Source organism: Buteo buteo, chromosome 1, assembly GCF_964188355.1.
Source record: "Buteo buteo chromosome 1, bButBut1.hap1.1, whole genome shotgun sequence".
Lineage (NCBI taxonomy): Eukaryota > Metazoa > Chordata > Aves > Accipitriformes > Accipitridae > Buteo > Buteo buteo.
This window is the reverse complement of record NC_134171.1, coordinates 31,091,674-31,235,194: the sequence shown is the minus strand read 5'-3', so window position 1 is coordinate 31,235,194 and position 143,521 is coordinate 31,091,674. Positions and strand designations below refer to the sequence as shown.

The 143,521-nt window shown below is 39.0% G+C and overlaps 5 protein-coding genes across 18 annotated transcripts; 3 read left to right on the top strand and 2 right to left on the bottom strand.

Annotated features, from left to right (window-relative positions):
- Nucleotides 1-12,806: 12,806 nt before the first annotated feature.
- On the top strand, nt 12,807-31,162 carry NMU (neuromedin U). 3 transcript variants are annotated; one of them, XM_075026160.1, is made up of 11 exons: nt 12,807-13,026; nt 16,383-16,441; nt 20,245-20,292; nt 20,389-20,448; nt 20,976-21,005; nt 21,112-21,162; nt 21,875-21,919; nt 23,202-23,276; nt 28,887-28,940; nt 30,225-30,261; nt 30,839-31,162. In XM_075026160.1, the coding sequence occupies exons 1-10, from the start codon at nt 12,885-12,887 to the stop codon at nt 30,258-30,260; spliced, it is 600 nt and encodes a 199-aa protein (XP_074882261.1). In that variant the 5' UTR covers nt 12,807-12,884; the 3' UTR covers nt 30,261; nt 30,839-31,162. The 3 variants fall into 3 exon arrangements, with proteins under 3 accessions (XP_074882261.1, XP_074882271.1, XP_074882279.1); XM_075026170.1 differs by lacking the exon at nt 21,875-21,919; XM_075026178.1 differs by lacking the exons at nt 21,112-21,162; nt 21,875-21,919.
- A 4,027-nt stretch (nt 31,163-35,189) lies between these two features.
- Nucleotides 35,190-42,036, top strand: PDCL2 (phosducin like 2). The gene is made up of 6 exons (XM_075040262.1): nt 35,190-35,201; nt 36,130-36,250; nt 36,700-36,790; nt 39,372-39,515; nt 41,065-41,273; nt 41,627-42,036. The coding sequence occupies exons 1-6, from the start codon at nt 35,190-35,192 to the stop codon at nt 41,788-41,790; spliced, it is 741 nt and encodes a 246-aa protein (XP_074896363.1). The 3' UTR covers nt 41,791-42,036.
- Nucleotides 42,037-46,531: 4,495 nt separating this feature from the next.
- CLOCK (clock circadian regulator) lies at nt 46,532-113,565 on the top strand. Of its 10 annotated transcripts, none has more exons than XR_012650130.1 (26): nt 46,532-46,685; nt 57,747-57,845; nt 61,317-61,404; nt 66,755-66,813; nt 76,603-76,717; nt 79,164-79,254; nt 80,995-81,054; nt 81,472-81,620; nt 85,704-85,795; nt 87,275-87,364; nt 88,855-88,975; nt 90,150-90,263; nt 92,845-92,963; nt 96,916-96,998; nt 97,222-97,328; nt 97,975-98,122; nt 98,340-98,415; nt 99,321-99,462; nt 99,874-99,974; nt 100,889-100,978; nt 101,869-102,027; nt 103,579-103,785; nt 105,021-105,241; nt 105,522-105,789; nt 108,012-108,436; nt 112,714-113,565. XR_012650130.1 is itself a non-coding variant. In XM_075026095.1 (26 exons), exons 7-26 carry the CDS (start codon nt 79,208-79,210, stop codon nt 108,192-108,194), a joined length of 2,577 nt encoding a protein of 858 aa, XP_074882196.1. In that variant the 5' UTR covers nt 46,532-46,685; nt 57,747-57,845; nt 61,317-61,404; nt 66,755-66,813; nt 76,603-76,717; nt 77,644-77,773; nt 79,164-79,207; the 3' UTR covers nt 108,195-110,012. The 10 variants fall into 10 exon arrangements, 9 of the variants coding, with proteins under 9 accessions (XP_074882196.1, XP_074882177.1, XP_074882168.1 ...); XM_075026095.1 differs by lacking the exon at nt 112,714-113,565 and adding an exon at nt 77,644-77,773 and having other exon boundaries at nt 108,012-110,012; XM_075026076.1 differs by lacking the exon at nt 112,714-113,565 and adding an exon at nt 62,346-62,446 and having other exon boundaries at nt 108,012-110,012.
- A 5,325-nt stretch (nt 113,566-118,890) lies between these two features.
- On the bottom strand, nt 118,891-129,627 carry TMEM165 (transmembrane protein 165). Its single transcript, XM_075026145.1, has 6 exons — nt 129,406-129,627; nt 127,704-127,929; nt 125,313-125,488; nt 124,234-124,416; nt 121,275-121,380; nt 118,891-119,816 (listed from the first exon to the last, which is right to left on the bottom strand). Exons 1-6 carry the CDS (start codon nt 129,577-129,579, stop codon nt 119,740-119,742), a joined length of 942 nt encoding a protein of 313 aa, XP_074882246.1. The 5' UTR covers nt 129,580-129,627; the 3' UTR covers nt 118,891-119,739.
- Nucleotides 129,628-130,485: 858 nt separating this feature from the next.
- SRD5A3 (steroid 5 alpha-reductase 3) lies at nt 130,486-137,958 on the bottom strand. 3 transcript variants are annotated; one of them, XM_075026026.1, is made up of 5 exons: nt 137,536-137,957; nt 134,484-134,639; nt 133,871-134,061; nt 132,433-132,555; nt 130,486-131,903 (listed from the first exon to the last, which is right to left on the bottom strand). In XM_075026026.1, exons 1-5 carry the CDS (start codon nt 137,724-137,726, stop codon nt 131,644-131,646), a joined length of 921 nt encoding a protein of 306 aa, XP_074882127.1. In that variant the 5' UTR covers nt 137,727-137,957; the 3' UTR covers nt 130,486-131,643. The 3 variants fall into 3 exon arrangements, with proteins under 3 accessions (XP_074882127.1, XP_074882136.1, XP_074882147.1); XM_075026035.1 differs by lacking the exon at nt 137,536-137,957 and adding an exon at nt 135,294-135,431; XM_075026046.1 differs by lacking the exon at nt 132,433-132,555 and having other exon boundaries at nt 137,536-137,958.
- Between the last annotated feature and the right edge of the window lie 5,563 nt (nt 137,959-143,521).

Below are 143,521 nucleotides of genomic sequence, written 5' to 3'. Positions count from 1 at the left end.
CATCTTCACCTGAAGCCTGCTCCCCACACTTGACCGCTCTTTGTCGGCTGATCCCAACTTTCTTCTGTTTCAGGTGGAGTTTATGGAGTTACATCTCTGTTGGAAAGAGAGAAGGAATTAACCTGCAACCTCGTGCGAAGGCCCACTTGTAGGGTGGAGGAAAAGCAGAGCCTTGCCACCATGTTATGGGTGAGTGGGTAGAAGCTTGCAAATGTTTGAGGGGTATGGCCCCATACTGCAGCAGTGCGTGGGATGAGCACACAGGAGGTGGGGGACCAGCTGACTTTCTGCTGTGCACCCTCCTTTGGGGCCTGAACACCAGCCTATGTGTGGACAGCCCTGTAAATATCTCTTGAGCTGCTTCAGCCAGTGCATTAGTATTATTTGAGTCTTAACTGTATTTGTAATCTTCTAATTAAAAGATTAGATTTACAAATGAACAAGAATTTAATGAAAACAGATAGTTGCCCGGGCAATTAGACTGATTTCCATGCAGCTTCTATGGCATTTCACTAATACTCTTGTCAGTGAAAAATAAAACTTTTAATTTCAGCTTCACAAGTTGGGTTGTTATCATGTTATATCATTCTGCACACGGTGATGACTGCGTAACTGAAGGCTGGTTTCATGATACAGTTTGCCCTCAGCTATCTGCCCAAAACCTTGGTCAGCTTTGAGTTGCCTCCTGCAAATTCCAGCCCGAGACGTCAGAGCTGGTGCTGGCCACCAAGAAAAGTCAGAGCTGGTGCTCCTTTGCCTTGCTGCATCAGCTCAAAAATTTCTGTGGCTATTTGGGAGGAAGATGGAGAAAACCTCTGTATGCAACATAGAATATTGTATATGCATATATTGTATACATACAAAATTCTACAAAACCCCTGTTGTACAAAAAAAAAGTACAAAAACTCTATATGCAGCATAAAATATTGTAAATGCATATAGAGAAAAACTCTACATAGATTATTGTTTACAGAGCTCAGCCCTGAGCCACCAGGCATTAAGATTGTCTGGAGCAAGACCAGTTAGTGTAAGTTCAGATAACTCCACTGATACTTCTCCTCAGCATAAATGTGTTGTTCATGCCAACAGAGCACCTGAAAAATTTTTCTCATTTAAATATTTTCAAAAGTCAGAAGCTGTCTCTAGATTCAGAGAGTTTATCACAAGGGACTAACGTCAGGAGCTGTCAGGTCATGTATGTCTAGTGAAATGTTAGCTCTCCAACCCTGACATACACTGAAGCGGTAGCTTTAAAACAAAAATTTCCAGAACAGCATATGTTAATGACTGATTTGGCCTCATCATCTGTTATATCAATTTAAAGTTAGTGTAGCTCCATTATTTCACTGCTTCACCTGTGTCAAACCAGAGTAACAGAACAATAGATGCTCTTTCACCAGGGACTGACCGACTGGGAAACCGGTACACATATTCTATGTCTGTCTTCTTAGAAATTCAACTGTTCAAGTGGAAATTGTATTTCCATTAAAAAGTCCATTACTATATTATAGTGCAATAAATATATTTTCATTAATTGTGATCCTCAGTCTCTTTCTTTCACTCTTATTGCCTTTTCTTTGGTGACATTTTTTCTTGTCACGGAAAGGTCATGGCATTTCAAGGTGTTCACTTCCTGAAGCATGACTCCTCAAAATAATGAGATTCAACTGATCTGTCAGTAAAAATCTGCCACGAGTGAAAACAAGCCCAGCAAAAGCAAAGCTCAGAAGTGTCGACTCGTGGTCACTCCCGATGGGGCTGATGGCTGCCCATGTTCCCTGTGTTACTACAAGATTGCCCAGAAAGGACAAAAGAAACATGATTATATGTGACCGAGTGCTGTTATTATTTGAACCTCTGTTTTCAAGCATTCTGTCAATTTTCATAGTGATTCAAACGCAGACGAACTTTGCTTTGTTTTAACCTTAAACAATGCTGCGTCAAAAATTACGGTAAAGAGATTTTTGGGTCCTTAGCGAGTATCAATAGATTTCAAACTGCATATGTTATTTTGAACTTTCCTGACTGAAATTTTTAGGCCTTTTTATGGGTGATTGTTACTCAGGAGAGCAACACTGAGAACTTTCATCTCAAAGGTAGGTCATTTTAATGCTGGTATCTCCAAATGTAAAACCATAGCACAGTAATTTAAAAGTAGATTTGGGCCTGATTCAAAAAGTTGGTGGTTTTCTGTCCCAATTTTCCTATTGCAGAAAAATTGCACAGGGTTTCCATTTAGATTTAGCAGTGCTTTGCATTCACTTTTCACCTGGGAAAGACTATATCACATTATTCTGCAAAGCCATGCTCAGCCCAGGGCAAGTCTGAAAAAAACCTTTACATCTTCCCCTTGTGCCAATGTATGCAGAAGCGGTAAACCACATTCTAGAGAGAGAAGTGCGCTCTAGCCCTTTTAACCCCTACACAGCTGCTATCTAGTAATATTTGTTAAATAATCCTTGCTGAGACTTCATTGTGTCTTCTCAAGAAGAGGCACAATTCGACCTAGTATATATTATAGCCTATTATAAAGTATTATGTATTGTAGCCTGCTTCCCTTTTAGCTGGTGTGCTTTAGGCTGATTATTTTTCTTTTGATAAGTTCCTGTCAGTTTGCAGCCCATTTGAAAAGAAACAAATCTGTATTTTTAAGCATGCACTGCTTGAATTAATTTGTTATTTTGTCTTGAAGCTTGCAATGTCATAGTTTGATGGGAGTTGTTCTGACATCCTGGCTTTCTGCAGTCTTTATTTCTGATATTCACCAAGAGAAACAAATAATAACTTTTAACAAATCTCATGTCACTGGTCAAACCATTTTTTTACATAGATGGTATGTGTATTTGAGGAGTTCTTTTGTCTGAGAAGACAGCAGTATGAAATCAGAAGTCAAAGAATTTAGGAAGGAAAATCTCAGTGGAGATTAGATTGATTTTTTCCTTGAAGGGTATGACACTGTCGTGCTCTTCCTGATAGCTAAAACATTTTTGTCCTAAATTTCTAAATGTATTTTAAAAAAACAGAGAAAAGCATGCCTTTCTCCTCGCTGTCATTTTTGTAATTTTTAACCTATTAAAATATGTTTACCTGCTTTATGCTGCTCTGTTCCTTAGCTTTGCCAGAGAGCAGGTCTTTATTTTTAGGTGATAGCATGGTGCTCTTTATAACCTCGAATCCAGTCCTCTACTTGGACCGAGCTTCAGCTGGAAGACCGCTGCCTGCAGCCTCGATTAACCTGCCATGAGTCTTTCCTACTGCTTCTGCCCAACCGGGGTTCAGCTTCCAATAAACTAAGCAGCAGCAGCTTCTCCCATTTATTTAAATAGAAAGGAGGGTGACTTAAGTACAGAATGTGTGCAACATCCATCGGTGGAGCACAGACAGATGTGATTTTCATGAGCCGGTCACACATCTGAGAAGTAAAGCCGGTGGCAGACAGCATCTCCCTAAATTGGACTCAGCCTGGCAAACTGAGAGAGCTGGCTGAAAAAGCTGGAACCTGATGCATTACATCACTCTTACTTGGCTGAACACATCCTTTCTGACGCTGACTGTTTCACTGCGACACACCTGCACAGCAACCAAAAGGCATAAATGCAAACTGGATTGTACATTACTGAGGATGCTCCTCTTCTATAGCGTAACTCTTGCGAGTATGTGGATGTTCTCTGCCAGAAATATATGCACAACTCACATTTTGTTTGATGTGATGAAAAGGAAATGATGAAATAATTATAAATTTTTCCACTGTCTTTATAAGATATATTTAAACCGGCTCGGCTTCTCCTAATCTAATTAAATTAAAAGAAAATAATGGAAGCTATGAGAGTATGAAAGGTCTATTAAAGGATTTCCTTCTCTGTATGTGTGTATAATATACACATACATAGAGCTGCATTGTGTTCACATAAAACAGACCACTAAGCTATTTTTTGGTACTTTTACTCTCAGCTGTTCATATAAAATATCTCTAAAAGTCTGAAAATAAAAATTCTCTCCAAACTTTTTTTTGTCTTTTTCCATCTGCCTATTATTGATTTTGTTTCGTTTTGGCAAGGTATGAAGTTAACAATATCCACTTTCCTTTGATTTTCTTAGCACTTGTGTCAAAATATATTTGTTTCTGTACCAGGATAATTGATTTTGCCATGGCTTTAAGAACAGGAAGTTTTAACTATTATTCCAAATCCAGCCAACAGTCTTCAGTGCAAGTATGTTCCACTAATACATTGCTTATTTAAAGTAATGATCTCAATAAAACAGTTTATTTAAAAGAAAACCACTCATCTGACTACACATTCCTGCAAAAACATAGTTCTGTGCTCCTAACTCAAACTGCTTCGTAAAATCTTCTAGGAAAGAACTAATTTTTTTAAACTGAGTATTTGTGTGAAAACTGATACCTTTAAGTTTCTGTCCTTTTTATAGCCCTTACGGGCTCACTTCCATAATAAGTATAACAAATAATAATCCAGGGCTGTCACTTGAGATGTAGAGTGCAACAGTGGTGCAGACAGTTTCCTTTTATTTGCTGTTATGGGGAGAACTGTCACCTGTGGTAGTAGCAATAGCCTGTATTATTCAGCATTCGTAAATGTTTCTTCCTGCTAAGTAGCATTTTTCATAAGGAAAGTCACCTTTTGTTTTTCCAGTAAGAACCCATGTGACCCACCACATACTATGAGCAGACGGATTTTTAATGAGAGGATTTTTAACATGCAGTTCCTGTAGCTTTCATTTGGACATTTGCTCTGTGGAGTCATTCTTACGACTCATGCACTGTAACTAGTTACGTATATATCTGCATGTATATTCAAGCAGATGCCAAAGTATAACCTAATTATACAGAGACAGTGTTACTTTTGTCTTCCAAAATGTAAGAACATCCGTAAGGAGTTAATCTAGCAGCTCTGCTAGTCCAGCCGGTCACTGTGGTCGGATACCATTGAGCAGAGCCAGAAATGCGGCTACAGCTTCTCAATGTCAACAAGTGAGGGTGTCTCGAGAGCTGGTTGGGGTTTCGTTCTCCAGAATGAAAGAAGAATGGATTGATTTAAAGTTTATTACTACATCTTCCCAATCTGTGCCATGGGTAACACATAACCTAAAGAAATTCTAAAAATAAATATTGTGGTACAGCAAAGAAAGCAATAACTAAGGATGGGGTTGCTACTATGCTGTACTTGACAGACATATATATATATAATGAAAGAATGATACCTGACTCAAGAATCTTGCCATAAATTAAAGCAGTTTTGAAGTCAAGTGCCTCAAATGCTGAGTCCAGGGCACACTGTTAGTGAACAAATCAGCTCAGAGGGCTGCCTCAGACTACTCCATGTAGCTTCTCTTTCTATTCAAAGACTACTCATAAATTTTTGACTCCTTGTAAATTCATGGCTTCCCAGTGCACCACAGTTCTGGATAAAGCTGGGGTCTGAGAGCTAAGCTCACAAGGCATTCAATGTGGGATTAGGTTCACAAGTCTTGAGTCTTTTAAGACAAGTGTATGTTCCTGGCAGGTGGATGCCAGAATCGTAGAGGACTGGAAGGAGTTGCAGGGATCGGCATGTTCAATTTACAAGCATTTTGCAGAATCTAAGCAGATCTGAATGTGAAGTTGGTGACAGCCTGAAGGTCAAAATCTGAAAAGAGTGGGCAAGGGATGCTGAGCTGATCATCAGTGATGTATTTGAGCAGTCTCTACAGAAAACTACTCTGGTTTTAAGATAATAAAAAGTATGGTGTGTATAAAGGTTTTAGTCATTTCTAAGTTGCAGGTTGTTATTGTAAAGACATTGAAAAGTTCATGTGGCTGATCATGCTGTCTGGGATTAGACAAGTAAGACATGTTACAAAACACTCCTTATTGATACTTAATTTTCAAGACATTGCCATGTAGGCTTATGACTGCAGTGCAGTTAATCTCAAGAGAAGTGAATAGAAGAACTGGCCTTCCGAAATCCAACTTTGCACAGAAAACTGTATTATCTAATAAAATTCAGGGTTAGAGCTAGCAATATCACAGACTCCAAAAATTTAAAACTAAGGAAAGAGAAATTTCTTGAGTTTTGAGATTTGGAGGGCAAAGACTCTACTGATGGTTTTTGGCATTCTTCTGCATTCAGTGGTTGGTATAATAAAAAACTGGTTGCAGGCTCTGTCCAGAAACAATACCCTGTCAGGTAAGCTGCCTCACGGATTAATCCACAGTGAGAGCAGCTTTGTGGTGCTGGGAGAAAAATGAAGGGATTACTAGAATTGATTTTTGTTTACCATTATTTTGACATAACAAAATCTATTAGTTATTCTTCTGTTGACTGCTCTATTAACAAATATGATTTCTAAGTAAAACTGACAGGTACTGGATGCTTTGGTCTTAGGAGGACAGTGAACAGATAAACAGGCTGTGCACCAGACCGCTGGGATCCCATTGCTTAACACTTTAGACAGAGAATCTCTGAACGATTCAGGCTGGAAAAGACTCAGGGGGATTTAGTCCATTTTTCCAAATTATTTCTGTATGGTCTTTTCCTTCAGACTTCTAAGCAAATGCTTACACGTTGCATGTATGCAAATAAATTCCCTGCAGTCAGTGTTAGTTGTACCTCACTAGCAAGCTGGGAGGAAACCTGTGGTGAAATATCAGCATTTAGACAATATATCAATTTCAGCCTTGGATTATATTTTTTTCTGAAGCCAACGGGAGTTCAAAACTTTCAGCAAAATATATTGGAGTTTTATAAGAAAAATTTTCAGGATACCTTCCTTCCTGCTGCATTTATGTACATATTGTGAATAAATTAGACTAAACCATTGCAAGGTCGCAACATTAGCTTGTCTCTCTTTAAATGAGAAATGAACCCATTGTAAACCCAACTCATCTCGCAGCCATGTAGAAGGCAGGATGACATCTTCTAAGTGTCAGTACTCATCCACCTTCACTTCTTTTCTTTCTTGCTTAAGGTCTTTTTAGTTATAAAACCTGTAGATTCTGAAAGCGATATTGAGGTTTTCTTATTTTATTAATTATGTGTGAATAATTGTCAGGGTGCTTAAAATCTTCTTTCTCCAGTTAAATCTAATCATCACAGACATTGATGTGTTTTGGTGTGTATTAGAGAAAAGCAAGATGGAAGTATCTTGAAGATTAGCCTTTTTTCAAACAATTTATGCAACCATACTTCCTACATAGTAATGATAGTAGATGATTATTGCTTTCCTTTGAACAGAAATTTACATTTTTTGTAAAATCGTCAGGACTTCATAAAACGAATATACCCTTCTGTTTCCAGTCCCATGTTTTGTATAGAATTAATGAGGAACGTTGGTGAAAAATTTGGAAAATGGTGTGAATGTGGTGGGAAAGATTTACCATCTGTGACCAGTTCCACTTCTAAAACAAATGCAAGTCCATAACAATTACACATTTCTGCTGCGTATATTTATTATGAAATCTGCTTATTCCAAAGATGAAGATTAAACACCATGGACTAGGCAAGGGTTGTCTAATGGAACACAGAGCTTTTTATTTCCATGGGACTGATTCGGGAACATCTCAGGATATAATAAATGAGTTACAGAGTCATGGCTTCCAGGTCTTATTGTAGGAATTAATTAAAAGTGACTCTTCAACTTTTTTCACATTATTCATATCTACACATATGTTTATAGACCTATATTGTATCCCTCTCTATGTTTCAGCTTTCCATGCTGACGAGTCCCAGTCTTGTCAATTTTCATCTGGAAGGAACGACAGGATCATAATTGCAGTAATCCACATATTGAAATACTAGGGGTTTGTGCAAAGGCTGAGTAGTGGTTTTTACCTTGAGGTTTTCCTCTTTTTTTTTTCCCCCATGTCTTTATGATTATATAGTAGTAATAGTATTTCTTTCCTAGTGATTCATAATATCCTATTTCACTTTTTTTAACTTCACTGAGAAGCTGATGTCCATGTAGAACCATCCATGGTGATTCTGGTATCTCCTTTCTATATGATATAGTATATTGCCTATTGCTGCATAGGTACAATAAGGGTTCTTTTTCTCCACATGCATTACTTTTCACATAGGAACATGGATCTTTTGGCTGAGAGTACAAACAATGCAGAGATGAAATTCAGAGATCTCCTATTCTAAGGGTTCCTTGCAAGCTGAAGAAATGAGGAATTACGCAGTTTGTGCCCATGCTGTGTGTCTGTGACCAGGAGACTTCAGTCTCACTATACAGAGTGAGCAAAATTCAGCCCTAATTTAAAAAGGTACCCATCATTTTGGAAAGATTATTAAGTTTTTGCTCAATTTGGCCATTGTCGTCTGTTGGGCAAATTTCCTTTGGTCATTAAAGGGCTCAACCATCTCTCTTTTATGGAAGGACTTTTTATACAAAACTTTCTGGGTCTTTTGAAGAGAGCCCTGAACATTTGCTGCAGCCAGTCCCATCGCTGTTCCCTAGGGGAGTGTCTCTTCGCCCAGGGGCGGGGGTTTCTGTGCTCATTTCCAGTAGTTCAGACAAGTTCCCCTCACTAGTTCATTAAAGAGTCCTAAGGTCATTTAAATTGTATTATTCATAAAGGAAGATCTGAGGCATTATCTTGGACAGAATAAAAAAAGAGTATTCTGAGAAAAAACAGGGCCTCTCATGCCTTATATGGCTTGGGCTTTGTTGTTTGCTTCCTACTTGTAGGGAGATATCCCTAAAGACTTCTACTGAGTGAGTATCTTTTTGTGTTAAGTCAACACTGTAATAAAAGCCCATTCAGAAATGCTGATTCTTGAATTGAGTCTCCAGTGACTTTCCTTTGTGGATCTTTGTCTGTTCTGGTACAAGCTTTCTATGCATTAATAGTCAGTAACATATGGAGAGAATACCTTGAAGAAGTGCAATAACTGAGCAGGCATTAATTTATTATTGAGACTTGCCTCCACAAAGTTTAATTGCCTAGAACATAAACAAGTAAGAAGAAAATCCATGTATGCAACTTGTTCATTGCACAGAAGAAGGAAAGATATTAATGGACCCATCTGAAGTCGTGAGAGACATCAGCATGCTTGCACACACTGACCCATTTCAAGCACTCTCCAGTAAGTTTGGACTATATTGGTGAGCAAAGTGCAGTACAGATGAAAGCTCTCTTCGTGCTTATGTTCAGATGTAGGTGGAATGATTTCTCATAATTTTTATTAAATTGAAGTCATAGAAAAAACAGTATGTATCGACCTCTTCACAGGCTGTGTGTGCATGTACGCAGCAAGTGAGTGGATTCAGTGACGTACCTCCTGGCCTTGCCTTCGCTGAAGACGGAGAAGATGATGTTTTCACATATTCAGCTGTTTGATTTCCTTTCCACTAGCCATAATTAACATTTATTCAAGCAACATTAGGAAGAACATAAATATTTCAAAGAAGCTAATTACAGCATCCAAAACATCCTCCAAGCTATTCGTTTAATGAGGATGTGCTTTGTTCCTGCAATAGTGTAACATTAATTTCATCAAGCAATTAAACAAAACAAAAACAGATACAATAGAGAAAGATGTATTTTTTTCTCCTGTTTACAGGAATGCTTACTTGCATTTCAGTGAATTTCTTGCGTAAAGGTGACCAGCGTAAGCTATGTAAACCTCCTACAAACTGAGATTCAAGCTCAGAGAACTTGCTCTGTCAAAATTTGCACAGATTTCAGTAGAAATATTGTCTTGGTATAAACTTGAGTTTGGTCTTAAGGCAAATATATGTTTTGGTTAAAAGTGATACTGTGTTTTCTAGCGTATGACTAGGAGGATCACAGTTATGCCCAAATCAGTTTGCCTTACTCATATATCAGGAAATGCAAAACTACACTGATGCTCTTAGTAAAAAGGCATAGTCTAAAATGAAATGCAGTTCATACTGGGCTGGAAGTATTGGAAGACTGTAGACTGCTAGGATTCAGATAATGTGACTCGTGGCACAAATAAGATTGCATGTGTAATGGCTACTGCTTTTGCCCATTAACAGGAATCTGCTGAAAACAAAATTCAGGTTTCAAATGAAAGATTATGGAGCAATACAAATCCAAGCATAGAGAGAAGTATTAAATGTTTGGGGGTTTTTTTTCTGCTAAATGGAAGACCAGAATTTTTCTACCTGGAAATTTTTCTCATCATCTTCAAAATCTTTTAATATGTTTTTGTGCAAGCAGACTCAGCAAAATTTTTCAGCCTGCAGTATTAAAACACATTGCACAAAAATGCAACTTCTGGGCTAATCGGAACTCTTTCAACTGAAAATAAAGTTTAATTCAGGATGCATCTTTTTCTTCACTATTCCTAAAACACTCTGCACCATTCAACGGGTACAGAATGTTTACAGGTATCTCACTCTCAGATTATAAAAGACTGTAATTTACTTTATTTCACAATCTATTAAATATTTAACAAGAAGGTAATAATTAAAATGCATAACAAATTAATTCCTTCCTTAGGCCAAGGCTCAGGACACTGATTCATGCATTTGAATCAAGATAGATTAGGGACATACCTTTCAGTGCTGATGACTTCCCATTTATGATAATGTCTTCTAAATAAATGTCTTCTGTTTTTATTAACAGAAACCAGAACCAAATGTAATTCCTCATTCGGATTGTTTTAAAACAACTCTTTTAATTAGGTAGATATAAATACAATAATACATACAAAATACAGGCTTCTTTAATTTATGTACTGGTCTGATAACTGGCTTTCCATTGACACAAGGATTAGCTCTGTCCCCAGTCATGTTAAGGAAAGCTTTGCTACTGAATCTGATAGAGAAGATACTTCTATTACTAGGAGAATTTTATAGCATCTTGGCATGCTGGTTGGCAAATCTTTCAAAATTTTGATGGCCTGTCAAAGTGTTCAGGGTGGCAGAGCACAATCTGTAACACATACAACTGATAAGGGTAAAGGCAAAGAGCAGCCAGCAATGCTATGGTTATAAATCAAAGCTATCTTCTGTTTCACAGCAACAGCCACCCCTCTTGTCAGGCAGCTTTACGGCACCACCCGCCACTCATCCCTGGTCAAAACCCACTGAAATGGTCAAAAGGAACTGCACATTGTTTTGGAAAATAACAATCTCTAATATTGTCTCATTGCTGGACCATGATGTAGTAATTCCTTTGAAAGTCAGAAAAAAGCAACCAAGCAAAAAAATAGGAGTGAATGGAAAAAGAAGGGGAAACAAATCATAAAGATAGACTGTAAATTGGGAGATGCTGCCCTGAAACGCTCTCCATGGCACCTCAGCGTTGGAGCAGCACCTCAGCTGGGCAGGATCTTCCTGGAGCAAACAGTGAGGGAGCAGAGAGTCAGACACGCGCCTTCGGAGGAAGCCAGACCCTGCTGCTGGGCTGGCTGTGAGGAGCGGGTCAGCACCAGCCTGAGCATCCTGCCGGGAGTGGGCATGATCTGTTGGCTCAGGCAGTGGGAGGCACTGGCAGACTGGGTAGCAGGTCTGGTAAACCAGGGCGTGCTGCGTTCAGGGGTGGCTGGGACCAAGCTGTCCAAGTGTCTTCACAGGTTTGGGGGCTGTGTGCTTTTGAATATCTTATAAAGTAGTTGCCTTGGCTACCTACAGGCATAAATAGCACCTGGGAACAAGGTCTGCAGCTGTATTTTAAGTAGAATGCCTTGCTAAGCACAGTATTAGGATTTTAATCACCAAATATCACCATATGACAGAGTTCTGTTTCATATTGTGGCATTTTGTGTGTGTGTATTTAAGAACTAAAGAATGCTTATGACTAGATAAACACCGAAAAATCAGCTGAAACTGACAACTTTTGTAACAATCTGAGACCAAATGGTTGATGGGCCAATTTGTGACCATGTGTGGAAAGGAGGAACCCAGAGTTCTCGGGAAGGACACGAAGAAGTGCCCTTTTCACAGCCACTGGGGACCACCAGAGACCAGTAAAGACCCCCAGGGATGCCCCTCGGAGACCCAGGCCGCCTGCATAATGACTATGAAACATGATAATTAGTTCCAGGTAATAGACTGAATACGTATAATCATTCTGGGAAGTTTAATGCATATGTATGTAACGGGGTAATATAAGCTTTGATTGATGCAACATACGGTATGCACGATAAGCGGAACAGTCCCCCGTACATCCGGCACCGCAATAAAGAATGCCTGCTTCTTAATACTACATTGGCGTCAAGGAGTTCATGTCCCCATTTCGGTGACACCTGCAGCGGGGGGTCCTTCAGAAAAGTCAGCGATCGGCGGCTCCCAGGGCAGAGGGGTGCACATCCTCAGAGCCCCACATCCCAGCCACCGATGCCTTCTCCCACACGCAAGCTCAGTATGTTTTAACTCGCAGGTTCAGCTAGTTGGGGGCCAAATCCGCGTGAGATTTCCCCGTTTCAAACCCTGCCTCTTCTCCCCTCCACAGCGGGCTGGGACCGTGTCCGAACGCTCCCCTTTGCCACCCCCATGTCATCACTCCGAACGGCCGAGCCCGGCGAGGGACCAGCAGCATCTTTCTCTCCAGCCATCCCGGCTGCTAGCGGGGCTCAGGGGAGCTTTGAAAACACGGGTTTTTCCTAAAGAAGGGGTTTACTAAGGGCCCTGGAGCCCGCCCAGCCCCTCGCCCCCACGCCAAGCAGGGGCGCCCCCCGCCCCAGCAAGGCTCCCGAGGGGATCTGCCCCCCGGGGCCCCGCCGGCAGCTGCCCGGCCTGGGCAGGGTCTGGCCCGGGGGGGCGGGCAGGGTGGGCAGGGCGGCCGACGCGCCCTCCCCCGGGCGAGCCGATGCTCGTCCACGTGTCAGGGAGATTTTAAAAGTTTGGGCAGGGAGCGGGGCCGTGCCCAGCAGAGCGGCTGGCAGGGAGGCAGCGCAGGGGCCGCCGCCGGCATGGGAAACCTCCGCCACCAGCAGCCCCCCGCCGCCCCCCGCCAGCGCGGCCGGAGGAAGGCAGGGCACGGCGCGGCTCTGCCGGGGTCCCCGCTCCTCCTTCTCCTCCTCCTCCTCGCCTCCTCCGTGTCTGCTTCTAAAGGTGAGGAGCATCCCCCTCGCAACCCCTTCCTGCACTGCCAGCTCTGCGGTTTTTCTTTTTTTTTTTTTTTTTTTGGGGGGGGGGTGACCCCAGCAGCCTGCCAGCCTGGCGGGGGGGCGGCAAAGCGGGGCCGGGGTGGGCGGCGCGGCTGGGGTCGGAGAGGCAGGGGGGCGCTGGAGGTTGCAGCTGCTGGGCACGGTTTCGGGGCTCCGTTCTGGGGGGGCTGCTTCGTGTATCCCGGCAGGATTGCCCTGTCCTGGCAAAACTACGCTCCAGCGGCTTGGGGAAGTGGCTTTTGTTAAAAGCGATTTCGTTTTAAACATAATTTACTCGGATTTAAAAGCTCAGAAAAGAGAAACGAGGTGTAGCGCAGAATTGAAGTAAAAATTAGGACCCTCTGGAAGCCACTTAGTCCAACCTGAAGCGATATTTATTGCGTGAGGAATGCCTGGGGGTCGTGTTAAGTGGGAAAGGGTAGAGCTGCTGGGCTGCTTTAGGCGTAGAGCTTGATTACCTTGGTTTAATTTGAAATGTTGTCTTACACCTGAAAGTTGCTATTTTTGTAGCACGGTGTGCTTGTGAAACAAGCACAGCTAATGGTCTTTTTAACAAAACATACTCTTTCTATTCTAGTTTCCCACTCCAGATAGATTAACTGCTTATACCTTGTGAAGTCACATTACAAAATAAGTTGCTGTGCAAGGAGGATTTCTGTTTTGTTTGTATTATATATGTGTGAATTGCTTTCATCAAGAGTTTTTTTCTGATTTGTTGTGTTTTTTTAATATCAAGAATCAAAGAAATGTAAGTACAGTATACATAGTATTCTGTTAAAAATAAATTCTGGAGATGTGGAAGAGGGGAGGGAAAGAAAAGGGAGGGAAGGAAAAGGGGGGCAAGGAAGGGCAATGGCACACAGTATTTCATCATTGTTCCTGTAAAAATGATTGCCAGGAGCTTGTGTAGGGAAGAGAAGATGTAAGAAGTGAATCCCAGGTTGGAAAGTGACTGAAACTGCATCTGGCATCCTACTGCCTTGGAAGAAGTTGAGTTTTTAGAAGTTGGCAGAATTGAAGGACAGGAGAACAAATGTGTCACAGACAGTGTCAATTCTGTAGGAGGATTTTCTCCTCCATGTTCCTTTTCACCAGGACTGTTTTCCTCAACAGCACTCTTCCTTTTTTTTTTTCTTTTTTTTCCCCTTCCCCTCCCCCTATGGTTATTTTGTATATATTACAATCAAACTCATTGTTTCCCTGTGTATGCTGTTGTGTAAGTGTGTAAATGAATGAAGTCCTGTAGGGACTGCAGCACTGTTCTGGATGGGGTATGGAGGGACACCCCTAGGTGCTGGGAGGAACATAGTCCTGGGTGTGAGCACAAAACGGATGGGACTGCACATGAAATAAGGTTTTTGTGAGTAAGTGGAGAAGGGTTAAGGAAACTTAGGAGGTGGTGAAATACTTGCATCTCCTCTGTCCAAAAGTTTATGCTCCAGGCAAAAAAAAAAAAAAAAAGGCAGTAAGCTGTAATATTCAGGCTTTCTTGCCTGCTGCCCTAACCTTTAGCGGCTATTGGATTTCTTCTGCTCCCCCTGGAAAGCCTTGGCAACGGCAGAAGCAGCATTCAGAGACAGGCAGGCAAAGGTTTAATGGGGAAGGTGTGTTAATTTGAAATGTTGCCCAGTTTCACTCTTTGCAACCAAGACACCAGTCCCAGGCAATACTCCAATTTGAATATACTAATTTAAGAATAGAAAACAAAGTAAGAGAAGGGTAGCACCTTTAATTTATTTGGTGTTTTTTCCTTGAACTAAAACAAACATCCAAAAAAAGCAACTTTTTCTTTGGAAAGCAGTTTTTTTGTTATGTGAACATCTCAGAAATTTAAAAAATATCCCACTTGTACACAGTGTGAAATTGAGACCCCCTCTAATTCTTTTTTTTTTTGGGAAAACAAGTATCCTGAATGATTAGGCACCTTAAGTCTGTGCCAGTAATATGATTTTGAAATTCACCCCTTAATGTCTGGAACTAACTACTGTTGTAATTATTGTTATTAATGGTTCATGTAAAACAAATGGAGATGATGGGCATTCGTACCCTGCTCACCTGGCCATTCTAGCTAAGTCTACCTTCACCTCTCTTTTGTTTAATTTGGTTCAATTCTTTGGAAAAATGTGACCACAGGTAACTATAGACTGCCTGGGAGGGTATAAAAATCTCTGTTAATCTGAGGTCTTTAAGCACAGTATATAAACTGATTAGGCATGCCTCATGGGCAGCAACTTTGAGCAGGGGGATAAATTAGATGACTTTGTAGGGTTTCCTGCAGTGCTAGGACTGTAAAGATAAACCACCACCCTCTCCAGCACCAGTCTCCCTCCCAGGTGAGTTACAACACATCCCCTCACTGATACACTTGTGTGATGTCTAGTGTACTCACAATTCAGCGATGCTCACATTTCTACTATTTACAGAGACTCCAATAGTACATTGCTATTAGAAGTATACTGCCAGATAAAATAACAATGTGGAAAGGTGGATATTCAGGGCACTGAGTTCGGAGTGACCCAGAGACAGTGACTTCCACATCTGCAGCCTGGGTGGGCAGAGATGGAGAAAGGAGCTGCCCCCAAGCCAAGCATGGCATCACTGTAGCATTATGCAATTAGTAACACATTTAATCTTCTAAGGGATTCAGATTTTCCACATCACATATACCAAACAGAGGAAACAAAGCCAGTTGCACATGTACTGTCTATCACCTTCTCAAAAACACCGTGTTCATATCACGGGCATTATTCATATGCAAGCTTACATTATGTAGCACGTTTAATTCTTGAATTGTAACATACAGGAAAGCAAGAGGTAGGATCCAAATTCTCAGCTTGGAATGAGTGCGCTGGAGGTGACCCGAGTTCTCAGAAACCTCGAGGTTGTAGGCGCTGGAATGTGTTTTCCTGAACAGGTCTTGGTATTAAAGAGCTGCCGTGCAAATTTTCTTGCCTGCTACTTATCACTGAGAACAGACTAATGCTAGCCTGACCCTCAGTGAAACCTGAGTAACTTCCACACTGTTTATTGCGAAGAGATGTGAGTGTCTGTATCTGCTGTGAACATGGGAAGAAGCCTCCTGCTGTGTTGCTAACATAGAGCAGGCAGAAACTACTGGACAAACCCCACAACGCGCAGGGCAGCAGACTTCCTTGGACCATCCAGCTCTCAGACTTTGCAGTTAGTAAGTGTGCTAGGTATCATATCATGTTCAGAGTTTTTATTTAAATCACTGACACAAGATACTTATACAAATGACCTTTGCTGTACAGCATTGCTAAGCGTGGTTTGTGCTTCCAGGTGCACTGATGCCATCCCAAGCGCTCAAGGCAGATGAGGATTTGCAGCTGTGGAAAGAGGTAAGCACCACCTGCCATATGGTATACTCCCATTTCTTCTGTGCCCATCCTTGCCACAGTCACACCTGACTCTCCAGTATTTCTCTTGCATGGAGTTCAGGTTCTTCTTCTTCCAGTCCTGCTTCTCCTGTACATCTCCTATCCTGACATCAGCAAAGAGGTGAAACATCTTATTTTTCAGAGTTTCTGAACAGTATTTCCAGGAGGATGTTGAGGCTGGGTGTTAAGATGTCTTTCTGGGAAGACTGTCTTGGCTCAGTGGTGAGCTACGTTTGATAACGGTTGTCATTCAACTGCCAATGACCAGGCAGTCACTGTCCCTGGAAGCAACACAGTGTCCTGTCTGGTAGTTTTATAGTCTGTACATGATACACAGGAATTGTTTCAACTCAGCCAGTCTTACCTCTTGCTTCTTCTGTTCTGACACAGAGCTGGGACACTGTATTTAATCCTATCCTAGCCTCTCAGTTTACTAGGTAAAGGATAATTTACTGTGTCAGTTGGTCCCTCTAACGTTTTGCTACTGATTGCTATCATAACTTCCACTCTCATCTTTGAAATGAACATTTGTTTTGACTGTAGAATGTGACATGTGTTAACATAGGCTCTTCCTTGCCCTTTTGGAACAGATGGAGTGGCAGGGCATAACACGCAGAGAGGGTTTAGCCTGTAACTTGCCTGCCCTGGTGTTGCTGTAACCTTCAAGTATTCTTCCGACATTTAATTTTGTAGCTTCTGATAACATCAGAAAACAAGTGACTCACCAGGGGTACAGATGCAGAGAGTAACTTTCTTCCTGCTGTAGCCATTACAGGAGACACTTCCCTTGCTGTCAGCTCCCCTCAGTTCATATCAGAAGTGTTGACTCAAACACCAATGTATTTCTAGGCTGGCACTTAAACAAGCACTGGTGATACTTATCTCCTGGGGGAAAAGTGGTCTTTGGGGAAGTAAGGTCCTGACAGCTTTAAGGAGTTATTTACATTCTGGACTGAAAAGTGCTATTGTATACATTTCTGCATTTATTGTTAAGATTTGCTAGTTGTAACACGGGATTTGTCTCTACACCAACTATAGGCAAAGGCAAAGTTTCCATTGATTTCAGTGAACAAAAAAGTATGCATAAGATAATAAATTCCATGTAAAATTATGTAACATAAGCAATATAAAACTTACTGTTATAACAAGAATAATGCAGGACTGCAGATGGCCTAAGGAAAGCAAATTAGATGCATAGGTATATAACCTAAATCAACCTGATTACAGAATCATACTAGTCCACCAGAGTTTCTAAGAGCGAAAAGAATCGGTTCTACTTTGTTTGTTACTTTATTAGCAGATCATTCAGGAGAAGCCCTGCCTCTAAATTAACCTAGTATTTTCTAGGAATGATTCTGAGTTTATAAATATGGGAAACTGTAACTAAGTATTGTGTTTCTTTACTTGTTTCACATCCTTTTGTTTCTTTATGTTATTTAACCAAGCACAAACAACTCACAAGCTCCCACCCTCAGGCCACATTTCTGAGATTGGAGAGAAAATTACTGAGAAGATGCGTGAAGGATGACAGAAACTATTAAATTTTTATTTTTTTAGAAACAAATTAACAGAAACTGTGGCTTTTCCTCGGCCCTTGCTTTGTCCATGCAGGTTTTAGCTGAGAGAGACCTTGCCTTGCATTGCGTCCAACACAAAGCAGTCTCTGGCTTGTCCTGCTACCGAATTACGGTAGTTTTCTAAGAGTGACCTCCAACTACAAAACAAGCAAATAAACAAACAAACAAAAACCAACAAAAAACCCTTAACGAGAAGAAACAGCAAAGTTTTAATTTAGGCTACCGAGATGACTTCAGCTTATTTTATGTTATTCACTGCTGATTTCTCCCCTACATTTTCTTGCTCTGAAAGTAGTGAAGCTGAACTAATATACCCAGAGACAAACTGCAAGGTGAAGGGAAAAGAGAATGGGGAAGATGTGTTACCAACAAAAACTATTTGAAAGGGGAATTCTATGAGCTATTAGCTTTCCCACTATCTCTGCTAATGCTTTCTCATAGATTGTCTCTAGAGAAATGAATCATCTCTTGTTTTTAAGTGCTCAGATATGCATTATTTGTTTATTGCTTTTTTCATTTAATGTTTTCATTGCTAAGGAGTGTTGTTTAGGGCTTTTTACCTATAATAAAATCATAAGACTCATTGCATTGCCTACTCTTTATTTAAAAATCACATTTTTTTATGCAGTCTGTGAACTAAAGGGTTGGCAAAGCTTTTTGGCATCTAGACAAACAGTATCAAAGATTCAGTGGAAGAAATGTTGCGTACCAATGCAGGTTGCTATTGATACGATTTTAAAGTTATATATGAAAAGTTAAGCCTCTTTTTTTCATTATTATTAAACTGTGCATCTTCAGTTGGAGTACTGGCAGTCTTTTCTTATCCTTACAGTATCCTTTGAGCTTTCAGCACTGGTAATATTACCTCCATGAATTCAAATACCCCTTATTCCATTTCTTCTCCCTCCATGATTAATAACTCCACTAAAAAAGATTCAGTATTACGGGATTCTTTCATCCTGGAAAAGAGACAACAGAAGGAGGATGTGATTAATTGCCTACACAAGGTCAGGAACAGTAGGGAGGCAATGGGTGATAATCACTCGTTCATTACTTCTTCCAAGACAAGATTGTGATAGCACTGAATGAAGCTAGCTTTGAAAAGGCTGAACAAGACAAACAGAAGTGGTATTTCACACAGTGTTTAGGAAACCCTTACCACAGGACATTGTGGATGCTAAAAGTTTACAATGGTTCAGAGAGCGATTGGTCAAATTCACAGTACAGAAATCCACTCTGGTTGGAGAGCATGGGTTTTATTAGACCACTGGTCTCTTCTTAGGCTCTTCCCTGGGTGCTAGTGTATGGCCATTTTTGGAGATAAGATGCAGAGCTAAACAGACATTTATTTTGATCCAGAAGAAATGGCTGATGGGTGTTCGGGCTTCTTTGTTTGGTTTGCAGATTTATTTTTGTTTGTTTGTTTTGTGTCTACATGTGTAACATTCCATTCTGTGCTGACTTGTTTAAGTTCAACAGCAATGACTTCTTCCACAGTCCTCTTTGAGTTTAGAACCCTTGAAATATATAGAATATATGTCTTACTAGCACTGTGATTTGGGAACTACCTCCTTTAAACAAGATGCTGTAAGGTTCTTCTTTTGCCAAAGAAATCAGTGCAAACCTCGGATATTGGCTGCTTCGTGACTCACGGAAAGTAACTGGCATACATAAGATGTGCTGGCACATATCAGAATCACTCATGAGATGCATGTGACGTACACCTGCAGGGGTGCTGGAATCCAGTTGCAAGGGTTGTGTTTGAGGACTGCTCACTGAATCACTTGCTTTGGTTTTGTCATTTTCTTTGCAGTTTTGTATAATCCAAAGATATCACAGGAGAGATTTAAGTTCATAGTCCATACCCTAGATGCTTAAAATCATAATTTAAAATATGACTTAGTCTGCAAAGGTTACAAATAGGAGGGGCATGAGGCAGCTAAGAGAATAAAGGACACAGATATGTATGTGTTTGTTCAGATCAAGCAAGTATAATTTTTTTAATATGGTTAAGGGCTTTTTTCCCCCTTGAATGCAAAATATTTCATGAATGTACCTATAAGGATTCCTTACGGTGGGCAAGCTTGCCATGGCTTTAGCTGCACTGAACTGTTTCTGAAAATATACATATTTCATTTGTTTTTATTAATCTGACTTCTTAAAAAAGGACTGTGTGAACTTTTACAGATAGACGATGCATGTTCTGCCTACCTGTCCAGAGATTCTCAGCCTCAGGTGAGTCAGACAGGTTACTTTATTATTTTGATACTATTTGTTATATGTAGTAGGATTGGAAGTGTGATACCTGAGTTCATGTTTTCTTTGCATTAGGCATCCAGTGCACTGGAAGAACTTTGTTTTTTCGTCATGGGATTTCTCCAGAAACCACAGGTAACACGCACAAAAGACTACTTAGCTTGATCTCTCAGTGTGCCAGTGTCTACAAAGAATTCTGAGGACCCAGTATGTGAAGTGTCACTTGGTGCTGGAACTAATACTACCAGTTCTTACGCTGAAATGCTATGTGTCCTAATCCAACACCTATTAAAGATAACGGGGAGACTCCAATGTTTGGACAATAATCTCCAGGCTGGATACAAGGTTTCAGGTGTTTTTATTGCTCTAGATTAAAAAAATTATAAGCTCTCAATGGAGAAAGAAATTTACTAAGGAGACCCTAAGGATATGCAAAGGAATATCCACTAAACCCATTGAGTCTTCTACTGGAGAGTAATCAATACTCTCTACAGAATTTGAAAAGAGTGGTTACATTGGTAAGCAAAGACATGTAATAGAACTGTCAAGGAGGGATGATATTCTAATCCAGTACTGAAAAGTTTATAATGTAATCAAAATTGCCTATTGCTCTTTTTTTTTTTAACAAATAAAAGCTTCTCTACCAATTATTATTCCTACAGGGTTTAGATGAAAAAGACAACACCAAAAGGGTAAGATTTCTATGTACGTTTTATGATCACACTAAAATTGTCAAGAAAATCATAACACCCTTGTCCTGTTTTGTAGTAAACCCCCACTTTTAATTTTTTTGAACAGTTCTTATTTCATTATTCTAAGACTCATGACTCAGGCAACTCAGACATCGTGGTAAGTGGCATAGCACCTCCTTGTGAGTACCTGTGTGCCTATACATAAAACCAAGGTAATGTTCCTGTTTGCAGTAGTCTCTCCAGCTATATAGCAAGCTCAGAACTGGGATTTTCATGTTTAAGGTATAGAATGTGTTTTAATAACATGGGAGACCATCAATACTATATGGGTGTGAAAAAACCCAAACATTCATGAAATCCCAACTGCATCTTAATCTTGTTGTTTCAACATTTAAGAATAAATTCAAATGCTTTTTTTCTGGTACTGGAACATAACATATGCAGTGAAACAATGCGGATTTATAGAAGCTGAGAATATGACCATAAATATTAAGAACTCTTAAAGAATTTTTATTAATTATTAATTAAATTGTATGTATTTATTTGCGTGTGTCATAAATATGCATCAGGCAAAATAGTACTTAAGTCTCACTCAGTCTTTGGATTATATTTTAAATGAAAAGTATTATTTAAAAAATAGCCTAGTATTGTTGCTATAAAAATATTTTCATAAACCAACAAATAAACTACATGTGATCCATTCTTGCTTTTAAAGTGCAAACATAATCTGTTATTTCTGTGCATCTATGTGGTTTTTCTGTGCACCATAGGATTTTGAGAAAGTTAAAAATATTCAAGTTTTCTCATTTCTTAACAACCATTCTTATAGGTTAATGTCCATTTTTTCCTTGTTCTTTATATTTCTTCAGAACTATGTGGTGTGTTTCTTAGAAAGTGATACTGCTGATATTGGGGTCAGTATTTTTATGATAGAGCTGCTCTGGAGCTTTAATGGTAACAAGGGCACAGTGAAATGAGCTATTTCTGCTGCTGCTCCTGCTTAAGAGGGTACTGCATCCCCCTTCAGCCCCATCCTGTACACCTCTGCCCCTGCCTGCCCACAGGGATTACTGCTTTCTCACTTCTGGTTTAGCTGTTCAGGTGACTGTTTTATAACCCAGTTCTCAGAGGTACTAACCTAGGTGAGATCCATCATTCTTTGGCTTTATTAACCTCTCTCCATCGACTGCAAGGCAGAGCGCAAGTGGCCAGCTGGGATGCCCTTTAACTTCTCTGCTACACATCAGACCTCTACATTTTTAGCTATTGTGATGCCTACCTTAGGCAGACAGTGAAAAGTTGGCTCCAAGTAGGCAAGTTCATTTTACCTTTTAAATACATTATCACTTTGGTAACTCTAGTTATTTCATAAATTATATTTCTCTTTGTTGTATCACTTCTCTAAGAAGTATTGTATAAAAAATGCATTCTTTTTAAAATTATGTTTACATGAGTTGAAGGTTGAAATTGGTTGACGGAACATGGGTTTTCTACTTTTTCTCACTATGGACCTCTTTCCACAAGCCCACGCGGTTGTGGTTTGCCATGGGGCCACTTATGCTGCGTAGTATGCCACTGTGCTTAACCAGGCTGTCTGCAAGCATAAAGTCTTGTTGAACACAAGAAATTTCAGGATTTGAACTTCTCTTTTAGTTAGAGTGACCAGTGCCATGGTAACAAATTTTGCTTGAGAATGGATCCCTCCTGCAAACTGTTTTCTAGTAAAAAAAATAAAATCATTCTTCTTGCTGCAATTTAAGTTATTTTGAAGTAAAATTAACTTCTTAGTACAACAGAGATTGAAGCTGCTAACTTCCATAGTAGATAATCATAGAAATGTTAGTAGGAGTAGTGTATTTCTCTGTACCACTCACAGAGGCAGACCAAAGTCGGAATAACTGCCATTGTCCAGGCAAGAGGTCTGTAAACAGTTCTGAACTTTCAATGAGTAAAGGTGAGGACACATAACTTTTCCCTCCATCACTCTGTGAGTCACATTCATAGTGTAAATATAAATGTTGGTACCTGTTTGTTGTCAAGTCAGAATGTTCAAAAAATGAGTTTCTCAATTAACAACTTCAGTTCTTTTTTGGTGTATGTTTGGTCCATAAGCCAATACTGTGGGAAGAGACTTTTTTTGCATCATAAGACCCGAATTTCATTGTTGCTCATGTGTCTGTGTTCGTGTCCTCTCAGTCGTCTGTCCTGCATCCTTTGCTGCAACTCGTTCCCCAGCTTAATGAGAGAAGACTGAAGAGATACAAAGTGGACGTATGTAATCTTAAACTCTGCATGCTTGCATTCTCACACTTTGTGATTCATTAGCTCTTCTAAAAATGTCCTTGTAGACCTTTGTGCTCATAACATTTTTATTTTCATGATTTAATATCACACTAGTGTATTTGCATTAGAAACGTGAGGTTTTTCCATTCTTTAATTAGTGAAAAATAATCCTGCTTATATTTGACATTTAAAACAAAAACCACTGAAGTAATATATGCTTAACACAGAACAGATGTAGCACACAGAGCCTATGTATCAAAATGGATCTGTTAGTTCTTTTATAAAAAAAAACCAAAACAAAACCAAAACAAGCCAACTTTCAAATTTATCTGTACCATTATATTGCAGTTGAGTTATATTTTCTATGGGGGTTCTTTTTTTGCCCTGTTTGGAATTCAAACCATGTCTACTCCTTAAATATGTATTATTTATGACTTACAGCACTAGGAATTTCCACATAATTTGTAGGCAATTTTACTGTTTAATTTAAGGTGCAGATAAGAAAGTTCCCTATGGAACTAATTTTCCATAGAATAGTAGTGTGTTTTCGAACAAAAGTTTCACATAGAGAGAAATAACCCCATTGTTTCCAAGATGTCATAAAATTTGGGTATATTTGCTGCAAATGCAATTTCAAATTTCAAAAATTGAAAAGCAGATGGCTATTAATGTCCATCTTTTTAATGCAGCTACGGAGAGAAGAGAAAAATGCAGTCAGATATATAAGAATTTTTCTCTATAAGAATATTGAAGATTCCTATATAATAAAATATACCAAAATCCAACACCTAGATTCTTCCTGTTTTACATTGAATTCAGCTTGTTATTCCTTGTGTTCATTGATATGATTCCTTATATTCACTGATACACAAATTAAATTAGGTGTATGAATGTGGTATTTAGAACTCAGATAGTGACATCCTCATAAGTAGGACTTTTCCTTTATTAATCCAGGTAAAGGCTGTGTTGCTAACACCCAAATTTTCAGTGAACTCTTAATCCTGTGATTATGTATGTCAGCTTTCATCTAGTCATGGTTGTGGTTGGTAGTACTATCTACCCCTCTCTTTGGATCACTGCATAATCCCAACTATATGCCCTAAATCACATTTTTCTTATCTGGCAACAGAACCTAGCCACATATAAGAATTTAAAGAGTTGGTACGTCTTCTCATGGACTAAAATTATTATGAAAATTTTAACTCACTACACATCTGAAAGGAAAATACAGGGTAAAATATACCTTCTGTGATGACATTGATGTGAACTGTATTTATGCTATTGGACTTATATACTGGCAAAGAATATGCTTGGAATTGTTCTTTGTGCTTTTAAATGAATGTACATGTCAACTAAGACAAAGAATGGGAAGGAAAGCATAAACACAAGAACACAAAACTGCTGTAAGTGAAAAAACCCCTGCCTTTTAAAGCCAATAAATTCCTTTTGTTAGAATACTTTATTATCCTGAGCTTACTTCCATTGAGGTTGATGGCATCATTAACGGAAATAGAATACGTTAATTAACAAATAATAACCTAAAATTTGTAGTATATGTGGCATATTCCAACATATTTCAACTGCTTCATGGCAGTTTTATTTTTAATGGGCTCAAAAAAGAAACTACTACAAGGATATTTTTCCAAGTAATAATAATAATAATCTCTACAGAGTATATCAGTCAAATGAAATGTAATAAATTGTTTTTCTTTAAGAGCTGTCAAGCCATCATGTGACAAAGACTTACTTTTTACATCAAAGAAACATCAAAGTCCATACTCTACAATTCCTTAGAAAAAAATTAACAATTATACTAGCTATCTGATGTAAAAAGTCCATTTTTTAGGATAGTGTTTGGAAATATTTCTTCCAAAAGGAATTAAAAAAACAGACAAAAAAATGCTATAGTGTTTTGGAATAAGCCCAGAGCAGGCAGATATAACTTTGTGGCAAAAGGCAAAGATTTTATCAAGCTTCTTTTTGTAAGGCAACCGATTGTACTCATAACTAGTAGTACATGGAAATAGCAACAGTTAGAATTCCAACCATTCTGCACTGATAACTAACAGTCTTTAATTTGCAATCATGATGTTACTCTTATGCTTATATGTTAACCCAGCTAAATACATAAGCACATGCATAACTAAGGTCATTATTTCAGTGGGACTGTTCACATGCTCAGTGCTAGGCTCTTTGCTACGTAAGAATTGTAGTTCCAGCTAAAAGTTTGAATGCAGAATTTGTGGCACTTTCAACTCCTGTGTTGAGTAACAGTAACCCATATTTTGTGAACTACCGGTACAGGAATCTTCTAGATTAGTCAGTGCTATCATGGATAATTGGATTAGCTTAAAGTAGGTGGTGCAATAACTTCATCAATCCTTAAACAGAACAAGGATGGTAGTCTAACTAGGGTTTGTTCAAAGAGGAATGGAATATAGAACGGTCACAGTCATATCATAGTAACAATTTTTAAGAAAGAAGGCGTATTAACAAAAGCCACACTAGTTCAGACTATATTTTCATTAGTCCTGTACCCTGTGTCTAACAGTGTCCTGCTGTGCATAGACGCAAAATGGTGGAAGGACCAGGGGAAGTGTGGAGCGATCACTCCTCTGGTATATACTCTCCAGCTTCTGGCAAGCACATCCTTGAGACCTTCAGAGCTGAAGGCTTCATCCAGACTATTACTTAAAATAGTCATTAATGGATTTAAGCAGCTTTGATTTTTCTCTATATGTTTTAAATAAATTATTATTTATTTTGGAATATTTTATCATTTGGCATTTAGGCCTACAAAGTGAAGAGCTCATTAAATCCCAAGTAAAATGTGTAATATTAAATATGCACTTGAATACATTTTCTTCTGTAAGGCTGAAGCCAAGAGAAGTAGTGACATGGCCAACACTTACAGAATATAGCCATTTTAAAATATTCATAAACCCAGTACAAAATCTAAGGAAACAATGAAAACAGCTTTAAATTGAATTGCATTTTATACAAAGCGACTTTCTTGATTTCCTCTTGTCAGTTCCTGCTGTGAATACCAATCACCTTTTTAAAGGTGTTGTTTACCAGTATGCAGTACATAAACGCCAGACATTTACAAAATGCTAGCATCTTCTGGAATCAATTTTGTCTGCATACTCTTTTGGTTTTGGTATTTTTGTATGCACCTTATCTATTTTAATGTCATAATAAATCTTTGAAATTCATCCATATTATGCTTATCATACTTATTTACATGGCAGGTTTTGGTGTCTTTTAGTCTAAGAGTTTAAAATCCTCTCTAAATATTATTGCTGAGGGTCATAACAGTTTATAAGAAAATTAAGAAAATACTGAAATAATCTGCCATCAATAATAAAAGGATTGCAATTATTCCCTGACTGTGAGAAAGCTATAAACCTATCTTTCCCAGAGACCCTACCAGATGGGCCGATGGGGAAATGGTATAAGTAAACTTTAAAGCCAGTAGAGGATGGGAGCAACCCTGCCTGAGATGAGCAGAGGAACTCTGATCCCCCATGGAGCAGGAAGCCCCAGTGTTCCTGTGCACTGCCCACCTTCAGTTGGACTGCCTGACTCTGCTGTCACCAGCTGTGCTGCAGGCAGGGTTAGCTTGCTGCTGATTTTTTTCCTCCTCATACTGGGAAGAAAACCAGAACCTGCTATACATAAACACACCCACGTCTCTCCCTGACCAGAGAAGGAATTGAAAAGGTGGATGGGTGAAGGAGGAAACAGGCTATATTAAATTTATTCTTTCTTCCCAATTTGGACTGACACCAGATTTTGTCATGAATTTGATTCCTCTTGAGCTCCATCTTGACTGATATAATATGATCTAAGACAGAAGACACAGTCAGTCAGAGATTGAACAAGATAACTTTTAGAGGGCAGGCATTAAACTGTAAATAAACAGAGAGAAAATACTTCTTCAGGAATACATGTGTTTCTGTATGCATATATACATGTAGGTTTGTGAATATACATGCATGTACACTACAGAACGTATCAGGTTTTTTTTTACATCTCCAAAGCCTTGGAAGTTACAAGGCAAGTGTTAAAATGAAGACAGAGTTTAGCTTCAGTTGTTTTCTAATATCAGCTTCCTGACATGAAATCAAACCAGGAAACTATGTAATCTTCTTTAAAAGGTGTCTGGTTCTAAGTAGAGAATGATGTATTAATATGTTAAAAGTCCATAAATTGTAATTCCATATTAGTAATTGTACTCTTGACTCCTTTAGTGTTCTAGATCAATTTCCTTAACTTGCAACAGCTGCCTAGTTTTTTTCTGTTATGTTTGTTCACACATTGAATAGAAAAAACAGAATAAATAGTGTTAGACAGTCCAATGGCAATGTACAAAATTCTACTAACAGGCAAATTTTTAGCCTTTTCAAATTAAAAAACCCTATAGTATTGAATGGATGGAAGATCTAACATGGGTATTTCAAACTCAGGTAATGCTAGAATCAGGTGGACAATAGGAATAAAAATCATACACATGTTTTACCTACAGCAAAGAAACTGGGTATCATGGTATACCTGATGAACTGAAGTCAGAATTAAAAGCAAGACTTGAAAGCTTCCTTGGACTGAAGCTACTCCTGTGTTTGGAAATTATGGGAGCCATCCTGTTTTATACAATTCTTACAGCATTAGAATAGAGCATGGAATGATTGTTTTCTCTGACAACTCTGGTTATGATCATAGCCCAAGAGATCACATGACCTCAGTTTTTAATTGAGAAATACCATCACTGCTAAATAAATTCCATCTAAATTTTATGTTCTGCTAAACACAAGATTTAAACTATTTTGTTTCTGAATTGGCCTGTCTCTACACCTGTAGGACAGACACTTCATATATCTGCTATCAAAAAAAGCAATGAAAATACTGTCACATTCTCCAATCATGAAGGTCTCATTGAAGCAGCTGGATACTTCAAGCATTGTACTTGTTACATTTAAATGGAATTTCTATTTTCTTCATCGTTAGTTTCCCCTCCCTTGCTGTACAGATTAGTAGAAAGTTGTTTCTCAGTATGTGCAGCATGGACAGGATAGAATATCATAGGCACTGTTCTTTTCTTTGGGAGTTAATCTGAGAGGGGTGATTATGATAAACCTCTGGGAACAGTCTGGGATCTCATTCCTGGGCTGGAGCCCAAGTGTTTGTGTTTTTTAGGCTTGGCATTGTTGTCCTTCTGCAGGGTGCAAAGAGACCAACTCTACTTTGTCCATAGAGACTCTGCTACCGTGAAGACACTCTGGTTGTGTCTGGGTAATGAAACCTGGAAGCTCGAAGGCAAAGGCTGCTCATCATTACTAGTATGATCGTAAAAAAAAAAAAAGCAATCTGAACTGAGTCAAAACTTGAAGTGGAATTTGGCCCTCATTCATGTGTTTTCTGCTAGTTCTACATGACAACATGAACTTCTCACTGACATGGAGAAATATACATAAAGCATGCCTTAAGGGGCAAGACTGTATAGCAGTACTGAAGAAATACTTTTAATATGTACATAAACAACCTCTCTATACGGATTCACTTAAAAGAGTAGATATAATTTACAATACTTTTTTTCAGGAAGAACTTCAAGGACCTGGAGGGATTCAAAGCAGAGGCTACTTTTTCTACAGGGTATGGTTTGTTTGACTTTTTTCTTTTCATTTTGTGATGAATGTTGCAAAACAAAAAGTAGAAAAAAACAGTACATTGCAGTAAGAAGTACGGTGACTGAGGAAACTTGTTTCAATGAGAGCATCCTACCATATAGGACTACTCAAGATCTGCTCCAGACATTTTCTTGGATTAAAATAAAAGCATAGTAGGAAGTTTTGTACACATCTTAATGTTTGTGTATACATGATACCATGCTGTGTCTTAATAAGTAATTGGTTATTATGTATATAATTCTCAGAGAAAGTTCTAGAAAATACGCCATCTTGGAAAATCCTTCCAAAGCATTGCTCAATATGGTACATTTGCATGTGATATAAATACAATGCCATGCTTACACACCATATCAAAACAGCTGCTGGGCCTGACCTTGCTATTTTCCTTGTGTTTTGAGCAGTAAGAATAGAAACTAGATACAGAAATTCTCATGTGAATGAAACTCCTCTGTTAATCTTTGATGCCATAGAGTTTTTTACTCCATTTTTGCAAAATTGAGCAAGTTAAAGATGGCACATCAAACTTAATAATAATTCTCTTGATTTTGGTTAATCTGTTTTTCTATTTAAATAAGGAAGTGGCTAATGAAAAGAAGTCAAGTTTGTACAGTTGTATTTCTTGTGTATCAGGATTGCATCTTTACAATTCTTATGACAGGCCAGTTATGGGTAATACTAACATCTATGCATTCATGATGCCAGAGTGAAAAGCAAGTTCTTATTAAGCTCAGCAAAAGATTTTTCATCAGCTTTACTAGACATTGTATCAAGTTCCTTTGTAGTACAAAATATTTCTGAAATGACCATGGTGAAAAGGGAGAAACTCTTTGCCTGTGTTAAAGAACACAGTCTAAAAATAAAATCGAGTGACGTATATTTCTTTGTTACTTACAACAAACACTTATAATGCAATAATAACAACAATCTGGAAGAACATCTTAAGGAAATGCAAAAAGAATGAAGGATAATGGTCTCTTAGAGTGACTTCTTGTGGCTTTCTCCCCCTTATAAAATAACACAAGATGCGCATAATTCATTCTTCAATCTCTATACAGCAATTTTTACTGTATAATTCTCCTCCAGAGGTGGATATTCATTAAAAAATAACTGGTCTCAGGTTTATCTTTAATGATGATCACATTGACAGAACTGAGAAATTTCCCACTTTCTATACATACCAAGTTGGGTGGGGCTTTGTTAATGAAACCAGTGAGTTTTATGGAGCACTTACTGGATATTTGTCTTTCAGCCACGCAATGGAAGGAGATCAGTGGATTTTCGCTGAGGTATTTATTTAATGCTTTTAATCACAATCTATACTTAAATTAGTTCATTTTTATACAAACTGGGCATAATATTGATGTTGAGGAGTAGTCTCAGAAAGCCTTTAACTGTTTTTGCAACTTCAGATTTCTGCAGACAAGCTTCTCCCAGATGCGCTAAATTCAGGTATCTTCAGTTGAAGTGAATAAAAGCTGCAGGTACTCATTTCCTAGAACAGAGAACACAGAGCTGTTTCAGGCAGCAAGAAATGGAAAATATCCCAGCTCTGTAAACCTTTTGGAAAGTAAACAATGATGATAAGTGTATGTCAGGAAGAACTGATTCAAATACCTATCAAATACATATTGACATCCTGGGGGTAATCCCCCTGTTCTTACACAGAAAAAAACCTCACACTGAAACTGATTACAGACTTCAGGATTTAATTTTAAATCATTTAACTCTTTGGAGAGACATAAAAATGTTTCCTTATGCCAAGGTTATAATGCTCTGTTTTCCAATATATCTTACATCTCTATCATATTTTAAGTATTTAGTGTTATATCATAGCAACAGCTGAATCTTTTTCTTATTTTTCAGGATTTCAGATTCCTGACCTAGAACTAATGCTGGAGGAATGCTGTGTACATGGACATACTCTTTTCTTTACAAAAATTATTCTTTACTAATGTACAATTAAAAATCACTACAATGTAAAAGTTCTTAAATTCAATTCCATTAAGAATTCAAATGTTTCTTTACTTTGTTGATTATATTAAAAGCATATTAAAGTTATGTTTCCTGGTGTTATGATGTTTACAACTGTGTGTAAAAAAGTCACAGTGTACGCATGCAACAGACATTGCCTCTAACAAGATTGCTATGTGCATTTATTTTCCCTCATAAATAAAGGCACTCTGTTGTTTTAATGAGAATGTTTGCAATGTAGAGTATTGCATTTCTTCAGAATATATTGCAAGTGATTTGTGCAGTCTTTAAAATCGCAGCTTATCTAGGCAGGCCAAACAAAAGGTGTGGTTTGCTTTTCAAGATATTGTTCTCTACCCCTGTACTTCATTCACTGTAGCCTGTGGACTTCTGACAATCTGCAGGATCAAGATAAGTGGTCTGCAGGTGGTCTACAGAACCATATTGATGATAAAGAAGTTGGCAGTCCTCAATAAGCCTTAAGGTTAATAGTGTTTCATTGGCTGCAAAACCCGAGAATCTTTATTCCCCTAACTAAAGGAAATTGAATAAGCTGCATGTTTTGAATAAATATCTTTACTTAATTCAACTAAAATACAATGACATCATTTTTTTAGCTATTAAGAACACAGATGCAGTATGGTTCTCATTCAGAAGACTTAATTGCGCTATTTACATTCTTCCAGAATTAGGATCTATTTGAAAACTCAAGTGATTTTGATGTAGAATTGAAGAAATTCCACTCAAAAGAACAAGTTAGCCTCACAATCTTCCTAGCTTCTCTCCCTGAGTTTTCTTCCACACCAGAGTTGTGTTAAAATATGGTCAAGGTTGTAATTATGTTGAAAGTAACTTAATCATTCAGTGTAGAAGTGGATTATTGTTTTTAACATTGTATTGGCTGGTCATGGTTTGAACTGACCTTGGCATTACTACTCCTGCTCCTGCAAGTTTGGATGAGCAGCTGAACTTCAGGAGGTAGCTGGGAAAACAGGTGGCCTCAGAGGTGGAAACCAGCTTAAGAAGGAAGTCCTTTTCCTCTTCTTACCCACCTGTTTTGACTCTGCAGTTTTCTGTGTTTTCAGTCGAAATGGTGCAATTATTTGTGAACTGAGGGTCCAGTTTTATAGGACCCCTGGTCGGAACTAACGTGGTCTTCTGCCACAAAACACTTACTGTGTTGTATTGTATTAAATTAGGTTATTTGTTTAAGTTTTTCCCCCCACTGCCTTACTAGCGACCGACAGCTTCCACTCAAGCAGGCAGCGGGATGAGCAGGCCACGGCTGCAGGGCAAGGCAGGGAAGCAGGGCTGTCTCCTCAGTCACACCCAGCACCAAACCACAGCCTAAAGTGGCCCAGACTGAAAGTGGTGTTTTGTTTGTTTGGGTATTGTTTATTTGTTTTGTTTCCTGTTTGTTTTTTTTTCTTCTGAAATGTGTTTAAGCAGATCAGTTTCGTCAGCAGTGACCAACGGCCGACAGGGCAATCGGCCGGGGCCAGCTGCCGCCTCACTGCCCTCCTGCCTCCCGCCGCCACCGTTAGAACCGGTGAGGGTGGGTGGCCCTGCCCCAACAGCCGCCACTGTCCTGCCACCATCGGGTCAGAGCAGCGGCCTCCCTGAGGAGAGGCAGTGCCCCGGGGGGAAGCCATGCAGGTGGGCGCAGAGAGTCACCCTGGCCCCGAGCTGCCCTGGTGGGGCAGCAGCTGAGCCTGAGGGCCATGAGGGAGCTGGGGTGGGGATGTCAAGGAAATGGCGGAGGCAGCAGTTGGACTCGGGAGAGGTGCTGGCTGCTTCGAGAGCCGTGTCCTGCTGCCTGAGGCAACCGCCAAGCCTGCTGGGCAGGGAGAGAAGAAAGGCAAGGTGGAGAGGAGGGCAGGAGCAAAGCCAGTCCCCAGAAGGGCTCCCTTGGCACGGCCAAGCCCGCCGCAGGGCGCCGCAGGGCCCCGCAGGGCAGAGAGAGCTGGCATTGCTGCCCCGGTCCTGCGTGGCCTTCCCAGTCCCTGCGGGGGTCCCGAGAAATGGCAGATGGGAGGGCAGGTTATGTGGGGTTTCTTGTGAGAATACATCAGGAAACTCTGAGTTTCTAACGGTTAAGAATTAACCACAATTACTGTCCTGTATGAGTAATAAAATACTACACTTTGATAGCTGGACAATCATAGGTGTACCATGTTTTAAAAACATAACTGAGAATTTGCTTCATGTCATTCACCAAAAAAAAGAACTGCAAATTAAATCTATCAGAAGTGTCATTTACACTTAAGGATTGAAGTTATCCAGCCTGCCAGTTCCCAAACTTGATACGTGCATCAACTCTGGCAAAGCTGGTGGTAACTAACATTATCACTGGTAGCAGTGAGAAGTGTCATGAGGAGTTTTTTTGCTTGGGATTGTGGCCTGCTAGTAGAGTAATACTGCTTCAGTAGTCTAGCTTCATACTCTGAAACCAATTTTCGTTGGATCACTTTTGTCACTTCTTGTCTCCTTTGCACTCTTACCATCAGATATATTCTGAAGTTTTTGATGCACAGTTTCATTTATTTCATCTGTTCCCATTACTGCAACCTTGAACTAGTCACTTAGCAACAACTTTTTAAACATTGATTTAACCTAATTTGTTAAAAAATTGTTAAAGGTTTGCTAGCTTCTGATCTTCTCTTCCTTGAGACTGGAGTTCAGATTGATCAGACACACCTGTTTCTGTTATGTTTACTGTGATCTAGGATTCTTGATCCAATTTTTTTTTGCTTTCACATTTTGTAGATGTAACAGCATCTAGAAAATGTCCAGTGTACAACTGGTTACACAAACCTATTGAATGTTACAAACATTAAATAGAAATAGTATAAAATACACCATTTAAGTAAAATACTATGGAAACATTTTATGTAGGACCTAAATTTACAGAAAACCACAAAATGTCAAAATCTTTCCTGGCAAAAACTGGCCAGAGCTTATCTTCTAAGTTACCTGCATTCCAGTTCTGTTTCAGTAGTCCTTTTTGTTGTGTGGTTTTGAAATTATTTGTCCAGTTATGATGATGATTTTTATTATTTTTTTTTAATGCTTCATGATTCTTCATAATCCTTCTGCCACAGAGAAGGATTTTCATTCTGTGAAGTGGAGAAATCTGATCCTGACTTAATTAAAAGCACAGTAAAGTACTTCTGTGCAGGCCAAACCAAAGTGCATGCGTATCACTCATATTTCTTCAGGGGTTCCCTTGGAGGAGTAGTCCTCTTAGTTGTGTGGATTTTTTGATACCCTGGCTGTATCTAAGTCAAAATTCTGCTTTGGTGAAGGGCTGGAAACTTGCAGTAAGACTAAGTGTAAGACTTTTTAACGTAAGTAAATCCCGAGGAATTGCACTGTAGCAAAATCTTCATTTGGGTTTTTCCTATTCCAGACCCATTAGTGACCATCTAATTCATTAGATTATATATGGAGCTTCTCTTTTATTTTTTCCAATGGATTATATCAATTACTTTTCAATCCAAGAAGGAGAAAACATCACTTATTTTTAATTCTTTATCTATGCTTTCATATGTGGATAAAGTAAGTTTGCTGGTATATTTGACTTGATGATGAAATAACCATGTTCTTAGAGGCATAATATTACAGAAAATAATTTTCCAAATATTGTAACTATTTACAATGGAGTTGCCATCTCTAGTCCAAAACCTGAATATTGGAGCTTTGCAGAAGGAATCAATTAAAGTACTGAGGTATGAAATCTCTTCTTTATCTTAGCAATAAGGCACTGGATGTTTGCAAAGCCAGAGTGCTCTGCTAGTAGTGAATACTAGTAGCACTACCCTTGCCTGCAGTCTGCTGAGCCCATGCAATAGGAGCGTTGGAGGAACTGTCATGAACTACTGCCACTTCCCTTTCATTCCAAACCCTGCCAAGCCTTGCTTTGTTCCTCATGCCAGAGAAACTGGCAGAGTTAAGAGTCTTCTTGCAAACCCACTGTACTTAACTTCCTTGTGAGCGATAGTGTGATTCTATTTAGTCTCTTTGTGGATTTCGCAAGTACATTTTCATCTAAACTGCAAAGCAATTCTTTTACTTTGTGAAATTCCTTGAGGCATGTGTAGCATTTGATCCTCATTAGAATTTGTTTCATTATACTCATGCTAAATTCTCTACAAGAGCCTTGTTAAATAAAATGAGGCAGCTGGCAGCTGGAAAGGCCAGTGTAGTACTCATGGGCATGGTAGTAATCCAATGGAAATCCCGGATGTTTCTTCAGGTAAAATTTTTGTAATGTACTTTTTGTTCATTTGATGCTGCATTATTATGGAATTATGAATATCACTAAATATTTCTGATATACATGTATTTATACAGATATTTCTTTATGGAGGTTTTCAAAAAAGTTGTTATTTCAGGGCCAAAAATACCACACTTTTTGATTAACAACCTGTTTTAAAATCTGCTTTACTACTTCTAATCTGTATTTGAGGCCTCCTAATGTGTTGCTATTCTACCATTCCAATAACAGTCCAGTTATAATAAACTAAGGTGATAATTTCAGTAGAAATGCAGTCTTGTAAATAGGATGCAGTTCCTTTATCTAAACCATTTAATTAAAATTACCACAAATGTAGATTTAACACCTACAGAAGTCCTGCGTTATAAAACATAGTGTATGAAGCAGCTTATGTTGACACATTAATATTAATAATTCATTTAAAATAAAAAGGTCTTTTTCTTCTGATTCTAGGCATGCTTTTACATGATAATTCACTGTGTCAATACCTTATTCTTAGGAGTAACATAAAAATACTGATACAAAAATCTTGTCTGTATAAAGCTGTATTTCATTAAGTGTGATTAAGTAAGCAGCATAGAGTTTGGCCTTTCTGAAGTAGGTTTCCATATATCTTTTAGACAATTTTTTTAGCTGATATTTTGGAGACTTGATTATTTTATCTATGCTTACATTTTGAGTTTTCTTTCTCTCTTATTTTCTTGCTTTTTTATGTTCAGAAGTGAAAAATGACAAATGAAAATTCATGATAGAGAATGGTCCATGAAGGTATTGCAGCCTCTAAGTAATGTTCTCCTTTTGTTACATCCTTAATATATACCAAAGTGAAAAAGGGCTGGGTTTGGTTTAAAAAAGGGCACACAAGACTGATTTGTTGATTTACTTTTGTTTCATAATATTAAAACAGGATCCAAATGAAGATACTGAATGGAATGACATACTGAGACATTTTGGAATTCTACCTCCAAAAGAAAAACCAAAAGATGAAATTGAAGAAATGGTTTTACAATTGCAGAAAGAAGCAGAAGGCAAGTAAAACTAAAAATACATGCCATCAGTATAACAAAATTTGAAAAGTGGAGGTATTTTCAATAATGTTTTTTGTAACTTAAACATCATACAATAATTATATTTTTATTTTAATTATTTTCACTTGGTTATTTTAAAAAGGATTCTGAATTAAACATACAACGCAGTTAGTGACAAACATTATGGCATGTGACACGTATGGATAACTGATTTTCATAGTTCCATAAAGGAACCAGTCAGTATAAGGAAGATTCACATCCTGAACAATTGGTAGTAATCCACTCCGGTATTTCTGTATTTTCCTATATAGTAGTTGACTCATTTCTGAAATTAGTACATCTTTTTCTTTCATTAGTTCCATGTGTATGTAATACTTTTTGTACATTTAAAATGTTTGCAAACACTTTGGAGAACAAAAGGTGACTAATTTTTCATTTGTTGTTTCTAGTGAAACCGTATGAAAGAATGACTCTTGAAGAATTGAAGGAAGCTGAAGATGACTTTGATGAGACTGATAGGAAAGCTATTGAAAAGTACAGGTATAGTAAGATACTTCTACCCAGATTAACAGTGCACGTGTCACTATTGTACATGTACGTGCTCCTGAAAGATAAACTCAGAATCTTTTGCACAGTAATGTCTGCTGACTGGCACAATTGCCTTTTTTCACCTTCTGCTCCTTTGCCAGCAGATAGACAGCACTCACATTACTGTCCTACTTCTTCCTGATTGCCAGTGGCAAAGAGAAGCACTTTACACCATATTTTACTTTGACATTTTGTTAGAACAAAATTATTCCCCTTTTAAAGTACTTAATTTAGTCTCAAAGCTGGATATTTAAAAGAAAAAGAATAGAAGGGGCCATGGTGGAAACCACTGTTATATATCCTCAGTTCAGCTGAAGATATATTGTGCTACTGTATTTTTAGAGGCATTGTATGTTTGAAGTGCTGTATATTCCACATTTATCTAAGTTACACAAGTAGGGTTCATTCACTGTTTGCCTGATTAAACTGTACCCCTCAGTCTGCCACTCTGAAGATACTGTCTGCCAGTCTTTAGGAGTTGGAGAAATGATGATAAATATTCAAAGAAAGGAGAAGTTCTGTATCCCATTTTCTCTCTTGTGGATAGCATTTTCAAGCCAGGACAGTTGGTCGCAGGTATCCCTTTTCTATCATGTTGCACAAGAACATTAGGAGAAACAGGGTCCCAACATACGTGACCCCAGCTTTGTGAAAGATACTGGGTTTGTGCATATAGAATGCGTGCCACCTATGTCAGGATGGCATGCCATTAAAGAAGAAAACTGTATTTCAGTGCTGGAATCAAACTGTTTAGTATTTTTAATTGATAATTAAATAATTAATCTGAGTATTATGAGCAAAATACATCTCTGCCTTTTGGATAGCACTCATTTGTGGTATAATATGCTTTCTAAAGATATAATTGAAATAAAAATGCAATGTAAAATTTATTATGAATTACAGTTTCACTGTATCATACACTGCAGTTTCTATGCTGGAATAGTGGTAGTTGATAAACTTGCGTGTTTTTGAAAGATGTTTATCAAGTCAGCTGTGGACCCCTAATACACAACTATTGTGTTTATTTTGCTTCTTATCCAAGATTAATTTTAGTGGCTTCTCTGTTTCTTACTTCATGAAAATACTCATTCAAAGTTTATATGGAAGGAAGGCTCAGGGGAGGTCTAATCAATGCCTATAAATACCTGAATGGAGGGTATAAAGCAGACAGAGCCAGGGTGTTTTCAGTGGTGCCTGATGACAGGACAAGAGTCAGTGGGCACAAACTGAAACACAGGAGGTTCCCTCTGAATATCAGGAAAGACTTTTTTACTGTGAGGGTGACCGAGCACTGGCACAGGTTGCCCAGAGACATTGTGGGGTCTCCATCCTTGGAGATGTTCAGAACCCGTCTGGACATGGTCCTGGGCAGCCTGCTCAAGGCTGACATTGCTTGAGCCGGGGGGGGTTGAATCAGATGACCTCCAGATGTCCCTTTCAACCTCAGCCATGCTGTGATTGTGTAATTCTGTGATATACCATATACTGATACCATATACTGTTCTTAGGCATAACTGTGGCACAACCTTATTCAACTATTTAATAGGAGGAGTACACCAATCATTTCACTTACAATACCATGCAGAGTCAATATGTTTTATGAACTCAGGTTCAGAAAACTTTGGCACCTTGTATGGAGACTTAGTAATTTTAGCTGTACTGGACATTTACATGTATATTTTTGTAGGTATTTTACAAAGTACTCTGCTGAGTTCTGCAGAGTTTTGTACTGTAACTAAGAAAAATGAAACATGCAGTTTACACAGAATAAAAAAGCTAATGTGATCAAAACATTTCCTCTGTCTAGATTCTACCTGTACTTACTGCTTTTGCATTCTTAAAATGACTAATAATTCTAATGCTAACACTGTGTATCTAGTGCTGTATTCTCATAGGAAGATAATACTTCACATAATTATGTGGGAGTTGTGAACCTAAATTATCATGCAATGTTGCTAGAGTATAATAACATTGCACATATATTATTTAATCTTTTTTGGAAAAGCCACTTCTATAGTGGCTTCCAGTTAGTAAAATTAACAGCTACTTTTAGTTCAACAAATCTCAGTAAGGCATTTTCCTTTTCTACCTTGTAAGTATTTTTATAGATGAAGACTGCCATCTACTGTTTTTACATTCCAATTTTCATGAATGATTTTAAAATTGTCTGGTAAATATAAGTACTGGTAGTTCTTCCTCAGATTAATCTCATTTTCAGAATCTTAAAACAATTAGTAGCTGCTTTAATTTTTTCTTGCTTTGTCTCAAATGATAAACCCTTCTGCAACATGTTTGTTACTCAAGTTTCCCAAATCTGATACTGATGAACTAAGAAAATGTATTTTATTGTATCTTATTCAATAAAGATTAGAACAGAAGCCTTTCTAGCTCTGAAATTACATTAGAAGACCTTGAGCTAAAGGGTTACTCAAAGCATTTTTAAAATTAATTGAGATAAGTGCACTAGATATTATTTTAAAATGCATTTAAAATGTTCTGAAGATGCTTATTGTTATTATTACTTTTTCATTAGGCAGCAACGCTTGCAAGAATGGAAATTTCTTCAGAGGCGGCAAAAGTATGGGGAGCTAAGAGAAATCTGTGGAGAGCAGTATGTAAAGGAAGTTACAAATGCTCCAGAGGATGTTTGGGTTATAATTCATCTTTATCGGTCAAGGTAATTACATTCTTGTTTAAGATGTTGAATACTTCAATACAGAGAATTGAACTGGTAATTAAAAAGCAATTCCAAGAAAAATGAAATACAACAGACTAATGAAATAGCAATTGTTTGGAGGCAATGGAATCATAGAGCATGGGACCTCCTTGACTTGTTAATTCACTTTGTGAGAGTTAAATCACTTCATTTTTGATCAATTATATGAAAGATTTCTTTTGCTGTGTATGCTTATCACCATGTACTTAGCCTCACTGACATTTCTGAATTTCACTGAGAAAGTGGTGTCCACTGTCTGTGTTAAGGGAAGTTCATTTGCAGATTCTTTTCTCAGCAGGAATGCTCTTAACAGGATTATTCTACCTTTATTTCCCCTTTGACATGAACAAATCAAAAGCCCAATAGGAAAAGTCTCAGTTATGAAAATTGAGGAAAGCTAGGGAATTTGTTAGTTTATTGGTTCCCCAATAAATTCTCTAATGGTAGCAGAAGTTGTGACAGGATCGAGCAGAAATGTCAAAGGTCTCCCATGATTAGTTCAGCATACGTTAGCAACTCTATTAGATGTTTTTCAAAAGCACTGAGTATGGAATGTTTAATGCATTTTTTAGATTCAGACCAGCATTCTCTTTTCCTTCTTTTTAAGTGTGTTGGGAGGAAGCTTCTTTGATTCTTCTCAATTGTCAGGAATTCAGTATTATTTGCAGGAGCAATAGGAATAGGTCAATCAAATGAATTGTTCAGATTACAGTAATTTAAATTTACAGATCTGAAGAAAGAAAATATCAGCTTTTCTTGATTTTTTTTGAATGGATACGAGACCGCCGAAGTCTCTTGTGGCTAGTAATAAGCGTGCCTCACCTGCCTTTGGCCACCAGAGGGTGCTGCTGGAACCCGTCGAGGGTCCATAGGCTAAATCGGCTTCTTGAACTTCAGTCACAACAAAGATCCTAACTTCTACAAGGTTAACGGGCTGGAGGAGAACAAAAACAACCCCAACTGTTTTTTTGTGTGTTTTTTTTTACTGAGGTTTATATAGTGATTGTATTGCAAATAGTAGCTATGAAAGTAATGAACAGGCCTCTGGTGGTAATAGGACTATGCAAAAGTTTCCCTGACGTTACTTAGATTTTTACTAAAAGACTGAAGAAGCAATTAAATGTTCAACTGAAAGCCAGTTCAAATAAATTAGAGTAAAATGTATATTACAGATTAAAAAATCTCATTTAAACTCTACAATAAATGGATAAAATGAGCTTTAAAAATCTTAGTGGAGAACAAAATACAGGCACAATGCTTGCAGCATCTTGTAGCATTCCTGACATATTTTATAGACTGTACCTATTACATATTTTTACTTGGACAGCTCTTTAAATCACAGTGAGCTTAGAGGAAGCTAAATAAAATTTGTGGTGCAATTCTTATAACAAATTAAAGTAGAGGCATACTAAATGAAAAGGTACATTTATTCTTCAAAGTATTTTGAACAACTTCAGTTATTTTACAAATCATTTACATGGGAAGTGTCATCATACTTTTTCTTTTCTAGCATGCCAATGTGTTTACTGGTTAATGAACATCTGAGCCTGCTAGCCAGAAAGTTTCCAGAAGTCAAGTTTCTCAAAGCCATTGTAAACAGCTGCATTCAGAATTACCATGACAGATGTTTACCCACAATACTTGTATATAAAACTGGTGAAATAAAAGGCAGGTTCATTGGAGTAGCTGAATGTGGGGGAATATATCTTAAAGTGGAAGGTATGAAATATTTTAAAATAATTCACATTATAGAAAATTTTATGTTGTTTGTAATCATTCCATCTAAAGATCACTGCTTAAAGGTGGAAAAAGTTTTCGATTATTTTTGTAGAAAAAAGTGTACAAAAAGCAAAGAATTAATTTATGTAATTCTGTGGTACGAATATTGGATAAGCATGGATATTTTGCAATTTCACAGTTAGATATTTTACTGAGATAAAGCTGGGTTGTCACAAGGATTGCTCTATTTTTTGTTGTTGTTGAGATTGAGCTCGGTCTTTATTAAAAGTTCTTTTCCTCTTAAGGGAGAATTTATTGCAATTATCAGAATTAATTGTAATGTGTTTTTACAGAGCTCGAATGGAAACTAGCAGAAGTGGGAGCAATAGAAACTGACTTAGAAGAAAACCCCAAAAAGGACATTATTAATATGATGACACTGTCAGTGCAAAATGTTTCTGCTCATGAAGACACCAACACAAAAAGCAGTGATGTGATGAAACCCCATATTACTTGAGAAAATTTTAATGCAGATGGTCTGTTCAGACAAAAATTAGCTCAAATACAGTTTTTTACTCCTTTGGTAAGCCTGAAACAATTGAAAAAAAAAAAAAAGAGCAAGAGCTTTTGTTTCACTTTTACATTTTTTGGTTTTGATTTGTAGAAGAAAATTGATGCAGTAAATGAAAGCCACACTTAACCTTTAGATACATATAGATAGCTGTCATTGACACCGAGAGTCTGGATTCTCCATTTCATACAAAGTCTGTTTAAATGGAATGGGGAGGGTATTAGCTGGCAGGCTTTAATACATACTTTCTTCCTCCTTTTATCCAGCATGGGTGCAAAATACTCCTTTAATTCTCAGTGAAATGACAGTAGTGGAACTCTCCTCTGCTAAGTAGCTTCTCACTTCCCTCCACTGAAAAGGTGACCCAAATACAACTATGTGTATAGTGATATAAAATCAGGATTTGGCCTGAATCCATTGACTAACAGTTCCATGTTTGACAGGTGTTCAAGAATTTTCTCAAGTGTCAAGGATAATCTTCCCGCTATTTCAAACACTGACAGATCAGTTGTTCCTTCCTAACAAAAATAAGTATATCCTTAACAAAATAGTTTGCAGTACAACTGCAGATAAGCAAAACTACATGAGTGAATGAAAAGACCACACTCCTGATTCAGCATCTTTATTATGAGTAGTGAATCGAATTGTAGAGTATTAATGTTGTTTTTCCAGTGACTCACCATAAAAAAAAGAAAATCTCAATGTGCTAATGAAGATTTAGTTACATACAGTTGACATGGTTTATAGCATCAGGATGCAGAAAGAAAAATTAAACAGAAACAGTCCACTTACACTTGGCACACAGATACCCAAGAAGAACAAGAAAATTAACATTAGCCATTTTTTTTTCACCCAGTAGGATACAGCTGTGCTACTGGTAGCTACCACTTCTAGAAACTTTTATTTTGCAGATTCGAAGAGATAACTAGTGGATGCATTTCAGAGATAATGGCTTATCTGCCACTTCAAACTAGAAAGCTAACTAGTAGTTTTAAATGTAAATAGGTCATCAGTGACTTTAGATATGATTCCACAGTCTCGTCAGATGAATATCAGTGTTGGCTGCTATAAAAGGAGTACTACCACCCGCTTCCTCTTAGCAGTGAGCCTCCCTCCTGCTGCTGTGGCTGCCCTGAGGTACACAAGCACAATACACAACTGTACAAGTGCTAGTGTTGTCACATTGGAAGTAATAGGAATATGTTGCTAGATATGACTGGGAAGGGCCAAACCTCCTCCTCTTTGGTGACCCTTACTTCATCCAAGTGAAGTGACCATACAATCATGATTACAGCCATCAGATGTGACAAAGCAGCAGCAAAATCCAAGGGAATCTGCAGGTTAAGAGCACACGTTCCTGGTTCTTGGTCAGTTACACCATTTGTAGGAAAAGGGTCTAGGAATGAATGTTAGTCAACCTTGCTTTACAACGATTATGTAGATTGTGACAGGCTTTCAAGTTAAATCCACTGATTTTAGTATTCCGGAGTGATGGGAAATTTAATTTCAAAATTGGCTTCCCCAAACCAATCCTCTTTTGAACATGGCAGCGAGGATCAAAAAGGAACATTCTGAGTAGATGATTGTTCTATGGCTCTGAAGTATATCAGGCACAAGATGGCAATGACAGTTCTGTAGGAAACATGGCTATAGTTAATGGAAGTGCACTAGAAATTTCTGCATTTCTGGCCCAATCTAGTCCCATCGTTCAATAATTCACAAAAGATTTGCTGCTCATAATTTGGCAATGTCTGAAAATTATGTTGGCTCTCATGTAACCTTTGTGAATGAAACAAAACTATCATTAGACACCAGAGCAAACTCACATTGACGATAAGAGCCAAAAAAATAGTATTTCTAGTTGGAGAACAGTTTCATAAAATCACTACATCATTTCTAAGCTTTCTGCCCTGTTCCTTTGGGAGGCTTTAAAATACTTTCAAAAGAGAAGAAAGCAAAACTGACCTTGGTTAGGCCATAACTTCAGCAGAAAATGCAAATGCGTGTCATCTCCACAGCTGTGTTGCCTGTTTTGATCTTGTCAAATCCCAAAAGGTAAGATGTGCAAGCCACAAAGAGGAATTTGCTACTGCAACACTGCAGTAGGTAGGTGTTATGCTCCCATATATTCAAGGTGTGAAGAGAGACAGTACAGTATCTCTAGTTTGTTTCTCTGAAGAATTACTACCGGTTACTAAAGATCTTGTGGCAAATTTGATACATACAGTCTGATGCTATTTTTAGCCTCTTGGTTTCTTGGCCATATTCTAGTTCTGGTAATTACGCATTTTTGTTGAAAATATTCCTGCATTTTCTCCTGGATTTTCCATTCCTGCTGTATCCTATCATCTTTACTACATTTCATCACAGGAGCATGAGTATTCATCCATCATCAAAGAATTTCATCCTTTCCTGGAGTAATGAAAAGATTAGTTTTGTTTGTATCACATTTTCCTCAACTGAAAGCTAGAAACAGAGTATTCTGAATCAGTAACAAAAATAAGTGGTTTTACTAATGCTTTTTAGATTTCTTCAGTGGAAAAACTGAGCTCATGGTTAGCTCTTTAGCAGCATTACTGCTAAGGAGGTTCCTGTCCTTACCATACCTTTGCATAAGACTTTGGTCACAAGGTGAATCCAATGGGGAAACTGATCTACCTGAAAAGTAATCCAGAAAGAAAAATCCATGAGATTTTACAGCCAAATCAAGTTCCTTACTTCATTCCAGACACAAACACTAATTAAGCTTCTATAGATATACATTTGTAGTTACGCTTTTAGATATATTGCTGTTTAGGAGACCACCTGAAAAATAAACATCCTTGTAACCGAGAAAGAAAACTGGGAATATTTACACACTATCACCAAAGAACAATGTTTTATTTTACAGAAAACAGTTCTCTGCTATGTTCTGCTGCATGCAGAACAGGTTTATGCTAACATAATCACTGCACGTTTAAGCATATTCCAGTGCTGCAGTAGGCAGTATGGCTGGAATCCGTTACAGTTGTACATGAAGACTGTGCAGTATCAGTTGGCCATCTCTCTGATCAACTCTGATACCTGATGCTGATCATATTTATTAGCTGGGCTGTTCCACAACTTTCTCTGCAAAGTCAATAATACAGGCACATCTTACAGTTTTTATAGGCTTTACCAACACACAAACACAAGAATGCTAACTTTTATTATCAGAGATAGTCCTGCAAACTCCTATGACAGCTGTGCCTTCCTGTGCTGAAAAGATGCGTTTTCTGAATGAATCTATACCTCATCACTGCAGTCTGCCTAACAAAAATACTTCGACCCCATACAGGGGACTCCAGTTTATCAAGTTCACAATTACTCTTTTAACTTGCAGCACCCCCGGCCCCAAACTGTAAGGATTAGCAAATGAGAAGAATGGACTTAAATTGCTGCTTTTCAGTCAGAAAGCGGGAAATTTACTTGCTGTGAGCCTTCCACCAGTTCGGCGGTCCAGAAATCTCCCAGACCTCAATAACCAATATCAGCACTGTACAATACAAATTGCACAAACTGTGCAATTTCAGTACAGTATTTTAAAACTTATAGGATTTTATTAGGTGCTGAGATTTCAAACTCAGCTAGGGTCATTTCTTATTTTTAACGTTAGGTAAGACTACTTTATAAAACTGATATTAAAAGCATTGTACACAGACGGAAGGACTGAGACGGTCAAGCCTGTTGTCTGCCGCTCCGTTGAGCTTTAGCAGTTTACTGACTCCAAAAGAAAAAGAAACCACCCACGACCGCCAGGTCGGGTTGCTTGTACCCCTAAATAACTTGTGGCTCTGTTCCCAGAGCGCATCCGAGATGCTGCCTGTTCCCCTCTAGGAACGAACGAACGTATGCCCGGGTACCGTGTCACACGTTCAGGCGCTGCCCAGAACGGCGGTTTGTGCCAGGTTTACTGTTTCAGCTGGGAAGCGCCTCCGTTCAGCGGAACCCTCCCCGAGGGCTCGGCTCCGGGCTCCGCGCCCGCCTGCAAAACAAGCCCCGGAGCATCGCGCCTAGCAGCGGCGGCAGCCGCTCCGGCCGCCGGGCCGCGCCGGCTGTGCCGCAAGGCGGCATCGCTCGCAGCCTGCCACGGCGCCGCTGCCCGGAGGCGGAGCGCGGCCGGGCACCATCCCCGCTCCCCGGCTCCCCACCGCGCAGCCCGACTACCGTCAGCCCGCCGAGCCCCGACGCTCCGGCCCGGAGACGCGGCACGCCGCTGGGTCTCGCCGAGTCGGGCTTCCGCGGTCCCGGGGCGCCCGCAGACGGCCCCGCGGGAGCGCCGCGGCCGAAGGCCCGCGCCCCGCTCGGTAGCGCGGCCGCCGCCATTTCCTCCTCGAGCGGAGCGGAGCGTGACCGCGATCATGATCGGAGCGGGGTGAGGTGAGGCGAGTTGAGCCGAGGTCAGGGAGGCGCGGCGGCCGCTGCGCCTGCGCAGGCTCCCCCGCGCCCAGCCCCTCCGAGCCCAGCCGGCCCCCAGGCGGGCGGCCGCGCACGCGCAGAGAGGCGGTGGGAGAGCGGGGGATCGCCTCCCCGGCCGCCGGCGCCGCTCTGCGCATGCGCGGCGGCGGCCCCGGCCCCGGCCCCCGCGCGAGGGGCCGGAGTGCTGCGGCTTGCAGTGCGCCCCGGCGCACGCGCGGTGGCGCGAGGCGCCGCGGCCGCCGGCGGTGGGCTCGGCGGCGCAGGCGCGGTGGCGGGGGACTCCCGGGCCCGGCTGCTGGTGCTGCCGCTGGAGGAGGCTCTGTGCCGGCGGCGGGCTCGGGGCTGCGCGCAGGGAGCGGCTTTCGCCGGGAGAGGTCGGGCGGGCAGCGGCCGTGCGGGGCCGGGTAAGGAGCGCGCTGCGCGGCGGGGCGGGGCGGGCGGCTGCGCCGGGCCCGGCTGCGGCGGCGGGGGGGGGGGGGGGGTGTAGGGGTAAGGCGGCGGACGCCGCGGAGGGGAAGCCGTTAAAGTTTGACAGCGGCGGCGGGTCCCCCGCCGCCAGGGCGGCGGCGGCGGCGGCGCGCGGGGAGGGCAGCGGCTGCCCTTGGGCAGGGCGCGGGCGGGGGCGGCCGCCGCCGGGGGCGGGGGGCGCTCGCGGGGCACCCGCTAGGCCCGGTGACCCACTTTGCTCCTGTCACAACTCCCGGGCACGTTTGGAGCCCTGCCCGCCTGGCCCGGCGCCCGCCCGGGCCGCTCCCGCCGCCCCCCCCCCACCCCCCCGGCTCCCCGCCGCCCGGGCTGCGCGCAGGCAAGGGCGGGCGCGGGACTCCCCGGCATCCCTCGGCCGCCGGACCGGGCCGGGCTGTTGCCGAACCGCGCCGAGCGCCGCCGCCGGCCCCTCGGCGGTGGGGCGGGCAGAGCCGCGGGCGGCGCCTGCCCCCGGGGCGCGTCCGCCGCCGCTCCCCTCGGTGGGGCGGCTCGTCTCGCCGGTGCCGGAGAGGCCGGCCGGCCCGCCCGCGCCGCCCCACGCGTGGGGGAGCTTTTCCGTGGCGGCGGTGAGCGTGTTTACGCGGCGGGCAGGCGGCTGCGCTGGGGCCGCGGCGGTCAGTGTCCGCTCGGCGGCTGGGCCGTGGCGGGCCCCCGGGCCCTCCCGGCGGCGGCGGCGGGACGGCTTGGCGGGGTCTCGGGCACCGGGCGGTTGGAGGGTGCCCGGCGCTGCTGCGGCGCGAAGCCTCCCTGCGGCAGGTGAGCTGGAGCTGCGGGGTACAGGGCTGAGTGCGCACTTTGTGGGCTGCTTTTTTTTTTTTTTTCCTCCCTCTCCTGTGGTAACTTTTATCGTGGTGCCTACAACGTGTTCGTGCTCTTAAATGCGAGGAGTTCTTAGTAGCTTCCCCCATCCACTCCCGACTTACGTGCGTCCTTAAAATCAGCGTGTCAAATGCTCTGTGCGTGCGTGTGTGAAATATGACCAGCAAGGGACTGGAAATCCGTGGTATTTCATTTCTGTGTTTCTGTTAAAGTAGATGTGGATTTTTGGTTGGCTTCACTTTCAAATTCTGGGTACTTTAGGCCTGGATATAAATTCAAAATGTTTGGGGTTTTTTGTTTGTTTGTTTTTTCGTGAGGAGGAGTGCTTGTAAACTAATCAAACGTATTGGTGGTGAGATTTTTATAAGGCCGTTGTTTTCGTGTACATGTTAAAAGTTGACCCACTAAGAAGCATAAGGAAAGTCAGCTGTAGTTCTAGCTGGGATATGAAGTGGCATGTAGAGGTGGAGTGGCTGATCATAGATCCTGATCCGCTAAAGGATTCTTCAAGCAAGTATTTTTTTTGATGACATTGTTTGACAAGCAGTGCTTTTAGTGGCACTGTTGACTTAAACAGGCCTGTCCATTCCTTGCTCCCTGCTCGCACCTCTTTGCTGCCCCCCTCAGCTGTACAGCACAGCGGTTCATGGAACCCTGTCCGGTAACTGGACTGGGGAAATGATCCAGGTTAAAATTAACTACCTTTGTTTTTGTGTTTGTTTTTTTTTTCTTTTTTTTAATGTGGTTATATTTAACCTACATAATTTCTCTGGGTGACAGGTGTGCCAGAAGGCAGGAGGATTGTTTAAGCAGATACTGTAGTGAAAGAAATACTTGAGAAATACACCTCAACTGTGGTAGTCCTAGTAAAAATCAATTTGAGCAGTTGCAGTTGTTTCACACTGTTCAATCTTACAGGAATAAAATTGATTTTATTCTGTGAATAGAAGTCTATGAATATCTGTGGGTTTGGGCCTGTTATTTGAAATTAGAAAGCATTTGATTGTTATAATAAAGGAATTCTACTTGACAGGACGAGTAACTGTAATATTTTTTTAAAATAAACTATTGATTTTCATATATCCATTTAAGATACTTTCTCAAAAGTGTTACAGGCACTGCTTTTGGGTTACCAAACATTACGTGTTTGGGTTAGGGTTTTTTGGTTGAATGTGGGTGCTAGCGTTTTTAAGGTCATTGGTAAGGCAAGAGTTACCTCTTCATAAGAAGCAGTCCAAATAGTAAAAAAAAATAACTCCTGGGTTGATATTTAATAGTTTAAGATGTCATTCAGCCATGTCTTGTTTTTTATTTCTTCCGCTTCATGTTCTTACATAGATAAGTTTAACACACGTAGATAAAATAAAAGGATGTGAGGAAAGCGGAGAGTGTTTTCTTTATTAATGCTCTAAGGACCACGTAAACGCTCTGTTGTAGCTAATTTTACTCTTTCTGTACTCAGCAATTTAAAAACTGAGTGGTAATTACTTTAAATTTAATTTGTAGTGTTGGTTAATTATCTTGTTAGTATAGAATTTTACTGAAGTCATGAATCTTCATGGATGGATTGGTCTTGCCAAGGAACTTGCTGCTTTCAAGAGCTTTTTTTTTGGGGGGGGAGCTATTCTAAATTTGTGCAAAAAGTTGAAGATATAAATTAGTAGTAGAGACATTGACCTCCACCCTCCCCACGTGTTCTTTATAGGAAGTGTTTTTATCAACCTGAAAAGTTGTGAATTTTTTACTGAAAATAATAGACTTGTGTTGAAAATAGTTGTGAATCAAAAATGCAATTTTCTTCTCTAGGTAATTTCATCATTTGAAAACAGCTCCTTTTTTAGCTATGCACCCCTTCAGGACATATGTGTGTGTATACTTTGCTGTCTAAAGCCTCACAGCTTCAGCCTAATTTTGTAGATTGAAGAATATGGATAGTTCTCCGAATAGAAAATTAGTACCATAATACAGTTTCTAACACAAAATACACAATATAATTAGGAAGAAGAGGAATTGCAGCTAAGGTGCCTTCCTTTTCACCACATTGTAATGAGTTAGTTTTTCTTGAGGAAAATACTTTGGTAGGTGTTTGAAGTAAAGAAAAGTGCATTTTAGTGTTTCAGCTTTTTTAAAGTACTAGTTTCCATATGAACGCTGGAAATTGTAAAGGCCAGATGATAAAGCAGACCTAGAAATGTTTCTGAGGATAGATGGTATTAGTAGATAGTTGTGTAGCAAAGACAGTAAGTAGTAGTTGTTCCTGCCGTTCTTACCTTCTATTTATTTTGCAAAGTATTAACCTTTCTATGTTAATGGAGCTGGTTCAGCCTGTAGAAAGCTGTACTGGCACCACTGAAGGGGTGGCACAAGAACAGGAGAGAGTCGCCGGGCTGCTGGAAGAGCAGTAGCTGTTTTAAGGTAGCTTTATCTCTGGAGGGGAAAAAAAATATTGGTGAGACTACAGACAGACAGAGGCCAAACCATTCAAGTGTCTCTCACATCTTCTACTAATAGTGAATTACTATTAGTAATATTGGTATTATTATTTTGAATTTAGTTGTCTTTCAGAATAAAAAGAGGTGTAGGAAGCGCACCTTCAGTCACGTAGTAGAGTCTGAAGTGAAAGATTTCAGTGTTTCAGTGTGACTCTGGCACAAGCAAAGTGGGCTATATCCATTGGTAAGGTATCTCATTCACCTCTGTGGGTGGTCCACCTGGGGAAAACAACTTACTATTGCGGTTTGTTATTTTGTTAACTCAGTTAATGGGTGTCTGTAATAATTTGAAACCATTCGTGGGACATTCCCCTGTTGATTTGTTGCAGGAGTTGAAGATGTGAAATGCAAAATCACGGAAGAGGAAGGAGACTCATGGTTAATGCAGCTGTGTGCTGCCCTGAAGGACTGAATTCTCAACCCCTACTGCTGCCACAAAATTCCTTTGTAATGCAAAAGCCACTTTAATTTTGGCATACCTCATGCCTGAGTGTTTAATTTTATAGTCCTAATATTCTCTTACCATACTTTTTGTGTATAATATGAATTCTTAATTATAGCCGCTTTCAGAATATATAATCATATATGTAAAAAGTTTCGGTGCTCTGCGGTTGTCATATATTTAGTATTATGTGGAAGCAACAAGGCTTCTCGGATTCTTTCAGCAGTTTAGCGTTGCATACTTTGGACTCTTTCCAACTGTTACATTTTGTCATTAAAATCACTGAATTAGTTTTCTTATTCTGCACTGATGTTCTGAGGAGCATTGCTGAGTATTATAAAATCATCATTAGTAGTATTAATATTTTATTAAATATAGATCCTTAGAAATTAGATATACCCATGAGATTCAAGACTGATAAAGACTTAGAGAGTGAAGCTTATGAAGCTTAGTAGATACTATGGGCATTCCTCATCTTCATGATAAAAATGTAGCCAAATTAGGCATAAATGTGGGTACTTAAATGCTTTGTCCTTAAAACTATGTGTTTGATAATCTCGGAGTATGTGAGAAAGCTTCAGTTTTGAAGCTAATATTGTTTTACCCATAATGACAGCCTGGTACCACAAGATAAATGGTGCTAGACTATTATGCTTATGTTAAAACAGAAGAAAACAGTTCCTGGAGTACGACAGATCCATTTAAAGTGGATTTTTAAAATAAAAATAGGTGGCCTTGTTCTTCTATAGAGGTCCTTTTAGAGTTCCATTAAAAAGGATATTTGCGGGTATCTCCAAGAAGATTTTTGATGTATGTTATTTTGGTATATGATGAGATCCATAAAATAATACAGAGGAGTCAAAACTGTGATTTAAATGGATTTTGGCTGTCTAGCCCCAAGTAAAATTGTAGCCATGTGTTGGCTGAATTTTACAGGTCTCTAGGTTTTCACTAGTAAAGTTTTCCAAACACCTTGAAGTTTTGTTCTCACTCAGATCTTCCATAATCTTGTCACAACTGAGCATCTTGGCATCTAAATCTGTTTACTATTCATAAATTAGGCAATCTGTAAATTAGGTATTCACTTATCCAAAGGCATGTTCAAACCACACCTCAGGCACACCTATGGGATTGGACTCAGACCAAAACCCTGTGGTGACTCTACCTTTTGTTCAGAAACACAAAGGAGTGAGGAGGAAGAGGTTTTGCTGATGTCTCCTTTAAGAAACCCCAAACAACAAACCAACAAAACCCCAAACCCTAAAAATCCATGTTTCCTTGTGTACAAGATGAATAAAGTCTAATTGCGCCAAAGAGAGATACTAGGCCAGTTATTTTTTTTGGAGAAAGAGGAGGTGAGTACTTGTGTTCTGGCCTGTGTTCCAAAAACTATTTTGTATTTTCCTCCATTTAAAATTTTAAATGCTATTAGGAACTGGAAACCAGGACTCCTCTCTCTCATTTGGGTGCCCTTCTCCTTAGAGAAGCATGCACACTGCTGGTTCTGCTCTGTGCAGCAAAGCTTTACTTTTTATTTTTTCTTCCATGTTCTGAAGATTGCCACTGAAATGAGAAGTTATGAGTTGATCCACCTTCCCAGTGCAATGTGGAGCCTGCTGAGAGATTACAGTTTGAACCACTCCTGGCAGGGTAGAGACTGGCTTTCCGATTTCTCTGTTCCGGGTTACTGTGCTGTAACCCTGTGCTGCTGGACAAAATGAGAGCACATCTTTTTTTTTCTCCTACTGGCATGTTAAAAGAATATATTACTCCTGTTTGGATGGGAAAAGCTAAGCTATGTATATCAAGGACAGGGACCAGGATCATGAGTGCTAACCTTACCTGTGTCCTAGGCCTTCAGAAATAGGTGAAGCCGAAGGCATAATATTGTGTTCACTGGTTACCTTTATGGTTCGCATCTCTGCTAACTTTTTCAAAAGTCTTGCTGAGTGATGCAACTCTCCCTGGCTTTGGTACTTTAGAATTGTGGATCCTGTTGTATGAAATCCCCTTTTTGTGTCCTGCTGATGATATCTTTTAGTGAAGACTGTACTTTAGGGTAGTATTGCCTATTACAGCCAGAGCAGACAGCAGAACTCAATTACTAACTCATCGCGTGGTAGTGGTGTTGCTGTGGGACACTTAGAAGAGAAGGAATGGGCTGATCATCCAGCATGATGTCTGAATTTTAAGTGCTTTGTAGTAGGGTATAGTATTGCTAACAACATCATCTACAAGAGTTTTTAGCTTGCAGCTCCACAAGTTTGTGAGAATATCTCAATTGCTTGCAGAGGATGATCTCAGATCCCATAAGCATCTCATCTGCTGAACTGGTAGATACCTAGAAAGTTGCAGCATTTGCTTTTAAATACCATCAGGTCAAGTGTTTGTGAACATAGAGAAGGCAGGCACTGTAACAAGTGGCTCTTGTAGGAGGGAGGAAAGTTAATGTGTGAATTTCCTAACGTGTACATTAGGAATCTTGAGGAAATATATACTTTTACATATTAAATTATGATCTTAGAGAATGAGATACCAAGCTGCCTAATAAAAAAAGGATACTTCAAAATAAATTGTATTAATATAGCTAATTTCATATTTCCAATTCTGAGAAAGCTGCTGCTGTTGTAAATAAAACAAAAGGTAAGTTGCCATTTTTACATTTGACTAAAGTTTTTAATGACATACTAAATATTAGTTTCTGGCATTTAAGAGCATTTGATGTGTTTGGTGGCTATTTCATTGCATGTTTAATGTAATGTCAAAGACTGGCTTTTGCCTTTTTGTTTGTGGCTATTACTGACATGCAGCCTGACAGAATAATATTCTATCAGTTTGGTGGCTGCTGGTGAGAAGGTGGTTGTGAATTTGGAGAGGGTAGGCTCCTGCTGGTGTAGTAAGGTAGAAGTTTTGTAGTATTTCTGATTAATCTTGTTAGAGAAAAGCAAAAGGTTTGGATTTTCATCAATCGTCCAAAAGCTTCAAGACATATTAGGGGAAAAACTGTCTTGTTACATAGAGTAACTTTCCCAGTCCTTAGTCCCCTAAAGGTATATTTGAAACCTAAATATGAAGTTGTAAAAAATGAGAGAAAGTGAAAAATGTTTCACCAAAATCTGCTTATTTCCCATGGCCCAGTGAACAACCAAGAAATTTTCTCCATTAAAAACTGTAGGGAGTTCCTTTTTTAAAGCCTAATTTCCTAGGAAAACGTGATTTATGCTTTTTCCTTGTTTTCTCTCATTCTTTCCTTACACATTTGCCAATAGTTTTTGAAATCATTGACCGATTACAGCCATGTTTGTAGGAGGGATAATAATCTCAAAGACCGTAATGTTCCTAAAGGTTTTGGGATAATAGGCAAACTGGGTAGAGGGAAACATGTGTCACTACCCTCTCTTGAGAGAGAGATAATGCAATGCGAGTTTGGCACTGACCTGTTTTTTTCAGCATGTGCTGGGCCTGTGTTGGATAGGAGAACAGGAGATGGTTGTATGTGCCAACGGGGCTTGATGGGGCGGTCAGAACGTTGGGCTGTTTTGGAAAGGGATGGGGACTGAGAATATAGGGACTGGTGTGTCAGAGGGACAACGGGAGGGGAAGCTGGCTTCTCATGGTGGGGGAGAGGAGAATAGAGCTATCAGAACTGTGCTTTACTGCCTGCTGAAGAAATCAATGATAAGCTGGTAAAATATATTTTGACCATTAACCAGGGAATTATTGTCCTGATGAAAATTAGATGATGCTATGTTTCACTGACTGCAAGGTTGCCTGACCCTTAGTTTGGTTTAGTATGTAAAGTAAATCCTTCTGAAAGTAAAAAGAGGAGCTTTAAGCCGTTATTAAATTCATATTTTCCCATTGTTTCAGGCAAAAAAAATGTTTTTTTGGTGTATTTCTTTGAGAAGACTAGAACTTAGACCTTGCTTTCAGTAATAAAGAGGAGAAGAAAGTGTAACTTGAGCTTAAGAAATAGGACATTTCCATTTAAAGGCCATAGAAAGTGCTTTTAATAGTGTAGAAATAAAACTGAAAGGGTGCCATCCAAAGATTTTTGTTTATACCAGTTACTGAATGAAATATGTCCATTAATAGCCAAAGAATAAGATTTTTCTCTCAGCATAAGAACAAAAGATAGTACCTCCCAAATGGGATTTGTTGTAAGCCCACTCCCCTATCTTGTAACATTGACTTATTAGTTGAAAAGCAGAAGGAGCTGGACTTCTGTCTAGAATGATACTTCTCTGGTTCTTTCCTGTCTTGCCTATATTTGCATTACCTATTAACTATTACAAGGAGCAGATTGAAATTTACCTCATTATGTTCAACTTGTAAAATTTTTATCAAGTCTCAGTGGAGAATTGTAGTGTGTCCTGCTGATAGGTTTAGAGAAACTTCTCATAGACTTAGTAATGGTGAAAGTGAAGAAAACATTATTAGCTTGCTACTTTAATTTCTACAGAATTCCCTGCTCAATAATGTCAAATATACTTTTCAAGCCTTCAGTAACAGAGATAATCTTCACAAATTTTATAGTATTCACAAATCTTAATTCATTAATTTCAAGTATTAAAATACTTCAGTTTTAGAATATCATAATGGACTGCAAATAGTTAGGTGACTTTGACTTGTGCTTATTTTAAGGTAGTTTTCATAGCAACAACAAATATTCTAAAGGAAACCGGATTTTCCTCTGACTGTGAGTAGAAAAGCAAGTAGCAGCATGAATCACAGCTTCCAAGAACTGTATGGATAGGAATGCAGATTCTTTCTCTCACACACACACGCACACACACACACACACTTTGCTTGCTGTCAATTTTAATGTAGTAATGTGATTTAATAAAGTTTTTCTTGCCATCCACAGCAGCAACATTCATTATATGTTAATCAAGCTACTGCTGGCAGTTGCGTGGTTGAGGATGAAACTAGAGTTTGGAACTAGTATGGTAGTTCCAATGATAACTCTCTAACATCTCAGCACTTCTTGCTTAAAATATGTTTTCTGAAAATGTTTTTGTTGTTAAAATACTGTACGTCAGTTTTTTCCAGCTCAGAAGCATTAGTTAAACATTTTGTCCTGCACTAAAGCTTTGCATGATGTTTTATAGATAATAAGATATAGTTTCAGCCTTGAAGAGTTTGTGATCTGAATTTCACTGACACAGAAAGTGAGGAGAATGACCTCAGAAAGGGGGACAAGGATTCAAATGAATAAGTGAGTCATTAAACAAGTTGGCGTTTCTAAGAACAGAATAAGGTAGATCAGCAAGGAGGAAGATCAGAATACAGAAGCAAAAGACAGCATAAAGCAAGTCCAAATAGTATAGGGATTTGAAGGAAAAGAGGGAAAATGTGTTATTTTGCAGGATCTGGAAAGCATAATAAATTCAGAAGGGTAGTCTGAATCAGGATGAAGAGTAACAAGAAGGTGTTAGGAAATGGAACAGGAAAAAGATGTGTAGAAACTTATAAATTATGTTGATGGGTTTGGCTTTTATGAAGAAAAAAAAGATGAGATGGGAAAAAGACTTGAGAACATGCTGGTTTGATCAGTTTGGCAGGAAAGTCAGGACACAAATTCTAGTACTGAGGGGTTTTTTAACCCCTTAAGAAATTGAGCTGTCAATTTAATTTGCTTTTAAAGTGAGTGGCAAAACAACAGGCCACTGTGCCTGAAAATTCAATCTCGGGCATTCATGTTGCTCTGTCAGTACTTCCTATTACACCTGTTTTTTGTATAAGCTGGAGGACTTCTTATGAGTTTCAGCGCAACTGATGTGGGGCTGTAGAAGCTTCTAACATCAAAGGTAATTGACGCACTACCACTTCATCTAAGTCAAATGGATCACAAACTTTTTTTCATTAAAATAACTTAAATTGCTTTTCAAAATTATTTTAGTTAAACTGGTACTACCTTTATATGGACAATTAAATTTATAGTTTGTTTATATTGAGTTGTATTAATCTTTGTATTGTTGGCATAAGAAATGAAAAATAATCTCCCATAAACTTGTATAGATTTTTTAGAAAAAATGGCACCTAGACACTTTTGCTGCCCCATAGAGTATAGTTTGTCATTTCTTATCTATATACTGGTATTTGATTAAAAATGTTGATTTCTAACATTAGAATATTTCATTTTACTGTATGGAAAAATAGATAAGTAGGTGATAATGGTCTACCTTTCTTATCCCATTAGGCTTGTTCAGTAGACCTTCTTCAAACATTGGCATTCTTCTTCCCCAGCTTGACAGCTGCTTCTTTCTATGTTGTATGTACTGGGGGACAAAGTGTTAAAGAACAGGGATTTTGAAGTTCCTGTTTTTTTGTTATCTTATGTCAAAGGAAATCTGCCTGTCCTTGCATAGGATGGAAGGAAATAGTTTTATGTATACCTTAAAGGATCTACTTTGTCACGTGGGATTACTGAATAGAAAGTATCAATAGTGATAACTAGCGGTGGTTTTGCCAGCAGGATTGTCAGCAGTGAGATTATATTACCAAATTGGTGCATGAGTATTTAAAACACAGCACTGTATGTAGCAATATAGAATATGTGATCTGTAGTAGACGGGGAGCTATTTGTGGAGTAAGTAGGATGTTTGTGTATAGAAATCTCTATTGTATAGTTAGCTTCTGCTCCGTACAGTTTACTGAAATTAGTTTTTCATTAGTGAGGGGAAGATGTTTGAGTCTTTCTTATGTTGTTGTGTGCCATGTTCTCTGAGAGTTTTAAACTGTGTTCTGAGGTAGATCGCATGTCCTGTTTGAACCATAGTACACACACAGTTAAGATTGTATTGATGTATTTTCTTTCCAGAAATTTGCTTCGTGTATTATTGATGTTCTGCAAGGTCATAATATAGCCCAAAGCAGTTGTAATATAGTAATTGTAATATTAATGTTTCGTTAGGCAGTGTTAGAACTGTAACTTTAATGTTACCATTAGGCTGTTGCATTTGTCTCACAGATTTGGATTTCAGGCAGTGCCAGAGCTACGTAAAAGGTGGTATGCGTTTTTGAAGTACTCCTTTGTGTGTATTTACTTCATTATGTTGATAGAGGAATTGGAAAGTAAAATTGTGGACAGTTTAGGGATGGAAATGAAGTGACTGAAATGGCAGGGGAGAAAACAGAGCAGCAATCAAGGGCTCACCTCTAAAAGTTGTTTTGAATGGATTCACCTTTATAGAACTGTGGGATTTTTTGTTGTTGTTTTTCAGAAGACTGTGCCAAAGACTTTTGCTCAGATGACATCACATTTGGACTACTAATGCCATCTACCCACTCGACACGGCACAATGCATTTCTAGGCAATTTAAGTAAGTACGTAGATATTACTGCTACTAAAACAGTAATGCTTTAACCAGAAGCATCTCTTTTTCAACCTCAGGCAAGGCAGACATTCTACTTCAATCTGAGATTGAAATTAATGTTGTGAGGGGGCAAGAATAAACTTCAAATAAACTTTTAATAAGCTTTCATCCTGTACACTGGAGCATGGAATGAAACAATTGAACTAACTGTACCTGAGCTGTCTTGGAAACTAGAAGAAAAAAAACCCTAACATCGTGATGGCACTGTCCCCAGCAATGAAGTCTGCTAATGTGGCCCTGTGGTTTCTGGAGACTGAATTAATATCACTCCCAGTGATGTGTTACAGTGAATGAGCATATGTGTTGCCGTGCTCACAGCTTTATTGAGTGGTTTGGGTTTTTTTTTTTGTTTTTTTTGCAGGTGCTCTTCTTAAAGTTGAGATGGGCTTAATACCGTATTAATGTAAGAATGTATAGAAAGCAAAAGAATGCAGCTTAATAGGGTCAAGTAGCAATATCTCTGTCATCTCATTTGCGAAAGGGTTGCATTTCTGCACTTCCTTGATTGAACACTACGTACTATCCAGCTGAAGATGGGCTAGAAAGTACAGATTTTCATCTTTGCAAGATTTGTCTTATCTTGCAGCAAGGTTACCGATTGCTTTGTACGTCTGTGGTCATGCAAAGAGAAACACATGACAGGGTAGTTTGTTTAAGGTTCATCTTAGGAGTGACAAAGGGGTTTTGATTTGATGTATCATGAGGATCACGGCCATGGCCCCCTGTAGCCTCCATGTATGTGTTTATATGCTTTTTCATTGTAAGTAGATACTACTGTTAAACTTTCAGATGTTCCATTGTTTTTTTGACTGAGTCAAAAAAACCCCCAAGAAACGGATCTATTTAGGTAGATCAGACACTGTGCCAATCTTGCTGAAACTGGATTATTTTGTCTTGCTGGCAGAAAGCCTTCCTATAGTCCTAATGGCTTATCATGCATTGGAGATGTTTGGTTGTGCATGAAGCTTGATCATGAATGGAGTTACAGGTAGCAGTGCTTGTAGTTAGTGATGCTTGACGCTTTCTATTCAAAGACCCTGGTTTTAGTTGCTTATACTTTGGCAAGACTTGAACCATTGAGCAGTAATTCTTTGCATTATATATCTGCTTCAGCTAAAACTTTACCAAAAGTCAGCTTGTGCCTGAGAATGAGATGAGGGTGAGGAATGTACCTTTTTCTTGATTCAAAATGCGCTGAAGATCTTACCACTGGAAAGATAAAGCATCTGCATATGTTAGAGCAAGCACTCAACGTTTTAGGAGAAAACTTAAACTGTTAAACTGCAGTATCAGGCTTTTTTTTTTTTTTTTTTTTTTTGTGCCATCCCAAACTCTTACGTTAGGCGGCATGATAGATATCTGAAAATACGGTTTGTACCAGTTCAATGATTTGCCTAAATCCATTTCATCTGTCCAAATCAGATGAGGTAGATATATTCCAAATCCTTTTAGTCATAACCAGACAGAGCTACTGAGCATGTTCTAGCTGGACTGTGAGAGGTAAACAGGCCTAATCTCCTCCACTCCATTGTAATGCTGGGTACAAACACTGAGTAAGGAGACTTTCTTCTGCACTCCTTGTGCTTTTCCTTAACTGCATTCCGCATCTACTTTTGATGCTGTCCTTCAAGTGCTGCTTCAATAGTATATTCCCATAACTGTTGTGCATTTTTGTTTCAACTTTTCTATATTCTCTGATTTTCTTTATTGCTGCTCTTGTGTTCAGAACAGATCATAATAAAATACATTGTTTTGAACAACGCATACTGTGTGTGGTTAAAAGTTACAAAAAACTTCTTTTTGAGCATCCTGGAAACTTATGTGTGCTGTGCATCTTTGCTGTTGCTTTTAAAGTAACCTTTTTAGACCATGAGGACCTGCTTTGTTTTATTAAGAATTTGTGTTTTCCAGGGCATACTTCAACTTCATTTACTGCTTGTCTCTCCATGGGCTGTTTTCCTTCACCTTTACATTTTCATTAGTCCTTTTACTTGTGTTTCTTCCTCAGCTTTTTTTAAAGTTGTGCTGAAAATCCTCAGTTTAAAACTGTTCTTAAGTTACAGAACTTTTGTATTTACTTATATAAAAATATCATCTTAATGTTTTTCATAGAAGTATGAAAAGCAAATAACTAAATAGAGAGAAAATACTTCTGACACTAATTTGTGGAAATAGAAGAGAGATTTGAATATTTGTTGTACTCTTTCTCACTGATTTGCGTGCATGTGTGAGTGCTTGCAGTAGTGCCTCTGTGCCTCTCTGGAAACGTGCCCATGTCACTACTTGTGCAAAAACATGTTTACTCAGGAGAACAGTGAAATCAAACCACTCTCTCATTCAGATTTGTTCTTATACACCTGCTGTAGCAGTGCAATGAATAAGGAAGGGGTAGCAGCAGGACAATCAGAGCCCATCCACAAGGAATGGGAAATACGGTATCATACAGCAGTTAGTTATCTTGGTTGTAATTATTGGGGCTGCTCTGCCTATCATAGTAAAGAAAAATTGCAACTCATTAAATCAAGATTTGTTTAAGAGGTTATAGAAAGCTAATGATCTGTAAATGGTCTCTTGGTTCCTAACTGAGATTTAAGGAAAAAAAGAGATTGTTTCTGAGCAAGCTAAGAGATTATCCTAGGTTTTATATTTGGATCAGAGGAGTTGACTTAATGAAATAAAGTAGTGGAGTTGCTGACCAAAGTAAAGGTATGCCCTGGGCCAGGCAGAGAGGAGGGAGAGGTGCTATGTGGGTGAAGTCACCACCCTGTTTATCTAAAGATTCAAATTATGAAACAGATGAAGATAGACTTACAAGACAGGCTGGAGACTTCTAGTTCCACTTTGTTTTGCTGAAACTAGAATTTATAGAGTGGAGGATGATCTTAACATTTCCACCCCTCCCTTTTGCTTATTATAGGATGGCACTGAACTTCGTTTTCAAATATTTTGGGTTTTTTGTGTTGAAGTGACCTAAGAACATCTAGTGTTCATGAGTTACAGGAAGATGGAATCTGTGTTCAGTATAGGAGTAAATGGAACGATTTATTGCTTCTTAGATTTTTATGGATTAAAAATGTAGCATTGAATTCATATTAAAATTCTGTGATTGCTTAATAGGGTTTAAAAAAATCAATGGAATAAGTTGTATTTAATGTTTATGAAAATTTCTGCTGATTTTTTTGTTATTAAAACCAGAATTACTTACAGACTCTGGGTTTTGCTTTGAAGCCCAGGTCCACACAGGAGGAAGCTTCTGAAATGAAAAGGATTGTCATTATACTTAAAATTTTCAACTTATGTACATGTGAAAGTTTGTATAATGTTGTCTTGTGGTTTGTGTTTTGTTTTTCTTAAAAGACAATTTTTCTTTAGGAATTGCTTTAAAGAGATCTGATTTTCTTTTCATCTAAATTTTAGCAAATGCAGAGTGAAGCCCATTCTTTCATTTGCAAAAATCTTCTGGAAAATTACTTGGATGTTGTATATTGAATGTCAGTGAAACTAGGTGAGTCTGAATATTTTGATTATTCTAAGCAGCTAATGAGTTACTCGTGTGTGACAAAATCCTGTTTATAACTTACAATGCTAAGAGAAACTCTGGCATTTAACCTAAAATCTAGAAGATTAAATTATTATATAAACAGATGACATCGCTCAGAAGGGAAAAAAAAAGGCAAAGATTAAGCAATATATTCCTGGCTTTACTCCTAAGGTAAAAAGCTGTGTGTACGCCCAGATATGTTTTTATCTACTGTTTCTGCAATGAAGTTCTTCCACAACATAAGTTGCTTGATTAGTTTCCCTTAGCATTTCTGTATTTGGTGTTCCTGTGGCTGTTCTCTGAGGTGATATTTAGAACCAGGCTAATTTCAGTGTTACAGTAGACTAATATTCCTGTGTCACTAATCTGATTTTTCTCAATTCACGTAGTTGCTTAGCACTGGATTTGGAGATCAATTTGAATGATTAAAGCAAACACGTTTTAGCCCTTTAGTCCTTTTCAATTTTGTTTGAGTTAGGGCAAGTTAAATCACAGTGGTAGTGCTTACATGCCTGTCTGTCTACACCATCTGAATTTCCATATAAAAACCAACCTTGACAGTTCTGTCTGAAAGTTCACAGATGCCAGAATCTTTAGTTTTCTCTTGCTGTATATAATAGCACAAGTAATAGGAGGAAATAAATAAATGAGAGAAAAATCGGAAAGAAAAAGGGGGAAACAAGAAAAGAAGTAAACTATTTAAAGGGGAAAAAAAAGACATAAAAGATGGAGTGAAGAAATGAAGAAAAGAGAAATGAAGCCAGGGCGACAGGGGTATCCAGTTTTATGTCTTCTGCTGAATTCTGGAATAGGGGAAATAAATTCTTTTTGTGGTAGCCAGTAGATTGCTGTGTACCATGATCTCTTTTTTTTTTTTTTTTCTTTCTTTTTTTTGTGGCGAGGAGTTACGAAGAAAAGCTTACAGAATTGTTCTAGAGTCTTTCAGTGCCCTCAAGTATACTGTTTTGTGAGATGACACCTGCTTTGGTTAGTCTGGTCTGGAAAGGTAGGATACAATTCGAGTGCATGCGTTACCATTTTGATTTGGATCATTAATGCTGTTTTGGAGAAAATCTTTCAATTATCTCCCCTTACCACGTACTTGCTCAGGGTGTTTGAACTACATTCCTTTTCCAGAAAACTAGTTTGTAAGTTCCACTGCAGGTGCAAATTGCTCTTCTGTCACTACTGGGGACATACAGGTCTGAATCAATTATTAAATCCCTGGAAAACTTTGAATGGCCTGTGTGATGGTGATGTTTGCTTCTGGAGAGCAGATGAAATCTAATCCAAAATAAACCCTCTTGAACAGCTAGCATAAGAGTGTCAGCACCAGCTGCTTTGATCTACTGATCCATTTCTACTGTTCCAGATTACTTGCTCATGGAGACATAGCCAAAATTGTTCACTTTGGTTATAGGTCAGTAGATGAGGGCAATGAACATCTGTGATATGTATCTATTTTACAAATCAAGTTATATGTTTCAATGCTAATATTTACAACTTTCAAAGTGCCATGAATGTTCTTTGCAACTTTTGTTGATACCAACTGTCAAGGAAACAAATAAATACTACAAGTGACAGTGAATCAAATGACTAAATCGTAACTACCTTTTGAAATTTATATCATTTAGTTTGCTTTTCTTCCCTGCTTATATTCTTAAATTGTTAAAAATAGGAGTCTTCTGATTTCTTTCATTTCATGATTTTCATGTAGAATTCTAAAATTTGTATACTTTCCACCCCAAGTGTTTTGCTTGGGCTGCTCATCTGCATTGAGAAAAAACCCAAGTCCAGTGTTTTATTGCAGTCATTAAGTAGGAGCAAGACAAAAAATGAAAAAGAGATGGTCTTCACAGGTGTTTGCAGTTATTACCATCTTTCTGTGCATTGAGCTGTCATGAATCCAGACTTATTTTTTCCCTGGACTAAATTCCTCAATTTGAGATTGTAGATGGCACTTGTTAACGTTTTGAAAATTTAAGTAATATTTAGTTGCTAATGTTAAATCATTTCATCTTGAAGTAACAGTTATAAGAGTTCTCCCCATCTGCCCCATGGAATTTTAAGTTCAGAGATTCCCAATAATTTTTCACACTTACTGCTGGTGTAATATCCCACATGTCTAAGCCAATGATTAGGACTAAACTCAGTTACATTTCTTATTTATTACATCTTTGCAGAATCTAGGCCTTAGCTTTCAGCACTTCAGAAGATTTCCAAGATTCAAGTAAGATTTCTCTTGATAGGGATGTTTAAAACAATAGCCTTTTAATATAATCATTTAAAAATATATATATAAGGCTGTAGCAGCACAAGTATCAGCAGCATTTTGGATAACTTTTTTTTTAATTGAAGCCAGTGATTTTTTTTCAAACCAAATTATTTGCGGTGTTATTTAAGTTGTTTTTATTCAGTTTATTCCCTCATGTTGTAACTAGCATAAACATATTACAAAAGTTAGCATACTTTATTCTCCTAGGCTTAAGCATCTCTCCATTCAATTTGTATAATCCTTTCTAAAAGAGCAATTATTACTGACACGTGAGTATGTAGCACTATAGCCCAGGGAAGTTGTTGAGTCACTATCCCTGGAGGTATTTAAAAGACATGTAGATGTGGTGCTTAGGGACATGGTTTAGTGGTGGACTTGGCAGTGTTAGGTTAACGGTTGGACTTGATGATATTGCAGGTCTTTTCCAACCTAAATGATTCTATTCTATTCTAAAAAAACAATGCATTAAGTAAAAATCAAAATTTAGTACTTAACTGCTTCATATAGCAGCTTCTGGAGACAGCCTCATTGCGGCAGGTACAAGCCTCAATTTAAAATGAAGAAAAATGTTGAGAGTCAAAATGTGAGAATTGTAAGCCAGCAAGTTATGACGAGTCCTCATTATTTTAAGTAATCTTGTCTTAGGAATGTTGCACTGTTACGTTGAAGTGTATATTTCATCTTCACTGTATTTGCATGTTTGTTAATGTTTTAGGCATAACTAAACTGTTCCAAGCCTTAATGTATGCTTAAATACAATAGAGCTGTTTTCATTAGCCTGTTAGCATGTGGCCTCAACATATAAATTATATTAGTTTCAGGATTTCCTGAGAATATTGATAGCTTTTGGAATCCCATTCCTTGATACCAGTGTTAAATAGGCTACTAGCAAGATCCTAGGTCACTGAAACCATATTCACAATGTTCTGAGCAGAAGAGAATTGCCACTGAAAATAAAACCTGATTATAGTTTTACTTTTTGATAACTGATATATTAATTGAAAAATTGAATACCTATAATGCCTTTATAAATACTTTCTTAATGTTACTTTTCAGGACTTAAGTGCTGGATAACCTAAGTCAGGTTCTGTTAATAAAGTGTGGTAAGAGCATATAAGAGGGTGGATTACCACATTTGCTTTGATTTAAAATACTAATTGTAAAATACATCTAGTGCAACTTGATTTTTAACTAGGTCCTACTTGCTAGTTAAGATGGCAGTCTTTTAAGCAGTGCTAATTTTAGCATCTTCAGTAATGACCTGGAAGGGAAGGTTGTAAATATTTGCAAATAAAATATGGTGATACTAATCTGGGAGGTGTTGAGAACTTGAGAGTGCAGAGAAGGCTTTGAGGGGCAAGCAGTAAGCATACCGAGACGTGTTTTGGTAGATAGAAATAGTGTAGTCTGATCATTTTGTGAAAGAAAAGCTTGAGAAGTGGTAAAAGAGAAAAAGAAAAAAAGCAGAGGAATAGAGTTTAAAGTCATGCAAATGTAGTGAGTATGGTCCCAAGTAGTTGATATGATTTTGCGTTGAGTATTGTAGATGATAAAAAGGAGTAATAGTTCTCACATAAATAACTCTGAGGACTCATTTGATACTTTTTAAAGTTTATGTGGAAGTATCAGGACAGAATCCGAATTTCCAAAAATACAAAAAGGAGCTGAATTTGTGACCTTTTCCCCAGAAACCTAATCTTGAAAATTCTTACCTCAAATATGGTAGCAGCAAAGCTTAAAAAAAGCTTGGCTTAGAAGTTCCTCAATTATATTATGTTTTATGTCTTTCAGTCAACAACATGATCTTAAAATATTTTTTAAAGAGCTGGAGGGGATGGGAAATAATTGACAGAATTTTTGCTATGAGTGTTTAATTGTTGAATTAGTCTGCAAGGTCCTGAAAGACTTCATTAAAAAAATTCCCAATGCTTGAAGAGTAATATTGTCATCATAATTAATCAACTTAATTTACAATTAAATTGACTGGGCCCAACATCTTGAAGATCATACTGATCTATGGGAACAAGGAATTTTTTGGTGGTCTTTCGCTGCTTCTCTGGTGACCCTCAGAAGGTGAATTAAGTAGGTTTTCTGGACTTGCTTAGTCAGCACAAACTTTGAAAGTTTCTGCTCATGTCAGTAGCAAGCCACAAAGGAGGATTGCATGCTGCTGCTGCTGCTCAGGAGAATGAAGAAAGAATTTGAGCAAATTTGGTATCTATATAAATTGATCATGTTTTAGAAACAGAGAATGCTAAAAAACCAGCTGGTTAAATGTTACAGTGCTACTTCAAACTATAATTTTCCTTTGAACAGTATTTACTGAACATTCAGAAATTCTGTTCTGTTCAGTGCTCTAATATTTGAATACTTAAGTAAAGATGTTCTTCCTTTTTTATTTCCATATATATGAGAATATATATGCAGTATGATTACAGTAAAATTACATTAAATTTAGAGTTGACTTTGTATGCTTTTTTCTATTGCTGCATTGCTGTTTCTGCTTAGTTCATGCAGTACTATTCCTTTTGTTAAAATAATGCACCATCTTTCTTGCCTGAGCAAGTCCAATTATTGACTAAATGTTGGCTGATGTTCCATTTCCTTTTGATTCTTGCTTATAGCAGGGTGGTGAAAGGATACCCAACACCTATCCCCAAGGTGGTTACAAAGTCTTTTGCAAAGTTTCCAGGGACAAGAAAAGTAAAGTTTTTCTGCCTTGGTTTTGTCCATTTTTTAGCTAAGACATTTTCTCTCTGTACCAATTGCAAAACTTCTTTATTTTGTTTTGGTTTGGGTTTTTTTCCTGTTAAGGCACTTCTTGCCTATGTAATATGAAGGACTTATCCTTTATCTCGGGTTTTGCAATCACTGTAATTCGAGTTGAGGCTGGATTGTTATATTGAAAGTTCTGACAAAAGGGTAAGTCTAGTGTTTTGTTTAATGAAATTAAGGAGTAGTGCAATGCAGGGATTTGGAATTCTGTAACTATAGTATTGATTTTTTATTTAACGTATAAACTTGCTCTTTCTATAACAGGTAGTTCTATTGGGGGAAAAACTGAAGGATCCACTGGTAGGCACCAGAATTTTAGAAAAGTAAGTCTTTACTTTTGTTAAATCTTGTTAATCTTATGAATGTAACAGTAAGCATGCTAATACAGAAGTGTATTTTGCCACATCTTTTTTGAATACACTGAAGTTAGCATCCCCTAGAATTTCCCTTGTTTAGTTTTGTTCTAGTTTTCTACTACCTCATTTTTTTTTTCTTTTGTTACCACTTTTGGGTCTCCAGGATCATGTGCAGGACTTCTAGGGGAAAGGGATGGGGGAGGCAGGGAGGAGGAGCTGCTTTTTGGTAATTTTTGACATGGACTGTGCTTCAGTGTTGGAGCTTAAAATGTTCCTACCCTCTCATTTTATGGAAATGTGAATGTGAAGTCTCACTTCTTTCTTTTTGAATATGCTTTCCAGTGAAGTTCACTGCCTACTCCATTCTTCGGGCAGTCAAAACAGTCCACTCCTCACAAAAGCTTTACAGAATAATTTAGCTGTGCATGAGTCACCGGCAGTGGGAAATCTAAGTATCAGAAGCACTTCCACAGCTGCACAAATCAAGGATTGTGCAATCAACTTGGAAAAAAAAATAATGCCTATCACTAAATATTTTTAAAGTGTTTTATTTACATGTTTGTATTTCTACATGAGATGGATAATTAAGTATCAGATTAAATATTAGCTTTCTGAAACATCTGTCACTTGTTCTTGGGTGTTGCTGTTAGCAACTGTCCTAATCTTTTTTTATATATGTCCATTTGGTACACTTTTACAATTCTAAGAGTTACAAATAGGTGCTGTTGGTATAAGTCATTCTTTCATTAAATTTTCTTAGTTTCATATTATTCATTTAGGTCAATACCCTTGTATAAGTATCTATACTGAGGATCTTCTTAAAACAGTCACAGTTCATGCTAATTAACATGTTATTTGATAGATAGGTCGGTAACTACTTAGCAACATGTCAGGTATATATATTCCTGTGCTTTACATTTTGCTTGAGTTTCCCATTGACTCTAAGGCTGAGTTCTGGATTTATTTTCATATCCAGAAGCTGATCCATGAGTCCAGACCAGTGTATATGAACAAAACTCATTCTGTCCAGAAATTTCACTTGTCATGGGTTGCCACATGAGATGCAGCAATGCATGGGAGAGTACAGATGTTTCATTTAAATATGGAGTAGACTTATCAAGTAGTAGCTACAATGCTTGTTCCTTTGAGCACAAATTTGAATCTCATTTTTCCTAATTTTGTTCTCTGGTTGTAATTTAACACATGGTGTAGGTCAGCATGAAATGGCATTGTTGCCAGAAGATGTCTAACCTGGTGATTCACTGCTTCCCCTTCCCCTGTGCCAACACAGTTTTTGAGCAGCCATATGGTGAAACAAATGTAGTTGATTTAGCTGAATGAAACAGTATTTAGGTTAGTTTTAGGCTGGGCCACTTTTAGGCTGTGTTGACTGTGTGATCACAGATACTAACGCTAGCAGAAGAGAGGGAATTTAATATAGGTGTGGAAATGAGTGGTCAAAGTAATGATCAAAGACTAACACTATGAAAACATTTGTCTTGACCAAGGAGTTTGGTAAAAGTGCCTACAAATATAAATTAACTGTTAGGGTGTGAAGCGCTTAGTTATCTGTAGCCATGTAGTTACCTGCATGGTCTATGTATACATTGGTCTTGCTATCTTACATGTGGTAATTATTCATCTGCGGACTGATTGAGAGGAAATACTTCAGTCTGTTTCTCCCATGTTCTAGGCGAGTACCCTGTCCATGAGTTAGGAATGTCTTTGTCTCCTGTTTAAAAAAAAAAAACCAAACCCCAACAAAAATTGAGTTCATTTCATCGAGTTGCCTGGCATGGCATGCTGCTTTCCCTCTGCCCCTCCACCTGGTTTTAGTGTGCGCATAACTAAGAAGCGTTAAGATGTTTCTGGGTGTGCTAGATAATGGTGTCTTAAAGGAATAACTTGTTGATATGAAATAGTTGGTTGTCCCTTAAAAGGTAAGGTGAATTATAAATCAAGCAAGACTGGTTTTAAGACTCATAGCTATATGCTTAAAATTTCTCCTAAATAAACTATAAAGGCATTGGGTGCAGAAATAACTTGCATAACTTCTTACTGACCCTCTTGCCCATCTGTTGTCTTGGATTTCTGAAGATTTTTGTAATGCAATAGTGAGAACAGAACAAGAAATTTTGACTGAAGGTGTTTAAAGATTAGTTAGTACTCTTTATGTAAGAAGTATAAGTGTTTGTTTAGATATAAAAGCTAATAAATCTTCATTGGGTAGATTTTTCTGGTCTAGGATAGGATTCTGGAAAGATTCGTTTGTGTGAATTTAAAAAACTGCTTTTTAGCTACCTTTCCCACCTTACAACACACACATGCATACTGAAAGTCTGACAGACAAGGTGCTCACCTAACATGCATGTTCATGTTTTTCTGCAAGATTAATTGTAGTGGATAGCTGAGTGTTGCTGCAGTAATGATAAAGTCTCATCTTCTAAATTTAAACATGAGTTTCTATCAACACCAAACAGAAATTTTGTATGCAATGGAAGAAGAATTTTCTTGGCATTATCTTGCTTTGAATGTGTACTAATTATGTCTGTTGAATTTGACAATTTTTTCCAGGACAGTTTTAAAAAATTAGTGTACTTTCTATATCTATACATTATTCCCTCTTACTACTGGGGTAGAGGAAAAACAATGTTTAACTCTTTGATCTGTCTCATTTCTTGGTAAATTTTCTTGTGTAGGAATAAAGTGTTTGATAAATTTTTCCCCTTTGGTTAGATTTATTAGTATTCTTGGTATTATTTATCCTCTCAGGAAAATAATGACAAACCATTTTAGACAAATTGTTGTTTAAACTAACATCTGTACATGATACAAAACTTTTAAAATTGCTAATCCTCTGTTTGATAAATGTGCCCATTTGTAATTGGATGAATCATTTCAAAGTGTTTTTAACTCCAGGATAGGTATCTTGGTACCCTATTTTAAAGTTTTTCCTTAAATTTCTGTTAATACTGAGAAATCGTCAAGTGGGCAAATCTTTTTTTTCTGGTAACTTTATTCTGTAGAAAATCATTGTTTTGTATGTAGCAGATAATTTTCTGGGATAATTAGTAATATTCAGTGGGAATTTAAATTTTGAGCATGTGTATGTGGTATTTTTCCCCTTTGAACTTATGAAAAAAACCCTGTCAATTGCCTACCCTCTCAGTTCCATTTAAGAGGCTGAAAGGAGTAAGCTGGGATTTTATTTGTTCATTGTAAAATATAGCAAGTTTAGATGCCTCCTGAGAGAGAATAGCAGACTCTCCAGATTTTACACCATCTACAACACTTATTCTGCAGCATGGTGAGTGTTAATTTAGAATCTATTCTTGAGCTGGCTGGCAGCAGGTTGTTTCTGCCCAGAATCCCATTAAAGGAAATAGAGATTTAGAGATGTGAAGATTTTCAGTTTTGAATTGTAACACTAACTGGTTAGCTTCTCTTGATTAAAACTCATGTTGTGAAGTACTGGGTTTTTGTTAAGCACCATTTCAGGAGGCAGTAGCTGTGTTTTTCAGCCAGGCTTGATTATGAGCTAAATTGTATTTTAGATGTGCAAACACAATGCATGCTCTTAAGTCTAACCCATGGTTCACTGTTACAGATCCAGCAGTGGCAGATGTACTTAACAGGTTCCTGCTCCTTTTTGTAGAGGGGTACTGTTTCTCAGCTGTGCCAATTTTCAAAGGTGCTTGAAGCCACACAAGATAATAAAGATTGTATTTAAAACTGTGTGATATGTGGGTTATTTTAGACACATTTCACAAATCTGCTTCAGTGTGTGGCCAGAGCTAAAGGGGTGCGGACCTCCAGTGAGAGCCAATGAAGGGTGGCAAGAAGCAGGGTGGAGGCTTATAAAAATGGGTGCAAATGGAATCGTAATGTGTAGCCACAGTCTTTCTCTTGTACAGACTAGTTGCACAGGATTTACAAGCATTATTTCTGCCACACTTACGGCTTTGTTATTGAAGGAAGGGGATCTCCAGTAAGGAACTGTAAATACAAAGGACTGAGAAAATATTTTACATGAGAGTACAGAAGAATAGCAATTGTTTCTGATGGCCAGGTCATTAAACACTGCCTTTCAAATTTAAGTTATAAACTTAGTTAGGTTTGTACTATTTTTTGATTATCCTTTGTGATTTTCTGGGACAGGGACCGTGTTCACTGACAAACTCTGAAAATCAGTATTATAATCACTTTCTTTTAATATATTTGTTAATAATTTGAAGGGGGCACATAAACAACACTTCAGGTATCTCTAAATGTAGTTAATTTGGATCCTATAAGGCAAAAAAAATACAGGCAGCGTGGAAAGGAATGGATGGGGAAAAAAGCCTGGTTAGTGCTTCAGCACCCCACAGCCAAGGACCAGTTATTACAAGCCTGACAACCTGCTGAGTGCTTTTCTGGTCACTCCCAGGGAGCTGGAGGGGCAGCCTGCTCCCAGGGGACGGCAGCTAGGCTCAGGCAAGAGCTCAGATCACCAGCAAGTTCCTGGTGAGGAGGCAGGTCTGAGGATGAGTTAAGAAGCCAAATCAGCCAGATTAGTGGGGTACGTGGCCAGGCATGGGCCAGGCTTGAATGTAGCCCAGGTGAAGAGACCGAGCTTCTTGCACATACCTTCACTGCAGTCTAAACCAAGATTAGAGAGCTGCACTATATTGGGGAGGGAGCTGTGGGCCCATCTCTATGGTGAGTAAGGGGAAGGAGATGCAGACTCCAGAGAAGAGTGGAAGAGTGGCAGCAGAACAGCTGGTCAAGCAGAGGTGAGCCCAAATGATCTGGAACAGAGGAGTGGTGGGCAGGGCTGTTTTCCTTAACCATGAGCTAGAGAGATGGAAATTGCAAACTGGGTTCAGTCCCAAGTTAGGGAGCAAAGTTCTCTCCCAATGGCAGGACAGTCTAGTGAAGAAGAATGATGAAGAACTGATGAAGAATGCAGGAGAGAATTGCTTTTTCCTCTAATCCTCATCATCCATGTTTCTATGAGGATATTATTTACAGTGACTTTTAGCCAGACTTGTCAGAGCAGCTTGCTTAGGTCCATTACCTTTGTAGGGAGTAGACAAGGACACATCTGTGTGACAAACCATTTCTAAAAACTTAACTTCTTTTTACCTCCGTGGTTGCTATATTGTCTCCTACTCATGGTGACCTGTAGGGTCTTCTAGCTGCTGCTGTTTGTTTGGACTTGTACAAATAGGTCTGTGGGCAAATAGTATGCACTCTTTCAAGTGCCACTAAATCTGTGATATCTCCGACCACTACCACAACAGGCCTCCTACTAGGCAGTTCATCTCTCCTATAGACTGCCTGGACTTATCTTCTTTCCTAAAAGTCCCTCAGGAACAGACTTGAGACTGGGTGAGTTACTTTGATAGTGGCAACCCACACTACCTGTCATCTGTCCTACTGCCCTTTCTTCATCATATTGCACACAGATGTGTCCTTGTCTGCTCCCTGCAAAGGTAATGGATCTAAGCAAGCCACTCTGTCAGAGCAGGCTACTTGTGTCTACTCACAAATTTTCCTATTAAAAGCCCATCTGGGATCAAGTTGTGTGGATGTCTGTGCTAGAAGCAGCCTTCTCCTACTCTGTTTTCCTGTGAAGCAGGTGAAGATACACACCTGCTGTTATAGCATGTTGATCTACAGAAAATGACATTTCTGGGATGTGTCAGCTCTTCTGCACAAGTACAGACCAAGATTACAGTTGATTTGTTGACATGGTGGAGAGAAGTTTGCAATATATGACTATTCCTAGCTGCTAGAATAACCTTTTCAGCTGCAAAGTTTGGACAGCATTTCTTGAAATTCCCTTCAGCCCTATCTTGTGATGGTTTTGTTTTGATTTTTTTTTTTATTTTGAGGTAGAAAATGAGAGACATATGTCAGTTTTAAAAGCATAGTATTTTAACAGATAGCCCTTGATTAGTGAGGAGGGACCAATCAGTCAATAACCTAATTTGCTTTCTCTTGGTGTGTATACCATTGCAAGCAAAGGAGCAAGTATCTCGAATCCTGGTAGCTTGTTCTATTAGGCCAAACTATATCTGATTAGAGAGCAGGTTATGGTCTAAAGATCTCTTGCTCTCCACAGAAGTCTATGGTTACTAGGGAGGAGGTGAACCAAGCAAATTCTTCCCCTTCTCTTCCCCTCTACCCCACCTCCGAAAAAGAAAAAGCTAAAGAGGAAAATGGTTAGGCTGGAGGTAAACTGATGAAGCAAAGAGTGAAATGGAAAACATGAGTGATAGTGATGCACTGTTCTGGGCATGAGATAATGGATGGATCTCTGCTTGCCCATTATGGTGTAATGTCCCAGTAGAATAAAACCCCAGAAGTTCATAATCCAAGTTACCATAAGCAAATGTTTCTTTGCTCCTGCAAAAGAATATCAGGAAGGTTTATAATTATCCTCAGAATCTGTATAATGAATAGGGCTTTTGGTGCTGTGCTTACATTGGGAGTCAGGTTCTGGCTCAGCTGTTTGCTCACAGTGTGATTTTTCTGCTCCTTGGCTTGCTTACCCTGGTATGTAACTAGTGTTAGAGCTTTGCTGGGGCATCAGGTGCCGTGGAAGCGCAGATTGGTGTGCTGTGATTTTGATTCTTTAAGGAAGATCTTCCCAAAAGCTTATCATCAGTGATTATAATAACTAGTTTGTTCCCCTGGCAAAACAGGATTATGGCACAGAGATCAGGTTGTATTAAAGAAGTTAATCTGTTTGAAGAAACTGTAGTGTTGGAAAACTGTATTGTTTCCTATATTTTTCTTGTGGTATTTCCTGGGTGAAATTATGTGTCTTAATAATACATGTCACCTCAATTCTGTCTGAGGACTGTAATCTGTAAAGTCATGAAAATATTACTTATAAAATCAAGACATTTATATAAAAATCTTTTTTACAATATAAGGGCAATAGTGGTTCTTCCTCAAAAATATTTAGCAATGTTACTGTTAAGGTGCGGTGGTAAAGACAGAGAGGTTTCAGTCACTGACTATATACAAAATTAAATACAGGCAATGCATTAACTATTGTCCCATCCATTTTTCAGTCCAGTCCTGACAGAATGTCTGTCATGAGCAAGACTGTAGTATAATTTCACAGTTTGTTCAATCTTTGAATGTGTCACTAAGATTTAGTATCGCCAACGTGCATACCAGTATTAGCGATAAAATTGGACTGAAGTTACTGAAATTCTTTCAGTCTAAAACATGGAATGTTTTATCAGACAATGTGAACTTTTCACTATTACCTTAGGTTGGAATGTGGCTTTTTACCCTATGACTTACTCAGAACCTTGTTTCTTTGTCTAAGTGATAACTTGGCACCCAATAATTTAGTGCCTCTCCATGACTGATAAGTCAGCATAGTGCAGAAGTTGCAGTGTTGCTAGTTTTTGTGATTTTTCCTGCAGATTGAGCAATGTTGTGTATTAATAGTTTGTATATCCGTGGCAGCAGCTAAGGTTTTTGATTGAGGACCTCAGCTTTCTTAAAGATAGTGAGTTTCTAGCCTTCTTGGTTGCAGAAGAGTTTGGGAACATGCACTGCATGTGTACAAAGGATGTAGTATTCGGAGACAGATACGCATAATTCATTGTATTTAAAAAATCCTCATGAATTGTAGAGACAGACCCATGACTTTGAACGCTTGTGGCTGACAATGCTGGCGTGTAGGCGTCTTAACCTTTCTGCTGGCTTTCACATGCATGCCATTTCTACTGAGTTAAGAGATCTATGTGGTTTTGGTTACAAAAGCTTTTCCACTGTGATTAGCTTTCCTTTTGGTCTGGTTTAAGCTTGCTTATGTTCATTTATGGCATAAACATATTCCTTTCCTCCTCATCTTAAAATTCCTTTTTGAAATATCCTCAAAAACTTCTTTCTTTTTAAATTCTGTTCTAGACATTATCAAATATGGTTCTGTGCTTAAGGCCTGTGGTGTTTGTCTTAAGTGTCCTCAAAAACTTCTTTCTTTTTAAATTCTCTTCTAGACATTATCAAATATGGTTCTGTGCTTAAGGCCTGTGGTGTTTGTCTTAAGTGTTTAATTGTGATTTTAAAAAAAATACACCTCTACTGCAGAGCTCATCAGAACTCTGTTAGGAGCTGGGTGAGAGTTGGCAGAGTTGTTTGACTCCCAAGTGGTTTAAAAACACAGGTTTCATGTTGCAGTCTCTGTAACCTAGACTTCCATGGGACTCTTTGTCACTATTAATGTTTGCACTTGTCAAATGGAACAAAACAGAATAGGAGAGGAGGCTGTAAGCACCTAAAAAAGTAGGTCAATGGGCCAGCAGGTTATTTGGCCAGAAAAGAACAAGTGGCTTCATTGAATCATGCTGTAATTATTTTTCTCCTGTTGGCAGATTGCTCTGCTGTGCTTAATTTCCTATGTTAATATTTGCATCTGTATTTTAACCACTTAAGAGCCTCTGTTAGGTGCAGGGGAAGGAGAAACTTAAGTTTTCTAATCAAATAAGAAATAATTCTGGTGTCTTCCATAAAATCCATTAATGAATTTAAGAGTAGCATAAGCTTAGTTTTTAGATCTCAGCTTCCTTTTTAGAATTTAATATGCCTTAAAATAAAATTTTTCGGAAGTGGTACAAGTACGTTGTAGAGTGAATACATTTTATGTTAAGAACGTGTCGTGGTTTAACCCCAGCCAGCAACTAAGCACCACACAGCTGCTCACTCACTCCCCCCCCACCCAGAGGGATGGGGGAGAAAATCAGGAAAAGAAGTAAAACTTGTGGGTTGAGATAAGAACAGTTTAATAGAACAGAAAAGAAGAAACTAATGATGATAATGATAACACTAATAAAATGACAACAGCAATAATAAAAGGATTGGAATGTACAAATGATGAGCAGTGCAATTGCTCACCACCCACAAAAACAACTCAAAACATAGCACTGGTACCATCTACTAGGAAGACAGTTAACTCTATCCCAGCTGAAACTAGGACGGAACAGTAAGCAAGGCAGATAGAAACAGGATAAAGATGAGAGAAAAAACTGATTTCATGTAACTTAAAAATGTGGAAAGTAGCATGGTTCAAGGGAAGAAACTGTATAAATGAAATGTAATGGTGTAAAGAGGCTGGAAGTTGGTGATCACTTCTACTGGTGCTGAGGTTTTTTATGTAAGAAAAGCATTTGTCAGGTAAGTTTGGAATACATTCTTGAAAGTGTTTTTGAAGTGGGTTTTGAAAGAAGGGGTCTGTCTGAGGCAGTAGCAATAATGCAGCTGGGCAACTTTGCTAGTTGTCAGCAGCAGCTTTCTACACATTCTGGAGTCCTGAGAGTGGCAATGTCGGAGACTTGAAGAGGAGAAGACATAACTGAGAAAGCCAGGAGAGGCCCAAGTAAGAGTTTCAGCAGAGAAGGTGTTTAGCGGTATAAAGATGCACTTTGTAGGTAGCAAGTGGAAGTGAAGATGTAGATGATGTGGTTAATACGGAATTCAAAAATAAAAATGACAGCAAGATTAAAGATAGGCATGAAGTGATAGCTTAAAGCAGGGATGAAATTGTGTCAGAATATCCTGCTTATCAAGGAGAAGAGCTTTGAACCAAGGTGAATTTGGATAGTGAAATACTTGGGATATTTTTAATAAGCAGAATACGGCATTTATAAATTATTCTTGTTGGAATGATTACTTCTCTTTTATTTAAAAAAAAAAAAGTGATCATTTCAAAACTCATTGATTTTAAAACTCTCCTTTTTCATTTTTTTACAGTTCAAAATTTAATGCTTTTCTGCAGAGGAGGATACATCTAACTCGACATTGTTCTTCAAAGGAACCAGGTTTCATCCCTAAACCTCACAGTTTAACAAGTCCCAAAGTGTAAAAGGTAAAATTATATTCTTATAATTAATAAGGTTCCTATGGCTTTTAATCATCAACACTGAAGGGCTGAGTAGCAGTGTTAAGTAGTGTCTTTTGTTCTCTAGAACACAACTGAATTTGAATCTTAGAAACAGACATAGTCCTTGATTTCTGTAGTTTGCTTTAAACTTGACTGGTTTCATTGGAATTATTTCTGCAGTCTTATCCATTGGCAGTAGGAACGCTGAGAATGTTCAGCCTTTTGCGAATTTGGATGCAAAGACAGAAGGGTCAGACCTTGAAAAGTGAGAAGCAAATGTACTACAGGTGCATTTCCTGTAGCCTTTATGTTCTTTTAAGTATTTGTCTTGGATACCAAAACTAAGTTGCCAGTTCTGGTGTAGGATCTCTCTACTATAACAAGTGAATGATTTTGTTGAATTCTAGAAATTGAGTGCTTTGTTAAAGTGAAATAATGACTTTTAAATTCTGAGTCTGCATAACGAAGATGTCATTTATGTCACAAGTGAGAGTTTTCTGTATTTAGCTGTACATATGTTTTTCTTCTGCAGATTAGGGGAATAATATATCATTTGTCCTACAGAACTTTGTATTACTCTTGATCCCTATAATCTTAGGTTCCAAATTTGTTTAAAAACTAACATAGGGCTAAAAGTGTAATTAGGGCATACCTGTGTTAGTGCATACTATGCAAGCTAAATGAAATCAAATTTCAAATTGGTGTCTTTATTTTAAACTTAATTCCATGCCAGCGATGGTAGTTTGCTTTTACTGCTGAGCAGCTTGTCTGTTGTTGCATGCTTTTGACCAAAAGTCAAACATTTCTTCATAATTTACTTCCCTTGTGCCGTTTCTGGCTGGTTTTCGAATAGTGCAACTCCATTACTTTATAAAACTTGGCCAACTAATTTGAGGAATTTAATTTGTCAGTATGGCCAGTGCAATTTTTATTTTGAAGAATTGGAGTGAAGGAATGGTTTGCTTCCAGTGTGTCTTCAGAGCACTAGATTTTGGAGAATAAAGGCAAGACGAAGTTGGGCTGTATTAACTGAAGAAGTAGGTAAGAGGACTCATGGGGCATTTGGGCAAAACCACATGCACACCTTGTGATGTACCTTGAAAGAGATTGTGCTGCAGCACAGCTCTCCCACTTACTTTCCTCCTGCACTCAAGTTATGAATCTTTGTGGGGAAAAATACTAGTCTTGTGAAGCAAACCTGCATAGTATGTGGCTGTTGTAGACTCTGAGGCAGTTTGGTTGAAACATAAGCTTTCTTCCTCAGTTTCCCCATATATTAAAAAACTGGGATAAGATTTTCCTGGAACATTTTGCAGACTGTCTGGATCATGATGTTGCTGCCATATTTCTTGTGTTATTAACACTGCAAGTTCCACTGGATTTGGCACTCTCAGAAACAAACAAATCCTTCCTTCCTTCCCAGAAACTATGAGTCACTGAAGTGACTAAAACCAGCTCCTTTGAAATAAATGCAATGCGTTTTTACTATGAAGTTTGTAACATAGTAAAAATTCCCAAAGATATGCAAGTTTAACTAATATAAAACTTCTTGCTGTGTGCAGTTGTTCCTTAATCACTGACAATGTTACAATTTTGCTGCTCCATTTGAGCAGCCTCTGACAACTGACTTTTCTGTATCAAAAAGGTTTAATTGCATCAGTTTATGTTTGACTTTCACTAACCCCTGTAATTTTGGGGTACCTAAAAGTAGGTACTTGTTGAATTATATACTTATTTTAATTTTATATTCCTTCTCTCACTATTAATATTTCATTCACATTCTTTATTCAAAATCATGTGTGCAGCTGGAAAACCAAGAACTTCCTGCTGAAACTTTGTAATGAGTAAGTGATTGCTTTAGGAAATGGCCACGTTAACTAACTTTCTCACAGTATGGAGATCATATTCTAATGGGTATCTTATTGTTATCATTTCACGTGTCTATTATAACAATGTGCTCAAGAAAAAAATAGAGTAAGAAATAACCTATAGCTGTAAAATACTATATCCCAAATGCTTTCTCTTTGCACAGTTTCTAAATAGAATGTATTACTACCGAGGAGTGTATTTTACATCTGTTCAACCTTCAAAATTATGAGAGTCTTTTAGGTAAATGTTAAAATAAAAATGAAAAGCTATATCTGAATTCCAAGTCAGAAAAAGGTTTGTATTGGTTTAGTCCGGACTTACTGTGGCATTTAATAAAACAATGTTCTTTTGAACTCACTGTCATGTAAAATGAGATATTAAAGTCCAGGTTGTGATGGCAGTGGAGACTGCATTAGAGAAGGTAGGAGGGTAGAGCAGAAGGTTGGAAGAGAGAGGAAGTTAAAGAGCAGCTTATAGAGCAAATTAAAACTTCAGTATGCTCTAATGAAGATCATGTTTTTTCCTCCAGAATCACGTTTTGATATTTTTTCTTCTCTTATAGGCAAACGTACAAATGTCTACCACAAGACTAAAGTGTGATATGTTATGTTTTTTACCATAAGCACCCATAAAATGAGCTCCATTGCAGACAGGTATGTTAATAGATACTGAGAGTTTTGGGACAATTACTATTCAATGCTTTCTGTAATAATCTTTTTCTTATGGTTAATATATAGAGAATATTAATTTATGCAAAAAATAAAAGGAGTGAGTTTGGGGCTAATTTTGACAGCTGTTTTGGTAGTTGTTAGCTGTGTTGTTTTATAGTCATTGGAAATAGCGATTTTTATTCTCCTGAGATTAATCTTAAAATGTATTACTTGTTTTCAGCCATGGAACAGCACGTGTGCAAGTTGAGCTGATTTTTAATGTTTACTTGAATATTTTTTTTTTAGTACTTCAATATTTGATTAAGGAAACCAAATACATTTAAATGATTAGTGATGCTCCAGATGATAGTAAAGTGACCTGCTAACCTATTTCAAGGGAAAAGTAATAGCTGAGACATGTTTTCTTCCTGAGTCCTTGAGCTGGACTTTCTTAGCAGCTTAGGTGAACATCTGTCCTTAATATTCTGTGTATTACCATTTTTGAGCCTTCAGGAAATGCAACTTGCATCAAAGTTACTGAAAGTTAAACCTGATTGAAATAAATAACAATAAAAGCAAAGGGTAGAACTTCTAAAATGCTTGTCTGACTTGTCAGTTCTTTTAGTAAAGTTTTGTGGCATTTCACTGACACTTAAGCCTTTTGAATATATGAATTCCATTTAAAAGCTTTATGTTCATGTAGTAGCATACAAAATAATTACTTCCTAACATCACTGCTTATCGTAATGTACAATTGCTTGATCATTTATCAGTTATAAATCAGAGAGATGAGGTAAGCTTTTTAGAAAGACAGTTACTTGCCCTAAGGGAAGGAAACATGAGGATAAAAAAAATTAAGGGCTGACACACAGAGGTCAGCATGGACAGCACTAAATAGACTGAAAGCAGACAGAAGAAGTTAGTGAAATAAAATGTGAAAGTCCATTATACAGCAGTTTTGGCAAACAGAAGAACAGTTTTGACTTGACTTTTTAAAAAAAGGAAATGAAACAGAGGTGTTGTATAAAGTATACTGAGGCATCTTCAAAGGAAAACATGTCCTTATTTTGATATTTTAATACCTCTTTAGCAGTACATGGACAGTTGTCAAGCTGAGGAGAAGTTATGTGATATTTGGTGAGAAAGCAAATATAATAATTACTGTTACTGTTTGATGTTGATATTAATGCGTATCTATAAAATTACGTATGTGGATAAAGTATAGCATATTCCTCAGCTCTCTTCCATTAATAGTGCTTCAGTATTTAAGAAAAATGTGCTTTCTTACTATGTACTATGTACTTTCTTACTAAATGTTTCAAATAATTGGAATAGAAGTTGCCAATAAGTAAAAATAAATTATATATGCCCTCTCCCATGTTTTCAAAAGGATAAGGTAATGCAAATAATCAAGACAGAAACCCAAAATTAAGTAGTGTTCAATTAAGTATTTGTATAGGGTTGTAAGTTCTTACTAGAAATAGTCTGAAAATCCTTTGAGTTGTGTCAGAAATTTAAGGTTTTTTGCTTTCTCTTTAGTAACCATCCTACAAGGAGAACTTATAGCAGACTTAGTTTCAGGTTATTGATGATGGTCCTTGTGAGACATCACAGTAAAACAGTGCTTTGGTTTCTTGATGTAACAGAGATGATAAATAATGAGCTCCCACCCCACCCCATCGTGATTGGACTCCACGAGAGAAATTTTGCACTCCAACATTTATTTCTGTTTGTTTCTTTCAGAAATGATGGAAGCATTTTTGATGGGCTGGTGGAAGAAGATGACAAAGATAAAGCAAAAAGGTAAGTTTTTAAGTTATTTAAAGCTAAGAAATGTCCTATGCTTGTACACTTAAACTTACTAGGGTCATTTCTAAACAATAAAAATGTGATTCTTTTATAAATAACCATATTACTCAGCAGCATTTCTTTTACTGTTATTCTTCAGATATGTTGTGTATTTATAACTGTGGTTCAATTATTTGTATTTTTGTAAAAGGGTGCTTTATTCCAAAGGCTTAGCTTCACACCTCTGTGAGAAGGAGGAAGCCACTCTTCAAAAACGCTGTCTGAGATATACAGTAGGTGTTTTTGTGACAGTTCTCACAGCAGAAATTCTTAAGGGGCTGTTTGCGTCGGGAACCTGCCAGTAGTATGCAGCTTATTATAAGAAAGTTTATATAAAAGTTGTTATAAAACATTTTCTACTTTGTTTTTCAGAGTGTCTAGAAACAAGTCTGAAAAGAAACGTCGAGATCAGTTTAATGTACTTATCAAAGAGCTGGGTTCCATGCTTCCAGGTAATGCTCGGAAGATGGATAAATCCACTGTACTGCAGAAGAGCATTGACTTTTTACGGAAGCACAAAGGTAATTATTTGTAACAATAAAAAAATATTTGTGAATTCTTAATTTTTTAAACAATATTCACTTAGTACATAAAACATTAAAAATTTTGCAGCTCCTTTAAGGAAATTGTCGAAAAAATGTAAAGAGCTCCTGAGGAAAGACATTCTTACAATAAATAATTTAGGTAGCAGAGATATAACTATGTTTTTGCTATTTTGCAAAAGCCAGTACTAATTTTTTTTTGTCCCATAGTTGTCAAAGAAGTCTGTTTCATAAACAGAAGCATTTATTTTTTAAATAACCTTGAAGTTTTTAGTTCTGGACCAACGGAGACCTTTAGAATATAGTTGCTTCATAAGGCACAAGTTGTCAAAGTTTTGCTTCAGAGGAAAACTGCCAATTTGTTTCTGTGGAAGTACTTGCTGGAAGTACTTATTTTGATATTTAGATAAGACTAGTTTGAACTGGTTTGTCCCTCGAACATCCACATAAAGCAAGATAAATTGCTGAAAAAGCTAGTCCAAGGGAAGTTAATGCTCCTGCTCTTCATGTCGTGTATCTACACAACTGGCTGCTTTAACGAGGATGATAAGACAATGGGGCATTGTGGTCTCTAGCCAGTGTTAATGGGTGACATGCAGTGGGCATACAGACCAGGAGCATGGGCATTTTCTTTTTTCCTTTTAGCTGGAAAAAAACCCCAGAAAATCTACAAATACTTTTAGCTGAACTTTCTAATTTTCAAGACCTACCCACTGATGTATAAGCCAATGAGTGTGTGTTTGTCATTTTGTAAACTGTCATGTGAAATGTCAAAACAATGAATGTCTTTGAACATCCTTGCTATGTTTTGTTTCTCTGGTTGTTTGCATCAGCTGATGGTGGGATATACCCAGATATGTTGTACTGAAGTTCACTACAGTTATTTCTGTCACAAAAAAATTCTTCCACCAAGCGTACACTTATTTATGGCTGTTTGATATTTATGTACATAAAAAAAAATGCCTGTTCCTGCTCCTACACTTGTTCTTAATATGGCACCTTGTGGTTCATGCTGCCAAAAACAAGATTAAAATTCAGGAAAATGAACTCTTTTGCTAGTTAACCCAGTTCCCCGAGTAATTTCTGGGCATGCATACTAACTAGAAAGCAGTAGGGACAAAAGAAGCAGCTATAAGGTTATAAAATAAAATAAGTAAAGTTGTGGAGTGGATGAATAGGTATGTATTTATAAACAGTATGTGTGTCAATTTAAGGTATTTTAAGGTCTGATAAATATTTTTCCATGCTCTAGCGTGTCTCTTCCGTTAGTGTTATGGTTCAAGTGCACTAGATGTGTACTGAATAGTGCCATTAAAAGGGTAAACATAACAATTAAAATGGAAAGGGAGAGGGGAATAATTTGTGTCAGAATTCATAGATTTGGGGGTTTTTTGCCAATTAAATATTTATTATGCTGTTTTAATTCTCTGAGACACATTTGTCTCAAAAAGAAAAGCGGTATGAAGGCTCCTTTTCTGTAAAAGTTCTGCAGATTCTGAGGCCTTTGTGAAAATTGGTTCTGTTCCAAAATCATTTTATCTTGTATTGATGATTCTTATCATAAAATATAGAGTGTAGAATGAACACGTGTCAGCCAGTCAGCAGCACCAGTCATACTTTTTTCTTCAAAGTGCTTTCTGAGATTATTTTTTTTAATTTTTTTTTTTTTTTTTTTTTTAGGATAAAGGGGGGGAAAAGCAGCTCTGGAGATGGATGGTTATTAGGGCATGGTGCTTTTTTCCTTCAACTGGTGGGGCAGAGTGCAGCTTTGTGTGACTGCACATATCATATTAAGGTCTCTAAAACTCTGGCTGCCAGCGCTTAACTAGCACTGCTCTGCACTGGTTTACATTAAAATATTTTGGACAAAACGTTGGCAAAGGTCAGAAGCATATTTTGTCTCCTGAGGTGCTTGGATCTGTTACAATAAAGCAGAGTGACCCTAGCAATAAATGAATTGTTCAGCACTGATTAGCTGCTTTACTGTTGAAAATCCTACTGTGTTCAGCCACCAGGTTTGGATTAACTGCATTGCTTCTGGTTCTTCCTGGACCATTTCCACATTGGCCAGGCTTGGTACTCTGGCAGCAGCTCCAGATGAACTATCTGAGCTGGTTATTGGCCAGTGTGGATTCTGTTTCTCATTGGGAAAAAACAGCAGGCTAAACACACTGAAATTATATTAGTGAGAGCTTCTCCTTGGCTACCTAATACTGCCTACCATCTTCCTTTGAATTTGTAAACAAGAAATTTTTGAAAATGATGAAATACTGAAGAATTTTGCTGCTTATAATTACAACCAGCAGACTGATAGTCATACAACCCACAGATAAATGCTACAGATCTTGGCCCAGCTGGCAGTTTTTTTGAGGATGCTTAGTGCTGATGCAGAGTTGCTTCAGATCCAGGATTTGAAGACTGGAGTTTAATGTGCAAGTTTGGTTATGCTTCTCTGTCTGGAATTTAGCTCAGGAACGTGACCTCAGTGCCATTTATCTTTGAATACAACCTTCTGCCAAAATTTTTAGGCATTTCTCTGAAGTTACCAAGTGAAACAAGTTCTTTCCATGTTACTTTGGCTCTGTTTTCCAATATCATACTTGTTGTTCTAATTACGGGAAATGTAAAAGAACACCTGTGTTTGTGATAAGACAATTCAGAATGGTTTGTTAAGGGCATGAACTTCAGCTTTTATTTAGTATAAATCCTTTCTACTGCAGAAGCCAGAGTGACTTATTTCTGTGTCCTTTGACTTACCCCTCAGTGTTCAATACATTTGTTCTGACTGAAAAGTTGGATTTGGGGTTATACTTAGGTTATCCTTATTCTCCAGCCCACTCTTGCTGCTTTGTGATGCCATTTCAAAACAGATAGCAAAAGCCTGATCAATTTATGTCTTTTGTGAGATCTGATCATTGGAAATTCTGGTCCATCTTATTTGTTGATTTTTTTTTTTTTCCCCATCTCCGTGCAGCTCTCCACTTCTTGCCAGTTTCTTGCATGACATTGCTGTTGTTTACTCTTCTTTTAGTTAAGTCTAAATCTCTTTTGTAAAGTTTTCCCCCTTCAGTCTGGGAACCAAAATTCTGAACTGTTCCAGCCCTTTGCATATTTAACTCAATTCTGGATTTGCTGTGCTCTTTGAGCCATCTGAACTAACAAACTAGCTTACGGCCTTTGTACAGACTTGTCCTTTAGAAAGCAAAAGCCTTAAAGACACGATTTGTCTAAAATACTTGATTCACAATTACTTGTTCAAGGTTGTTCTTACAACCAGTAGTTCTGTAATGCCTTTGTTACTCATGAAAACTGAAGTACTACACTGTCTTGCTTCTTGTTGTTTCAGTTGTCAGTTGATAAGGAAGCATCAGCTTTCAGAACCTGGGTTCTGGTTTTGCTTAGCTGTTGTTTCTCTCACCTCTGTATTGGAAGTTAATCTGTGTATTTCTCAAGTCCTACAGGAATCTCTGTTCGGAATTTGTCTCTGTGTACAAATCAGACAGTAATTTTGCAGTGGAGTCTGTCATATAGCTCTTAACAGTCTTTGTTGAAAAACTACTCTTTTTTTAATATAACCTTATTTCTCTACAGAAAAGAGTGGGAAGAAGAGACAGTGACAATTTTTAGTGCAAAGGTTAGAATGACCAGGATTGGCCAAGATACTTGAGGATCAGGCGTTTCAATGACCTAAACTGATCAGGAATTTTGGCTTTCTAAATCTTTGAAAACAACACTCTCAATAAAACATTTTATTATAATTTCAGAGGAAAGAGTATTTTTCCATTGTCAAAATCTGTTACTTACTGTCATTAACGTCAGCATTACCTTGAAGTCTGGCAGGACTGTAGCACAAACTGGTAGAAGGAAAGAGAAGACAAATCTAATTATGAAATAGGGGAGAAGACATTTTCTTTTTAAGGAACAACATCTATATGTAATGAGTGAAAAACAGAGGAGACTAGAGAACCTTCTGCTATTTCCTACTGTGTATACGTAGCTTAGTGGGAAAATAACGGCTTTTGAAAGTATAAATCCTTATATTGTATATATGTTTGATTGTAGAAATTACTGCACAATCAGATGCCAGTGAGATTCGACAGGACTGGAAACCGACATTCCTTAGTAATGAAGAGTTCACACAGTTAATGTTGGAGGTATATTATTTCTGTTTTTTCTGGGAGTTGAATATTTCCTCAGTGGGAGTCATTCCATGATGAAGTTTTTCAGTTTGATGACATAACTTTTTATTTTCATATTTTAATTGTAACTATACGTTTTCATTAAGATAAACAGCCAAAATTCCTATGTATGCAGTGTAATGCAAACCAGTTTTTTCTTCTAACTGCATTTTCAATTACATAAAACATTACAATAGAGCAAGTCCACAAATGAACATATTTACTGTCAAAGTGGGTATTTTAAATTATCAATGTAAGGAAGGTACTAGTTAAATAAAGTTATGCATAAATTAAAATCTTAATTATAAAAAAGGCTCAACACATCCATGTAATGTGAGCAATAAAGTGTTTCATTTCTCTGCTTAATACACTTTATGAAAATGGTGTGTAAGCGTTACTTTGCTAAAGAAGATTATGTGAGTAGTTGGATTACTACTAGAAATAAGCTTTCAGTATAAGCTATCATTTCATTGGAAATCAGGAAAAGTAATTTCTATCTTGTTAGTGAAACAATTTCTAATATTAGTTAAATGAAAAATATTAAAGTAAATGAACAAGCGCTTTTTATTTTCATTCCATAGTTAAACCTTTTCTTTGAGGCACGGATTTAAAAAGTAAAAAGTTCTGATTTTCTGTATTTAAAAAAATAATAAAAAAAAATCCTCCGGGGTGAATTTGCATATTTTTTCCAACAAGTTAGTGAAGTAGTTGCTTCTGTTTTTCAAGCTTTTTTGTAGCTGTTTTTGGTGTTTCTCAAGTCCTCTTACGAAATATGTGTCTGCAACTAGTGACTGTAAACCTAGAACAATATGCTATAACAATTTTTTTCAAAGATGTGAGCCTTAAAATTTCCTATTTAGAAATACAGTTCTGTCATGCTTTTATGTTTGGTAGCATTCAACTAAAAGATAGTTGTGTTATGTTCAGTGGAAATAAGTTTGAGTTAAGTAGAAGATAAGGCAATCAGAACTATCTCACCGTTTTAAAGTCTCAATAAAATCTTGCTACAAGTTTCTTTTATTGAGATTGGGAATATTGAGATTTTAAATACCAAAATTTATTGATTTCACCACCTCTTTTATTTGTTCTTCTCTTAGTTTTTCCATGTCTTCTTGCTTTTGTGTCTAGCTCATTTTTCTGAGTTTTCTGATGTTTAAAATTATGATGGAATTAAAAATAACAGGCAGGCAGAGTGGGAGATGGGGGGAAACAGTGGCTAGCTGTATATGGACTTGCTTCTGAAATCACAGATTATTTAAGAACAGAACAGTATGGGAATTGTAATGCTTGTAGTGTAAAAGCAACACTAAGAAGTTTTAGTAGTGAAAGGCATTCTCATTTTTATAATAAACTAAACTAAAATTGGTCTAAATTATTTTCCATGTTGAATATAGCTTAACATTTTTAATATTCTCTGTTTCTTTTTATTTAACTGCCCATTATGTTTAATTTCAGGCTCTTGATGGTTTTTTTTTAGCAATTATGACAGATGGAAATATAATATATGTGTCTGAAAGTATAACTCCCTTACTTGAACATTTGCCAGTAAGTACAAATTGCTTTCAGTAACAGATCAGTTTGTCTATGGATGGTGTTCTGCTATGAGTACTAATTAATCATTAGCCTTTTCAGTGTTATAGAATAGATATATTCTTTGTTTTAATACTTCTGCTTTTTCTTTAGCACAACTCCTTCCTACTGGTCTGTCTCCTATATTAAACATTTCCTTTGGAAATACAGAATGCAGTCGGCACTCTGATAAGCAGGATTATGAAGTGTCAAACTAGCATCAGTTTCTCTTCAACGCAACTGAAATAACACAGTTGACTGCAGGAGACCCTTTCGAGTTCACACCTTACACAGCCTCTGCATGAGTCACAAGAGTATTGCTAAGGAGCTATATCCTTGTAATATTTTTAAACTACTTTTTTACTCCTTTCTTGCCAAAGAACTCTTATAAGAAATACATACTGCTGGTTCTGCTTTTTAAGCTAGGTATATACTTTGAGTTTTACCACATTCATTCATCCTTAATCTTGGTGGTATTGCTCACTGGTAAATTGACATTCTAGTTTTTAAAGTTACTTGTGAATAATGTTATTCTGAAATGAGGCAAATTAGTACTCAAAAATGCAAACAATTGATGAGTGAAACAGTTTTTTTCTAGAAGAGAAGGACAAGTTATTGTTGAAAGCTAGTCATCCTACTGTGATAAAGAGTATTTTGTAAAAGTTGGAGTGGCATATTTAAAAAATGATTCTGCAAAACACAAATTCCCCTAAGGTATGCATGGTGTCAGCCTGAGAATTTTGAAAAATGTACAGGTAATTGTGATTTTTTTTTTTTTTTAAGAGTATAATTTCCCAAGTTCTCAGAGGCACATTTGTTTTTTGCTTTTAGGTGTGTTTATATATTCTAAACATACATTCTATGATCCCTCTTTTCTGAATACTTAATCAAATGCATTTATGCATATAATCAGTTGTTTAGTTGTTCAATTTTATTGCCTTCATCTCTGTTGTTCCCAGTTTTGTTTACATAGTTGCAGAACTAATAATATGTATTCATAAAATCAATTGCAACTGGATATATTTATTGGTAACATAATAAACTATATGCTGTAGGGAGGGGCTGTCTTTTGTTCCAAGGTATCATTTCAATGTATTGGATGCCACCGACAGGTTACAGTGCCATAGAACAACACCGTATAATTTCTAATTAAAATGCTCTAATATAATTTCTAATTAAATTGTTGCATCCCAGGGAGGTTAATACAAGCTCCATTGTACCTCAACGTGTATGTATATCTGCTGCATTCATGGTGTTTTTCATTAAATGGTTTGCAGTGTCAAAATTAAGACAGATCAAAGTGAGATTTTTTTCCTTGCAAAATATTCATGTGTATTCCAGCAGGTGGCTTTGTTGAGTCGGTAATGTTCTTCTAAAGTGTGAAATTGTTTTACATTAGGGTAGCAGGCTTTGTGACATTGTATGTCTTGCATTAGTTTAATGCTTATTAAATCTTTTTCTTTCAGTCTGATCTTGTGGATCAGAGTGTATTTAATTTTATCCCAGAGGGGGAACATTCAGAAATTTATAAAATATTGTCTTCTCATCTGCTGGAAAGTGATTCATTGACACCAGAATACTTAAAATGTAAGTAGTTATTGCGGGTTAACCCTGGTAGGCAACTAAGCACCACACAGCTGCTTGCTCACTCCCCTCAGTGGGATGGGGAAGAATCAGAAGGGTAAAAGTGAGAGAACTGGTGGGCTGAGATAAAGACGGTTTAATAGATAAAGCAAAACCCGTGTGCACAAGCAAAGTGAAATAAGGAATTAATTTGCTATTTCCTATCGGCAGGCAGGTGTTTAGCCATTTAAAGGAAAGCAGGGCTTCATCATGAGTAATGGTTACTTGGGAAGACAAATGCCATAAGCACAAATGTCTCCCCCTTCCTCCTCCTTTCCCCGGCTTTTATTGCTGAGCACAATGTTGTATGGAATGGGATATGCCTTAGGTCATCTGTCCCAGCTGTGTCCCCTCCCAGCTTCTTGTGCACCACCAGCCTACTCACTAGTGGGGCAGCGTGAGAAGCAGAAAAGGCTTTGCACTATGTAAGCACTGCTCACCAATAGCTAAAACATAGACTCATAGAATCATTTAGGTTGGACTGTGTTATCAATGCTGTTCCAAATCCAAAACACAGCACCATATGCGCTGCTATGAAGAAAATTAAGACTATCCCAGGTGAAACCAGTACAGTAGTTGTATTAAAAATAATCTGCTTTGTATCACATGTAATCAGTTCCTTTCTTCCAGTGTTATTTAAGCAGAAACATATGGGTGATCTCTGAAGAACAGAAGCACTTTTTTGTGTTCCCCCCCTGCCTGAAGAGTAAAATTTTCAGTGTTGCATTGCATTTCGCTCTATGACTTACCCATGTATTAGAAATGTTCATCTTGTTTATACAGCTTCCATTTAGACAGTTGTAGCAGTTGGCAAGAATAAAACCATAGCAGCCTAATGGGTTTTGGAAGTGCATACTTTAGTAAGTTTAGAGCAGCTGCTTCTTTAAAATAGCTCTAGTTTTCAGGGGTTTTCTATGTCATTAGCATTCAGGCCTTTCATGCATGAATTCTAAAGGAGTTCTTTTCTTTAGGTTAGTTAATATTGCGCTGGTTAAAAGCAGAGGCTGTAGCCATTTGCAATCACAACACTTACAGTATCTCAATAAGTATGCAGCTTAATTATTCCTGCTTTCTATTTCATGTTGCCTGTGCGCTTCATCAAGCATGTAGGCTATTAATTTGTTTATTCTTTTCTCAGCAAAGAATCAACTAGAATTCTGTTGCCATATGCTGCGAGGAACAATAGATCCAAAAGAGCAACCTACATATGAATATGTAAAGTTTATAGGAAATTTCAAGTGTTTGAATAATGGTAAGTAATTTCAGCGATATTAGAGTGGAATACTTAGGCAGCTTCACAGCTAAACAGGCTTGGGACCATTGTGCAGCACTTGATGGTAGACTAAAATCACTCTTTCAAAAGAAGAGCTTGAAGCAGAGTTATATTACTTCTATATTGTTTTAATGAAAAAGAATTAAAACTGCCTATCAGGTATTACAGCTCCGTGCATTTGAATTCAAAATGTAGTAATTCTGCTTAATGTTTTCAATTAAAGAAACTAGTATGTTGTAAAATATTTTTAAAAGAATCTAAGAGAAATTTAAGCAAACACTTTAAAATAAAGAGCCTGAATTTAGTTAAGCGTAATCCATACTTTAGCAGGTGACTAAGTAACTTGAAGATTAGTGGTACTGAGTACCTGCAGTTCTCATTATGCGGTGAACTGGGAAGTGAAATGTTGGTTTCTCCGTCATTTCAATTCTGTGCTTTCACTGACAGGAGTTACCACTCAGATAAGTGATCGCCCAGTACAGTTTTCTGCACTGAGTTCCTTCTCCCTTCCATTAAAGTTATTTTTATTAGTTATGAACTAATATTATTCCTCTGTACTACATCTCTAATCTGTTTGGCCAGCCTGTGCTGACTAATTACTTGAGAGGCATGTTTATTTGGTCAGCCAAATAAATGGATTGTGCAGTGTGGTCAGTAGTAGATCTTCATAAAGATCACCCCCCAAAATATTATCAAAAACATATTTTGTAAATAAACCTATGGGGTTTTGTGTGATACCAGTATTTTTCTCACAAAATGGGGAGAGGTTGAGTCTTAGTGCCAAATGCAGGTATGTACTATTATAGGAAAGACAAGAAACGAGCCTGAAAAGGCCAAATATGGTGCCAGTCTTGGAAAGAGGAGGAGTTGGGAAACTGCAGACCGATTGGTTGCAATTCAATATTGAGAAATATTCCAGAACAAATAACTAAACTACATTTGAGCTTCAGGAAGCTAGCAGGGAATTGAATAGCAACCATTGTGGATTTTTCAGGTAGAAATAGCATCAAATCAATTCAGTTTCCTCTACCAAAGAGTAATACACTGTGTGGATAAGAGGACGAAGCGCAAATAAATGAAGGACTTTATTAATATGCTTTTGACAGTTATCATGTTCTGTTCTCACAAACATGTAAGGCTAGCACATGTTAATTGAAATTGCTGGAGAGTAGCTGCAGAAACTAGTTGGAACGGTTACTAATGTTCACCATCAAAATGAAGTTTTAATGGACTTCTGGATTTGATCAGTATTTTCATTAATGTTATCAATAATGGAACGTAGTTTGCAGTCATGAAATGATGCGAGAACACTAAAAACAAGATAAGAATTCAGCCCCAATTTTAGAAAATAAATTATTTGGGGGGAAAAAAGCATACAAATTGACTAAGAACAAACCAAACTATATTAACAGAGGAAAAGGTTACAGTCAGCTAGATAGCAGTCCTTTAGAAAAAGGAGTTACTGTAGAATGTAAACTGAACATGACCAAATCACCATGATCAATCACCAAATTGTGAAAATACGAAAGCGTTTCTAAAATATAGTCTAAGCCACATGAAATAATCCCATTGCAATTCTTAGCACCCATATGTCCTCATCCAGTTTTTGACACTATTTGTCGGGAGTAAGTAAAGCAGCTGGAGAGAGTTCAGACTTGAGCAATGAAAGCAATCAGAAATTCAAAAATATAACTTACAAGGCAAGATAAACTCTGAAGATCAAAGGAGAAGGGATAAGATAAAGAGGAAGGAAATTACCCATTTTCTTTCCGATGGGAAGAGCAAGGAGCTGTAAGCTTAAATTGCATGAAGAAACTTCAGTAGAAGTTCTAATCTAGAGCTGAACTAAAACCAGTTAGGCTTGGAAGAGCCTGACAGCATTTTGGAGTCACCATCATTAGAGCTTAGTAAAGATAAACTAAATTGCTGTCTGCTGGAAATGAAAGATAAGGTTAATCTGTTTTGAGATATAGTCCATCCTTTGCCCCCTTATGATTCCATCCATCTCTGTGATTCAGTAAGTGGAATTTGTTTGTTTTCAGCTCGGTGTCCTGATTCTTTCACATACATAATTGTTGTGCCTTTGATTGTTCTGTTACTCAGTGTGTCTTCAGCTTGTGTCGTTTGAATGTGATGGAAGCCTAGAAAAGAAATACTTACCTCAGAGTTCAAAAGAAAAAGTTAGCGAAACCTGATACAAAAGAGAAATTTTAAAGATTTTTTTGAAGAAGGTGTATTCCAGTCATTTTTAGTAGTTACCAAGAAGGATTAGATTTGTTATCAGTTTCTTAAAACTGCTTTGTTAAATAATATCATATTAAGTGTAATTTTAGTTCTTTGAGAAAGTTACTTCATGGTTGTGTTCCCATTACTACTGTACAACTACTATTCCTGTGCATAATGTGTATATAATATATGTAGCATTTTTGTAATACATGTTAAAGTATAAGCAAACCACATTAGATAAATATTGGGCCATTTGTCTTGTGCTTTTACTGCCATTTTTCTCCATGCTTATATTGTAATCTGTGTTGACCTCTTCTCCTCGATCTTCCCTCAGTTCCCAACTCAGCGCACAATGGGTTTGAAGGAACTATTCAGCGATCGCACCGGCCTTCATATGAAGACAAAGTTTGCTTTGTAGCCACAGTTAGATTAGCTACACCTCAGTTTATCAAGGTATGTACAAATGAAATCACTTTTGTATCATTTTAAAATGTACTCTGAACAGGAAAACTTCAGAGAGAATGCACACAGCATTTCAAATATTATTAATGAAAACTGTAAGGAATTTTATTATATGAAACTGAAAGTGTCTGTTTTTCTTACTTCACACACAAATAAATTAAATGTTATGCAGAGCATCAAATGAAGTTGTTACAGTGAATGCCATTTCTAAATAGTCATATGAAATAGTAATATGCAAGAAATTAATTTAGAAGAAGTCCACAGGAATATAATTTAGCAAGTTTAACTTAAACAAAATGAAAGATAACATCAAGATTCCACTTTCACTGGAGAAATTAATAGTTTTAGTTGAAACTTGGATGTGAATTTCATGTTGCTGATGGTTTTGCTGTAGTTTGATCCAGAAGCAAATCTGGTGGGGCTTAATGAAAACTAACATTACTTGTCAGTAACTGAGTGTTGGGTTTGCTGTAATAGAACTCTTGTTTTGTTTCAGTACTGTTACTCAGTAACTCGGTTGTTTAAAGAGAACATTTTGCTTAACTACTAATGTACAATGAAGCTATCTTTCCAAGTTTAGAACTGGATGTGTATGAAGTTTGTGGTTTACCAAGTATAATCCTGTTCCTCACCAAAATCAGTCAAAATAAATACTCAGGATACAGTACAAGAAAGTCTGTGATTGTGATTCAGATTATATGTTTTATACAAATATATTAATCAAAGTACAGGATAGTCTACTAGCTAACATTTGCTCTTGCAATTCAGTTGTAAAGAAATGCCGTGAAACATATACGGCACATGGTTAAGCTGCTGTCTGTCATGCAGAACTCTTTGAATATTTAAATATTCTGCCTGTAAGTTGAATGCACTGGTGTCTTAAGCTGAATATTGTTGGTGGTAGCCTCTGAGGACATGGTCTATATACTTGGTACTTTGAAAGTGTAGTAGGGAGCTTGTGGACAAATGGTATGAACTACTTCAGTTCTGTCAGGTTGAATAGGAATTGGATCTCTCCAGACTGCATGCCAGAGAGAGTTTGTTGTTTATTTCTCCTGAAACATGGAAATCATTCATCTGACACTTTTCTTCCCATGCGGGTCTAAATAATGTTCTTGCTGTTATGCTGGTGGTTGGTAGAGATGTTAAATGTGTGATTTTTGCATCATGAAATACTTGGGGAAAAAAGACCAACCCAGCAGGATTTGCAAAAATTTTTGCCTTTTAAAGTCTGACAGGTTAGAATGTACTATAGTGAAACTTCTGTGTTTCCTACTTCTGGAACAGGACATTTGGAAATTGAGGAACATCCATTTATGATCATTCAGGTCTCAGTCTCCTGAGGGCGAAAGCCTTACAGGTTATACTCTGGCCAAAGTTTCATTCCTCTACCTGAACTTGAGCCCCTAGTCCCTAAGTAAACTTTCATGTTACAGAGGTTTTAACATCCTCTCAAGGGTTTTGACTAGTGCTGTTCGTCTGGGAGCTCTTCTTGTGAAGACTTTTAACCTGACAATACTTGTTTATAGTCTTTTGATAACTTCTGTTGTTATTGAGTCTAGCAAATAAGTGTTATATCAGGAACTTTACCAGCCCAGTAACTTTACTAACAGATGTGTGATGCAGCCAGTAATAAGATGTATATTGTAGTACTGGATTGCCTTATTTAAGGTAGAACCTGCCTGCTCATCTGCCACTTTTTCTCTTTATTTCAGATGGTATATGGTTCTGGATATTTTTTTTAACCTAGAATGTAATTTCTCAAGGATATACAGTGCTTTTGAAGAAAGCCGTAGTATTTATGAGAATAAACTCTGAAAGTTCAAGGTTTTATTTTCTGCATATGACGCACCACTTTTGTAACAAAATATGCCACAAATTTTGCCCCCCAGTGAAGGATTTGGCTCTACGCATTCTTTAAAACATTTGTCTTGCATTTTGACTGGTAAATGATTGAATCCTATCAAGGTGGCAAGATTAATCCACCCAAATGGATTCTACCGGAATACTTTTTGTTACAAATGAAAGTCCTTTCTTTTCTAGATGCCTTGTTGACAACTTCAACAAGATGCCTTGTTGAACAAGATAGCTTCTATCCAGGGGTATTTTACAGTGGAATATCTGCAAATATTAATATAAATGCATTGAGTAATCAGATACTAACCTGCTGTGAGCTCCTCTCTAACAATGATGTTTTTACTGTGATTTTATTGCCTGCACTTGAAGTTATTTTTACTTTTGTTTTGACTTGTGCCAAAATAATTACATTAAAAGAAACAACAAATCAAAAGTATAGCTCAGGGCTATACACTTACTCTGTCATTTCTTTTATTTTGTGTTGAGGTTTGGGTAGCCGAGTTCTCATCGCCGGGGCTGGAGGGGTCATGGTGCCTGTCGCCAAGGTCTGGGTGCCTGCAATGCTCCTTGCCGGGGCTGGAGGGACTGCAGGCACCCAGACCTTGGTGGCATTTTGCTATGAGTGGTGCTTTATTAAATGCTGTAATCTTAGGAAATTAGATGAGCTTTGGGTTTTAGGGGTAGTTTTGAGTTTTGAAGGTTAAGTCTTGCTAACTGGAAGTCACACCAAGAGTCATAAATTTGTGCCCAGAGTGATTTTGTTCATTACCTCTGTCATATAACTCACTTTCTAGTCACTGTCTTTAGATTTTACACTGATGCAGGTGAGGAAAGAACATTGCCTAGATATGTTCACTTTTTTCTTTCATAGAAAGAAAACTTAGAAATATCTATCTAAAGATCTGCAAAATATCCACTTAAACTCTCTGTATTATAACCTGAAAGTATGAAAAGAAGGTGGTCCCTTTGTAGGAACAACAGTTAGTCTTCTACAGTATTTTTCCACAGGACTATTTTAGTTACAGATGTTTGCAGAGCAGCAGTGTGCTCATCTGTCCACATCTGTCATGAATACAATGTCAGTGCAGCAGCGGCTTCCATATTGTAGTCTTAAGGAAAGTGTTGTGGTATCCAGCCATCCATAGATTCTACTGTGTTCCTGGCAATGGGAATACTATTGCAAGCTCCTACAAGTGTGACAAACGTGCAAGTGTCCAAAAAAGAAAGATTTAGTGATCTCTAATTTTATTGTAATTCTTTGAGGGGTGTATTTTTATGTATGCATGTATTCCATCATCCATCTTCCTTCTTGTAAGGCAGTACTAGAGGAGTTTGCAAAAGAAACAACTGGCTTGGGGTACTTAGCTCCGTCACTGTCTCAGCATGAGGCACAGTACTTGGCAGGGCATCTTTACCTCTCTGGAAGGGGATAATAGAAATTGACTGACATGCACTGATTGCACATATGTGTGAGTGGAATACATTTAAAACGATGTACAGAATACCTTGAGGATTTGTTGTAATAGTGGAAATAAAATCATTCTCTTACTTTTCATGAGTTCTAAACATGAGAACTGTGTGTTATTTGTAGTACATGTTTGTGCCCTCAAGCCAAAGTGATTTCGAGTACTCTGTATTCACTAAAAGGAAGAATCCTGCTCCTAAACTCAAAATAATGTGACCATCTTGCTAATGTTGGTTTTTACCCATTATAAGCATATACTGTAATCAGAGTGTCTGGTGGGAGTGTTTTATCTCTTCTTTTGCTTGTTGCAAGTTAAAAGCGTAACTGCAGGAACTATTGATTTCTGCTTATACGACGGTGTTTGTAGATACTGAGCTTGAGTTTAATCTCATGCCAGGGTTGTTCCATTTAAATGAACTGAGTGTCAGTCTGGCACAGCTGAGATTAGATTCTACCTCAGTACTATGCATCTAAACAAGCAAAAACAATGAAGCTGTCTAAAAATAACATTATAACTATTGTGAAGTTATCTACTAACTTTAGGTAAGTCTGAATTTCAGAAGAGCTTATGAATTAGAATAGAGCAGTTTTGAGAGAGATTTTTATTTTTTTACTTTTTAGGAAATGTGCACTGTTGAAGAACCCAATGAAGAGTTCACATCTAGACATAGCTTAGAATGGAAGTTCCTATTCTTGGATCACAGGTGCAATTCCTTCTATGTATAGCAGCAATAGTAGCTGAATCACAGTGGTGGCTATAATATTTAGAGTCCACCAATCAGCATTAACTACTCATAGCTTGTGTTGGGTTTAATTTTTAATTTTTTTCAGAGCACATACTGTAAACAAGAAAACGTATATAATGAAATAATTTTGTTTGGGATTTTTGTGTGAAAATAAAATGACATTAATTTTTGTATTAATTAGGGCACCTCCGATAATAGGTTATCTTCCTTTTGAAGTTTTGGGAACATCAGGCTATGATTATTATCATGTGGATGATCTAGATAATCTGGCAAAATGTCACGAGCATTGTGAGTACAACTAAGTTGCTAAAATGAGCAAGTTTGCTTTATAGATATTCAGTTTAAAGTTCGTTAAAATGTACACTTGTTGTAGTGAAATTTTGTGCTATATTTGACCGAAGTGTCTTTGCTCTCATTCATTTGACATAATTGCACTGCTGATCTTAATCTTTTTTCTTTTGATACAGACCTACAAAACAGATTTAACTTTGTCTTATAATTTAGAGTTTTCATTGTGGTAAATTGGAGTGCACAGCACTATGACTAATACTTCTCTAGTTCTTCCAATAGCATTTAAAAGGCTCTGTGATGTTTAATAAATGCAAAAATTGTTTAAACATGTAATTGAATAAGCTTTCTGTTCAACTGTGGTTTTCTTTATAAAGCTGTATTTAAATTTTTTGCACATAAATTTTTCACAGTATGTAAAAAAAACCCCACAAAAATGGAAGTTTGAGTTCTGCAGTTCTCTGAAAAATGCAGTGTAAAATTTTTTTGGTAGAAAGCTATAGTTGTAAACCTGTTCTTAGTCATTGTCATAATACTGAATTTAGACATGATTTTGGGCCATATGAAGCTGGGAAATAATGTTTATTATGTAATTGCAATATTTACAGACTGGAAAGACAGTCAACTTTATTCTTCACTTTTATAGTAATGCAATATGGGAAAGGGAAGTCATGTTACTACAGATTCCTTACAAAGGGACAACAATGGATTTGGCTGCAAACACATTACTATATCACGTATCACCAGTGGAATTCCAGGCCGGAGTTTATTGTCTGTACGCACACTGTTGTAAGGTAAGTTATTTTTAAAAATCTATATTAGAGAAAATCTATTGGCATGGGAGCTGTATTGCTGGTCTTTTTGGAGGTAGAGAAATCATAGCAGTTTAAAGAGTCATTGGAAAACTTTCTGACATATTTGTAAGCAAGGTATCTCTGAGAAGTTTGGGTTTTGAGGTATGTTTTTAAATCATCCAAGAACATAGCAGTCACATTTGGTTTGTTCTTCCAGTTATGCAGAAGTTAGAGCAGAAAGACGACGAGAACTTGGTATTGAGGAGTCTCTTCCAGAGATAACAGCAGATAAAGTGAGTGTCTTCTATAATTTTATTTTACGTCTTCTTTCTTTCATACTAAAAATAATATGTAAGCAAATACACAGCAGCAAGAAGTGTTTTATCCTGTTACAGATAAAGTAATTATTTTGATCTCTAAATACTATGACTGTTTAAAATGATAAAGTAGTCTAGGAAGGGTGTTTAACTGTATTCTGCCATGAACACTTACCCTCCTCTTTTCATAAGTTCATGTGCATGTAGTTATAACATGGCAACATCCATAAGTCCTTATTAAGATCTGATTCCTGCAGAGTTTGATTCATAAATAAATTTTCTTCCTTACTGGAAGCACCCATAATCTGAAAAACCAAGGTCAACACACTAAGATGGCTTAAGGAATTCACAAGAGGAAAGCAGGAGCTATTTCATTGTGTGACTCTGTCCCACTTCTTAGAAGTATACAAAATTCATTTTGAATTAATGTTCTTGGAAGCTCAGTGAGTTTTAGATAAGCCAGTTTGTGCAGATGCTCTGTCGTGTTTTGCCTTGGCAGTTCAGTAAGTTTCATCTGACAGTGCTCCTTCTAGTGGAATTAACTCATCCTTTCTCAAAAGAATAAGCAGTTCACTCATTGCACTGGTGTTCAGAGTGAATTGCGTAGCTAGAGAAGGAGGTCAGCTCAGCAGTCAGTTTGTGGCCTATGTCTCCATGCATTTTGGTTTCTAGGCGTATATGGTTTTGGTTTGGTTTCTTTTCCAAGGATAAAAGCCACAAGTGGAAACTGAGCTTACAGATACCAAACAGGCCACTACTTCTGCAGTCACCTGTGTAAGGGGGTTAATTAGACACAGCATGGTCTTAGATATTTGCTAACAGAAATGTACATTGTGTGCTGAATCAGATAAAATAATTGTTGTTTGTGTATGTCCCTTCAGAGTCAGGACTCTGGGTCTGACAATCACATAAACACAGTGAGTCTCAAAGAAGCACTGGAAAGGTTTGATACCAGCCCCACACCTTCTGCTTCCTCCAGGAGTTCACGAAAATCTTCACATACTGCAGTATCAGATCATTCATGTAAGCACCAACTGTTGAAAATATAATTGCCTTCCTAGTGAAGGCTTTCTCTTCTTTACTTACTTGAACTAAATGCATAACTAACCGTTAATCACCATTTTATGAAAGGTGTGCAAATGAAAATGTCCTTTTTGATGGTTCAGAGATCTGCTGACCACTCAGATTTTCAGAGGTTGTATAGTGATGTTAAAGCATGACAAGTGACTTCTTCTAAAAGTACAATAGCAGACCCTAGAACACTCTATTTCAGTCCATCAGATTGCATTGTTAGATAGTCAGGGTAAAAAAAAGAGTCCAAGCCTTAAGCTTTCTTTTTATTCATGAAAAGCTTTCTGTGATTTGATTATTGCGTTGCAGAACTGAGATAACTATTAACATGTCTCTTTCTGTTGTAACTCTGAACATTGTCAGCAACACCGACTAAAATGACACTGGACACTAGCACTCCTCCAAGGCAAAGCTTATCTGGTCATGAAAAGACTACACAAAGAAGATCATCTCTGAGTAGTCAGGTAACTCTTCAGAGAAAAATTTTGTACTTAATCAGTGTAATTCACCTTTAAAGTGTATTATTAAATCCATATAACCTTTGCTTTATTTCTTCTGAAAACACATAATTTAAACTGTAACAGTTTCACTTGGAATACGTGACTATCAGAATTGTATCGTCAATATGCAACTTCGGTATACTACGTTTTAAGGGAATAGAATAATTAAGCATATAAGTATTTTTTGGCATTAGGGTTTGCAAGCTTGAGTATGAATCTCTGCTTTCACTCACACATAACTTTCTACGATTCTGCATTTTTAGTGTAGATATGTATATAAGCAATTATATACATATATATATATATAAAATTGCCAACATAATGCTATGTGTGTCCCTATAGAGAAATCATATAAATTTATGACTTTTAAGAATATTAGTGAATACTTTCATATAGTTTCTGAAATCTTGGTAATGTGAGAAAATGTCATGCTTTGTGTACTTTGTGCTCATGTTCCAGTTGAACTAATACATTCACTTCAAAAATAGAATGCTTATTAAAATATGTATTTTTTAAAATTATTAGTGTAATAATAAATCAAAGGTGTCAACTTCCAAACTTGTTGAAAAAGTTTTTCCCTTACTACAAATAAGACTTTTAAAACAGTTGTCATTGTAATTTCTGTTTTTCCTGGTTTATACCTACTGCTTTTATATATTTTTAGCAGTGGAAAAACGATATATATATTATGTATATAATCAATTGCTCTCATGTTCTTAATTCTCTAATATTTAAGGTTAGATATTTCAGGAAACATTTACCTTTTTTTTTTTTTTATATGATGCTATTTTGGAATTGGCACTTTATGTAAAGAAATATTTCATGTCAAGTACAAATTTCATTCTTTTCCACTTACGGAATGATTTTTTAAATCCTAGTCTTTAAGCTCCCAGTCTCTGGGACAACCAGTAGCACAGCCAACGATGTCTCAGCCTGCAACTTTACAGCTCCAGTCTGGCATGTCACAGGTATGGATTAAGTTGATTTATTGTTTATTATTTTTAAACAGTCTTGTTCTGAATATAAGGTTAAATTCTCTTTCAGAAGTTGAGTTCTTTGGTGTCAAAGTCACCTTTAGCATTATTCTCTTGAAAAGAGCAAATTTCCCAATTTGACAGTTTTCCTTTATTTTTTTCTTCCTGTTATTTGTGTGGGTATAGTTTTCAGCCTTGGCCATTAGAAACATAGATACAAACACAATTTAAGATAAAATATTGTAGGACATGAATTTAAAAATTCATCAGTTATGCTGGTAACTTTTTACACATATGCTTGTAACACAAGGCAACTTAGTCTATAAAACACTTTCGTGAAATAAGTATAGTGGTATCAGGTCCAACCAAAGATCTATCTCCTGTAGATAGGACATAAGTATCAAAAGGTTATATTGACTTGTGGCCCATAGCAGATGTCTAGGAAAGAATAGAAATGGCAAACATAGTTTCTCTGTGGGCTCAGCCTTCAACAGTTTGTGACTGAGGGTATTCCCAAGTTACTTGCATATGTTTTAGCTCTGAGTGAATTTTTTTGGTAAAGTGGTACAATTCTAATTTTTAACCTGAGAGAGCTTTAACATCCGCAGTACCATGTAAATTACTAAGGCTTTTTATAGAGTCTTGGTGATTTGGACACCAGTCAATTTCTTCTGCTATGGATTTATTTTTTTTAGTTCACCAAATCTAATGCATCAATTAAATGTGAGTTCTGTGACATTTTCATACTAATGAATTTGTCCGCAGATTATGGCTATTAGCAGTTTAAAAAGCAGTGCTTTGCTACTGTGGAGGAATGTATTTACTGCTTATAAATTACATGTCATTAATTTTGCTCAGCTTTTAATTTATTCATTGCACTACAGCCTGTGTTTCAGTTTTCAGCTCAATTAGGAGCTATGCAGCATCTAAAGGACCAGCTAGAGCAAAGAACGCGCATGATAGAGGCAAATATTCATCGGCAGCAGGAAGAGTTGCGTAAGATTCAAGAGCAGCTTCAAATTGTCCATGGTCAAGGACTCCAGGTGAGTTAGTGTAATTGTTACAGGTTTGATCTGTAGAGAATTTAGGCATCTAAAATGAGACTTGGGTACTTAATTCCACAAGGTGATCCTCCCTACCCCCTGTCAGCTGCCATTTGGACCTAATGTGCCTAAAATCCATAGCATCTGAAGCTACTGTTCCTGAGGTACCTGCCATTTTGCTTCTGAATGTATCTGGAAGTGCCCCAGTGTGTTTTCAATGTTGAGTAGCTCAAGCCTAGCTTATGCCTAAATCTAAATGTAAAAGGATGCAGTGGTTGTTACTTCTTGCAAAGTTTTGCAGCCATTAGAATATTAATCCAAAATGTGCAAGATAAGCATTTATTTCCTCTTTTAGCTCGAGGGTGTCAGATTGATACCTTTTGTTTCTTAAACTGTCCTAACTTATCAGGCTGTGGTCCTGCTATGCACCCTCCTAGTGAAGTGGTTCTACTTTGCATGGTATACTGAAGTAGTTACTGAGCCAGAAAGACAAGAAGTCGAAAGGATGTATTACTCAGTCTAGCAGCTGACTACCTGATTTCTGTATTTTAACTGGTATATTTTTTTTCTAATTTTGTCATTCTCTTTTCAGCAGCCATCTTTGGAAGAAAAGAATGACCCTGTTGGGTTTTTCTAGTTAAAAAAACCCAACCCAAACCAACCAAACAAAAACCGACCCAAAACTAAAATATACCTTAAGGAAATAATCTAAATATTTTCAGTGTGGATTGTGAATACAGAGTAGAAAAAAATACTTTCTGCAAGTACTGAGTATGTTGCATAAATTCTGTTGCAGAGTAGGAGTTTCTGGCATGTAGCATTTTCAGTGTTTTATCCTGTCTAGCATAAGCCTGCCAGCAGTAGACTGTCCTATAGATGCCTCAAAAGGAGAGATTCACAGCTCTCTTCACATGCACTGTGGAGGGACCTTATTCAGGACTGTGGAAACTAGGGAAAATAGATCTAAGTGCTGCACATTCTACCTTATTACCCTGTCTTCTTGTAGTCTTGGGCATAACTTTTTGTAAAGACTCAAATATTTTTGTGCTGAATTCAGTTTATTACAACAATGTTGGAAAGTTCAGTATATTCATGATTTCTTGGTTGCCAAGGAAGATTACGTTCTTGGTGCTATGCCTGGATTCTAAGATTTTCTTCATTTGAATTAGTTTCACTGCTGGAGATGCTACAAATAGAAATGTGATCTCAAATATGTTTTTATCTTTAGACAGTTGTAGACTACATTACCAGTTAGTGTCTAAATAGTACTTTTTCTTTAAGAACAAATAGTAAACCTTAATGTTTGGAGCTCTAGGAATCAGGATTCTGATTCTTATCTTACCAGTTACAGTACAGTCTTTGAATACTGACCCTATATGGGTGTTGGGCCTTTTGCTCTAGGAGGTTGCAATGCAGTTTCAACACTTCTAATAACTAAGATGAAACTTTATCTTATATTGATATAAAATAATTAAGTTTAGATTCTCTAAAACATCTTGAACAATTAACAGATTTTTCTTAAAAGCTAACTTGGAGATTTTTTTTTTTAAGATGTTCTTGCAGCAGTCAACTTCTGGACTCAACTTTGGTTCTGTGCAGCTTGCTTCTGGAAATTCTTCAAATGTTCAGCAGCTTACGCCAATAAACATGCAAGGTCAAGTTGTTCAGACTAATCAGACTCAAAGGGGGATGAACACAGGCCATATAAGTACCCCACACATGATACAGCAACAGGCTTTGCAGAGTACTGCAACACAGGTAAAATTCTCATTTGCTGGATAGAATATGTGCTCAAAACCATAGCTGAAACACAACAATTTTTTTTAAATGTCTTTTGAGTCATATTAATTTCTTCATGTTCCAAGTTTTACAATTGAAATGCATTTATGTTCTTGGTAATGCAATATCAGATCTTGTTTTTATGTTAAGACTTAGGCATGTAAATAATTAATAACAAGTAGCTTTCTTGAAAGACCAGTATCATGAAAACTTTTAGCTTGCCTTTTTTTGAGTGTCTATGATTTTTCTGTTGACAGAACATATAACTTGAGGTTTGTACTAGGTGAGCTTGAAACCTGGTGTCCAGACAGCAAATAACCAGAAAAAGCATAGGAACAGGACAAGAATATATTGGTGGTTCTGCAGTTGACTTCTTTACTCTTCAGCAATTTGTCAGATGCCATAGGTGTATGACATCTGTAATGTAATAGCCTTTTTATTCTATGAGTTTTTTCAGTTTCTTTCAATTCCATGTAAACTTTTGAAATTCACAGTATCTCGTAGTGAGTTCTACAGCTTTACTCTCTGTAAAATATGATTATGTTTGTTTTTTAAACTTGCCACCCAGCTTATATACTGGGAAACACATTGAGCAGCTATTCGCTTTTCACCTTCTCAGTCATATGTGATTTCAAAGTCCTCTGACACATGTATCTCCATAGAAGCCTGTCTTTCAAGCTGAACACTTTTAATGGGTTTGACGATTTTGCGTATGGAGGCTCCTTATAACTCCAGTCTCTGTGGTCACCCTCCTCTGTACCTTTATCCAAATTCCATACTTTCTTTTTGAGATTTGTGAAGAGGCAGACTAGTGGTGGACAGTGTTACCATCTCAGCAGTAAGCTAGTTCCAAACTTTCAAATAAGAAATCAATTGATGTGATGTGCACATTTTAGTCTAAATCTGGCACAGAGATGCTAAAGGAGTGGAAAATAGGATTTTCAACAAACAGTATACAAGTAGCTGAAAAATTCAGGAAAAAAAATAACCTGAACAGGAGAAGAGGGTAATCTAAGAGATTTTCAGATGTCTGAGGGCCAGTCCCACCTCCAAATCCTCAGTCAGTAGAAATACCTGGGTACTTTAAATTAAGAATTCATTTGTAATAGAAAAACATTGGCAGCTGTGAAGTATGGGAAATGACAATGAGGAGAACAGCTGTAGTACCTGGCTATTTTCAATTTACTATCTCATAAAATATTTTTTCTTTTCAGCATAATCAACAAAATGTGCTTAGTGGACACAATCAACAGTCTTCTCTTGCCAGTCAGTCTGCCAGTCAGTCTCAGAACACAGTCTCGGCACCTTTGTATAACACTATGGTGATTTCTCAGCCAACAACAGGAAATGTGGTCCAGGTTCCTTCTAGCTTACCACAGAACAATAACCAGAATGCTGCTGCAGTAACCACTTTTACACAGGATAGACAAATCAGGTAAATCTTCAATATTCAGATGACTTGCTATAATGATATGCTTACATGGTTCCATCATATACAAAAGGAACTAAAGTAGCATTAAAAAATCACATGATTTATTATTTTAACTATATATGAATACAATTGTTAAACTAAACTTTGCCCAAAATAACATGTTCACAGGCTTATCAAGACCCATGTTGTTTATAGCAAAGTATGAACATGACAAATCTCAAGTGCACGTGATGCTTGATTTATTTTTCCTAAAGAGACTCCAAATGTCTTTTTCTATTAACAGATTTTCTCAAGGTCAGCAACTTGTAACAAAACTTGTCACAGCCCCAGTAGCATGTGGAGCGGTAATGGTACCAAGTACTATGTTTATGGGACAGGTGGTGACAGCTTATCCCACTTTTGCTGCCCAACAGCAGCAGCCACAGACTTTGTCAATAACGCAACAACAGCAGCAGCAGCAGCAAAGTCAGCAAGACCATCAGCAGCAGCTCACCACAGTTCAGCAACCAGCTCAGCCACAGCTGACCCAGCACCCCCAACAGTTCCTACAGGTAATGCAGCATTCTCTACAAATTTTTCGAAGTCCTGACACCTTCAGCATTGCTAGCTTATCCTAGAGGTGCTTTATCTGAAAACAGAGCGCTTAAAATAGCAACCTATGAACAAGCCTGATGCGTGAAATAAGTTTATTCTGTAGCCATTCTCTAAAATCTTACTACTTAAAGGAGAGGTAGACTTTCCTGTAATTTGACTCTATGCTTTGTCCTATTTTATGTCTTCTTCCCTTTGAATTGCTGCTCTTGCTTGAGCATGGGATGAAGAAACAGATGTTTCCCTTTAAAACAGTTTGCATTTTCTTTGCATTCACATATTAATGCAAGAAGGTTTGAGAGATGATCTCAAACAGAATTGCTTGGTCTGGAAAGCAGCATGCAACCCAAAGCAAGACATGACCCCTTAACATGAGGCATGAACATCTGTTTAGGCTACAGGGGACGCTGAGCAGCAAGTAACCTTGTAAGCAGAGAGTAGAGAAGAACCTTGTTTTAGTGGAGAAAGAAGAGACATTGGATCAAAAGAGAAGGAGGCAAAACCCAAGAAGTTTAGAGACAGGAAATCTCAAAAAGAAGAGAAAAGAACCAGAAGGTAGAAAAAATTGATGGGGAAATCTGTTGCCGTTTGTTGATTCCAATTAATTGCTGGCACACAGCTCACCCAGCAGGTGATGCTGGTGAGGGAGATGTAGTTGTAGCTGGAACACAGAGAGGAAGTGCCTCCAAGAAGGCGTGCATTAAAAAAATCTTAATTTGGCCTCTGATGTTGCCTTCTCCAAAGAAGGATAAAGTCCATGTAACTATCACAGTGTAGTTTGTGCATATTCTTAACATTCGTTAACTACTCTGGCAATGTCAATTTTCCTTTTTTACTCTTTAAGAGCATACATAATTAAAAAATCCTTATTTTAAAAATATTTACTATATGTGGTCTCCCATTTGCACTAAATTTGGGATCCTGTGCGCAGGTGGAATATATACAAATGCAGTAAGTAATTGGAGGCTTAACCTACATTTATATGCACAAGGAATGGTTACAGTTCTGTTTAGGGCTGAGTAAAATTTTGTTTCACTAGGTCATTGACAGAAAATATTGACTTGTTGAAAAAATCTTTCATGGGAACATACCAATTTCAGTCATGCATCAGGCAAAGGCTTTTCAGCTGCAAGTTGACTTTCAAAAAGAAAGCTGAAGAATACCTAGTGATTTGAATTTCAGCACTCATTTATGTAGTGGGAGACTCTTGAACTGAATCAAACCAGAGCGCAGATTTGAATGTGTTCTCTGACAAGTCAGATAAATACTGTAACAACAATGCTGTTTAGCAGGTTGGTAGCGTCTGTACCTCTGTTTCCAAATTTAAAAGTTGGTACAAATTTGACTTAATTCTGGTGAAACAGAAGCTTTGTGAAAGATTAAGATCTCCAAAGGTCTGTTCCTGTCCTAGAATTTCTTTCTAGGCAATAGTTTAGTATTTTTAATACAAACTATTAAAGTGCTAGACTTTGAAATGAAGCAAATGCTCTTTAAAAAGGGAGAAAAGTGTTTTTCCTGCCTCTGCTCACTGGGGCAGTCTGATTCTGTAGGTGCAGCAGTCGATGGAGTTTACTTTCTGCTGCAAGAACGTGTTTCAGGACTGAGACATCCAAGTGCATTTGTACCCATCCTTCATTGCTTTTCTTCAGTAACCATCATATTTTGGTTCTAAGAAGATTAATATTAAAACTAAGTACTATTTCCAATAGTAATAAATCTCCTTCAAAGGGGATGTTTGGGTCTGCAAATGCGGCAGTTTCTTTGTTCATTTTGGCTGGGGGGGGGGCGTGAATGTGATCTATGCCAAGTCATGCACTGTTTTTTCATTTGACTGCAATGACAGCCACCTGCACTTGTTAAAATAGATTCCTTAAGCCCTGTTATGCTCTTGTGGTTTGAAATGGAGACAAATTGCCATGTGTTCCTACTCAGTCATGGGACATTACAAAGACCAGTTACAGCTGCTTCATTAATTGGTCAGATGTGCTAATTAACTTTGTTAGTATGAACTAACCTTTGCAATGTTTGCTGGTATGAATTAATCTTTGCATTGTTTGCTTAGCTTAAATGACCAAATCAGAAGTTTATTTTGATTCAACCCTTATGACAAGTTAAAAGGCAGCTAGGCCTGTGTTTCTCAGTGCAGCAGGAAAAATAATCTTTTTCTGTTTCCATGTTTTAGACATCCAGGTTACTTCATGGAAATCAGTCAGCTCAGCTTATCCTCTCTGCTGCTTTCCCACTACAACAAAGCACTTTTACTCAGTCCCACCACCAGCAGCATCAGTCCCAGCAGCAGCAGCAGCAACTTTCGCGACACAGAACTGACAAGATGACTGATCCTTCCAAAGTTCAACCACAATAGTGTGGGGCTCTGCCTCTTCTTGAAGCAAACTACCAGGAGGGGGCTGGTCCACAAACAGTTGCACTGAGGCTACAGAGGTAGCAGTACGAAGGCTTTCTAACACCACAGTGTTGAGATCTACTTCTAACTTCTGGAATCTGTTAAGAAAAGCCACAAGATGATGATGGGGACATGGCCAACTTTGATAGTTGCCCCAGTTTCTGTGTTCTGAAGGATTTGCTGCCATGTGTTAATTTGTCCAGGTGAGAGATCAAAATGTGACTGAAATGAGAGGGATGCTGAAAATATTGGTTATTTTTATCAATCCTGTACATTTTTAAAGTATTGAAATGGACATGGAGCAATTGTTTGAATTAGCAGAAAAAAATGCCAGGAATATAGTCCAAAAACCATCTAATTTTTTTCAGATGATTACGGGACAGTAAATATTTTGAAAATGTTGTGTGAAATCCAGTTCTCTGTTGTACAGATGCTGTAAAATATTGTGTATATGTCTGCATAAAAGGAGAAAGAGCAAAATATTTTATATGATGCATGAAAATGTAATCTGTTATTTGTAGGTTTGAATATGTTTCCCTAAATTCTCACACCATACTCAGACTAATGTTTTCCTCTGTTCTACCCTTTTGTTTACAACATGATGCATCATTATTTTCACCCTTAATGTGGGCACAAGTCTCTTGTTTGTGCTTTGTCTGTGATGTCAGGGTTTGTTTGGTGAGGTATAGTGTGTTGGTTAGTTGACTTCTTGAGGTTAAATTATTGATGAAGCTGTTTGAACTGGTGATCATGCATCAGGGTTCAGGACATTCAGATTCATGAATATCATCCATCATTTCATATATAATTCATAGTTTTATTTGAAAAATAGGAATTTGCACTGCTTTCTTGCGGATGGTTTGGAATTTTATTCCCCAAAGCTATCTTTTGATATAGTTCATAGTTGGAAATATTTATGTAAAAGGTTTAACAAAAAAATGACAGTAATTTTCAAGAATGTTTCAGTTATAGGAGTAATTTGCACAAAAATATATTTACATTTAATAACCTTTTGGGCACTTTTTAACCACTTTCTCTGTGGTGAGAATTGTAACTTGTTAAAATATGTTGGAATCTTTTTATTCTCCTTCAAAAATTAGTCAGAACTAATTCAGGGTCATTTTAACAACAACAACAAAACCCATAGTGCCTTGATTTTAATTCAGGTGATAATGTTGAACATCTTGAATTACAATGTCTTGAATCTGTAACCATTTTCAATTTTGAAGTCTTAGTACATTGTCAACCAAACTTGTGTAACTACTTCATAGATATTTCTGTATTGTGTTGATTTTAATAATGGTCTGAGTTGAGACCATGAGCATTTTTGAGTGGTACTCCCCTTCAAACACTAGCCAGAAACAGAGGAGTCTCTAAAATCTTAGACCTTGAAGGTAATACTCTTAAAAGATCAAAAAACCTAAAAGTGTAGAACTCCTTTTGCAGGAGGAGGAATAGTAAGCTGATTTTTTTGTTGTTTTTTTTTTTTTTTTTCAATCATTTTCATAGCATTTAAAGTGTGTTTTGGGGGAGATCACGATTGCATTTAACACTACCAGGCTATTGATTTAAGAGATATCACTGAACTAAGACTTCAGAAGGCGACTTCACTTTATAAAGAAAATAAAAAGTTCCAACAGATATGATGTGCTATTTTAAGTAAATGTTCAGTAGGTTTTTATGGTACTAGTTTGTGGAAACCAGAACTTCAGAGGAAAATGAATAAATGCTGATAGATCTGATAATTAAAAACAAAAACAGTAAAAGCAGTTAAAATTAGTATTAGGGAGAGAAAGCTGGATTAATCTTGAATACTGAGGAGGAGTTGAATGAATGTAACCAAATGGTGAGGGACTATTTTGTACTATGAAACAGTTTGATTGTATTATTGGATGAACCAAACCTGCATGAAGGTAATACCAGTTTAGCCAAGTATTTGGTACAGTTGGTTACGTTTTGAGGTTAGCCTTTGCACGTGTCCCACCATTAGATCTTTTTTATTCCCCAGTTATAAAGCAAGAGTTTGGCACCAAAAAGCACAGCAGTGAACAAGGAAGGAGAGTGTGAGAAACACAGTACCAAAGAAAATCAGATTGCTTTCTGCTCCAAGAAGCCTCTTGCAACCTGGAGCAAGGAACCGATGCCAATACCAAACATAGCAAGGAACACTTCCCCTTCTTTAAAGGGATTTCTGGCATCCTCTGGGCTAGAATAATTGTCAGAAACCTGTTTCTCTAAAGTTCTATGTAAAGAAATCCTGCCTTGCTCTACTATCCCTACCACACCATTCCACCTGTTTCTAAATTAAGCTGCGTTGACTAGAGGTCTGTGCGATCAGTACTTTTGCTTAATGGAAAATAGATAAAAATGTTTTTAACCAATTACAATAATAATATAGCTCTAAAAAAGAACACTGGGAGAGCTTTAATAGTGCTGTTAGAACTATTGAATTGAATAGTGGTGAAATAGGTTTATTAAGCTATACACTGAGAATTACAGAAAATAGAGATACTAGCCAGACGGTTAACGACGCAGCTTTTTATATAAAGCTTCGTTTAAACTTCTCTTCCCATTTCCCCTTCCCAAACACTCTGGTGTGCTGCTATAGGTCTGTTGGTAAAAAGGCTAAACTAGGTGAGAGAGAAATTAGATGATGACAATAGCATGACTGCTGAAAGAGAACTATGGAAATGTATGCTTTGAGCCAGAAGCTTTTTGTAACCTCAGAGAGAGGTCATTCAATTACAGAACTACCAGCTAGTAGAGAAAGTATAGAAGATGGGGAAATTCAAAGAAACTGGAAACACATAGCACGCATTTTAAAAATTCCTGCCATGAATCAGGCAAACTTTTTACAGAAGTGAGTATGTAGAACTCAGTCTAGATTCTGTGCAAGTATGCAGATGCTCTGCTTCACAGCTGGTGACTAAAAAGTGTGTATTTAAAAGGTGTGCAGCTCCCCCTGTTGCTAATCAGTTGCTGAACTGTCCTTGATTCGTAGCAGGAAGAGGACCAGGCTATTGCCTCTTTCTTAGTCAGCCTTTTGCTTCTGCCCGACTCATTTAGTACAGTCATAGACTTATTTGCAACATCCTAATCAGTAGGACAATAATGAATGCTGTGATGCTGCAGGTTCTGGAGCATAAACATTACAGAATGACTCTGACAGAAGGGAAGGAGTCTGTTAAGGAGAGGATTGTATTTATGAAGAAATGGGCTGGCGATACCTGATGGAGTGAAAAAGATGGCATAGTTGCATGGAGTTTAGGAGACAGACATTGTTTGCCTGCGATGGGTGAGGATTTGAAGAAAAGCTTCTAGGATAACTTCAGAGAAAAAAAAAATATAGCTATTTTTATATTATATTTAATATATATTATATTTGTATATAAATATGAAAGGATTCTAGTAGGAGCTCTCCATATGCCTTCCATTTCATCTAGAAGGTTTACCTTCTGCACTACGGTTCCAGTGTGTCACCACCTTCTGTGGGCATCTTGCCTACTGCCAAACACCAAAATTAGTAACCCAGTATCCTTACAAGAGATAGGTTTCATTTCAGCTTTATGTAAAAATGAATAAAATAAAGCTATATCAGGCAGTTTTTCACAGAAAAAGAAATTCTCTTAAGACTCAAATAGCACTTTCTCTTTTTTTTTTTGAGTAATAACAAGCACTTTACTGAAAAGACTATTTGAAAAGCAGTTTATTTCTTTAGTCAGTGAAACTGTTAAAAAGAGTGGGGGCATCGAGGAATAACATGCATAACTGTCAAGAGACATTTCTGGAAAATGTTTCTTTAATATGGTGATCCTTTGAGGCTCAAAGTGCAAGATTAAAAAGGCTTCTAAAACTGGTTGGCTTTGTGTTTTATGTGGCCGGGGAAGGGATTAATGATGATAGCTTCCTTGGAAGGAGACTTTTTAAGTTGCACAGTTGCCTATGAGAGAGAATCATCTGGAGGCTCATTTGCCTATTCAGTAATTCTAAGTGTCCCTTAGGATTATAACTTGTGTGAAAATGTTCTGAAGGTTTAAAGATGTGGCCTTTTTCAAATGTTGAAGTCGATTCGAGAACCATTTATATTTTCAGAGATTTAACCCAGGTATTGTTATGAGTGTTTTAAATGTTGCGGCATCAGGAGATGTCAAACATGTCAGATTCATAAGTTTCTCTATTTGAAATCATTATTAAAATTAGATATACAGTCAGAGGGCTGGAAAAATGGTTATTTTGATTAAAAGGGAAAAGAGACTAGTTTTAATAATTAACCTTTTATTTTTTTACTTGTCCCAGGTGGAAAAAGTTGAAGAAAATTAAGTGAATTTGGATTAAAAAAGACATATTTAAACAAATCATAGTAGATGAGACAACTGTGAGAGAACATTTGAAATTGTCTTGGTTGTCCGTGAGACTGGATAGTTGCTTTTTCACTATCATGATTTTTAACACTACATTCCTTGTCTTTTTTTTTTAACAGGTGATTTTAAGCTCTGCTATGCTTCATGCTATGTCATCTGCATGAATTTTGCCAGCATGATATGCTATATTCAAAGAAATTGTACCTAAATAAAAAGGGGGTGGGGGGGGAAACACAAAACACTGTGTCTGAACAAAATACTGTATGGCCTAATATAGACACCCCAGCTAAGACTGAGAGATGCTGCATTAATAGACAATCAAAATGGGTAATTATTTATGAAACACTTTTGGGAATGGTCTTAAAGAAGTTACTGCTTTGAAAGCAGTTGGTGAGTTGTCTTTTTTTAATAAGAAAGGTAAAATATTTATTTTCAAATATATCAGACTGAATTTTGAGTTTTTAAGCAGTGTTGATTTCACAGTGTCTTGGGTTTCAGTTTTGTTTTGTATTTTTTTAACTGGCATTAGATTTGTATACGTAAAAGAAAACAAACAGAAAAACCCTAGTGCCGCTCATATTGACGTCAGGAAATGTAGATACAGTTCCCTGGTGTTCATGTGACCATTACTAACTGTCAATTTTTTAACTGAATAAATGTAACTCATTTAAAATTTTGCTTTTTGTAGCTTCTAAGGTTCCAGAAGTTTTTTTTCCCCTGAGTTGCTTGATGTCAATTTTATCCAAGTTTCACAGTGAAGCACTCTTACCCTTCCCACGACTGTCACAAAGGCACTCTCTCTCCCCCACCTACAGAACCAACTTGTGAGAAGTTGCTTGATGTTGATTTTATCTTCTCTCCCCTACCCAGACAAATGACTTGTGAGATTTCAGTAAAAAACGCATACTGTATTTTTTTTCTTGTCTTCTCTCTGTATCTCTTTATAAATTGATGCCCCACTCTAAAGGCTAGAGACCTTTGATTTGTGTATTTATATTACTGGCTTGGAATTTACTTACACAGCACTTGTTGGAACATGCAGAACTTAAAACTACTTTTGTATCTTCATGTGTACAGTCGCTGTTCTCTTCAAATGATGGAGCAGCCCTGCAGAGTGTTTGCATGTGCATGGGAGGGTTTATCAAGCACAGCCCTTCCCTCAGTTTATGGCATGGGCAAAACACCCTTCTTTAATTCTTTCAACTCTCCTCCCTGGATATTTCTTCTGCTGGTGAATTGTCAAAGAATAATATTTTCAAAGGAGTAGAGATGATCTGAAATGTTGGCTATGCCACCAAAAAAGGAAGCAGAGACTTGAATTTAGGTGGGAGCGCAACTCGTTCAGAGCACGCAGCTCTTTCTTTGAAAAGCTGTGTGATAACATGCAACCTGTCAGGGTGGTCTAACACTTTCTCCCTGATCCTTTTGCACTGATCAAAATGTAAACATTAATAATTTGAAATTAATTAAATGTTCAAGGAAGGGTGGGAGGGAAGGATATCCTGTAATTGAAGCAGAATGCCTAGAGAAAATGGTAAATATGCTTAGCCATTTTTACAGTCTGCAGTTCTTTTCTTTCTGTACTATCACACTAGATGGCCATGTGAAGATACTCATCTTTTGCCTTTGGGAATTAAATAATACTTGTGCAAGTTGTATATTACTTCTACATGCCATAAGCCCCCTGTGCCCCAGGAGTCAAAACAAAATTAGCTATAGAAGTGCTGCAGTTGTAGTTAAAAACTGTCAACACCCACCAGCGATAAGACCAACAGCAGGTAGCAAGAAAGATTATCAGTTTTCTTAAAACTGAACTTTGGAAATATCAATATATTTTTCCATAAACTTATCAAGAAGAAGAGCTGTAATTACAACTGCTGCCACACCTGAAGCAATGCTGTTCAATGGCAGTTTGCTGTCTTGCAAGCTTAGAAACAAAAAACATGCTTATATGAGAATGCAACTGTTAAGTACTTGTAAAGATTAGCAATCCAAAGGTTAGTTGCACTTCACTTCTGAGTCTCAGGCATTAGTGATATAAATTCCAGAAGATTTCAGCTATTTGAGGGTAACTTATAATAAGAACAAAAATGTCCAGAGTCTTAGGAGCATTCTTTGTAGCACAGGGTGTCTATTGCTGTCAAGACTCTTTGGCAACTATATTTTCACTTTGGAACTAAATTTAAATAATCCAGAAGAAATACACATCTACAGTACATGCCACATGTGGATGGAGAATCTTAGGGGTTAAATGTCACCCGTGTCTACATTAGCAAAAGCCTGTCGCTGTAACTTGCCAAGGGTGCTGACTTCAGGGGCTGTACAAGGTCATCTGTGGAAAAATGCTATGTCAGTATGGCAAGTGCCATTATGTCATTATTTCCCCATCTCTGGAAATTAAGGATAACTCAGGTTATATTAGGATGAAACTGCCTGATCCTCTTAATTCAAGATCAGAGACTTTTTTGTTTAATATACAGTATCTGGGACTAAGACGTAAGTAGGCTCAACCACCAACCCCCTTCTAGAAATGTGTTGTAAAACTGCTCACGTGAATACAGTGGCAGCGTTCCAGCTGCTGCGCAGCCTGCCCTGAGCTGGAGGTGCAGCTGAGGTGAGGGCAGCCTGCGTGGCAGCAGGCTGCCTCTTACGGCACTTGCTGGATACAGCCGCTCTGTAACTTTCCAGGTTTCCAGACTTGGTCTCTGACTACTGTATCTCAAAACAGCAAGCCCAAGCACCAGCCCAGCATATACATACCTGGTTGCATGACCCTAGGAAGAGCAGGCTTGCTTGTGAACTGGACCTGTACTTTGGTTCAATAGGTTTCCTTTCAAAAACTTTGTCCTGGCACAATGGAAGATTAGAAGTTTGCCGTAATCTTTGCTTATTGTACTTTGCCACATACAGTGTAATGAGACAGGCTTTACCTAAGGATTGGGAATAGGCACCTTCGAAAATAACAAGCACAAGCTTTTCTCATTTTAAGCATCTCAGTTGATGTGAGATTTTTTCATCCCAGTAGACTTGACCATCATCTCCATTTTGTTTCTCTCACCTGGAAACGAGTAGTTGCAGGCAGTGTGTGCTTTTTATAAACCTCTGCTGTGTGCACATGCAGTCAGAGATGCAAACTCCTGCTTTGGAGTTTCCTTTGGCAGCGACTGAAATCAGCTGCATCCCACCTCAGCAGCGAGAGCTGCAGGGCAGATGGGAAACCTGTGGTGGACAGTTGCCTATTTATTTCCCATGCTGCAGATGCAACAATTTGCAGAGCCTTCCCTTAAACACTCGCTGTATTTCACATTCTCCAGCTACAAAAGAACAAAAAATTGCATAGCACTGTGGCAATTTAAACCTCAGCTAGTTAAGTGTTTCTTTCATGTTCTAAAATGCAAGGCAACTCCCAAACTTACCTCCATTTAAAAAGGAAAGAGCAGTATTATTTAAACTTTTTCTGTATTTTCTTCCTGAAAAGCCAGGCCTTGGCTGGCTAATACACCAACCAGCCCCTTCCCCAAAAGTACCACCATCTAGGTCATGGCCATGCGTAATGCCTCAGGACAGAAGCATTTATAAAGCCGTGTGTGACACGCTGTCCCACAAGTAGAGCATCAAACCTGCTCTGTCATCTTGAACCTTGAGATCTTGCAATTCCCAGCCTGCAAATGGCTCCTCCAGCCTACCTGAGAGCAGCTCAAACACTGCCACTGCAGGACTGAACTACAGGTGCAGTTGTATTTCTTCCACATGAGCAAGCTGATGCAGCCAAAAAGCACTGAATCACCCTCCCCAAGCCCTTGGCTACAATTTCATAGCTTGAGCATCTCTAGAAACATCATATCATCTCCCCACCCCCCACCCGATCACGCACAGATTCTCCTCAGCCTCAGTGCTTTAACACACAGGCTTAATGCTCCTGCAAGCTGGTAAATAACTTGGCAGGACAGTACCTCAGAAGAGAGGAAGCCCGAGCTACAGCAAGCTGCTGAAAAGACAAAATAATCTGTTCCCATATGCCCAGCTGTGCTGCTAAACACATTGCAGCTCACTGAGGAAGAAGTTTGATGAAGGTGTAGTACACGAGCCTACTGAACTGCGCAGCTCACAGTCAGATAGACATGCCCCATGGTTCCCACTTTATCTCTCGGTATAAGAAGTAGACAGTTTCTTTTACTAAGAGATCAGTAACTTCCACTTCAGGTACAGGGTGGGGAAAGGAGGGGCAGGGAATGAATTATTGCTCACATGCATCAGCATCTCAAGCCTCAAAAGCCTAGCTTTCAGATCCCCACCCGCTGAATTCAGAGGGCATCGCAAGTGACTGCAGCATCAGTCCGGATCTTCCCATGTTCTGCCCTCAGCACCTCCTGCACAGGGTGTTCCAGCCCAGGGGCCAGCGACCCAGCGCATATTCTCCCAAAATGTTTTAGCTCTAGTAAGAAGGCTTGCTTCATCTTACCAACAACATACCTACCTCTTCAATTAAGACCTGCTACTTTAAGGAAAGTATGGGCAAAGGAAAGGCTTTAACAAAATCTGTAAGTTTTTGATGCAAACTCACCCTAAAGGGCAAAACACTTTTTTATTTTTATGTACATATATATATATATACACCCACACACACTCAAGATATTACCTGTATCTCAAGCATCCAGGTATTTTGAGACAGAACAGCACCACACACCTCTCTGATGACAATGCACTAGAAATACAAGACAGAAGTATGATGAAAGCTGCTAAAATCCCAACCCCCAAACCAGCCAACAAGCAAGAGAGATGGCCAGGGTGGGAGCGCTCTGAGATGCTGTGGAAGGACACCATTTGTGCTAGAGACAGCGCAGCAGGCACAGTGCTGCTAAAAATACATCAGTGGAGCCCTCCATCACCCTCAACAGGCTTCGGTTACATCCCGAGTAGATGCTTTAAATTGTGAGAAATTCCAACAGGCACTTGACAACATTAAATCACTGTAACTAGTAGCAACTACTAAAGCACCTTTCAAAGCTTTTACTATAATTTCATGAGCTGTATAATTTCATAATAGATTTCCAAGGATAAGTCAATGTTTGTGCTTTAATAAAAAAAAAAAAACAAAAAAAAAAACAAACCACTATTCAAACTCACTCCTACCTGCCTAGCTAGCATTAGAGAACAGCCAAATACATTGCTGTGACTGGTCAGAAGCAGTGCTTAGCATCATGTATAAGTTTGTAATAGTAAAATATAGATGTGGAAGATGCAGAGATTTGTTCTGCAACTTCACACTTACCTCTACCAACAACACGTTAAATAGCTTCATTTTTCTGTTGATACTAATTGTTTTCATATCACAACAGCTTTAAGCAGCGTATATGAAGTTTGGATGGCTTCTACTAGAATATGGCCAATCAGTTTGGCTTTTTGGATTTTGAGCAAGAATTTTCAGCACCACAGTTCCTTTACCCAGGACACATCTGTATAAACATACTGTAGCCCAGCGGCTCCACTTTTGATTAATACAACAAGCAGTTGTCCAGCAAACAGTTAAAAGTTTAGGCTCTTCCCTATTTTCAGTTCCCTGTTCCTGCCCTGTTTTAACATGACCTCTGCCACAAATCCCCTCCAAGCAGGAGTTGAAACATGCCAGGGACAGAGTGTGTGTTTCCAGGCTGTGGGAAAAAAGAGGCTGCAGCTTTTGGCTACAATGTTTGGTTCAAAAGGAAAACAAAACATAACAAAAACCCAAAGAAACCAAAAAACCGCAACACCAAACCAAGGCAGTGCCTCACCTAGTAATTAGCGATGGTACTGCCAGCAGCACCCTTCCATCAGGCCAAGATGTGACCATTTAGACCTGGAGCCTGAAACTAGCCTGTTTTCATACCATTGAGCATGACAGGCATTGCGCTGCTGCAGTCTGAGAAATGTGGCATTAAGGGGTTTTCGTGGCAGAGAAACCTACAAGGAGGATTAGGGACTGCTCCGTTTGTGAGCTACAAATGAAATGGTCAAATTTGTAATGCTCCATATTACTTCAGCTTCAATAAAAGGCAGATTCATAATATTAGAAACCACATTTTCTGTTTTACAAGACTGTCACTGAGTAGATCTTAGTGGGTTATTTAAGTCATTAGCTCAGAATCCAAATCATCACTGATCTTCAGCCGTCAACATTTTCAAAGTCTTTATAACACTAGCATTTATCAGTATCCAAGATAAATTTAGTAAAATTTCCTCACCTTAAGTACATAATCACTAGGTAAACATTTGTGGCAGGAATTACGCAAACCATTAAAAACAATACTGAAAATAACTCAAATGAAGACACTATGTTTTATTAATACTCTTCCAGATTACATTTCTATTCCTAGAAAGAAAAACCGGAACACATCTAAATCTAAGAATTCCATTATTGTTCAATCCTGGGAACGGAACATTGTTAAGTTGGACCATGTTATTACTTTCCATATACTTTAGTATTTCAAAATAATAAAAAAAAAAGTCAAATAATACCACCTCCAGACATTGCATATTGAACATGGGGTAGGTTGTTAATCACCACACATCAATTTCCTGATAAAAATCCCTGATTAAGAAGTTTTCCCTCTAAATTAAGTTTATAAAATTCTCTGTTGGTGGCTCAGCCACTCAATGGTATAGGAACTGCTCCCAGGTTTCTTGTTGCTTAGATCCAACTTGGGCACACCCTGGAACTGAAGTCCTTGGAGGTGGGAGCTAGCAGTTTCCTTCTTTACACCTTCTGTTGAGCAACATGGAACAAGACACAGTCTGCTTCAAGAAGCCTTAAGAATCAACTCTTGAAGAAACAGGAAAGGTGGCCATGTGTAACAGAGGAAGAAAAGAGGAAGCCTCGATACTTATGAGTAGATCCTCAAACTCAGCTGAGCCAGGTCCCACAAGCAAGAAAACCACACTAGTCCCACCAAGGGAGCAGGCACCACAGAATAAACAAACCAGGCAATAAGCAGATCTCCACTGCAGAAGCTGTCCATAAATCTGTCAGTCCCATGAATCATTCGCTATAAAAAGTTCAGTGTCTCATCTTCAGTGCTTAACTATAATTCTGTACATTATATACAAAAATGCACAAGGATAGCTGCTTGATGCTTCCAATCCTTGTTCTTTTGCAGTGATGAAAATTTTTAAAAACCAGAGTCTGGACTTATAAATAGTGCAGAAAATGCAAATGCTAAGAAGACAATGCCTCCTATGATTGTCACTGAAAAGAAAACAGAAACCAAAAAGAAATTAGATACTGAAAGTTAAGTATCTCCCATGACACATTACAGATTTTATTTTTTTTTAATGTCTGATTCCCAAATAACCTTACTTCAAAATTTATGCTGCAAACAGTGGACATTGTTTCTAGCTCAGTGTCAGGACACCCATATGTCTAACCAATATGCCATCCCACCGTCTAACTCCATCTACAAGAATATATTCCGGTCCTTGGAAGGAAACTTGGTTTTACTTTTACTGCTTTACCTAGTATAAAACTGAGCTTGACACCTGCTGTTGAGTATTTGGCTGTATGGGGGAAAATACAATATACTCATGCTGGAGCAAGCCATCAGTTAAGAGCAACATACTAATTAGCATTTTTTGCACAGTGTAGGTAACTACATTGAAAGAGACAGTATCAAAAATATTAACTGCTTGCAATGGCCACAATCTGCTAGAGGCTGGGACAGTATTCCAGGAAAGCACCACTGTATATGTTCTCCTACTCTCCTCTGAACAAACTAATGGGCTAGATGGATCTTTGGTCTAATCTAATAAGGCTATTCCTGTGGCCAAAGATCCACAATGAGATTATTAGGAGCATATTAAATCATTGTTAGATTAGCATTTCATCACCAATTTCCTTGGCAAACAAACACAACAGAATGCATGTTTCACTTTTGGCAGTGAAGTTGTTTTTTTACAACCTCTGCAACTACAGAACAAATATTTATAGAAAGAAGCTTCACAGAATCCTTCCCAGGAGCAAGAAATCTCACTACATCACAGGACTGACAGTTGAAGCAAGCTGCAATCTACTCTAAGGAAAAAAAACAAACCCAAAAACCCAAAACCCAATGTAACCTTACTGGTCCTTCCTGTTACAGATAGCAGGTATGATAAAAAAACCCACATTTCTGCCACACACAGAGTAGCTTTTAAAGCTTTTATATGGCTGGCATAACTTAAAAGTATGCAGTTCTCTTGCTCACTTGGAAGGTCTGCACTCAGAATTGCGACAGAATTTCCATTATTCACTGTCAAACAACACATACCGACTATTCAAAATACTGTATTTCCTTCCTCTGGTCTCCTACAAGCTAGCTAACAGTGAAGCAAAATGTGTTTCACCTGTGTCCATCTTTAAACAGCTACAATACCCATTTTGATTCCTTAAATCGGACTCAGTAAACAGTTAAGTTCAATTAAGGCCAGACCCCTTACAACCACACTCAGACTCTGCCTGGCAGGAGGAATGAGCTGCGTAAGGGGGAGCTGACTATGCAAGGGGGTGGAAGGGGGTTGGGGCGACAATGGAAGACACAGACAAAAAACAAACAAAACTTTTTGGGTTTTGCAAAAGTTTTGAGAAACTGTTCCCAAGCATGTAGTTATTTAGACCACAAACATTACCAGCATTAATGCATTTTTTCGGTTGGAGTGAGTTTTCACTTACCAGTCCTAACAGAAATTTTTTGTGCTATCATTCTCCCTCCGATAACTGCTAAACCAGTGCATAGGCAATGTCCCACTGTTCCTCCTACCGCCACACCATAGGGGTCCTGAGGAAAAAACACAGAAGGGAAACATCAGCACAACTGAAAAACCACTAGTCCTACAACTACCTCCTGCCATAGAGGAGCAATGCCTTGATTCCCTGGGTGCACACCGTCAAGCATGGAGGATACTCTCTGGTGTTTGCTCTACTATCCATCACTGCCTTAAAGACCAGTAACAGTGTACATCAGCTAGCAAGACAGACAAATCTAAACCTAACTAATATAGAAGCACGTGGCATGTTTCAACCAAGAAGCATCTTTGAGTCGTTAAATATAGATCCAGAAATCGCTCTGCTGTACTTAAACAATTAAGCAACCTCTAGAGGGAAGGTGGCAGCTGTTGAGAAACACAATATGCATCAGCTGGAAGAACACCAACCTAGTTATAAAGAAAGAGAAAAATAAATCCATGAACTGCAAATGAAAGCTTTCAGCAGCTAAAACATTCCGACTCCTTTGTCCAGCTTCCCAAGCTTGTGCTCTACACTCTGCCCTCCCCTGATCATCCAAAGAGGGAAGTATGAAAGAATTTAAGTCCAGAGGATAATAAACTGTTCTCAAAGTTTATTGTCAATGACAGCTTTCAAACACTGTGTAACAAGCAGCTACTCAATACGTGAACAACTCTACTATGTAAAGAGGTTTCTCAGATCTACTTACAATTTACACAGTTAAGGGCAGCATATGTATTGAACACCTCATAAAACAGAAGACGTCAGCATTGAAAACAATCTTTTAATGACCAATAACGAAGGCAAGGTAGGAGCATGACTTTCTGCTGTACAAAGATGAATGAGGGAAAGTGGAGTTGAGTCCCCTGCACATCTCTATGTGAGACTTTTAGCTCCAAGAGGAAAAAAAAGCTGCTGCTGTCACATGAGGAATGCATGAAATCTCTAACAGGCAAATAGCAAAACTGTCTAAGAAATGATACGGTATGAAGACAACACCGACTAGCTAAAAGTACCAAAACTACAAGCCAGTGAGAAAAGGTGGCAAGCACCAAGCAGAGGACGGGTGGGAAACCACCAAGAAGTGCAGGTCAGAAGCAGGGCTGTGCCAGCAGAACACACTTGCCTCCAGGATCAGGACCCAAAGTTCCCAGAAATCCCTGTTTCCCTGTGGTCAGCAGTTACCTGCACAGCTCCCACTGGCAGAGGGTGGATCTCGCCCCCCACCCCATTCCCTAGAACCGTCCCTGGAAGGCAACAAGTTACAATGGCTTCCCTCAGCATAGTGTCTCCAGGAGCAGAAGTGCTCAGATGCAGCAGGTGAGGCAAAGCCAGTCTAGTAGGACACGGTGGAGTTTCCTTTTCTGTTTCCTTAAACAGATGAACAATTCTTATATACAGTAAACTATTAAGGTGTAAAATCAAGTTCTTAAGGACTGTTGTCAGGACTAGGTTCATGCAGACAGACTTAACTGATTCTGCTGGTGTAGGCACCGAGAGTGCCAAATGATCACTCTTTTTTTCCTCCAAAGGAGCCCTATTTGTTTGTTATGACAGGATGGACACTACTTTCTTAATGAACAGTCATGTAGTATTTTGTTTTCTTTTCACTGAAGAATGTATGGTCACAGCCAACTTATCACACTGCTCAAATCTCCATATAAAGATAATTTGTTTCCTCATAAGCATTTCTGTAATGCTTCTGCTATGTATCTTAGTACTTCAGACACAGATTTATCTGAATGTATTATGAAACAAAGGGGTATAAAACAATCCCACAGATAAAATGAAAAAAGATACAGATCATAATCATTCACTGATTTGGTAAGCCAAGATGAAGGTATCTTCAACTCATTTTTTGTAGTATTTTTTTTTGTAGCACTTATACAAATACTTCATATGCTAAAGGCACAACATCCCAGAGTCTTTAGTTGCAATGCTGAGCACTTCACAAACCAGACCAGTATCTGATGGACACTTCCTAACGGGACACTCAGAAAACACAAACCAGAAGTCAACAACGAAGACTGGCTTCAGCAACTTGCCTAGCATCATATAAAAACTTGGGAAAAGGCAGTTAACGGTTCCTCGTTTTCCAAGATGGCGTGTAACTGCCTGAACAATGAGATCATCCTGCTGTTCCCTGCCTTGTCAGCTCTAAGCACCTTCCCTACACTGTAATAGAGACAAGAGATTCCTACAGATTACAGTCTCTTTCATTACACAGCCCTGATTTATTCCTAGGGAAGGTCTGAAAGTGCACTGAAAGAAGCATGAGTCCTAGGGAAAAAATGTAAATTATCTCAATGCATGAAAGAGCACAGGCAAGCTACTTATATTTATTACAAGGTTGACTATAAGTTTTAATTTTCCTTTAAATATAATACAGTTATACAAATTCCAATCATCATGCTGAATATCATTTCATTTACAGTATTACTTACTGCACAGCAGTTTAGAGTTTATTTTAGTTCTATACACTGTACCATATTCACTTCCAATTTTTAAAAGGAGGTAACTTCTTAACAGCTTTAAGTTTGCTGGGATGAAGGTCTCTCTTTAAAGCTACTGTGTTAAAACTGTATGACTGCACAGATCAAAGAAACATCTGTTCTGTAACATCGCTCAGCACTGTAACAAAAAATAATTGTATTCAGCTGCATGATATAAAACAACTATTTCCAGAAATGCCTGTGCAGTCCCAATCATGTAACAACAGTTTTAATACTACACAGAGCCTCAGTGCATTTATCTTCAGGTCTCAACACAGCTGTAACACTAAGTAAGGCACAGCAAGGCAGCAGGTACAAATCTGGTACCTCCTGCAAGAGTATTTTGTCTCTCCCACTTCTCTACAGGCAACCCAAAGAGGGCAAAAGAACAGCGAGCATTCTGCAACACTCACCTCTCTGGCAGCCAAGACTATGGTTGTTAATTGGGAACGATCACCCCATTCTGCTAAAAATGTTAAAGTAAAAGCTTGAACAAAGATTGGAGAAATAAAGTGTAGCCACTTCTTCTGAGGTATAGTGGTGCCTGGCCCTGATTCCACATCTCCTGGCCCATTTAACAGTTTAGTTCTCTGAAGCTGTGGAGGACAAGGGAAAAAAAAACAAAACAAAACAAACCGAACAACTGTAAGATTAGAAATGTCATCCCAACAACCCAAATGAAATACTTACACAGTAAAGCTAGCCATTCAGTATCTGGAATTTTATTAGCCTGTGACTGCTGTATTATCAGTGTATTACTTGTATTAGATACCATTTTAAAAAACTAGCTACATACATGCACACACATATGTGAGTGTACATATACACACACATATATATATATACACACACTTGTAATCACCTCTAACCTCCAGTTATTGTCCATCTTGTACTGCCTGCACTTAGACAGCAGTTTCAGTAGGAATGACACCTCATTTTTAACCACAGATTTCCTACTATTTTTAAAGCAGGGATTCCCCTCTTCCCAAGTGGTGGCTCTCTTATTAGGATTTGATTAAATAAATAAATAAAAAAGAAATAAGATTAATACTCTGCACTATTCCTTAGAAGCGGACCAGCATATTTAGAGAGTTATTATAACAGAGACTTTTGCTGCAACATTACAAACCTCAGCATTAATCTGCCTGGCCATAAGAAGAAATAAAAGTAGAGGCAAGCGTAAACTGCTAATGTCCTCTTTGCTAGTAATGCATTTAAGAAAAAAACCCAAACAAACAACCCCCAAACAAACAAAAAAACCCCACACTCTATGGCCAAAGCCTCTTTTCTCCTGAGAAGCCAGGCTTGCCACAGAACTTGAATCACCTGTTGAAACAGCCTCCAGGGGCCACTTCTGTCCCATTTACCACACGTTTTCTGTGTCATATTATCAATCACAGACACAACTGAACACCCCAAACAGGACAGTGCCATTCTGCAGCTTCATGGCTCTATTTCATCAGCCACAATTCACAGCAAGTTGATGACTTACTTCCTCATCTTTTTTTTTAATTTCTGCTTGAACTTCCTCCAGCTCTTCCTGACCCTCATCTGGACTCATTTTCAAGCCTTCCCGAAGCATTCGGATGCCAAAAATTGCAAACAGTGCCGTTGATACATAGTATGTGTACACACGAGGAATAACTGTGGTAGCATAGCCAAACAAAACTGAAAAGAAAACAAATGCGTCATTTAAAAAAATAAGCATGAGGATCAGAATTGTTTTTCCCACATCTAAGAAATGCTTGCTAGCAAAGTCTGCAATTCAAATACCCACCAGTAGATAAATATTGTGTCTTTTATTAGTTTTATATAATTTCTTTTTTTTTTTTTTCCAGGATAACAACACTCTAGAAACTCCAACCATTACTGGTCATGCCAGCAACTGAAGTCCATTAACACGCAGACAAGGCATACCAGGCAAAGTTGATGTGCTGCTATTCCCAAGAGCCAGTCCAAGCAACATTATCTTTCCCATCAAGGACTACGCAAGTCCTGCCTTTCTCCAAGCATGCCATGAAACTATCATCTATAATCATGTTAGATTAGTCACAGTGTATACCACTTAATTCCATTTTTATATATGACTACATGTTGGACAGCATCTCTTTCCAATAATTTTATTTATCAGATAAAGTTAGAATGAGATTTTCTACAAGTTAAATCTACCAGACATACCCACAAATCATCCAGCTGGATCCACGTCTGTCTTCTTTTGCCAAGTGCAAACACCTGCACTCTACTATTCCCTTCTCTCCCACACTCCCCACAAACACACAACATGACAACTTTGATCTTCCTTTAATTTAAAAGCACTGATCCCACTCAAAGACCAAAAAGCTACCTCCACAGTGCATCTACTTTTATGGGTATCAAAGGTGATCAAACTAAGCCAAAACTAGTTCTCAAATAAGAAGAAATATGTATCCAGGACAAAGTACTTCTTCACAAAGTAACACTAGTTAGCATTTTTGGACCAAAAAGGCCTGTATAAATGAAAGGAAATTAAAACTCCACACTTAACATTCAAGGCTGCTTGGACCATGCACTCACAACTGTCTCTGTTGATTTACTCCACATGCAATTAGCTAAAAGAAAGGATACTACCATGTGTGTTTTCTTGAACACTTTCTTAGTTGAAAAATGCACTTGAAAGTTATTACATAATCTGGAAATTGATCTGGACTGCCACTACCAAAAGTAAGACTATGAGACCAAAATTAATCTGGCTGTACTATCAGCAAACACGGCACATACATACATGAATAACAGTATTGGTTGCACAGCTAATTAAACCAGAAGAAGTTAAACTAAACTTCTTTTTAAAGACTGAAAATACTAAAGCATCAAGAAGATGTGAAGAAAGACTTAGTATAGAAAAAGAAAGAACGGTAACAGGCAGGAGAAAAGAGATCACAAGATTTAAAGAATAGCGCATCACCTACGGTACTAAACAACATTAAATGAAGCAAGCAGTGCAGAAGTGGAAGAAGAGTCAAAGACTGTTAGATTAAGTGAGTAATAGAAGAAACTCATACAGTGCTATCATTACACACAGTGCAAATGGAAACTGCTCTAAGACTGCAATAATAATTGCAGCAGTATATATAGCAACAGCTACACACCCAAAAACCATTCATAGAAACACTTGCTGAGAACCCTGAAGCCAGTTAATCGGCTGTCTCCAGTATATAGAAACCAACGAACACTATTTCAATTATTTCTGAAATGGGCATAGTTAGAAATGAGCACGCATACAACAAAATTCATGCTGCATCTGATACACCTGAAGGCTGCTCCATTTTACGATCACAGCTACGTAAGCACCCACAGCTACAGGTTCAAATGCCACCTGACACCTTGCTTCCCACCCAGCTCTTGGCTTTGTCAGTACCACCCATCCCAAAGGATCGTTCATGGCAGAACGTCATCTTCCACTTATGCAGCTCCCAGCACAAATCCAAACAGCTACACATATGGGGATACAAGTCAGACGAGGGAAATTTGTCATCATATTAAGAATCTTTTGCCTTAGGAGGAAAAACAGAAGTCACTCCCACATTCCCTTTAGGCACTCTAATTAAACAGGAGCTAAATATAAAAAGGAAACCAGCGGCCCAAAAAATCAAAGAAGTGCTTAGGCTCCCAATTCCATTCCTTTTCCTTAAATTCATATTGAGGTCTAAGGAGCACAAACACCTCATTAGAGGTAAGAGCCTAAATATTCAATCTGAGCCATGGTCCCCAGGAAAATCTTCACACTCTCCTCAAAACAGAAGACTGCACACACCTACTACCTTCATTTTAATTTCAATTAAGATTTATTGATAAATACGTACCCAGCACGTTTTAAGTGAGGAAGCGAAAAGAAATGAGTGCTAACCTGATAAACACGTCATCAGTCCCAAGGCAAGCATAGCACCAGCCAGTACAGTCAAACGGTTGTACCGCATTGCCATGATGGCTGCAATGAAGAAGGTCTTATCCCCCAGTTCTGATACGATGATGACCGATATAGCAGCCACAAATGCATGAATAAAGCCCAAATTAGTCTTGTCAGCTGACTCTTCATTGACAATGTGAACTGGAGCAACTGGCGAGGACCCCTTCTGTAAGAGCCGGGGGAAAAAAACAACAAAAACCCCACTAGTTAATTAGGCTTGAATAGCTAGTTTGCAGACGTACTGAGCGTTGTGTTTCTCCTGTCATACCATACTGCATAGCGTGACATTTTAAGTATACACCTCTCATGCAGCATTAATGATCATTAACTAGTTACTGGCTGCCACCTACCTCAAATCACTAGTTAGGCACTTGGCAAGATCAGATCGTGCACCGATTATTGAAGCAGTACTTCACTGCACACACTACTACCAGAACATGAGAACCACTATTACAACAGAATATGGGGAAAGCTGCTTTAGTTCAGCTCTAATATCGCTGTCTTTACAATCCCTGGCTATTTATTTTATGACCTTGACCAAAAAAACAATTTTCTGATATAAAGAACTAAACTCTTCAAACCAAAATTGGGTGACTAAGATAGATTAAGAGAAATACAAAGTCCTTTCAAAACGTGTCATAATCACTTTCTTCCCTTGCAGAATCTTTGCATCTCAGACGCATTAACAATTTGCGCATGTTTTCATCAGCTTTTTTTTTTTTTTGCACATACCCTATGTTTGTTGAAAACTAGCTTTAACACTTTCCAGTGGTCAAACTGGACCAGCACACTCCAGATCTCACCTACTCAAGTGAAGTGTTGACTTTTACAGAGATTAAGATATCTACAATCAAAAGCAAGACCCAAAAGAAGGAAGTCGATGTTCACATACTTGACCAGAAATGGCTAAGAAAACTTGTTTCAGCACATCTACCAGCAGAGACAGATTGCAACGTGTTCTAACATCGTGGCTTCCCAGCATTCCACTTCTAGCAGTGCTGTAAGGTTTTGGTTTTGAAATTCGAAAGTTTCCATGCTCTATATGATACATGGTGATTTCACAGAGCTCCTTCACCTTTAGCAGTGCTGTCAATTTTGGGTTTTGCCATTTAAAACTTGGTATGCTCTACATGCTACGTCAAACCATACGTTAGTAATTTCTTCACCCCTCCGTATGATCCCCCGGCACTAGAATCCCGTAACCAACACCACCGTTTAAATAGTTTTAACGCAAAGCAATTAAGCGTCGAGGGAAAAACTGGCGGGTTTCGAGTCGCAACAAAGCCTGCCTTCATCTGCTTCTGTGAGGAAGACGACCTGGAAAGGTCGGTTCCTCCCCTCAGCATGCAAGCAAGCAGGGCACAAAAATGTTTATGGGGTGGAAAAAAAAGAACATTAGCCTATATTTCACGTCGGACCCAAATTCCCCTCTTTTCGCAGAAAAAGGGAAAGCCGCAGGGCCACCTGCGGTGGCCCTGCGGCTTTCCCTTTTTCTGCGAAAAGAGGGGAATTTGGGAGTCCGACGGCCCCCGAAAGGCGAGGCGTCCTGCAGGCCGGGGCCGTTCCCGCCCCGCGGCCCGTCTGAGGGAAGGGAGGTTCGCGCCGGCAGCCGGCGCGGCCCCCCCCCCGGTCCCCGCCTCACCTCAGCCCTCGGTTCGGCTCCCTGCGCCGCCACCGCCGCCTGCGGCGGCGGCGGTTCCTTCTTCCTGCCGGGTTCTTCCTCCGGAGCGGCTCGCAGCCCCGGCGGGGCCGCCAGCAACAACGAGACAGCGAACAGCAGCGCGGCGGCCCACGGGGATGGCGGCGGCGAGCCCATGGCGGCCGAGCGCGGCTGTGAGGGGAAAGGGAGGGCGGGGGGGGTGGGGGGGGAAACAGCACGGCACGAGGCCCCTCTTAAAGGCGCCGCGTCACCGCGCCAACCGTCCCCCAAGCGCTTCCTGCAAACGGCCCGGCCCGGCGGGGGCGGGGCCGCGCTCACGCCGATTGGCTGCGGCGGCCGGTGATGGACGCCCCGCCCTCCGCTCCGCCGGAACGGGTTGTAGCGGGGAAGGGGGACCCGCTGCCAGGGCCGGTGCGGCCGGCCGCCCTGGGGGTGAGACCCCGGGCGTTGTGTTTCTGCCCCTTTTTCCGGCTGCCGGCGTCCAGAGGGGACGGGCAGGGCGGCCGTGCGGCGTTCCCCGGGGGAGCGGGCGAGCCGAAGCCCGTCCCTCCTCCGTTCGGAGGCAGCTACGGGCAGGGAAAGGGCGCTGAGGGACGGAAAGCAAAACGGCTGCGTAAGAAAGGGGGGAAAAAAATTGCACGGAAAGGGCCTGGGCACATCCAGGTTTCTAAAAACCCAGCGGTTTCGGTATGTGACCCGAGGAGGGCCGTGCACCCCGGCGCTCTCCCCGGTCCAAGGACAGGAATGTGCTCCCGAGAAGCAATGAACCCCGAGAAGCAGTTAACAAGTCTAATAAACAGGACCCAGAACGCCAGTAAAACAGGAGATGCTTGGAGGCAGGCTCAAGGAGGCACCCGAGAATCACTTAAAAAAAAAATAAAAAATAAGGAAAGATGCGGTCCCAAGTCAGGGCTGTTTACGTTCCACGGTGAACTGAAGCTATGTAAGTGTCGGCAGAGAGAGGGTTGCGAGAGCCGGGAGAAGGACGATACTCCGTGCGAAGTAATTGCTCGTGTTTTGCAAATACACAGCTCAATTTTGAAAAATTATACAAAGTGGAAATAGAAGGTGTAATAAACTGTTTTAATTAGGTATTCATAAGATACACTTTAGTATATAAAAATTCTTCTCATATACAAAATAACATACGCATGTGAGTAGAAAACATGCTGAAACACCAGCATCCATATGCTACATCACGCAAACTGATCATTCACTCCAGTATCATGAAAATGACCAAAATATTCAATGGTTAAGTGCAAATAAACCCCTGTGCTGAGTGACATCTTCTCCCCAGTGAAGAATTACTATTCAACACTTGTCAGGTACTGGTTTCCATGTGTTCTCTGCCTCGGCAGTTTGTTACATCTGCTCTCACAGGCTGTTTAAAAACCCGCGTAGTCCTGGTTATGGTCATCCTGCATAACTGCCCCCTCTAACACAAAAGGGATTCCAATAACCCGCTATAAGGACGACAGAACTGTAACCAAGAACATTAATTTTTTGCAAATTCTCTTCTACTGTCACTCTAGACAGAGAGCCTTCCACGATTTTCCCAGTTTAGGGATAAACAAGGAGTTTTCATCAATGAATGAAAACACTTTGGTGCAGAAGAGATAATGCAAAGAATGGGCCTGTTTATCTCCACTGCTGAGCATGAGTCATTCCTCCACGGGAGCTTTCTCCACCGTTTTTTTGTGCTTGCAGTTATAAAGCAGCGGCTCGTTTTAATTATCAACAGGGAAGCACAGAGAGACAATACACAATTTGCCTCCCTCTGAAGTGATTCAAAGAAAAAAGACTAGGAAAAAAATATGCTTAAATATTAGACAAGGCATGAAATACAGTAGTTCAAATGATTCCCTGCACCCTCCTTTCACTACACAGTTTTCATGTACATGTATTTGGGCTCGCTGCAAAACAGCAAGTGTTGTATGCATAAGATATAATTATAAAACAGAAATGAGCCAATTAGCATCTCTTCAGTTTGCATTAAGGTCTTCAGTAAACCTTTTTTTAGCTTGTATGATATGCAGAGACTTTACATTTCCCCACATAAATCAGTAACATGGATGAGATTATCATTGAGATTATGAGCTTTTAAGCTAGAATTAAAGAAAGTGTGCGGTCTTACCTTGGCTTTAATACACTGTAAATCTCTTATTTCCTTATAGAAAACCGTTTCCCCATTTGCACTAAAGATAATTTAAAAGAAATATTCTAAAAAACAAATGGTATAAATGCTTTTCGATGCTTTGGGTAGGAGCTAAAGTTTTTCTGATAGAACTCGTGACACAAAACAGCTGCCAGTGCCTGGTTAAAAAGAACATACATCACTACACACCACCACGTCACGTTGTGAAATCCAAGCGTGATGGCCATAGATACATATATGAGGAGCTCTGCAAAATAATGAGGGCATGAAACTCTCTCAAACCAGTCTCCAAAAGGCACACTGTGGCTCAGACTTACGACCTTACCTGCAAGCAAACAGGAAGAAATTAGTTGAGAACAACAGGCATTAAACAAACTTTTCTCTTCTACTCACTACAGAACAACTTGCTCCTTAAAGTTATCATCATCATTCACCTCCATCTGATCTGGCAGCTTTGCGCTTCTTAATGAAATAAGACGCCACCTCTGGCTGTTTGCGCAAATAGAGTAAGGAAACCTATTTTTAGCCCGCATGGAGACAGAAATGAGTTCCCCGAGGAGTGCCACAAGTCCTAAGCATTAGCATCTGTCTGTCCTTAGGATACTAGCAGCTAGACCTTCATTTTAAGTTCTGTAAAACTATATATACAGACACAGACACACACACACCCTATTCAGCCATCAGATCTCTTTTCCAAACAGCCTCATTTAATCTACTGAAAGTCTCATAGAGAGCGCCACACTACAGGAACTGAAAAATACTCATGTTTTAAGGTATTAGAAGCTACAGAGCCTATTGAAACAACCAGGAAAAAATTACCTAAGTAAATGGATGGCAGAAATGAAACATCTTACCTGATTTACTTTTTCTAAGATTAGCTAGAATGACAAGACATCTGTGTTGGTGAAGAGAGGCCCAAATGTACATTGTAACTCCTACAATGTGATACCAGCAGATATGCACAGAAAGCTCCCTACCTGAATGAAATATGTTTCATTAATGTATGGCCAGGAAATACCTTCCCAAGTATCTTCCCAAAACATTGTATACCTTTTTAAATGTTACTGTCTTACAAAATTCTAGTAGTGAGCCTCTAATCCCTTGAAAGATGCTTTTAAATCCTGCATCATTTAAGTGCTTGGCTGGTAGTTCATTTCCCTTAACCACTCTATACTAAAAATATCTAGTTTTTAATCCAGTAGCTTGAGGTACAGCATGATGTACAACTGATACATAATTGATAGTCTAAGACCTCAATATTCAACATTGTTTGTAATTCTTATCATCCTAATTAAAGATGTTGTCATGGCTCAAGTCAACATACAAGTACATAGTTGTCTTGTTCACAGTGAGTGAGATACATACACCTACACACACACCTATGCCCCCAACAGTGTGAACCATTTAGGCCTTCAAAAAAAATGTTAACTGTATTAAGGACGATTTCCAATGTACAAGCCAATACACCATCTCCAAGAATCTACAAGATATGAAAAGTAGAAGACAGGTTCAGAAAGAAAAAGGCTTTGTCTACATGTAGGAGATCTGAAGGTTCTTTTAAAAAACCACTGGATTAAACTAGAGCTGATGTGGTTGGAAGTGGTTAAAAACTTCACTGAAGTTACATACTTGGTAATGACCACCTTACAAAAATTAGTCATGGGAGAAGTGCTACAATCAGCTCATGGCTCATCCGTGCAGGGGAACAGCAGCTCAGTTGTGAGACTCAGTGGAATGCGTTGGCAGAAAGAAGCCATATAATTCAAATTTCTGCTGTATTAATGGAGACATTACAGTACCGAGGGAAAGAAAAGACTGACAGATGGAAAGCAGGGCAGTGGTGAGTTCCTAATGGAAAACAAAGGAGGTGGCCAAGACAGCCTTGCAGACTTGCCTTACAGGAAAGCTTACAACAACAAAAAAACCCAAACTCCAGTTTGAGAACTGAAGTTGCATAGTGGCATTTGAGAACTGCTACCTATTACTGTCCTTCATAAAGCTTATCTCAATGCAAAACTGATTGGTAACAATCCTGAAAGCGTCTGTGTGAGATGTCTTTCAGGAGGTAACAGTGATGGTTAACATGAAACTGTGTGTGTCTGTGTGTGCGTATAATGCTGGCTGATTATGTGATATACGGAAACATAGTTACTTTGGACTATGCCAGTAAGTATTTTTACATCTCATCAATTAACACACCTCTCATACAAGCAGCCCTCTGAAACCATTTGCCATGATGGAAACAAATGGGAGCAAAACTGCATCTTTGGTAATAACTAGGCAGGCACTTACCATTCCTGACCTTAGTAGGCACTTGACATAGCACAGTTGAGCCAACAGCAACGTAGTAACCAAGTCCAAAGCAGTACTGCACGATGTGAATGACACCATTGGAAAACACGCTGGTCCAGAGGCATTCTGCTAGTCTTCGACAGCTATGCAACCAAAGCAGCAGGAGAACCAGGAGTGCAGAGAAGTGCTCACTATCTGCTTGCAGATAAAAAATAGCAACTTTGAGACAGATGGGAACAATTTAACCCCAACAATGCTTCAAAAAGGCTATTTTTTTGCCCCTCCCCACAGCAAAATTTTACCTTCATTTTAAATTAACTGAGCACTGGGGAAAGTATTTGTACATGTGAGGCACTGCTGACCTCAGCAAGATTACTTCTAGAAGGTGCTAACAGCCCCTTCTGCTAAAAGGACTGCTGAAAGCCATCATATCCATAAATTAGAATGATTTCTACCTTGAATAATGACAAAGGGACTTGGTATTCCAGGAAAGTCACTTGGAGCCTAGTTTAAAAGCAGCTGATGAAGTAGCACTTGAAGCATACAAATTCAGCACAGGATGGTAGTGCAGCTTTCTAATATTTGTATGGCTGCATCATAATATCTGGAATACTTGCCCGTGTCCTCACTCTGAGAATCTCTGCCAAGAAAGCGGTGTACATGCTGAATCCATGATGGGAGCAACCCTCCAAGGAACTCGGCTTGGAAAAGCCCGATCAGCAGAAAGCCATTCCAGAGCACAGAAACCACATAAAAGTGAGTAAACCACCTGTGGGAACAAAAAGGGGTCTTCGTTAATGTTCTCATCATTCCTTAATTGGAAATGTACCTGCAGTACGTGCTTGCCTGATGGTGAGTACATTCCCTTTTGGTCCCCACATCAATAAGTAGAGAACTCAGGACTCTAGTGGTACCAAGCAGGAATAACCCTAACACCTTCTTCCCCCAGCAAAATGCTGCCTGGAATAACCTCTAACTGAGCTTATCTTACTAACCATAGCTGCACTAAAGAGGAGAAAGCATAAACTACACACCGCAAAGGTATTCCTCAATGCTCACAACTAATCATGATGTGCACAACTTTTTCTTCATAATTTACACCACTGAAAGCACATCCAAATTAATTTTCTGGGCATTTCCAGGCTGTTGCGCCTAGCAGCACTCCCACTTTCCTCAGTTCTAGTGGATGCATTACATGATGTATTAAAGCTCATAAATGACAAATGCAGATGGTAAAAGGCACCCAGATGTAATTACTTAGCTGTACACTAAAATATCTTGTCCCTCTGCAAATTCAAGGCCTGCAACAATCATATAGGAAAAAAACCAGGAGAGTCCACCAATACCACTGGGTGATTACAAGGCAAAACCACATGTTTTTTTGAAGAAAACAAAGAAACCCCCAACCCCATAATGCACTTACAAAAGCATATTATGTATTACTGAAATGCAAGGCATTACGGTCAAGACAGGTAACTGGATGGAGTTAAACAGCCTATGATATCCAGCTCCAACTAAGTGATCCAGTATTTCCATTTGCTTTTAAAACTGAAAGTCCCTCTGGCTAGGAATAAAAATCAGGACCTCTGGAAACACCTGCAAAGAGGTGAAATACGTACCACTGGAATATGCTGCTGGCTTTGTCTTGACAATGTAACTATTGGTACAAAACTAGAATACAACTGTACAGTCAGAGAAGACTGTATTTCTCTGGAACATGCAAACTTTTCTTTTGGGGGAGTATAGGGGTACAACACCCTTGCTTAGAGAAACCAAATAAAGCAACTCCCTCCCAAAGCAGCTCAGGTATCTCTCAACAGCAATACAGAGGCCAAGTCAGAACCACAGAGGTAGCAAGCATCCCTGCATGCTCCATAGCACCTTGCCCATTAGCGGTTGGTAGCCACTTCAGATGATAACTTCTCTTCCTTGGTTCCGTCTCCTACCAAGCAGAGACAGCAACATTCACTCTGCTGATTTGCAACAGCAGAAATAAAATTTATCCCCTCTTCCTCATTTTCTGCTTAGAAGACAAACAGAACTTGTATATTGATAAAAACTCGATGCCACCTCCAAGTTTCAAGCTCTTTCCCTGCTGTCCTGTTACTCAGTAGACTGCTATCTCATCACTCACCAGAGAACTTTCTCCACATGTGTTGCTTTTTGCTACTGGCACACAAACAAGTCCTGCCAGCTTAGCACAGACATGCGCTGCGAGCCTTCAGCAATCCCAGTCACGCTGGGGATGTGTCTGACCTACAGAGCAATCCAGCACTGCAGCAAGTACACGTGTCATCCCTCAAGGAGAGGAATGTTCACTATTGGTCAAACCAATCCAAAATGAATCATAGCATTTGACAAGATGGAATGGCAAAGTTAAAAACAAGCCCAGGCTAGTGAAAGTACAATAACTGTTTGGAAACAAGACGCAGATGAATGGAAACACAAAACGCCTCAACAGCTACCTTCAGGATGTTCTCTATTCTTTCAGCTAGCAGTGTTATGGGTTCCCTACTCAAGCAACAGAATTGCTCTGTAGACCTTGAGAGCTTGAGACCAATTTTCTGAAAAAGCCACATCTTCAGACACCATCTTCCCTAAGAAGGGGCGGTGAGAAACTTCTGTTGGAGAAAGGTCAACTCAGACGACAAACTACTGTAAGAATGTGGCACTTTGCAGTACGCTGCAATGAAGATAAAGCCTTTACGAGCCCTTATTTTCGCTGAGGGTAGTGCAGAGCTTAAATACATTCCTGGGTATTTGCTGTAACCAGAAGCCTAATAACCAAGTCACTACATTACAGCCTTTCCATGAATAACATGCTGAGTCACAAAACTTTTTTTTACCATTTGGTTTGAAAGCTATGTATATAAAGTGTGTCAGCGATAACAAGATCACTGCATTAGGGGCGATCAGATCTTTGGATTAAGTAGCCTCCCAGTCTTGTCCTACCAGCCTTGCAAGATCCTGTTGTGCCTATGTTCGAGTCAAAGACTAGTTCTAGTCGTGAATCTCAGCCGGTCAAAAACGATGAAATCCCAGTAACGTATAGAAAGCTGTAAATGGCAGGTTTTTTCCCTCTTTCATCCTATTAAACATCTATTAAGGGACGTGTTTGGATAACACAGTGGTTCTTTTGCCTTATTAGCGACTGTTCATGCAGGGTCCAGACTGTTATGTTAACATGCTGCCAGTAGTATCCTAAGTCCCCTTTTAAAGAAGGAGGAAGACGATGACTCGGCATCGGTTTAAGACAGTAAACCCGCAGCATATTTGCACAGTCACAGTTTCCCTCAGGAATCCCTATTCCCAGGTCCCCGACCCGAGCCTCGCAGGAAGGTTTGTTTTGCTGATACCGCACGGGACTGGGATTCAAGGGATTCGGCCTTTGCTCCCATTTGGACCCCGTACGATCGCCGCCTCTACGCTCCTCGGTTCCCCATCCGTGAGAAGAGAGTAACCCTTCCGCAAAAAGCCCGAGCCCAACTCCGTCAGACCACGCAAGGCCACTGGCGCTCGCCGCTGGTTTCCCACATCTCCGGCTGCGGTAACGGCAGCGCGCGCACCGCCCCTTCCTGCCGGGCCGCCGGGCCCTCAGGCGCCCGGCAACGGCGGCGGCGCCCGCCCCGCAGCGGGGAGCGCAGCCCTCCGAGCCGCCCCCTCACCTCTTGGGCACCTGGAGGAGGCGCAGCCAGCCCGGGCGCTGCCCGCAGCCGCGCTTCGTCTTCCCGTACCGAACGAGATCCTGCAGGAGGCCGGAGACGACGCCGGCCCGCCGCAGCCGCGGCACCAGCGCCAGCGCCGCCAGGAAGGCGGCGGCCAGCAGGGACCAGGCGGCCGCCAGCACCGCCGGCATGGCCCCGGCCACGGGCACGGGCACGGCCCCGCTCCCGGCACCGGGCACGGCCCCGGCCCGCTCCGCCCAGCGCCGCCGAGGGCGGCCGGGGCCTGGCGGCGGCGGCGCTTCCGCTTCCTCTTCCCGCTCTGGGGAAGAGCGGGGCTCGCCCAAGCCGGTGGGCGGGTGAGTCCTGGCGGACCCCGGAGCCGCCGTGGCTGCGCTCTGCCCCTGCAGCTGGCTCCCGAAATAGCGGCGGGGGGGAAATCTCGATTTATGACCTTACCGTGTGCCGCCGGGGGCGTTTGCTCTGAGCTCCGGCTTCTCTTTTCGTTTAGATTGGGAGGCGGCGGGGAAGCTGCCGCAGGTTTAAGGAGGCTGGGGAGCGGCGAACCCGCTCGCTGGGCCGTGGTCTCCTCCGGGAACCGGGAACAACCTCCCTGCAGCTGCCGCCGTCGCGCCGAGTTCCCCTTTCGGGGCTCATCTCGAGGGCATGCTTACCCCACAGCCACCTCCTTCGTGTTCCCTGTACGTGGGGTCCCGTAGTCAGAATCTTATTCCAATAATACCGGGTTTGCCATTACATGAATGGAGAGGCTTTCTTTGCCTTTCTTCTGCCCTGGGAAATCAAGAAGCCACGCTGGCTTGGCATCAAAGGCAGAGGGTTCCCTCAGACCCCCAGTGAAAAATGTCCCGCTGCATCCCTCTTGCGTGCGTGCAGGGATGCGGGTCGAGCCTTCCCCTCGTAAGAGCAACTGCAGTGTTTCTTGGCAGGGGTTCAGGTGTTGGTTTATCTGACCAAATATCTCTTGAGTCGATTATCTGACTCGCTGCCTCCAAGGAGATACCAAAAGATACTTCAAACTTTTCATAGTATGTATGAGAAAAGTAATGATGTTTAGTGTGGGCGTACTTATGCTAGTACTTATCAATGCTCTAGAGTAAAATAAGATTTTAAGTCAGGATTCCCAGGAAAAAATAGTTGGACTGTATTTCCAAGCCTTTAAATACAGAACAACCTACTTTTGTTAGTCTTTAGTGCTACTTCAAACCACCATGAAATCAACACATTAAGAGAATAAGGCAATGGCCACCATCTTGCAGCTCACTGAGATTCAGGCCTGAAGTACCCACAGGTTTCTGACTTCAGGAGGAAATTCTGTTGATACCTATGTGCTTCCAGTGTGGCTGCCTTTATAGTGCTGCCTCCCAAGGTATCTTTAAAGGTATTGATGACCTTTTCCCATATGGGATTGAATTATGTCATAAGCACTTTAATTGCATCCCTACCAGCTACCAAACCCATATAGTATGGGTGTAGATCAGGCTTGATTGAAAGAAAATTTTTAAATTTTACCAATGTACTTTCCCAAACAGAGGTATAAACCCTCCCTGAATTATTTCAACATGTATGACTGTGTTAACCCATCCTATCAGTGAATCCTGCAGAGCAGCACACGCTCAGCTGAAGCACTCATGACATCAATAACATTGCTTTGGGAAAAAAATCATTGGAGTTCACATTTTCTGCTAAAACATGTGTTGGTACCTCTCCAGTTATATCTGCAATATATATATTATATCTGGGTTATAATAGATATTTTAAAAGTCACTCTAATTTATATCAAGGTTCAGAGCTCGGTCTAATTCTCTTGTCAATTCAGTATAACTGAATCCTAAATGTGGTTCGGGGATTTGCTGGCTAATTGTTTTGGGTAATCAGCAGGAGACGAAGATACCAGGCAGGTGGGTAGACATTTTGGGGAGCGGGAGGGAGAAGCAGGTGATGTGCAGGTAATCCCACAGCCAGTGAGGGCAGGGGGAAGGCGAGCATGCCCGGGCAGCGCTGGGGAGGAGGGAGGGATGCTGCCATCGCTGGTCCCCAGCCTCACGCCCCAGGGAGCTCAGGCAGCAGCCGCTCTGCCGTGGCTGCCCTTGTCCCAGGGAGCACGTGGGCAGGTGCTTATTTCTGCATCCCACGCGGCCACGTTTCGAAAGTGCTGCTGTGGTGACTGGTTTGGGCAGAGCAGGCTGTGAGTAAGCAGGGAGCAGCCACGTCTGCTTTGCAAGCAGCGATGGCACGGGAACCCTCTGTGAGAGCCTGCGGGTCACGGCAGCGATACGCTCCTGCAGGTCCTGACTCGAGGCACCGTGTCCTCTTGTGCTGAACATTCCCTACAGCTGGAGGTTGTCCATTCTTGCAGCATGTCTCTGAAGCACAGCAGACGTACCTCTTTTCAGCCTGAGCTGAAAAGAGAGTCTGAAACACGAAGAAGATGCACTGCAGCCTTATCTCTGCAAGGTGTGTCCTTCTATGGCTTTCACAAGATAGATAAGGCAAGGGGGAGCAACTGTCTGGCCCATAAAGAGGGTCCTTCCTTTGTCTGAACAGCAAACTTTTAAAACTTAAAATAGCTTTGCTCAGCAATTTTGGTGGGCAGTTGTTCTGGGATAGGGTTAATTTTCACAAGAGACTGGGAGGGGCCACAGCCAGGATAGCTGACCTGAACTAGCCAAGGGGATTTTCAATACCATATCACATCATGCTCAGTATATACACTGGGGAGCTGGCCAGGGGGAAGATGGATTGTAGCTCAGGAATGGGCTGAGCATCGGGTTCCGGGTGGTGAGCAACTGCATTGTGCATCACTCACTTTATCTATTCTTAGTATTATTGTTGTTATTATTTCTTCTCTCCTTGAGTTGTTGCTCCTGTTAAACTGTCCTTATCTCAACCCATGAAGTTTTACCTTTTTCTTCCGATTCTTTTCCACCAGGGTGGGGAGGAGTGAGCAAGCAGCTGTGTGGTGCTTTGTTGCTGGCTGGGCTTAAACCATGACACCAGTGCAGATGCCATTTTCATGAAATCATGGTCTGAAGACTCCTGGCTGGCTGTATGGCATGGCCCTGCAACTTGCCAAGCAGGTCCTTGCCTTCCACTGCACCCAAGTGATATTTTTCTGTGCAGTTTGAGCTTTGCGGGGTGTTTGTAAAGGGAAGGATAAGGAATGTGGCCGTTATGGTGCCCATGAGACAGTGGAGGCGAGAGGACCTACAGGCGTGCTGCTGCGGGATGGAGCTGATGAACGACAGCAGGACTCCAGCACAACAGTCACACGCACCCAGAGAGACACAGCACATCGTGCCATGGTCCCCTTTAGGGTGACAGGTACCCAACTTTTTGGCACTTCAGTCATCTCCTAAATTTAACTAACCTGGAGCTCTCATGGAGGTCAGTGAACTAGCAAATGTTTAATATCAAATACTCTTCCATCAATTAACCTTTATTTAAGGAATAGAGAACAGGAATCCTCTATGTGTGGGTCTGTAGTGCACGGTAGATCGAGGCACTAATTCTACATGGCACGTTACTAGCAACAAAGCCAGGCAAAGAGGGATTTAGTAGGCATGAGCCAAGACTTGTTCTGCACTCTACCAAGATATATAGGTGGGCAGGGAGAGAAATTAGTGTCGGAGGAAAACTACAGCTGTAACAGACAGAACAGGTCCCTTTTAATATCTTATTCCTTGGTTCTAGCACTACTACTACGTGGGGTTTCCTGTGGGGCAAGTAAGAGCCACAGCACGAATGCCGTGCCTGCAGATCAACCCGTGGCAGCGACCGACCATGTGCAGCAGCTTAAGGGTGAGGAAAGCACTGTGGTCCGCAATGTTTTGGTGAACACTTGCTCAAAAATTGCTTGAACCCACTATGAAAGAGCTGCAGTCTACCCATCAGCAACACCCCCCCAAGGTTCATAGTGTCCCTGCAAGTTATCATCACTGCTGTAGTTACCACAGTGAACCACGGGTTATAGGTGGCAGATTTAATGGTGAGAGAAAGACGATGACTTGTATTTAGGCACCAATCCTACCTTTGCTTGTGGATACTGGTTCTTTTCCCGCTATAATGCAGAACAGTTTTAAGTTACACGGGCAGATGCTAGACTTCAGGGGGGTCATTCGGAAAAGCTGGTGATCAGCAGAGGGCTATGAAATTGCATCCCCGAGGCTTTCTTGGCCGCACAGTTGGTGCTTCCTGGAGGCCCAAGGCACCCCTCACCCCCTGCCAGCTGGCTCCAGCCACGGCCGGTGCTACAGCAGCGCAGGGAAGCGGGATCCGACCTCCAGATGTGGTCAGTTTGTCGGCTGTTTCCTCAGAGTTCAGATAATTGGAGGAAGAAGGGAAGGAATACAGCTGTGAGGCTGGGAAATGGAGAGGAATAAGCAGTTGGTCATCTTAAATATACCTTCTGTATTTATATGTGCAAGTTATATTGAGGAGAAGATGTAAGTTGTGTGCTGCTAATTCTCATAATTGTGTATATTTTTGCACAGCAATAAGAGCCCTTCTCTCTAGGAATTTTTTTCCCCAGCGCCGTACATCCGTGGCACATTCTATCACCCATGTGCGGTAATGATTTTCCCACTTTTTTAGGCGAATAAGTCCCTCTAGGTGGCACCCGCACTCTTCGGTTCACCCGAAGCCCGCCCGCCCTACGCCGGGCTCCGGCTCCTGCTGCCCGGGAGGGCCCCGGGGGTCCCCGGGCATCCTTCGGGCATCCTTCGGGCATCCTTCGAGCATCCTTCGGGCATCCTTCGGGCATCCTTCGGGTATCCTTCGGGCATCCTTCGGGCATCCTTCGGGTATCCTTCGGGCATCCTTCCACCAGCAGTGCTGCGGGGCTCTCACCTCGCAGTCCCTCCTGCCCTTAGCTGTTTGTAACAGCTGATGTACCGATAGCATTTTTAGGCTTTGTAATTTGACAATTGCAAACGTTTGCGGTTGCGTGTTAGCTCTTCCTGGCAAATATTTGCACTTCAGCTCTGTGATGCTTATTCTAGTTCAACTTACCTAACTTTCCCCATCTAAAAATTAGATACCTAGCTGAAACGAGTTAAGTGGGTTCCTAATATAATGGATGGAGACAGGTACTTCTGGAGTGCCAGTTTTTTTCTTCCTAAACACACATGTCTCAGCTGTTGAGCTGAATTGTCCTCCCTGGTGAAGATCCTCCTGATGGAAAGAGAATCTTAAAGTATCCAGAATAAAAAAGGGTATAATTGTTTCTGCTCCTGAGTCTAGAGTTTGTTCGATGAGTGTCATGCAAAGAGGCTTTCACTGAGAGGAAAAAAGCAAATTTTCACAAAGCCTTGGGCCATGCAAGAGAGTTATCTGTAAATGTAACTGCTTCATGTTTCCTGCCTGTTACAGGAGACCTGCCTGGACAGTTCATAGGCTGCTGTGAAACGCCACTTATAACAAAACTTGTTCACCAAGGAGAATGGAGAGAGAGCCTAAAAAGATGCTGTGCAAAAGGTGGGAAGGAAGGTCAAGGCTTGGCTGAACCATATAGAAAATGCTGGAGAGAACAGACAAGTGCTCAGATTTATGTATCACAAAGCTGGACTTGTGTGGTACACTGTGGACCATAATGACTGATAGTGCTTTGTGAAATGCCTGTAGGGGTGGGAGAGCAAAGGTCTGCTTCAGAGATTTCCAACTCAGACCATCATATTATTCAAAGGAATTTTTCTGCGTGAAGGACAAAAATCAGCATCATTTACTGGCCAGCCCACAGCAGATTTCACTGCAACTCCAGATTTAATAGACTTACCCACTGATTTTATGTAGTGATTTTGGTTTATTTTTTTAATTTATAAGGGAGAATAGGGAAATTATTCAGTTACTCAGATCCTTTTTTCTGGTTGCTTTGTTCAGATTTGGTTTTCCAACAAAGATTTTGATTTCCTAACGAAGGCCCCAAAGCTTTGTGAGTAAAATGGCTACAGGTGGATTTCTTGGTAGTATGTGT

Excerpts from the sequence above, each read along its gene's own strand:
- NMU (XM_075026160.1), top strand. The coding sequence starts at position 12,885 with ATGGGAAACCTCCGCCACCAGCAGCCCCCCGCCGCCCCCCGCCAGCGC. Across the intron at positions 21,920-23,201 it reads GTGATACTGCTGATATTGGG|TCGTCTGTCCTGCATCCTTT; the intron begins GTCAGTATTTTT and ends GTGTCCTCTCAG. Across the intron at positions 28,941-30,224 it reads GAGGCTACTTTTTCTACAGG|CCACGCAATGGAAGGAGATC; the intron begins GTATGGTTTGTT and ends TTTGTCTTTCAG.
- PDCL2 (XM_075040262.1), top strand. Across the intron at positions 39,516-41,064 it reads ATTCATCTTTATCGGTCAAG|CATGCCAATGTGTTTACTGG; the intron begins GTAATTACATTC and ends TTTCTTTTCTAG. Across the intron at positions 41,274-41,626 it reads AATATATCTTAAAGTGGAAG|AGCTCGAATGGAAACTAGCA; the intron begins GTATGAAATATT and ends GTGTTTTTACAG.
- CLOCK (XM_075026058.1), top strand. The coding sequence starts at position 79,208 with ATGTTTTTTACCATAAGCACCCATAAAATGAGCTCCATTGCAGACAG. Across the intron at positions 81,055-81,471 it reads GACAAAGATAAAGCAAAAAG|AGTGTCTAGAAACAAGTCTG; the intron begins GTAAGTTTTTAA and ends TTTGTTTTTCAG. Across the intron at positions 102,028-103,578 it reads TCCATGGTCAAGGACTCCAG|ATGTTCTTGCAGCAGTCAAC; the intron begins GTGAGTTAGTGT and ends TTTTTTTTTAAG.
- TMEM165 (XM_075026145.1), bottom strand. The coding sequence starts at position 129,579 with ATGGGCTCGCCGCCGCCATCCCCGTGGGCCGCCGCGCTGCTGTTCGCT. Across the intron at positions 127,930-129,405 it reads GAGCCGAACCGAGGGCTGAG|AAGGGGTCCTCGCCAGTTGC; the intron begins GTGAGGCGGGGA and ends CGGCTCTTACAG. Across the intron at positions 125,489-127,703 it reads ACTGATGACGTGTTTATCAG|TTTTGTTTGGCTATGCTACC; the intron begins GTTAGCACTCAT and ends TTTTCTTTTCAG.
- SRD5A3 (XM_075026026.1), bottom strand. The coding sequence starts at position 137,726 with ATGCCGGCGGTGCTGGCGGCCGCCTGGTCCCTGCTGGCCGCCGCCTTC. Across the intron at positions 132,556-133,870 it reads GCCTACTAAGGTCAGGAATG|GTAGGGAGCTTTCTGTGCAT; the intron begins GTAAGTGCCTGC and ends TATTTCATTCAG. Across the intron at positions 131,904-132,432 it reads TCTTAGAAAAAGTAAATCAG|GTAAGGTCGTAAGTCTGAGC; the intron begins GTAAGATGTTTC and ends GTTTGCTTGCAG.